Genomic DNA, 144,179 nt, shown 5'->3' on the forward strand with positions numbered 1-144,179 from the left:
TGAATTCTTGAACTGAGGACGCCTCCCTAAAGCTTCAGACAAAGGCCATCTCTTGTAATTCAATAAACGTTTACTTTCCCTCTCTCTCGGGGGAGGAGTGTACAGGAATTCATCCGTTCAATAGGGCATTCCAAGAGCGGTTACTTACATCCCATTCCAATTTTTAACGCAAGAGCATTAATGACTCATTCTGCGAAAGAGGCGGAGTCTGCGTTGGCGACCAACATTTCTATTGGCGACGGCGTCAGAAGCTGAGAGACGACTGAGAGGCTATGTGCCAAGCGTACCATATCGTCGTTGTAAGTACGTAATGGACGATGACGTCTAGCCATTGTTGTGATATCTTGACTGCGGTAGACGGACCCAGGCTTTTGTCGTCTTCCTTGCTTCTAGGTGGGTCATGTGCTTGGGCAATGGGCGAAACAAGCATGTGGTTGCTTGATTGATTGTAGGGTTTAACGCGCCGACGCAACGCAGGCGATGAGGCGCGCCGTAGTGGAGGGCTCCGGATTAATTTTGACCACCTGGAGATCTTTAACGTGCGCCGAAATCTCGTACACACGGGCGTTTTTGCTTTTCGCCTCCATCAGAAAAGCGGCCGCCGCGGCCGGGAATAGAACCCGCGACCTCGTGCTCAGCAGCGCAACGCCTTAGCCACTGAGCCACCGCGGCGGGTAAGCATGTGGTTGCAAATGTCCGAGCAAATGCAAACGGGACCTTCGCAGGCGGTTAGTTCTGCGGTTCTCATGGTTCTGACGTTAAAAGTATATGCTCGAATCGTAAGTTAGCTTTGGGGCAGGAGATTTTAAGCGTAGTGAGCAATGACGCAAAATAAATACTGAAAACGTAATTTTCTTCGGCGGCGCTATTACGTAGGAGCTTGTGAGAAGAAGAGTAAACATTTTTGCTTTCAGTCACTCTGAAAATTGTTTCATTGAAAGACACGCGGAGTGATCTAACATGCTTGCAAAGTCATGTCTTTTGGGATGAAGTACAGCATCTGTCGCTGGCTTAGCACTATACTGGGGGCAACATTCCGGTTTTGGAAAGGCGTGGTTCACTCCCCCCGCCGTCCACGCTTTTTTTAGTAGCACATTCTAGGTTCAAGTGGTCCCGTCGTCATAAAATAAGGGCTAGATATATTCTTGTCAAGGTAAGGAACGGCTAGGGCGCTGCGCTTCTGTACACATGAGGTCACAAGTTAGATTCCGAAATGGGCGTACTGTATTTCTCTTAATCTCTTAAAGAAATACCCAAAAATGCCCGGTTGTACGCCTTTCTAGGGCATGTAAGACATTTCCAAATCATCCAAATTGTTCCGTAACCCTTAGCTACAGGACGCTTTATAGCTTAGGCGCAGCTTCTTTTTATTTTTGTTAACAGTCACCAAAAAACCTGCAGCAGCGGCAAGCACTCTTCAAGCTGGTTCTCGTAGCCTTATGATGTTCAGTCGGCGTCACCTGCACTGTTTCATAAGTGTGTTCGGCCCTGCAGATGGACTACATTGGCGAAGTCGAGTTGGGCACCCCAAAGCAGACCTTTCGGATCATTTTTGACACTGGCTCAGCCGACTTCTGGGTGCCTTCCGTTCGCTGTGATAACGGCTGCCGTGAGTATACAATTTGAAAGCAGCGCTGACTTTGTTAGTAACTTCAGTTTCTTCTAACTATGCCGAAGTTTTGGGTCTCTTAAGTGTCAGAGAGGAGGCAATGGCTCGTTTACCATGCGACGAAATGTATCGTAATGTGTATCAACGTTTAACGTGAATGGTGGAAGTGCTGGACTGTCCATGCCTCAAAGGAACGCATCCTGATCGGTGCACCGTACCAAGGAGGAACGAGCGAAATAAGAGCTGATGCTAGTGAGGCCATGGGCGAAACCGCCACAGGAGAAGCGCTAAAATGGGACACCATTTTAATATAATAAATAGTAGAAAACTATGGCTACTTTTCCTGACAAAAAGAAAACGTGCTCACGAACAAAAAAAAAGGGGGGTCGCCATCCCGCCCTGCGAAAGTGAATGTCCAGCGAAGCTGTTGTAAACCACTACAAATGCTGATGGGGAAGGGTATATGCAATGTTTCTCATCGTCTCGGCGGGCTTGTCGCTTGCACTCGGCTTCTTTGGTGCCAAAAGCTGGGTCCTGCCTAGCCTGACGCATGCGCTCGACGTTTTGGGCAAGAACTGCTCCATTTAGTGACACTAGTCCTACCTAGCCTCGAAACATAATCTGCAGACATAATCTTTACCAGGAACACATGGTCGGGGGTCTCATTGGTCACTAGGCGCCTTATCATCCATAGTGCGGTTCCAATGCTTGTTTTGGGGGTTTTTTTAGCGAATACTAAGCTCTATGCTATATGCCTGATTAGTCTGACGCATGCCTTCGGCGTCTTAGGCGAGAACTGCTGAGTCCTGCCGGGATTCCTTGTTTATGACACGAAATTTTCCGACCAAATAGAGGCTAACAGCTTCGCTGTAAAAGAAAGGTGGAAGTGAGGAGGGCACACTTTGGAATACAGTGAATTTAGGGCAGAAATCGAAAGCTTGCATCAACTGTGCACTTTGGGGCAATCGGTATAGGTCAAAAGTAGCTCTTGCTACACGCTGCTAGAAAGAATCTCTGGCTTAATTCTTTGTTTCTGCCGTTTTTCGAAGCGCTTAGTTGCGAACAAATTTCCTGGAATCACGACCGAATGAGGCCGAAAGCACCTTGTTTTCGCAGGTGTGTGTTAGCTGCGCCATCGTGGTATGAAATAACGTGTATCGCTACGCCGCTCATAAGCGAGGCCCTCCAGAGACAGCCCTTGCGCTCATGCAGAGGAACGCAGGAAGTACGACAGCTCAAGGTCCAGCACGCATGTGTCGGAGGGCAAGCAGGTGGTGATCAAGTATGGCAGCGGTGAAGTGCGCGGCGTGGTCGGCTCCGACCGTCTGTGGTTGGGCCGAGACCGCTCCGTGCTATCGCAGCCTTTCGCCGAGATCACGCACGCATCGCCGGGCATCTTCAGGGGTGACCCGTTCGATGGCGTGATTCCACGAGACGTGCCCTTCGATGGCATCCTGGGCCTCGGCTACCCCAAGCTGTCAACCCTCCAGGTTCGGCCTGTGTTCGACACCCTCGTCGAGGAGAAGCTGGTGCCGAGACCCGTGTTCGCCTTCTACCTGGGCAGCGACACCAGCGCTCGGCCAGCGGGTGAGCTGGTGTTGGGTGGCGTCAATCACGAACACATCAAGGGCACCATCCATTACGTTTCGGTCACCAAGAAACGCCACTGGGAGTTCACCATGGACAGGTAAGGCGTCGCTGGAGAAGCTGCCTTCGTAGATTCTTTTGTCGAAACTGAAGCCGTGCTTTGAAGACGAATCCGGCGATATTCTGACGATTAAATTTCCTACAAAAGTTTTACGATATACTATTTATCCTACCCTTGTTTACCCCAACGAGTAATACATATGCCATTTTTTGTACTCGTACAGCCCCCACAAAACCGCAGCGCCATTCAGGCGGGTGATTTCTACTGGCCGCCTTGTTGTTCCACTGCTGCGTCATGCTGTTACATCACGGCGTGATATCGCCTCAGTTCTGCGCAAGCTGCTGTTCGCTTAGAGTCATTCAATCTGTGCGATCCTCTATGTCTAATGGTAGATTGGTCGTGATGACGTCCTCTTCTGTTGCGACAATCTCTTCGTCACAACGTCGATATATGAGTGGCATTTAATCTTCGCGTTTTGCGGTGGTGTCGGCTGGCGGTGGTTTTAGCTACAGCGAGCGCCTGATTCTTTGCTCAAATTGTGGCATTTTTCTGTTCCTCTGCATCACCTTCAGAGGCGTATTTCCGTTGGCGACAACATTTCGCAGCTACCGCAGAGGTAGGCGCTTCAGAGTTCATTTCAGTACAGACAGCACAGACATACCGATATTGCGTTCGGCGGTGCGATAGTCCCCTAATCGCAAAAGGGTGTACTGACTCGCTTTTTGGTTCATTTTAGCTTCAAGAAACAGCGCAGAAGACGGGACTAAGCAAATAACACACAACACAGGCGCTGCCGAACTGAACGAGTTTTGATGCGACAGAAAAATATGAATGTAAAAGCAAAGAAAAAAACGAAGAAGCGAAATAAAATTTTATATAAAATGTGTTACCGCAAGATCTGTTGGGACGGCGACATCTTCACGCGCGCGTGGCGATTTATCGAAAACTAGGCATGTCAGATACACATTCTTCTTCCTTATCGAGAAGTAAAACGGACGGTTCACTAATACGCATGCTCACTTCCCTGTTGACTTCAAAAGCTTGGAAAATCTTCCTCTCCCTTCGTCCACGGTAATCGTGAGGGCGGCCCATTCATTGTAGTGGGGGGTGCGGCCGCAGGAGGCGCAGTGCGCTGACAGCGAGCCGCCTGTCGTCGACCTGACCTTAATTGATCGCGTTTTCCCTCAGGCGTTCATTCAGGCAGCGGCCTCTTTGTCCTATGTACGAGCGTTTACACGACAACGGAATCACGACTTGTCCACACATGTCTACGTAGCGTGTCGTGTTTTTTGACGCACGCACGTGGTTTGGGATTTTCTGTATTTACACGCCTGCGCAGGTGGCCAAGACTCTTGGGAGCAGAAAACACAAGCCGTACGCTCACCTTGCCAACAATCTTCTTGAGCTTGTGGCCCACTCCGTGGACATACAGGATGACGGCTGTCTTCTGTCTTTTCTGTTGGGGCCGCTTCTCCGGAGCGAGCCTCCGAACGGGCAGTAACAAGTCGCTCAAGACAAGGAGCAAGGCCCGATCCAATGTATATACATCCCCTTGTTACATTGGCGAAGGCGTCCCCGCACCGAGCTCCGTCGCCTCCGTCATGTAGTGGTAGCGTGGTAGACTCCGATGAACCGCTCGGCGAGCAGATGAGCTGCCTCAGGGTTGACGACGAAGACCCAGAGCAAGACTTAACGGCTTTACTGCATGGCGAGAGATGAACAGTGAAGATACAGGAACAGCATGGAGCCGACGGGCAGAGTGGTGCTCTTAGTTGAGCCCCCGATGTCGAGTGATACGAGCCACTGAGAGGGAGGACTTTATACACAGTAGCGGCAACGGTTCCGCTGCTTCCAGGCCCCAACAAAGTATAGATGCACAAGAACACCCTTTCCCTGTCCCGTGAATGACGGCGCAAGTTGAGTCTGAGAGAAGGACGCCGCCTACCTCCGCTTGCAGAGGCACGGCTCAACACGTCCCCGCTAGGACCAGTTTGTTCCGGATTTGGCAACTGCCGCCGGCATGAACTTTCCCAACAAGTGTCCGTGCGGCGGACACGCCCTTGCGTGTTGTAACTTGTTTGAGGAGGGCGGCTTTACCGCCAAGCACAGGGAGCTTTCCCGCAATACACCATACCTGCAGCACGCGTGCACAGGGTAGCGGCAAGCTGAATCGTAACACCCTCCTTCTGGGTGCACAAGCCTCCGGCGTGTTCAATAAAAGTCGAGCGAAGGTAATTCCGGAGAAACGCAACAAACGCGGACACGCTGGTGCCGCATAAATTCTGGGAGCTAATTTCTCCGTGTTCATCTATGCAATCAACCACAGCTTCGATTATGGCATCCTGAGGTAATGAGTAGTATTGGTCTTTGACGCCCACCGATACCTTGCCAAGGGTGCTCAGGAACGGGTCTACTTCACTCGGGCTCCCGAGAAGAAACGAGTCATCTATGGTCAAGAACAACAGTGACCACTGGAGGTTAAAGCCTAGGGAGTGCTGCCAAGTGGCTCTTTCACTAACAATGACCCTGAACAGGCATCGCTCCTTACTTGTCTTGGCAGAGAAGACGGATAAACTCAGGGCATTCGCTTTGAAGGCTGCGGAGAAGTTCCCTAAGTCGGAAAGAGAAGACATCCCGTATGTCTATGGAGTGAGCCACGCGCTCAAGATTGTTGGCAAGGTGGGCGTATAGTTTGTGTTTTCGGCTCTCGAGAATATTAGCCACCTGTGAAGGCGTGTAAATACAGAAAATCCCAAACCACGCGCGTGTGTAAAAAAACACGAGACACGCTACGTAGACATGTCTGATTCCGTTGTCGTGCGAACGCTTGTACATAGGAAAGAGAGGCCGCTGCCTGAATGAACGCCTGAGGGAGCACGCGATCAAGGTCAGGTAGAGTTCCTGTATATCGCTTAGGGGAGCTATATACAGGAACTCTAAGGCCAGGTGTCGACGACAGGCGGCTCGTTGTCAGCGCACTGCGCCTCCTGCGGCCGCACCCCCCGCTACAATGAATGTGCCGCCCTCACGATTACCGTGGCCGAAGGGACAGGAAGATTTTCCAAGCTTTTGAAATCAACAGGGAAGGGGGCATGCGTTTAAGTAAACCGTCCGTTTCACTTCTCGATTAGAAAGGAGAATGTGTATCTGACATGCCTAGTTTTCGATAAATCGCCACGCGCGGGTGAAGATGTCGCCGTCCTAACAAATCTTGCGGTAACACATTTTAAGTAAAATTTTATTTCGCTTTTTCTTCGTTTTTTTTTTCGCTTTATCTTGTATATTTGCCTGCCGCATTTAAACGCGCTCAGTTGTTCTCAGCGCCTATGTTGTGTGTTTCTTAGTCCCGTCTACCGCGCTGTTTTTGAAGTCCTCTGATCACCATCGTCATGAAGCTTTTCCCATTGCGTCGTTTTCTTCTCTGTCATTATTACTGAGAGGTTGGCCAATCGCGCCTTTAGCAACACATGTGCGCTCTTAGGGTACAGGTGTTAGTACAAGTGCTCTGCTCATTTTGTAATTAGCATGCTCAAATTGCTCATGTAGGCCTCCAGTGGTGCAACTGTGTCCCCTCATTACCACCGTGACAGTCCTCCCTTTGCGTCGTTTTCGTTTTCTCCTTGGTTTTCTTCTTCTCCTTTAAAGGGACCACGCAGACAAAATAAAAGTCCATTTTACTCGAAAGATTTCGTTTTATAACGCCCCCAGCGCTTGTCAGACAGCAAACGATGGTTTATTAACTGAAAAATTAATCAATTTAAGTTAAAAGTTTCATACTCCCGCCAAATCGTATGTTTCGTGACGTCTGTGACGACAAAACAAGAACAGGTCTTTAAGCGAACGCTAGTGCGTTGTTTAGTCTGCAGGGGACTGCGGAGCCTTGTTTGCCGTCGGCCCTCCTAGGTGGCGCCACCATATTGCACCGGGCCGCTGTCCGCCTTTGCTTTGTTCTTGACCGTATCTGCAACTAGCTTGTTTTAAATGCAGAGCATTTCTTAGCCTCGCCTCTTCCTGCGTCGGACGGCGTCCACAGCTCCGCGTCCGCAGCAGGTGCGCGCATGCGTCGTAGTCAGCCCGTTCGCTCGTCACCGCCGGAACGCTCCGTCGCGGTCTCGGCTACGGCCGGGCTGGAGGAGCGGCGGGCGCGCCCTTTCATATGAAAGTGCGTGCTCGCCGCTCCTCCAGTCCGGCCGTGTCTCGGCGTAACAGGTGCGTGATAGCAGCGCGGTGGGGCGTAGAAGAGCGCGCGCTGCTTGCGCATGCGCGCTCTCCCCCCCTGTACCGCTCTTCCTCTACTGCGCGCGCTGCAAATATAAAGCCGCTAGCGGTCGCTCGTGCTTCAGTCACTGCGTTGCTCCTTCCTTCCTTGGTTGACGCTCGCTCCCACGTTTACTCGTGTCTGCTACTCCAGCATCACGGAAGAAGCGATGGAAGCAACACTGCCTTCAACCAGTACTGAGGCCCCAATGCTCTGCATTTACTCGTGTTCCCCTCGCGGGAAGGCGCGGGAATTTTTTTGTTAAGGTAGGTAGTAATCAAGTACAGTTGCAAATTGGGCGAGCTGGTCGCTGTTCATATCTAATCACAGCGCGACAGACTGTACAGACAGGAGATCAGACAGAACAGGAGTATACAGCGCTCGTCCTGTGGTTATTCTCCTGTCTGTCTTGTCTGTCGGGCTGTGATTAGATACTTAGTAATTGTTTCGTGAAACATGCAGTATGCTCAACAAACAGGGTCGTGTAAGAAAATATCGCTTACACCAATCGGCCAGTGTCGTGTGAGACAACCCCAAAGCACCGAACTGCTGTGCAGCTATATATAACAATCATAGTGCACGCAGTACCAACAGCAGTACGCACTGGTACTTCTGTGGGTAACTTCCATTGTTTACCCCACCATTCTTACTGCTGTAAAATGAATATTCATTACATTTTAGCGAAAAGCTTATTCTGCAAGCTTATAAGCCCTGCCTAACGTGCGTTTGATTTTGCCGGCCTCAGCCAATCGCACACTGTGCATATTACGTTATATGTTATAGTGCGAGAAATGAGCTAGTTAGTCGCATGACCATTCCCTTTTTTCCTAATTATTTAGCTTATTTGAGCGAAGTTTACATTGAAAGTGGTGTCAGTATGATTATAACGAGGCAATCTTTCGAATTAACCATACTTGTGTTTTGTCCGCATGCACCCCTATAAGGTATTGAATCGTACCCATGGAGAGGGATCTTTTCCTCCAGCTCTTCCGTTTCCTTCTTCTTCTACTTTTAATCCCGCCATACATATTCACTATTAGCGTAAACGTGCTTTGCTACTTCTCTATTTATAATGATCAAATTACTCCTGCGGGCAGTTACGTGGCAGGGACGGCAGAAGTCTGTCGGCTTTCGACAAGATTTGCAGCGAAGCGAGCTGATACGCGGCCAATTTTTTTTTTTTTTCATGTTTTGCCTATTTTCCTAAGGGTTCAAGCTGGAACTGACAAACGCTTCTGTGTCGGCGGCTGCTGGACAGTCGTTGACTCTGGGTCTTCGTTCATTGAAGGGCCCGGGGAAGAAATCGACCGAATCAACATCCTCATCGGCGCTCGGAAGACTGAACACGGAAGAGTACGTTACTGCTTTGTTGAACGTATGATCGCAATGGCTTCGCATACATGGTGAACCTTGAAACAAACAGACGACATATATTTCCCTATTTAACTACCCAATCTATTTACAGCTTTACGAGTGCGTCCCATTTCGCCCCCCTCTATAACTGGGATGGTATACACACACGGAAGCTGCACACTAACGAACGCTATAATATACCATTGGTTAATTAAAGGGCCTTGACAGCTTGAGCGTTGACAACGGTTCGCTGGCACAGGAAAGTCACGTATCACAGCAGTCGGTGCTACGGCATCCGCTTATAGCACTTGGTCCCTCGCTGAAATAATAATTGGGGGAAAGCAAAGGGTAATGTCTTCACAAGCTACGAATTATTGAATCATTACGTGCCATGGGGTTCTGGCATGCAAAATCAATGGGCATCCTTTTGTTTAAAGGAGTACTGACACCAAATTTTGACGCCTAAAAATGATATAATTGGCTTCATTAGTTTGCACAGATGCCTCACAGAAATTTTTGCAGCGATACGAGGCCGGAATCACATCTAAAATCGATTTTGATTGTCCCGGCCGCGAGCTTCCACAAATCGCCAGCACTAGCGAAATCGCTTTCGGCGTGACGAAACATCGGCCGGCGTGTCTGGCCGGTTCAGGGTGACGTCATATAGTCGTTTTCGGAAGCGGAAACGATATCCTGCGCTGCTGTTGTCGGTGGTATTCGTTTGGGCAGGAGACGTACGGGTGTAGCTGTGTGAGCAATGCTTGTAAACTTTGCGCACTTTGCGTGTTCGACGTCTTTGCTCGGCGCGTGGTGTTCCCTTGCACTGGTGCCAAAAACCGCGCGGTGCCGGCACCGCGCGGTGCGCGATGTCGACGCGCACCACGGCGACGCGGCGGTGCGCGTCGCCGAGCTCGCCCAAGTTGTGCTATGGCAAGCTCGCGGAATGCGAAGTACTGCTCGCGGAAGCCTGTCCGATCAAATCGACGACGACGCCAAGATGCATTATTTTCCACGCGACGACATGCAGCGCTAAACGTGGACTGAGTTCGTGCGCGGCGGCGGCCGCAAGAACTGTCGCCCAAGCCAGCGGGCTCGGCGTTGCTCGAGCAGCTTGGGTGTTGGGAACTACTTCAGGCTTATATTTGATCACCGGTATCTGTACAACTGCGAATGACCATCCCTTACACAACTTTTCACCACACTATCATCCCCTTTTTCGTGTACTGAGCTTTATTTTGGCGATAATTGCCGTTTCAGCGATCGGTGACCAAGACATCTGACGTGGCCTGTTCTGATTCTAGCGCTCAGGTGGCGCCATCTTTCGGCCACTCGCCGCACCGCGGTGCCGGCAGTGCTGGGTCGGAGCGCCGAACCTCCGCTTCCGGTCAGCGTAGGCTTACCATCACGGCAAATATCTGAACGCCGCTTTTAAATTCAGCGCTGATAACAATCCCTAGCACAACTTTTCACCATACTAACATCTACTTTCTCGCATGTGAAACTTCTTTTTCGCGATCAGATTGATTATAAGAGTGGCGACAAGCTGTTGCTATCACGGTCTGCGCCGGTTCGAGCCGCAGTGATATTAAAAAACGGACGACGGCGAAAACATCGCCGGCCTAATCGCCTGGTCAAATGAAGTTGCTCTGTCTGTCGGGTGGCAGCGACTCATCCGAGTCTGACGATTCAGACGACATGTCCACTGCTCGGGCGAGTGCGGAGCATGTGCAATCGTAGCAGATGATGCGGCAAACGTCCCTGATGTCACGGGTGAGACCGTGACGTCAGACTGGCCCGCTTGCAGGCAGTATTTCTTTCTCTATGGGCTGGCCTTCGAACGGCCATTTTCCGGCGCGACGACCGAATTTGAAACTGGTTGCAATAAACGTGCTATAATTCTGTGATGGCGGCTGACGGCTTTCGGTTCGATTTTCGTAATTACTGGGTCAAAAATAGGTATTTTTTACAGCATAAAAACTGAAAGCGAGAAATTTAGTGTCAGTAGAGCTCCTTTAAGGAACAGCCCGGGGCGTTTCATTTCGTCACTGTTCCTCACACGTCCCCGCAGACCACCCCGTGTGTGTGGTCCCCCTCTCTTAATCCTTGTCTTTGTCAGCACCCTTTTTACATTGTGGGCGATGAGTTTGATAAGCACTCCAGAGGTTCTGGCGTCCTGGAAAAGCGTGCAAGTGTCGGGTAAGGTTACGACTTGTGCAAGCGACAGTTGTTCTTGTGAGGGTGTGTTCCGTCGCTAGTGTTCAAGGGCGTCTTCCGTTGTCCGGCAGAGGAAACGACGCAGTTTCTGTAGAGGGCTCAACTGAGTTCCGATTATTTGTTTACCGTTTCACAGTACCTTGTGAACTGCCAGGATACCAGCAAGATGCCGAAGGTAATATTCACCATTGGTGGCCAGCAGTACAAGCTCAAGCCAGCCGACTACATACTGAAGGCAAGTGTACTGGGGGTGGCCCGGCGTCATTTCCTTGGAGCAGACCTGTGGTGGGGCACAAATTGACTCAGCCATCTTGCCTTATGCAATCAAAGCGCCTATCGGTCTTCTCCTCCGCAGCGATAAAAGTATAGGCCGATGGTGAGGTCTGGAACGGCTTCACGCGAAAAATACATTTTTCCCAAATCCAATCATATGTTGGGGCCGTCGTCACTGGCCTACTTTTCTCTCTGATCGCTGCGACAGGTCGAGGTACACTGAGGGGAAAACAGACCCAGGGACACTGTTTAGTTTATTCTTAGCGCATTCCCAAACATATATGAGTCTGCTTTTGCCAGTGGACTGAAGTCAGTGAACATAAGAGGTTAGCATTGCGCCGATAACAGTTCTGGCTATCTCAGGCGTATTAGGGCGGTTTAAAACGCAGCAGCACATAGTTTATATTTGATGGAAGTGATGAAACTTTCATGGGAGAAAGTACAAGGACCGAAAGCGAGTTTTACATCGTCCAGCCATTCCTTTGACGTCACGCCGGGGTTATCTGGTGACCACACTGTGTCACTTCACACAAGCACACAAGGATCGTTCGACGGATGCGGGAAAGAAACAAGATTTTTGAGGGGGCGAGTTTCTGAGTCATCTGACGTGGCACGTACACCAAGCAGTACTATTTCGCTTGGACATTTCGTGTCCACCTAACCTAAGGAAGAGATGCATTTGTTGACAACGTACTAAAAGGTTTTCAGAATGTGAAAAAAAAGTTAAAAAGTGTTGCAGGGGACCTTTAAAGGGGGCATTGCAGCGAGGCGTGCTTGGAGGCACTGCGAAAGCTAGTTATCGCGAGTACAGAACCGCACTCTGCATTTGATTGCCGCAATAGATACCTCTTGTATACCTGCTTTGCTTTTACTGCGATATTTTTTCGAGGTGCCATCGAATGTTTTTATTAGTGCAACTGAAAGGAATCCGGCTAATAGCGGCAATGTTGATTATTGGACCCCGCATAAGCAAACAAAGAATGACCGAGTGTGAAAAACGCTACAACGAGAGAAAAAAAAAAGCACTTGTTTCTGAGTTATGTGATGCGCGCACAGCCAGTTTCCTCGGATATTTCGTGGTCACCTCATCTATGAGAACTGGGCGTGCTAATTGAAGATATCCTGAAAGCATTGGAGATGTTGAAAATAAACTGAGAAAGTGTTTCAGGGCCCTGCCTAAACTAAGGGCAAGGCTACCGCGGCCATCACGCCGATAACGCAAATACTTCCGCCATTCAAAAGGGCAATCCGATGGTATTTTGGGGGTTCATTCCATTTCTTACTTCTCAGCTGCCCAGCAGCGCATGCATGTCAGCCTAACCCTTTTATTTTGCTGCCCATTTGGCATATGTACAACGCAGGTAAGGAGCCCGGATGGTGCGCAGAGATGCTACACTGGATTTGGCAACACTGATGATTACGGCACCAAGAAGCCTCTGTGGATACTTGGTCAAGTGTTCATGCGAAAATTCTACACCATCTTCGACCGAGGCACTAACAAAATCGGCTTCGCCGAGGCGCGTTAGTGTGCCGCGCACGTTATCGACGACCAGGACGCAACGGCAAAGTACAGCCCAAAATAAAGCACACTAGTATGATAAAAATAACATGTACAATGATAATCTAAAAAAATAGAGGATGCCAGTAACAGACGACTGCAGTATAGTATGCATAACAATCACCATAATCACCATCATCCTATTTCCATTTATGTCCGCCTCAGGACAAATATGCCTCTTTCATTAGGGTTATTTTGGATAAGACCAAACAAAGGGTGGCTGGACGACCACTTCAATTTGCTTGACATTTTTAGATACAATTTCCTGACTATTCTGATGTCCAGATTCACCAATATTTTCCATGGAAAATTTTTTGTCTAACTGTAAAAAAATAGACGTACATAGCTTGCACTGGTGGTACAAGGCTGGAAAAACCGCGAAGCTGGGGGTCGACCTAGCTTCTTCTGGTTTTGCTAAGTACGTGTTACTAGGTTTTGCTAGGATTTGCTAAGTTCTAGGTGTTAGGCTTTGCGATGTTCTTGTTAAGCTATGATAAGTGTTGAGGTGTGGGGCCAAGTTTAACCGGATTTTACAAGGCTGTTCCGGTCGGTCCCCCACACTGACAACGGAGCTAGGTCGACCCCCAGCTCCGCCGTTTCTCCAGCCTTTCACCACTAGTGCAGGCTGCGTCAATATTTTTATAGCCCAATTAGAAAGACTATCACATTTATAATGGTACAGTAAGGGGTGCGCACATGCCCCTTGTGCTCACACTCGAGCAGGCGCAAAAGCCGGCTTCACTGTATCTATGGGGTACCCTTGACATGAGGCGCAGTCTTTTTTTTTTCTTGGTATTTTTGGCTAACGCCGGACCAAATTTTACAGCACGACCAGGTGGACCCCACCGCTACCTGCCCGTGCGCTTTGCCAACTTTAGCTACGTCTCTCTAAAAAAAATATTCATGAGAGGCAATTCGTAAATTTTATGCTTAATTACGCCTGCTGTACATATATCTGTAAAACAGTTTTGCTGATGACAAGAATATACATTTTTCGCAATAAAATGTCAAATTCGGCTCAGAGCCCAGTTTTTTTCGTACTTTGAGCCTACATATTATAAAAAGTAATCAAGTTACGACCTTCAAATGTTACTCAAGCGTGATCCTTACATTTATAAAGAAACAAAACAAACCAAATTTCATAATTGTTAACATACGGTTAAGATGCAACGGGCACGCAAGTTTGAAGAAAAAAACTGGAAAACGCCAAGTTCAGAAGCAAATATATAAAAAAAAACGCATATTTTCCTGAAATTTCTTAGTCACTTCATATTTAGGCCTTTACATGTACTTGCATTATCATCAAAAATATGTTGCAACATTTTGTTCCTAGAGCGCGTACAGCGCGAGAGAGCAGTCCTATATATCCGCCCGGCTAGCTCTCCACAAAGTACTGTAGTGATAGCGAGTTTCGTCAGGTTTGTATAAATTATATGTTTTGCATAAAAGGCAAATCATCCCTGCACAGTACAATAACTGAGAATGGAACATAAAAGAATGGCATTTTTAATGTCCACGTTGGCACCATATAGCAACCTATCTGCGCCGAATTTAAAGTGTCCTTTGGGGAAGAAAACGACAAACCCTGTTGTAAAAAAATAGAACAGCTATAAAATAGCTTCCTTTTCTGGGACATGTTCACAGGCGCACAACCACCCTGTGGGCGACAAGGGGAGCAACGAGTGCACCGATGCGTGGCCTTGCGATAGCTCCTGTAACACACAAGTTTGGCGGCCTATAGTTACAAGAGAGAGAGATCTCGAGAGAGAGAGTGGAGAACAAAATATCCAGGAAGTTAAAGCCGGCCATGTTTTCATTTGGATTTTTTAGCTAAGGACTTTTGGAATACTGCAGTGCCTTCTGTTTTATGTAAACTCTTTCGCTGCTGGCGAAACCTTAATTTGGAGGTGCATTAAGGAATATCTGTTGGATAAGTATTGTTTTCAAGCTTCTTGATGAGAGACTCTGAATAAAACAGCAATCTAGTGTTATAGTCAGTTTTCAAAAATTTTAATCAAACGTACGGCACAAAAGTTACTTATCATGTGACATTTTTCTGTGTAGCAGTAGAGAAAAAGTTTTTCTACGGCTCTGACATTATTTATTGCTGACAGCTGTAAAGTGACAATATTGCAGCTGCTAAAAATGACACATTTCTTGCGCTACACCAAAAGTTTTGTACCTAGGTACAAAACTTTTGGTGTAGAAAATAAATTTTTGTTGGGTGTTGTTGCAAATGTTTACACACACGTGCCCTCCCCTCGCCCTCTCCCCTTCCGAAAATACAGTGTGTTGCGACGGTAATTGGAACACTTTAAAAAATTTTCCTGAGCGAACCACCCCTCTGTTCGCGCTCAAACTTCACACGAAGGTCGCATTTTGTGGTCTATTTTGTTTGACACCGGGAACAACGACGGTACTTACCTGTTTATCCTGACAATAAATAAAAACGATTTTCGCCTATGGGAAAATGGCGGCGATTTGGACGTGCGAGCCCGAAAACCGGGTTTTCTGATCGTCTGCTAGCTCATTTCTAGGTGAATTTTCTGATCGTCTGCTGCACCATTTGGCTCAGTACGTGAATCTCAAACGTGCGTTTCGCTCTTCAGGTGGTTCCGTCGTTCCAACATAAACTTGCGCTGACTCGCACGTCCAAATCAGCCGCCATTTTCCCATTGGCGAAAATCGTTTTTATTTATTTTCAGAATACACAGGTAAGTACCATCGTTGTTCCCGGTATCAAACAAAATAGACCACAAATTGCGACCTTCGTGGCAAGTTTGAGCGCGAACAGAGCAGCGGTGCGCTCAGGAAAAAATTTTAAAGTGTTCCAATTATCGTCGCAACACCCTGTATTTAATATGCATGCGCATTTACAGCCTCTTGTCAAAATCTCGTATCTAGAATGACTCCTGCTTGTAGACTAGCTTATCTACACATAAGGAAGGCGAGGTGACCTTGTGCAAGTCCATAGGATAAGCGTCCTAGACCTGCATTAGCCATGAGAGCGCCTTTATTATGACACAGCTGCAGTCTTGTTATGACTTCTTACGATGAGGAAAAGTTAAAGGAGTCCAAAGCCACGTGATTTGGCTGTTGCAGGAGTTGCAATATTTCTCTTTTAAATGCAGAGCATTTCTTTAACTCACGATGTCACCCGTTCTTGGAGTCCGTAGTTGTCCGCATCGCTCGGCTCGCCTCGACATGCCCGGCTCAAACGTTTCGCTATCGGCGCGATCAACATTCGATAGCGCGCCCAGGCACGTTTCAAGGACACTCTCTCCCCTCTCTCGGACTCAACGTGCGCCGAGGCTGCCAATTTTACTGCTGACGAGCGCTCTCTCGTCAGCAGTTGCCACAAGTGCAACAACATTAACGTAACGCAAACTACTTAACGTCGTGCGCCCCCGGAAATGCTCTGCATTTGATCGTGCCCCTCGCGAGGGGGATGTTTCACTGCGTCGCCATGCGAACAGTTTGCCACGCTTTAGTTTCAGTTCCGTATCTCCCCGCCGCGGCCGTGGAGAGAAGGCGGCCGGCCGTGACTCTCGCCACCGCGGCGCTGCGGTTGCGAGTTGCGCTAGGAAAGCGAGTGTCGTCTGCTAGCGAGGAGCGGAACGCGTTCCGCTCGGCATCTCCGGTCTTCGCCACTTCTGGCTGCGCACTGCAAAAGAAATAACTTTTTCTTTTCAGTGACCTGAGTCCCGGTCAGCATCTTCACATATATACGTGCAACATACCTGCCCGGCATTTCTAACACTGGCGTACGCGAGAAGGGGAGGGGGGCACGGCCCCCTCGAAATGTTTTGGTGCGGGGGCGATTTCCAAGGCTGTATCAACCACGAGCCATTTTTTTTTGTTTTTGGGTTTTTTGGTTGTTGCTGTTGTTTTTGTTCTCATTAATTTTGTTCGTTTGTTAGGTAATTTTTGTTTGTTATTACTTTCTCAATTTTTTAGGTGCCCCCCCCCCTCCCCCACCCCTTAGGCAGAATCCTGCGTACGCCACTGACCTCTAATACCCATCATCTTCTATGGCTAGAACTGAAAAGTTTCTGATCCCTTTTTTTTACATTATTCCTAAATTAAAAAAAAAATACAGTGCAGGAGCCAGACCATGGCATTTATTAAGTCGACAGGTTTTTTTTTTAAATCAGGCGCTTAGATTTACGTGAAGAACACCTCTACAGCGAGGTTATACATGCGCCCAGGGGGACATGTTATTTCGTGGTAATTCTTGATATATTGTCAGTGGCCTGATTAACTAAAATTGAATAATTAACTTTCTGGTGGCTGCAGTAAGCAGGCGCATGTTTGTACTGAAAAGTTGGACGCAACTGTCTTTCTATGCAGTTCCACTTCGCAGAATTCTTCTAGCGCATCCGTGCTCCGAGATATAGAACTGCGAAGTTTAATTGCCGTTCGCATGATTATATATATGCTATAGACAGCGAAGACCGGCGCCAAGCTCCTTCCTTTTGCGATGTGCCTGCTGTGTGCGGTCTTCAGTTTGACAGCGGGTTGGAGGCATAGGCAAAAGTGATAACTGGCACCCTTTCAGTCCTGGCTAGCATTAGCGCAATCTGCAGTACTCGGAACCACTATCGAAACACAGAACAATTAAAGGGGAGGAGCTTTGCACCGGTGTTCGCAGTTCGATATCTCGGAGTATGGATGGGCTAGAAGAATTCTGCCAAATGAAACTGCGTAGAAACGCGATTACGTACAACTTCTCAATACAAACATGCTTGCTTACTGCAGCCACTAAAAATATAATTATTCAGTTTTGGTTAATTAAGCCACCGACGTCAATAATTACCACCTAATTATGTGTCCCCCTGGGTGCATAACCTCACTGTAGAGGTGGTTTTTACGTAAATCTAAGTGCCTAATTTTAAAATACCTGTCGACTTAATTTTGATCACCCTGTATATTAAATGAGCTTCCAGCTAGCCCAATTTCCCAACCATCTCAAAATGTACCTCCCAAGCTGCAAGGCAAATTCCCTTTCAGTTCGTCTGCCCAAGGAACATTTAAAGGTGCATCACGAGTGGGCATGAGAAAGAGATGTAGCACAGCAGGTCGACTTCCCGCAGCATCCTCTAGAATTTTCGCATGCCCTAATGCCCGAACATTATTTCCATATATTTGCCATCTATCTTCAGAGCCTCAAGTGTGAAGAAATGTTTGCCTGGCCCACCATTCTTATCTGAAAGAGACCTAATTCTCCAAGTCAGTTGCAACATTAATGCACTAGCGTTTAAAAATGAGCTAGCTAATATAACGTAGCAAGCACCCTGCACTGATGCAAACTATCCCTGTGTGTGGATCATCTATCGTCTATGCCTGTGCATTCTGGAAATAACAGGTCTGAAAAATCTGTCCTGAAGTTTTGGCATATAGCGCTATGTGCCAAAAAATCAGGACAGATTGGTATACCACTTACAGAATTGGGCAGAAAAGAATTAACATGACAAACTGTTCCCACCTGTGCAACATTTCTTTAATTTAAAGCAGAAAAAAAAAAACGGCAGTGCATGGTTCTCGACCACAAGCACGCCGGGGACTCCTTCGCAGAAGTGACGGGAGACCCCGCAGTGGGGTATGATCACCCGTGTCATATTGTTAAACAATTCACTTTTGCAGCTAAAGTTGACCATTGAGCTATTTCTATGCTTGCTTTTCGTGTGTAACTTTCACGCACAATATACAGTGCTGTGCAAAAAGCCCCTTTAAGCAGAGAAGTCAAACGTATGTGCCATGTGGCAAAGCCCCTTTTCGTGCTGGCGGCAAGGTTTGGTGAAAAGGACACAAGGAGTACTGTCGTGGGGGGCTTGTGGACCACCTGAAGTACCCTCCTGAACCCCTTGAGGTCTGCGGACCCCCTTTCAGAGGGATTGAACTAGTGAAGCACTCGAAGTTGTGGCTTGTTCTCCGCCAAGCTACGGATCGCAGCGCTACGGCCCCAAGGTCACCAAAAGAGTGCCGCTATACGACCCCAATTGCAGCCAGTATGACGAGAGAATTGTGTATGTATCCACCGATGACGCTGTGGGCTCCCACTGGTTCAGTCAACGTAGCTCCAGGGGTTTTGGCAGTGGCGGGTACTCCAAGATTCCCCCTGACGATTTCTTTGTGTTTTCAGAGGGCGCGGAGATGTGTGGAGTCAGTGAGAGTTCAGGGTGCGCATACACAATGCGTATGTGTACAACGTATTCGGGGACTTAATGCAACATGAGGACAGCCGTTTGCTACATTTGGCACATTATGTTGCAGAGGTTAGGGCTGATCCCTAGCTGGGCATCACATTACCTTTACGTGGCTGTCTTCAAGATTTTAATGTGAAAGCAGTAAATGGCCCACTGAGGAAAGCCAGCGTTTGCAGCGCAACGGCTCCAAAAATGGCCGATAATACAGGATGAATAAAACCAAAAAAACTCAGTAGAAAAAAAATTTAAATAAGTGTAGGTCCAATGGGAATCGAACCTAGGCCTTCAGATTGGAAGCCAGGCATGTATCTCGCCACAGCAGGTCAACTTTTTTTTTTCTTTACTGCATGGAAAACTGCCCTTAATACAGCCTACAAAAGTTAGGAGTCATCCAAGAAGATGCACATCACTGCAGCTAAAATAAGCCGTCCGTTAAAACTCTGGCAAGCAGACGCACGCGTCCAACAGATGCAGATTCTGGTGGGTCACTTTGCGCCGCATAAATGCTCCGCACCAACGCAGTTTGCTCCCGAAAAATGGACTTCGTTGGGCGAGGGGGTTATGAATGTGGCCTACCAATGCATGCATTGTGGACTCCGAAAACCAACAACCAGTATGTGCAGCTCGACGTACGAAGAGTCTGACGTCGTCTGTCACATCGGTAGGCTAAACATTAAGGTGAGTGAATGTTAAACCGGCATATAATAAGCATAACAACGTGCCCGCTCGGGTAGATTGGCCAGCGACAATAACTGCTCCCATCAGAAGAAAAGGGCTGTTTCACCAATTCTCATTTGGTTGCGACGTCAGCACACCCACCCCAGGAGATTTGCCAGTGGCGATGACAGCCGCCACCAGAAGCTCACAGATGATTACCCAATTCCCCTTTAGCTTCGAGGTCAACACAACCAACTGGAATTATCACATACCTCAACTACCTATTCGCTGGGAGGTGTAGATCCATGCCCACAGAAGTGTGTTAGCCAACAACACCGAACGCCAAGGCACAGGACGAAGAACCATGCACTGCTGGACAACGCCTGGCCATGTGCATTAGCAGGATGCATTCCACAGCATTCACTCTGCCCTCTGCTGTCAAAATTCACCACAAAGCCAAGCTGCTCTGCACAGCGGTACATGCTGTACCACTAGGGAAACTAAATCCCTACCTTTCAGGCCCCTACCATGGCCACAAAACACTTCAGAGGAGTGGATATCTCCATAGACATTACCAAACTCACTACACAAGAATAAACGTGCCTGAATTCTGCGAAATGCTATCCAACTGATTTTGGTCTACAGCCAACATGCCACTGTAGGAGCTCTGAAAAGCGACCTGCACCAATTCAGTCACAAAACTTCAGAACATACCAGACCGAAAAACTTGGAAAACGTTACTTGCAACACAAAACTCCAAGGAGCCTTCAGCAGCGTTCCACTGGAGGTTAATGTTTCACAATCTCAACTTGTAGAAAGTGCTTAGGTACCCTCGAGGCCTTTTTCAACATGCACAATCCATAAGAGAAAAGCTGTTCTTATAAAAACACAGAGAGACAAGCTGGTTGCCTAAGAACGATTAACTGCATGAGCAAGTACAGTAGAATCTCAGCAAACATAATGAAATTTTTTGTAGAATTGCTTGGGATTGGGCGAGTAGGTTCGTAATGATTGGAAATTATAGCTTGAATGTGAAAACCAAAGACAGTTAAAAAGCAAACATGGACACAATGCTGTGTCAGTGTTTTTTTTTTGCGGTTTTTACGTTTAAGCTGAAATTTTATAGGAATTTTCCCTTTATGAAGCAACTGTATCGGGGTTATTTGGATTTGTATGTGTGAACAAGTAAGAACACCTCAGTTAAATGGAGGAAAAAAAAATTTTGTGCTCCGGATGAACAGAACACCCTAGCCATTTATGGAAGCTCAAATGACAGACTTAGCACTTTCACTGGGAGAGAGAATTGTCTAGCTTAGACCTTGACGACCAGCTTTCGCTCGTGAACAGAGCACAAGAAGCGGGCAGCCTTAGGGGGTCCTGTAATAAGGACTCTTCCCCAGGGCTGACTGCTACATATATGTAGACATTTGCCCTCATCTGCATTGTATGCACTGATCATTCTTTTTTTTTTTTTTTTTTGAAGTGGAAGGTTAAGAAGTTTTCCTCCACAACCTAGCGCCCATATCTGTATTACCAGGAAAAAAATACATGCAAATGAAGTGGATGCAAGATCTTAATCAGTTAAATACTGAATCCCTTTAATGTGAGACGTTCCTAAGCTACTCAATCAGTATTTCGTGGTGAAGCTCAAAACTGCATTTGCACAGCCCCTAATTGGCTAACAGGTAGTGCAAGCATGCACTCGCCCGGGTTCCAAACTGGCAGCACGAGCTCTTTAATGTGAAATGGCTGTGCGAGCGCTCACTCATGGAGTTTGGTAGAGAAACCAAGATCACAAGAGAAACTGTATGCAGAGGAATGCAGCATGTACAGGAAAACTGCTACACAAATGTATTTCGTACATGAATCAGTATGTCACTGACTCACTGGCAATTAATTAGTAGGTCAGTGTTTACCCACCAACAGTTGCCAGTGGTTCCCATGGATAACAGAGTGGATCACTAGAGAAGGCAAGCGTGGCAGGGGGTGGCAGAAAGTTAGATGGGCAGATGAGAATAAGAAGTTTGCGGGGATAAATTGGCCGCAGTTGGCACAGGACCGGGATAATTGGAGAATAATGGGAGAGGCCTTTGCCCTGCAGTGGGCGTAGACAGGCTGATGATGATGATGACCATGGATAAACAGTGACCAGACGCAATAATGGATGGGGAAGCATGTGATGACGACGTTCTGTATGCATATACAAGACAATTGCGTAGCAATTTTTCATACTTTTTCTTTTTTTCACTAATGCAGTGATTGCTGTGTTATAAATTCTAGTCTAGTAGTTTTGTGGTGTCTGTCTCCAATCATAGTTTCTACTGATCTTCATTTGCTGAAATGACTGACCTTTTCCCAGCATTTGATACTTCAAATGAATTGTCTCAAACAAAACTCCTGAACAGAACAGGTTGCTCTGCCCCCTTCAGGTTCTGTTTATCAGGGTTCCACTGTACCCACAGCATCATAAGACTTGCTTGCTGTGGCATGAATCATGAGACAGTGGAACAGATGGAATGCCAAAGCATCCACCCCATCTTAAATGGAGGGAACCACCGCCTCCCTGGAGCTCGGACTTCAACAGATGATGGAAGCTTCAACGGGTTGGCAGTTAGGCAAGATTAGCACGAGGCAATTGGAGGAGTCTTGGTGGAAGAAAAGCAGGGAATGTACAGCGACAAGCGCGCCACAACCACTCATAATGCATAATTAAACTAGCAATATGAATCATAGTTTAGAAAATGGATAAATAACAGCCTTTCGTGTGTGCAGGCTGCACCACATTTGCAATCGCTATGATTCACAGGGGAATCCTTTAAACATCACTATTGTCGGCTTGGATTTCATCGATAGTGCCCTGTGACGAAGTCTGTGCATTCTGGGAAGAGTTTCATACACCTGACGTGTAGTTTGCCGTAAAGAATGCATTTTGCATGGCAAGTCCACATATGTCGCAATTCACTGTACCTCCTCAGTTTGTCATCAAGAGGTTCGACTGTGGTACTACAAAAGCAAAAGCTGACAGTGCTTTTGAAATATTCGCTCTCTTAACGAGTGCATTTCAGCAATGATTACATTACATTTTCATCGAAAAAGCCTACCAAATATTTGGCCAACTCTATGAATTTCACATTAGCTCAATGAGAGTTACTGTGTATTACTGGCCACAATTTTACTTGCCACAATTGATTGCATGACTCCGCCGCGGAAGGCCGATTGCAGCAGCTGCACGGTTTCTTCTCCCGCAAAAGATGCTGCGGGCTTAACCTGCGCCAAGTGCTTGTGACATTATCTAGCTGCCCTAGGAAGTGAAGTTTCCCCTCCTACCTTGTTCATACTCTGCGCCTTGAGAATATTTAAGGACCACCTGATTTGTTTTGATGGAAGCCCACCCGAGTGTATAAGAAATGGAAATTTTAGAAACATGAACCGAGCATACAGAGCAACCACAACATTTAATATATGCCCAATTATTTTTCATCTTTGCGTTAACACTGATTTCACCACTTCAAGGTAGCTGGATACATGCACACACACACACAGGTCACCTGGTAAAACAATGGGCCCCAAGAGTGCCAACGCTGCAAGAAAACACCTCTAGCAAGGGCGCAAACGGGGAACATTATTATTTAGAACAGAGAAGCCTATACATGCTGGCAACGAAACACTACATTGCAGAAGAGCCCACAGAACACGAGGAAAACGGCAAGAGCTTCGATGTTACCTCACTTCCTCGAGTAGTACAGTATCTTCCTTTAACTGTGCCCAGTTTCACACACGCACACACAAACACACGCACACACACACACGCGCTCCCACCCAATTGGCAGTGGTTTTACACACGCTGTTACCTGCAGGAGCTACATGGGCATTCCCTCCTACCTGCCTACTAGCCAAGGCAGCTTTATCATATGTGTACAGATATCAATCACGCATGTGTCGCCCACAACAACAAATGACAAATGCTTGGACCTAGCACAGACAAAGTAGTAGCTTTAACATGTGCATTGTGCGCAGGCCTGGTGCAACTATAACAGGCCGAAGAAAAGCAAGTGACAGTGCAGTTTGGGAACAAGTGTAGGGGCACGTGCGGGACATCATTCTACGGAGCCACTTCGCGGACACAGGTGGCTTGACAATCGCCCTCTGCCTGCCCATGCTTGTGTCCTACATTTCTCAGCTGTTGCAATGAGAATTGCTACACGTGTTATGGCACAAGTCAACTACCAACTGACGTCCAAGGGGCACTATCACACAACAGGAAGAACAAGAAGAGTTGAGAGAAACACACTGGCACGTTGCACAATGGCTCCTCCATGTTGCTAGCTGGCAAGTGAATGGCCAGCCAGAAAGCAGAATACGTCGCAGTATCAGGCCATGTGCAATCAAGGCAATACAAGGAGAGAAAACTGTTGGCTAGCAAGCATCAAAGACATGGCAGGATGCATTTACAAGAGTTAACATAAATATGCCATAAACCTTTGCCACTTGGTGAACTATAATAAATGGAAGAAAGCACAGTGGTGATAATTAACTGAGATGAATGAAGGAATAGCCTAGTAATTATGTACACTTTTTGTCAAAGTCTTCCAGGCCACTGGATTTGTCAACCAAGGCAGGAAGAACCCGAAAAACTTTTTGGCAACCCACGCTACCTTGCATGAACTTCTCCAGCACTGCATTTGTTTGATAGGCTTGCGCAGCATTTAGCTTTAGGTACAGAAATGTGCATGCCTGGAAACTGACAAAGACCATGCATACCAACTGGCCTGGAAGGTTATGAAGGGACAGGAAGCCGTGGAGACAGTGAAACAAAGTGTTACGCACAGCCACGCGAGCTATAGGTACAAATTCCTCTGTTATGTTGTGAAATTCCACAGCCCCAGGAAATTTCTTACCTCGTGGGTATCATACAGGCCTCTTGTTTACACATTGTGCAGCAACAATAAAGCAAAATGGAGGTTTATTTCGTGTACTTGGTGATGTGCTGATTAACAGTGACACGCTGTACATTTGCATGAGGCTTGCATTCAGCCACAAAGTGCCCCGCATGCAGCAGGCCGTGATGAGCGATGCAGCATGGATAACTGCATGTCTGTTTCAGTGCAGGAACGAAAAGGAAGGACACACCAACCCAAAACAAGCCCGTGGTGTAAGCAGTGCCCTAACCACCCTGCAGGTGCAGTACCTACTACATAACACAGATCCGGGAGGGACAGGGCACTCAACGCATGCAATGCATCAGCGACTTGTTCCGTTGCATGGAAGGGTTTGAGTTGCACGTGCACAACTCCAATAGAAGTTAAAGGCTAGGGAGGAAAAAAAAGAAAAAGAGCACCTCTACTGAGCAGAGCACGGTGACATGCTGCCACAAACAGCGACACAGAGGACAACGAGTGCAACGGCAAAACTTGAGCGGATGCTTTTGTACTACATGAGAGCGCCACAGTGGAGGCTAGCAGAAAAAACTAGATTCAAGGCCAGGCTCACTGCAGGGCTAAATAAAGTTAACCAGCAACTGGTGCGAATGCGATGAGCATCTTCAAAGTTCTGCTCGGGTCAGGCAGGTTGTGCGAAAGAACACACAGCAAGCACTCATGAAATGCACTGCACACTATAAGGGCTGCAAAGCAACACCGCAGTAGCAACGACAGCTGCAAAAAAAAGCCCAATAGAGCTTACAGACTTCGGGGCGATCGTTTGTGCTCTTGCATGATGCAACACTCGACTACACAGTGTTGCAAGCAAGCCACCTGCATGCCACCCTGTGGGAAGCAGAACAACTGGTTGTGCGCACGCTCCATTAGTATTTGTCTACTTTACTGGTGCGAAAAAGATGCACATAAAACAATCATATCATATATAAAAAATAAAACCATCTCCTCTCGCACAAGAGGGGAGGACTTCAGCACTATGATACCAGCCAAACCCCTTGAAAATTTCAATTAGAAACTACAATGCCCTGTGGAGCAAATAAAAATATAGTACTTTGGTACTCCATTCAAACAAAAGGGCACTATGGCACTGCACTTCAATAAGTTTTAAATAAAATAATAACTTTCATACCTGCTCTGTTCTCAATATCCCCGCGGCCTTAATATGATATTGCAAATTAGCTGTGCAAAGCAAAAGTGATACAGTAAAAGTGAGAACTAGCACAGTCCTCTCCTCATCAGGGTCACAGGTAAAACAATGAACTTGTTTTGCTTCCAATACACACCCGTTAGATAGCCTCAACATAAACATGAGCATGTGAAAAGGTCATACAATCAGAACAAAACAGAAATATAACGTGCGCCACTTTTTCTCTCTTTTCTTTTGGTTTTCTGCTGCAGCAGCTGCCTCTTGCAGCTCACACCTTGGCAGTTATTCCTTTGTCGAGTTCACGATAGACTGGGTCAGCCTGGAACCACTCTTCACTCTGTAAAATGAGGCAGTCGGTTCATTCAGAAGTCGCGACACAAAACAATTGACCACGCTGCACCCTCTCCCCTATACAGTGAACTTGATGCACAAGTTCTTCAGGGAAGAAACAATAGAATGCCCTTTCATTGCAATCGTGCGACCACAATAAGAGATGGACAGTTTAGTACAAAGCACTACGAACTTGCACATGAAACAAATAGCCCGAACTACTTGCAGCCTTTTCCTTTTCAACATGATGAATATCTGGGCCAGTTAGTAGTAAAAGTTAACAGAAAGAATGAAAAGGAGGTGGAAGAGAGAATGGTAGAAAAACATTGGCCGTGTATCTCCTTGCTTTACTGCAATTGACATTGAAAGATGGCAGCATTTCAGCTGCCCCTGCCATGTAACACTTCCTCCTCTCTCCCTCTCCTACCCCTCAAGCTCCTCCTCTTTGACCCCCCTCCACTTATTTACCTCCCCGCAGCCCCGCTTCCATAACTATCCCTGACTCAATCCTACTTTTCCCATCCCTCTACCTTCCTCCCATTTGATGAATCCCCTCCTCTCTCATTCCTCCTCTAATTCCCTTCCCCTCATGTTCCAATCCTCCCCCTCTCCCTCTTTGCATTACCCCCCACATGTCTCCCTCCCCCCTTCCCAACCTCCTCTATCTTCCCTGTCCCCAACCCTCCCCTCTGACCCTCAATTTCCTCCACCTTTTTCCCCCCTCACAAATTTCCCTTTTCCTTTACCCTCAGCTCTGCTTTTCCCCTGGCTCTCACATTCTCCTCCCGATCTTCTATTCTCTCTCTGCCACTCCTCACCTCCTCGTCCACCTCTATCCCCTTTCCTTCTAATCTCTCCTCTCCCCTTGTATACTCTCCACCTCAATTCCCTTCACCACTGCCAATTTTCCTTCCTTTCACTCATTGTCCCCCTCATTGTCCCCTTAATAATTTTCATTTAACAATACCTTTTGCCCTACCCCCTTCCGCTGCATTTTTTTTACCCTCTTCTGCCTCCTCTCCTCACTCTAAATCTCTCCCTCCGGCCATTTTCACTACACACCTCTTTCCCTTCCCCTCTCTTTTCTCTACTCCCAGTGTCCACTATTGCTCTTAAAAAAATAATAATAATAATAATAATAAATAAATAAAACACACCATGCCACTCGTGATTCCAACACCTTTAATCTCATTTCTGTTATCAAGGATCTTGCAGCGAGTGGAAAGATCACTGAATTATCAGATATGAGTTTCGACAGCAACAGCATGCCAGCTCAGCCCCGAGCCACAACAGCTGCCTGTGGACAAGGTTTTTTTTTTCATCTCTGAAAAGTTTTATTGACCTCCTGCAAATCCTTGAGCTAATACCATCCTGGTCATTCTCACAAAGCTCATCGGAGTTCCGGTTTGTTTCTTGTGGCAAAAGCCCCATATGTGGTGCTACTGGTACTAAATTGAATAGTTTTTGTTGTGCATGACTACTCCCACAGAAAAAATGCCATCCAGCTTTATGGTGTGCCTGTACTCAGAGTACTATATTGGCAATGAACGTCAATAGCTGACTGCCAACAGGTTTGATTTTGAATTCTGAATGGTTTTCTTGCCCTCGCATACTTGTCCAGGGATCTTGCATAGATTATCAATGCGAAATTGATCATTGAGAAGGTTTTTATATCCCTTGGAATGCTTTAGCTGCGGTAAAAAGAAAAAAAAAAAAAAGGAAGACAGCTTTTTTAATTAAAGATGTTCACCCGAAAATGCCTCGTCTAACTACCTGTTGGTAATACTTCTCTGCATGACATGGGTACCATGGTGGCCGACTTCTTTTTTGTTGAGTCAGAAAAGCTTTTATAACATGTTTTTGTATGCTTAGGCATATTCTTGGAACGTTTAAACAGGAAATGTACATGTTGGATTTTTACTGTCATTTTTCTTTTCGTATGTACTCTTATCGCTTTTTGTTACCTCTTGCAAAAAAATTTTGCTTTGCAAGTTTATTTTTCATATTACTAACAATTATGTTTTAGACAAAATTTTTGGAAAGAGCATTTAGTGTGTATGCTTTGGTACGATGAAATCGGTGCTAAACGTTGTTCGAAGTAACAAAGTTTTTTTCTCACAACCCCTTTCTCTCTGCAGTGAAACTGTAAAACACGCCTATTAGTGGTGTGCTCACATTCAAAACTCATCGCCTGCGTTGTGTCGGCGCGTTACACTACAATCGTCGTCATCGAAATAGTTTTGCATGATTGCAACTGAAGCTCATGGCTTTTTTTTTTTTTTTAAGTAAGATTATTACGGCTACACAGAAACAACGTAAGGACAAACAACCTGAAACAGAGGCAAATGCTATGAGCGGGTTTACGAGTTGTGGTGCTGCTGCACCATCCCTTGCATAGCTCTCGCAGCAGCAACGAAGCTCCTGACGTTGAAAGAATCACGACCAAATTGTGCCTATTATTTTCTTACAAGGCACTGCGGGTCCAGGTGAGTGCAAGTCATTCTATTGTTGTCACTTTCATTGCCCGAAACAAGAATAAAGTCTATGGCTACACCATTATGCAGCATACGGTTATTACATGCTGAAGTGCTTTGCTATGTTTTACAGAGCTTTATCAGCGATTTCAAACTTGAAGTTTTTTCCCACCACGGTGCCGAGTCAGTGTAGTGATGGCTGGTTTTTGGATGCTCCCCCAACCCCCCAAGTACGACACAGGGCTTTTGTCAAGTAAAATAACGGCACAGTCAGCGGGTAACTTGAAATCCAATTCTTTAAACCGTAATCCCCTAGTGATAGTAGCAATATTTCCAATCTAACAAAATTGCAACAAGGTAAGAGCTGTCCAATCTGTCGAATAAAGCAAAGTTGTATGTTGTCTTCATAATACTTTTAACCCCATGATCTGCATTTTTGAGCTGCCTTTCCCGCACAATGCTGCTGCTGTGCAAAAAAGCCTAACACATGTAAACCTTGTGCGAAAGCATGCCAACTTGGGGTGAAGTGGAATGCTTTTCACAGGTAAAATATGAAAACCGAAGAGAGGTATATTTGTCAACAGTGGCACAAGTGAGTAAGGAAGAGTTAATTTCTGCTGGCTATTCTTACAAGATACTTGTTCTTTTCAGCGACTTGGGCGCTGCAACCGACCAAGAATACTCCCCGTACTAAAAACACATGGAACTCTCATTTATTCATGAAGACATCTGCCAAGATTTTTGTTCAACTGCTTTCCTGTCTTCTCTTAATTTTTTACCATTTCATTATTCCGCACTAGTGCATGAACACATAGGTATGTAAAGTTCTGACCACAAAAATTAATACATTTTTTACACCTATGTTTAGAAGCTACACATTAAAGCAAACATATTTATATTAAAAGAAATTCATTCATTTCCCAGACAAAAAATCTGATATTCGCACACTTCTAATACACATATCTATGGGAGTGTGTTTGCATGTGCAAGTCTACGTCACTGCCAATACCAAAATGTTCACAGTTTATGCCCTCGCAATTCACACTTCGCAACCCCCTCCCTATGGCCCTTATAAGTAGTTGTAAGGTTATAAGGAATCAGATAAATTCTGGTCACACAACATTTCACCGAGAAAGAAAACAATACAACCATGACAGCACACTTTAACCTTAATTAGTAAACGTACGGCTAGCACATGCTGCTTGGCCGTATGGTAGAAAAAAACAATTAAGTTCAAGCACCATTAGCAGCATTCATCAGGTTTAATGAGGTGACCATAAACACACAGCGCCAGTGCTAGCAATAACACAAAGCAACACTGCATACCAGTGCAGTGCCACTCCACACCACACGCTGCTGCACTGTGGCTGCAAACGAGCACCGAGGATGGAAAAAGGTGCCAGGGTGCCACACAACTCACCAGGCTGACAAGAGCCAGAGGTGTGGGTGCGTGCCTTAGCAGCATGCGTGATTAGTAGGCAGGGTAGTTGGGGCTGGTAGGCGAGACCGTGTTCGAAGCTCCGAGCCCTGCAGTGGGCACCGATCTCTCACCCTGGGCAGGCTCTCCAGACTTCCAGCCTTTGTACTTGAAGAAGGCATCCGCTCCGTACAGGATCATGGCCACAAAGCCAAAGAACTGGTCGCGTTGGGGAAGCACACAGAAGACCACAAATTATTGCCCCAAAGCTGTGCAACATCTAAGAACATGGTATGGGCCAGAATACTCCTTGTTTGTTTCAGTTATGTGAACAGCTGCACATAAATGGTTCTTTCAGTTTCAAAGTAACTGAGACACGATCGAGCCTATGCTTCTACCTCCAACCCCTAGCTCCTAACCCCCAGTTTTGCTAGAAAGGCCACGGCATTGGCACAGTCTGAATACAAGAACTCATACACTTTGTCGATCGTGACAGGTGCACCAAGAGCTTGAACAAGTTGTTTGGACTGAAACAGTGAACAAATATTTTTGTGCCCTTTTTATTCCCCTGTCCATCATCTTCGCGAAATTTGCATTTTGAGCATGCTGAACCAACTTGACCTAGCTTGCACCAACATATATAGTACGAGGTAAAAATCGCCACAGCAAGTAAGCCTAAGCACAGCTTAGGCCTTGCCATTGTTACGGTGCAAATTTTTTGCATGTGGCTACAAAGAAATGCACTCTTAGTTAACATATGAGACATTTGCTGCAACATTTGCTGCGACATTGACCGCATGGTCACCATAAAGCTGACATGGGAGCTACATCGACACCATGATTAAGTAAGCAAGTGTGTGTACGTTCTCCTCTTGTCTCCTTACAACCAAATAGAAGGTGCTACCACCGCCTAACTCAGGGGGCACCGTGAGGCAGCACACCCTTCAGCAGTTGCAGATACAAGGAGCCATTGTATGTAGAAATAAGAGACATTTCCACCTATACCAGCAACAAAATGCCGGTTGAGGAGAAAATAAAGAAAGAATGAGAGAGACCGGTTGGCACGCGAGCCTGCAGCAACCCGGGCTCTCGAAACAAAGCTTATGGTTTAACTATTTTTTAGTACTTGTGGCGGCCTCTGAGACGACTGGACAGCTGCAGTGCACTAAAGCGTATGTCGGCAGTGCCTCCAGCTGATGGTTAGGGAAGAATGCCAAATACCTGGGTGTTTGTGCAATGCTGAGATAGCAGTGGACCCATTCATCTATCAAATAAGAGCCATCACAAGCTCTGCATTGAAGATAAGTTTCAGTCGGCACACGTAGCATACAAAAATGCCGCAGTTAGGACATGCTCCCAGTTTGCAACTGCAGCAGAAAACAGCCTGCAAGACCAAAATGCCACCACACAGCCAGTTCTTTCAGCGTCAATGCTTACAAATTAATTTGCACGCATTATTGCGCATATCAATTGCTGCCAGTGCTTTCTAAATCAGAAGCATTAACTGTGGTCAGACATTCATTTAAAAAGCACAGGCCTGTTAACACGTCTTGAGTGAAAAGAGCACAGTGCTGTGGCAAATAAAAAGGTATCGAAACTTGCTGTTTAAGGTTATTTACCAAGGCACTCACCCAGACACGTCACTGCTTTTTTTTTCTTTTTAATGAGGAAAACGGGGCACTTACAAGGTCTGCTCCTAAGCTAAGTGCAAAGGGTCTCAGGAGTAGAACACCCAATGCGTGTTCCAAGTGACCTTGGCAACCATGAAACCGTGGTAGTCGACACGAAAATCTTAACACAGCCGAGGCAAGGTGCTTTACTATATGAATTCATATGAATACAAAGATGAGACAAGAGAATCCAGAAGATGGCCTGAACATGAGAAAATTTGCCACAAGGGGTTTGCCTGAAACTCGGGGCAATTGCTCAGTAGGATCCTGCCATAATGTGAAACACAAAGAGAGAGGAGGCTTCCCTGTACCTTTTGGAAATGAATACTGCTGAGCAAACTTCCCCACCTTCGCAGCATGCGAGCCAACTTCCCTTGAATGACAACGACAGTGATATTTCACCTTGGCCAAACTTAGCAGCTCTGTGAAATGCCCACTTAATTATATGTAATCCTTCAAAATAGCTCCCCAGCATAGAATGCTACACCTGTCAGAGTATCATGCAAGCAGCCGAAGTGACATTCAAGCCTGTCTGGTAAGCTGGTCAGCAAGCTGGGCTTAGACAATCTAGCTGGTTTCAGTAGAGAATAAAAAATAAAATGCTACACCTTTAATGTACTTCTACTGTCTAACCAGCGTAAAGTACTGCTATGATGAATATAAATGGCGAGTACTGGAAGTGCTGACACTTCTGTAATTAGACACTACAAGTGTCGAGTACATGTTTGCAGAAAGACCAAAGACAGAACGTAGTGGCCAGGACGAACACCATTTGGAGTATGCTGTATAACCCTCCATACCTGTCAGTCCATAAACTGCAGATGGAATACTGCATATATTTACCAACATGCAGGAGGCAAATGGCATGATTTTTAAAATTTTTCTGGTTCCGTGGCTGTACAGTGCCCAACAGGTCTACAGTTCCAGCTTTTTGGTACCTTTCACTTCCCTGAATTCTTGACCACAACTAGGACTACAAACCAATCTGCCTCGTAATAGTACATCTTAAACGTACAAACCTCAGGAAGGATGACCTACACCACAAAGAGCCATGCCCCACACTCTCAAAATGCTTGCATGCTGTTTTGCGAGGGCCCGAGCGTTTCATGCCAAAAGCTGTAGTTCTTGAGGTGATATGTCCTTTGAGAAAATGTCTACCTATCTGTAGGTGGCAAGAAAAAACTACGGTGGATGCTTAGAACTTTCTCAGAATGTGAACATGAAAGCCTGGTTGGACCTTCTGTTGATCTGCTGTTGAACTTCCTGCTAAACTTTGTGGCTGCGCCCGACACTACTGGACGACCAGACCACTGGACAGCACCCTCCAAAGCTTGTTCCGCCATCTCGCCATCACCAGGAGCCACTTGTTTGCCCCTGTCGGCCCTTCACCTCTCAATGCGAGCCGCCTCTACGTACTGCGCTTGCGGCAGTGGCGCACTCCTGGAGCCGCCATTTCCCTTTCTCACTGCATGCTACCCGGCTTGCACTGCAATTTTCAGGTACTTCAGGATTATCTGTACCTCACAATGCATCCCATGAAACCGAGTTCCAAGGCTTTTGCCTTAAAAATTTTTGAAGACAAATTAGAGGCACACTCACAGCAGCAGCAGCCAGAGGTTCTTCGTACCGGCCTTTTGTAGCCACAGCTATGGCAGCAGTGAAGTACAAGGCTGCCCAAACACCACAGTACACGAACTCCTAGAAAAAAAGTGAGAAAGCGAAAGAAGGGTCATATCGTGAACACAATTAATGCAGTTGAGGCATTAGGCTTCAGCTAAGCCAGCAGGAATGAGCCTTGGCAGACTTGGGAAGCAGGCCACATAGTAACAAAAATGACAACAGGCACCAATGCCGGGACTCTCAGTGACACTAGCAATTTTCCATTCTTCCTAAAGGCACATTCCTACTGGCGATGCATCACATCGCGCATTGCGCAACGGCCGGCTCATCGCAAAGCGATGAGCCGGCCGTCGCTTTTTGCCCCTTTGCGAAGGCAGAGCCGATCGCTCTTGAACCGAAATCCCTTGTCGCGCGATGACATCGCAAAACCAGACAGCCAATCATGGCTGCGGAGTCGGCTGACGTAGCTGGAAACAAAATGTTTGTTTACATCCGGCACTCCAAACGGCGGGCGAGGCGGGCCCTGGGGCGGGTTTGTGGGTGCGCCTTAGAAAAGAGAGGGGTGGGAGGTTTTTGCAGGGATTATGATGATACTCCACTAAACGATAATACTAACATTAATATTAATAAAATTAATTTATTTTTCAATATGTTTTCATACACTACCAGGGATTGCCGATGGGCCTTTCTGGCCGCCGTCCCAAACACAATAATGGATAATATTACTATAATTATAACCATAATGCACATTATTGTATTATTATTATGAAATAAATAGGGCCGCTGGGCTAGCAAGCAACGTCCCATGCATTCCGGTCCTTTGGTCAGTGGCTTCAGTGCACGCATGTCCAGATGAACAAACAGCGTGGATTTATCACTGTAGAGAAACGTTTCTGAATTGCAAAAGCAAGTAATCTTCATATATAGCTAGACGGATAGCGGGACGATAGGCTGACTTGCAGCTTTTTCGTACATATCAGCAAGTAGTAAACACCGTGGAGTTCGAAGGTGCCAGAACTTCCGAGTCTGAGAAAAGAAGCTAACTTTACGGGGCACGACAAGTGTTGTGGCGTGAAAGCAAATGTGTACTTCTTCAGGCAATATGTTAAAAAGAATCTGCGAGTTCCTTATTTACGACTTCTCCCCCAACCCGCAATGCTTTTGGCACTATTCCAGGGTAGTAGCATGTGTTCTACAGTGATTTCTACCTGTTTTTGTCATGCTCGTTTAACAATTTTCTCTGACTGCGAATGGTTGAAGCACCAAGGAAGTCGCATAAGTCAAGTAACAGCTCCGCTAAATGCAGTCGCATTTAGCGGAGGCGGTGTTCGCAAGTGCGAACCCCGCCTCATCTAAGAACACTTTTGTCGCAATGTAAAAAAAGGCGCAATTTTTTTTGTGTGCACGAAAAAGCTGAAGCTGAATTCATATAGGAAGTTTTCAGTTTTCACACTTACGTATGCTTACGTCTAGTTTTTTGTTTATCTATTTATTGTCTTTCTTATAAATTTTTTCCCAGTTGTTGGTCAGCACTTGTGTTTGTCACTTCTTGGGTACCAGTCACCGTGCTGTTTTTGAAGTCGTGCACTACCCAACTAGCCCAACATCAAGCTTTAGCCAATATTATTATATATATATATATATATATATATATATATATATATATATATATATATATATATATATATATATATATATATATATATATATATATATATATATATATATATGTATTGTATGTATGTATGTTTGTTTTTTATTGGCGCAAGGGTTTCTAAGACCAAAGAGCGCCAGAACTATGTTATGTGGTCTTTCAATAGTCATGTTTGTGCTTAAAATATGTATGAAATGAGTATGATACATCTTAAAATACTGTATATATGGGTGTAGAGGGCCCGTCCACTAAAGCATGAAGATGTTCATAATGGTGGCTGAAATGGATTATGGGTGCAACGTGATGCACCTCGAGCCAAAGAGCATGCGACGAGAGTGGGCCTCCCGTGCGGACAAAGGGAGCATGAGGGCCTCACTCACTGCTCGTAGGCTCTGAGGTCACGCACTGTACGAGATGAGTTTTAAAAACTTGATGTCTGCAAGATAACTTAAAAGACTTTTGTTTGTAAACATAGGTTCATCTCCTAAAAACAGTGAAGGATGTAGTGGAATGTTGTAGGTATATATTTTCGGGAAATGCCGTTTTCTGGCTTCATTGCAGAATGTGCACTCAATATAATACAAGGAGGACGGTGAGCCGTTCCCCACACTTGTTACAAACAGGTGGGAGTGTTCCATTCAAAAGATATGCGTGTGTAGCGTAAGTGTGGCCTATTCGCAGTCTGCAAATGGATACTTCAATGAATCTGTTTTGTTTTTCTGTTGTGTATCTTCCTAGGTTTGGTTTTACTGAGTGGAGCTTGTTGTCTGTGTGTGTGTCCCACATGTGCTGCCAGCATTTACGGATTCCCCTCCGGATTACTGGTTTCAGATCGAGGTGAGGGACCTGCGCTACATCAACACCACTACGTAGGGCCGCCAAAGTGGCGTTCTGGTCAGCAGTTTCATTGCCCAGAATGCCACTGTGTCCAGGGATCCAGCAAACAAGTATTTTTAGCTTTGACTTATAGGCAGTTATAAGAGCTTTAAAAAGGCGGTTTAGAATAACGTTTTTTGTGGGCTTAAAGGAATCCAATGCAGTTACTACGCTTAGAGAGTCTGTGTAGATGACTGATTGTTGTATTTTGTTCTGTGTAATGTGTTCCACTCTGATTAAAATACCATAGGCTTCTGCTGTAAAGATGCTACAATTTCTGTTCAATGTCCTTGTGCTGGCAAAGTCCGGGCCATGTGCAGCACAGGACACAGAAGAAGAAGACTTGGAAGCATCTGTGTAAAAAGAGGCGCATGGATATAATCTAAAGACACCCCTATCTCCTCTGCAAGGCCTTTGACACGCAAGGCTACAGGGGCAGGGATCGATGGGCGCGCTAAATACAAATGGACGGATGAGATGTCATTCACAATAGAATTGCATGGGTGATTCGTCATAGACATTGTCCTAATAGCATAGAGGAGTGCTGTATAAGCACGCTGGTGCTCTAGGCACCAGTGGTCGCATTCTACATAAAGACTCTGGATTGGACTTGTCCTGAAGGCTCCAGAGGCAAGGCGAAGGCCCAAATGTAGTACTGGGTCTAACATTTTTAAGGCAGTTTTAGACGCGGACCCGTATGTTACACTTCCATAGTCTATATGTGACCTAACTAAACTCACAAAGAGACGTAGAAGGCAGTCTTTATCAGCACCATAAGACTGATGTGACAACACTTTTAAAATGTTAATGGTTTTTAGGCATTTTTGTTTGAGTTTCTTTAAGTGCTGTACGTACGTTAGTTTTCCGTCAAGTACAACGCCTAAAAACTTGTGTTCTTTCTTGACAGCAATCCGTTCTCCGTTCAGTGTGACATCGGGTTCTCGACGAATTCCACGCTGTCTTGTGAATAACACACCTGTACTTTTGTGAGGATTCAATTTAAAACCATTTTCTTCCGTCCATTTTGCAAGCCTGTTCACACCTAACTGTATCTGCCTTTCACATATGGACTGATTGCATGACCTAAAGCTTATTTGGACGTCGTCAACATACATTGAGTAGGAGATTGAGGGTGGCAACGATTTCCCAAGTGAATTCATTTTAATTATAAACAGAGTACAGCTTAATACTCCACCCTGGGGAACCCCATTTTCTTGTATGTATGTTCTTGATACCACTGTCCCTACTCTTACCCTAAATGTCCGCTCCGACAAATAACTTTCAATAGTGTTTAGCATATGTCCAGGCACACCGAATGCCTTGAGATCAAGCAGTATGCCGTAATGCCAAGTTGTATCGTATGCTTTTTCTAAGTCAAAGAAAACAGATAGACAGTGCTGTTTGTGGATAAAAGCATCTTTGACATACGACTCAAAGGCAACTAGCTGGTCAGTTGTGCTTCGACCTGATCGGAAACCAGCCTGACAACTGTCCAGGATGCCGTTATATTCAAGAAAATGGATTAGCCTCTTATTTACCATTTTTTCAAAAACCTTTCCTAAGCAACTTGTCAGAGCTATTGGTCGGTAACTGGCAGGTAGTGAGGCATCTTTCCCCTGTTTTAATACGGCAACTACAACTGCTTCTCTCCAAGCTCTCGGAAAGTATCCTGCCGCCCATATTTTGTTGAACAAGTGCAAGAGTGTTCGGAGAGTTTCTGGGTGCAGATGTTGTATCATTGTGTATGATATACTATCTGCCCCAGGCGCTGAAGCCTTACATGTTCCCAAGGCGACCAAAAGCTCTGTTATGGAAAATTCCGTGTTGTATGGTTCGTCAGATCTTTTGTTATCACGAATCGGTTTCTTCTCCATAGATGTTTTGTGTCGTAAGAAAGCATTCGTGTAATGAGCAGAACTCGATACATATGAAAAGTATTTCGCAAGTGTGTTTGCCTGGTCCTCTAGGGTATCGCCTGTACTGTTGACCAAAGGTAGGGTGTGTGTTTTCCGTCCATTAAACTTTTTAATTCTGTTCCATACTTTGCCTGCACCTGTGTACGAGTTGATAGAAGTCACGAAAGAGTGCCAGCTATCTCTTTTTGCTTGCTGGCGAATGAGTCTTCCTTGTGCTTTTGCACGTTTGAAGGAAATCAAGTTTTGCGTAGTGGGGTACCTGCGAAGGACACCCCACGCCTTATTTTGAGCCTGCCGTGCAAGCCTACACTCTTCATTCCACCACGGCCTCCTAGTGTTAGGTGTGGCACCAGATGTTTGCGGAATTGAGCCCTCAGCAGCATGAAGAATGTGTGCAGTCACCAGTTCACAGGCTTCGTCAATGCCCAAATAGCTTAAGGACGTGTATGAAAGCTGAGATAATTGTTTAAATTTTAACCAATCAGCACCAGATTCCTTAAACTTTTTATGGCAGATGGAACTGTTACGGGCTTTATCAATGCCTTTCAAGATGACAGGGAAGTGGTCGCTCCCATAGGGGTTGTCGTCCACTTCCCATTCAACAGCCGAAAAGAGGACAGAAGAGCCGATCGCCAAGTCTATGTGTGAGTATGTATTGTGTGTAGTGCTGTAGTATGTCGGCTCTTTTTTGTTAAAGAGACAAGCTCCGGATGAGAAGAGGAATTTTTCTATCAAGCGGCCCCGGGAATCTGTGCGTTCAGATCCCTATAGTGGGCTGTGTGCATTCAGGTCACCTACGAGTCGGAACGGTTCCGGCAGCTCATCTATGAGAGACTCAAATTCAGAGCTAGATAAACGATATTCAGGGGGAATGTATAGTGAGCAAATTGTTGTTAATCTGTTGAAAATAATTGCCCGGATTGCAACCGCTTCTAGGGCGGTACGCAATTGAAGAGATTGGCAAGGGATAGATTTTTGCGTAACTATAGCTACGCCACCAGAGCAGTGCGTGCAGCTATCTCTGTCTCTCCTAAATACTGAGTATTGGTTCAGGAAATTGGTGTGCTTAGGTTTCAAGTGTGTCTCCTGTAAACAGAGGATGGCTGATTGCGTTTTGTGTAGGATTTCATATATATCATCTAGGTTTTTAATAAGGCCCCGGCAGTTCCACTGTGTAATTATTTGTGCTACCATAAATGTTTAGGGAGGAGATTTTACCTGGTGTAGATGAGGACTCGGGCTGGATGTATACTATCTATCAGTTCTGACTTGGGCCTGTGACACGGGTGTCTGGTGGCTTTTTGCCTCGCCCCGCCATGGTGCGCTGTTCTCTTTCCGCCTTTGGCACTGGCAGAGACGGTGTTACCTCCATGTCATCATCTGAGTGGTGTGACAGTGACGAGATGGAGTCCTTGCGGGCTCCGCCTCGGGATATGTTCGAAGTGGAGGCAGGAGCCCCTGCCGTCCCCGACTGTTTGTTGGACACAGAAGTGGTCGTGGGACCGACCACATCTACGTCAATGGCCGCCTGCAGTCTGGCAGCCGGAAGAGGAGGATTGACGGCAGAGCCGTCACTCCTCACATTCGCAGCTAACACAACACTTGCGGGCGCTACAGGTGTCGTGTCGGATGGTTGGGCTGCCTTGGGCAGCACCTGGGGGGGCTGGGACGGCACCAAGTCTGCTTCGCAGTACTGGGTGGCCGCCGTGACTAGACGCCGCTCCGCCCCCCGGCGAGCTGCATCGGCATACCTTTGCGAAAACATTGAGTGTTTCTGTCGTGCTTCTTGATAGGTAATGTTCTGGGTGACCTTCGTGTTTATGATTTCTTTCTCGGCTTTGAATTTAGCACATGACCGAGAGTATGCAGCGTGGGGTTGTTCACAGTTGGCACATTTCAATACGTTAGAAGCACAGTTCTCTGAAGGGTCATGATGTCCTGCGCATTTGGCACATGTCAGTTTTCCGCGGCAGGTGGTAGTACTGTGCCCATACCGCTGGCACTTGAAGCAGCGGCGTGGGTTGGGTATGTAAGGTCATACGTTGCAATGAAGGAAGCCTGCAGTGACAGACTCCGGTAGGACACTTCGGTCAAAAGTTAGGATCACATGTTTCGTTTTTACTTCTTTGCCATCGCGTCTGATCATTATTCTTCTTACCGCAGTAACGCCCTGGTCACGCATGCCCTCGAGGAGGTCAGACTCACTTTCATTGAGCAGGTCCATCTCAGATATGACGCCCTGCGAGCTGTTAAGGCTCCGGTGTGGAGTTACAGCTACTTCAAGGCCAAGTAGGTCGGTCTGGTTCAAGAGACTATCAGATTGTTTTTTAGTAGATAGTTCTACAAGCACGTCCCCCGATGTCAGCTTCTTTGCCTTGTAGTTCGCGCCAACTACACTCTCAATGAACTTGGCAATTAAGAAGACCGACTTGCAGGTAACTGGAGATTCCTTGTTCTTAGATTGTATCACTAAGAAGCGAGGAAAGTTGTCCGGGGTGTTAAATTTCATGTTGGGCAGAGGTTTGAAAATTACATCGGTGCGGGCCCTTTTTGGGGCCCGATCATTTGGAAGAGAGGATTTCGAAAGTACCATGCGGCATAGTATAAAGCAGGGAACTGGGGTACTTTCTTCTTTGACGTTACCCTGATGGTCAAAGAGGTCCCGAAGCTCCCAGCCTGATAGACAGACAGGGAGCCCATCGGCCGGAGCTTGACCAGGGCTCCGACGGCCACCGTTCACGGCTTCTAATCCTTCACCTTTCAACTTCTCGCCACGGTAGGTAACAGCTTAAGTATGGGGGGCTCGGGGTACGCGGTGTCGCCACTCACCGTCACCAAGATTACTCAAGGTGCCCCGTGCGGGGAGAGATATATATATATATATATATATATATATATATATATATATATATATATATATATATATATATATATATTCCATTCTACACCATTCAGATGTTTAAGCAAGGGCCAGAAGTGCTATTGTACCATGCTGTTGATTTTTGAGAAGTCAAAATTAGTATTTGTTTATTGACTGCACTCAGCATCAGCAGTTTTCTATGTCATATGTTCTCAATCAAAATGTTCCCTCATGTGAGAAATGCTTGTATTACTTCACATAAGTAGTGTGCTGTGCACTGAAAGCTAGCAGTGGTACGTGCATTCATGCATTACTTAGAAACTCACTTCTACATCACCTGAACAAAACACTTTCTCTTTGGAGAAAGGTGGGGATTCGGAAGCTGACTTTTGCAAATCTTGAATACAGATATAAATACGCCATGGAAGAGATTTTTATGGTTTTTCCAGAGGCCTTTCCCAGACCGTAATGTCTATTGCATTTTAAAAACCCCTAAAATTGCAGTCAGATGTCGCATTGAGCAACCTATTTCAGCAAAACCCCACAGCCAGACTGAATTTCCGAGGACGTTTTAAACATAACAAATGTGTTCCAAAAAACTGCATCACCCATAACATATATAAACACAATTTTTAAAACCTCTCTACAACTGCCCAAAAACCTTATTGTTTGTCCAAGCTGAAGTAAGAAATTTTTCTTTCATTCTATGTGAGGGAAGAAAGGACATAGTACACACCCGTGTTGCAGGGAATGTTCATAAAGCTGATATTCATTAGACCAGAGTTTATCTGAATCATGCTCATGAATGAACAAGGCTTTGGCAAGAAATTTTCACAGGTTACTTAAAATACTCAATTTAAACTTTACTTTGACAGTACACACTTGCTTACACTGGAGATTATGTGCACAAAGCACAAACCACATGAAGAAAAAAAAACACTGCCTCAACTTTGCAGCTTCCAAAAATTTGAAATGATCAACCATGCTAACCGCAAGCATCCAGGGAATGATCTTGATCTTCTCAATCAGGTGAAAAAGGTAGAAGAAGAGAAGCACCAGGGTCACCCAGAATGCCGTCATCGACACAAAGCCATACCAGTTGATTGTGCCAAAATAGTTATTGGCCAGCTGAGAGCAGATGAATCCGATCAAGTTGATAATCTGCAAGAAAAAATATAGTGTTAATTCAAATAGAAAAATGACAAGCTTTCCGAATTTGCTCATTAAGAACTACTGACAGGGCTCCAAAACCTGAAGCACCAAATATTCAAATTATTCAGAAATTACAAGACTGGCATTCTGTTCCGTAAAAGTTAAAATTTATAGCTTGCTGGAAAATAAGAGGCCAACTTATAAATTTATGAATATACAGTCAATAAACTGTTTTCTCAGCCCTAGAGCACCTTGAACACAGGGGAAGGAAGTGTCATAACCAGCATGAAGTTTTGAAACGCAGCAAAGACAAAAGTGATCATTAGCATCTTTCCATCCTTCTCTGCTTTGTCCCTTCCTTGCCGATGTTGGCTTCTTAAAAAAGAAAAATGTGGTAGCATAAACTGCTGCGAAATCCCAAAAAATCCCGAATTAATACCATGCATGTGGGACAGAACTATTTGTTTAGACATCAAAAATAATTTTACATTTCTTAGTGCACACGCCCCTGAAGGATCATGGATGGCTTTGCTCAGAAGCTCTGTCCACCTTAAGGCATTTTCTAGTCCATAAAGCCTTGCCAGCTTTTTTTGAAGCGAAGCTTTCAGCCTCGTACTGATGATGTCCGTATATGAAAATGCACTGCAGGAAAACCAACTTTTCCTGATGATGATGATGATCGCAGGTGTAATAAAACTTAAAACACTTCCCTGTGGAGCTTGGTGACAGCCTTGTTAGGCCCTCTACCCAAAAGGCTGATGTGCAGCAGAGGGAGCAGGTGGTGCAGGCGTGCGACGGCGCGACGTATATAGGCCTAATGTCCTGTTCTGAGGTGAATGTTGAAAGCCGTTACCCACAGCTCGAAATACCATGAGAATGACGTTGTCTGCACGCTGTAAAGCTGTTTGCCACAAGGCGTTAAGCCTAACCTCGCATTTCAAGGTTTAGGGCGTTAGGCATAATGTCACATTTTAAGGTTTAACACCTTGAGCCAGCACCCACTAAAAAATGCTCTCACTGTATACCTATTCACGCCACTAGGCCTACAGAGTGCATGCTCGAGAGTTGCTACTAGAAAAAGGTGCATACCTCGACTAGCACATACCTGCAGTGTGGGATTGGCCAACCGAGGAATCCATCACGAGAAAGCTTCGCGTTTAACCACCGTCGTCGTTGGACGGAGGGGTGCATTTTTTTCGTCTTATGTATGGCTTATGTATGGAATAAATTTGTTACGTGGCAGCCGCGCATGGTCTGCGCTCAAAAAGGTGCCTGTGTGCTGCGTGATGTCAGCGCACGTTAAGAAGCACAGCTCTATGGTCTAAATGAATGAATTATTTGTTAGCAACTCTGAGGAACAAGGCTTTGATGGTTTTGCCTAAATGCCGTCTGTAAGTACATGCCATCTGTGCGTATCAGTAAACCATTTTTGAGAAGTTAGTTCTGTCTAGACTTTGGACGGTAGATGCACGTGCCAAGCACTGCTTACCGCAAGATTCGTTCAGAGGCGGCGGCCGCTGCAACCATAAGTATGTACTTTCGCCGACTTTCTAGCAAACTGAACCTCAATGATTTTACCTGATCAACAAGCGCATTTTGTATACCGGTGTGTTTTATACACAGGTGCGACTTATATACGTTTTTTTTTTTAAACTGCCGTTTTGAGGGGCGTGCGACTTATAGAACGGAAAATATGGTATATGGTCTAATGGATACCTGGTACACTGTACAACCTTCTTTTTGAAGTATCTTCCACAAGTTGTAAATACAGTCGAAACTCGATCTAACGAAACCTGATCTTATGAATTTTTCGACCTAAAAACAAATTAGGATTAACCTGCAGGTGCCCATACGGCTCAATACTTTTATGAACTCGAACTAACAAAATAGATTAAGTGCCATTCCCAATTTAATGAAGTATTTCGAAAGACAGACACAGTTAAAAAAGGAGCAATTTCACGCGTGTTTTATCAGAATGCGGCAAAGATTATTGCACCACATCAGAAAAAAAAGAAAGAACAAGCCATCTAGTTTTGTTTTTACAGAGCTCTACAAGATAAACTCAGCAGTCCCGTAACCGCAGACCAAGGCACCCCGGCCAGCACACTTTCCACAATCTTGAAAAGAAAGGACGCTGCCATCCTTGCCACTTCGTCTGGAATTGCGATGAAGAAAAATAACCTCAGAACCACCCTGCATGAGCCCTGCTTATGTAGCTCAATGAAATGAGAGCTAAGTTGTTGAACAAGTTAACGTTCCGCTCAGCGGGGAAGTGATGCAACAAAAAGCACTGTGTTTCTCGAGCCTCCTGGGGTGAGACGACTTCAGAAAAAGCCCCAGCTGGCTTATTTTCACCGTGGACTTTAAGCGCATTGCTAAATTATCGGCAGGCGAGCACTGCGGCCGCCGTAATTATGATGTCATGGTAGCTGCTAGGACGCGCCTCCTTTTAGACATCGAATTTATGGAATCAAATGACAGTCCTGATTTTACGAAGTTATCGATTTAACGAAGTAATTTGCAGTTCCCGGTGGCTTCGTTAGATTGGGTTTTAACTGTATCGTGAATACTGTGGGAGATACGTGATATGAGTCTTGGTCAGCCCCATAGCCTGCAGACAACTGCACCAAAGTTCGAGCCCTGCACTTGCGTGCTTATGCAAGCCAGCCATTTTTGAGAGCTATCTTCCACGTGCCTGCGCTGCCAGGCCTTTCCAATTGTGCGCCTCACTCTTCCCGCCCTTCACTGGTTTGTAGGTCACCCCTGCATATATTGTGGTTACTCCAGACATTCATTGTTTCACACCACTTCAACGGCGTTTACCCTTCTAGAACATGACGATGATTTGAAGAAAACATCAGGCCAAAGGAGCTGCATGCATACTTGATCTAAGCAGTGTAGCTTCTAGGAATGAAAACAGTTGGGGCAAGTTGAAAGTTTTGTTTTCATAGTTTCGCTGAAATCTTTTTCATGCTTGCCTAACCTCAATCATTATGGGCCCCCAAATCCTGGAACCACAATGCTACAATGTTTTCTGCTCCTTTATCTCAATCCCAGATGGTTCTGACAGTAATAATATGTATGTGCCCCTACCCCCCTTTCTTTCAATCAGTCACCTTTTTGCCACATATAGCAGGCAGCTTTTTCCAGCAAGACTAAATATTTTCCCTCACCCCTCATATCAAACCCACGCTATAGCATCAGTGTCAGCTGGGCTTGCACCTGCGGCACAGCGATTATAAGAATTTCGAGCTGGCACATACTTCTTTTCACTAAGGCACGACTCTGGTGAGCTGCTGCTTGAATGTTGTGAAAACATTGCAAAAGTATCAGGGGCACAGAGAAGTTGAATTATCAATATAGTAGTATCAAAATGTTTTCTAACCCCTCCTTAACTTTGAATATCCAGGCTACACTGCATAAAGGTTTATGATATGTGAGCCTACATTATACCTGCACTTTTTCAGGCATGGACCTGGCCTATGAGAAAGGGGGCGGGGGGGGGGGGGGGGGGAGAAGATAACGTGCTTCGCAAGGACTTGGAGGACCTCATTTTTTTTTTTTTTTAGATCCACTGTACTACACGAAGTCTATAAAAATGAAAGTCTATGTGAATGAAAGTCGGCTATGCATACTGACAAAAAAATTAAAGAACTACCAGCTACAATGAAAGCACAGCTGCTGTGTCAAACACTGGCACGCTGGAAGTCGGCATACTGACTTCTGTGCAACAGCACACGCAAGTAATTTTCCGGGCGGCTGTAAGTGGTAGCAATGGACGCTTCTGATAAAGAACGCTTAATGCAATCACAGGTCAAAGTAGCCTTCAGTGCATGGTACCTAAGCCGCACCACGCACTGCCCGAGTTCTCGGGGCGAAGTCCTGTGGGCAAAAAACAACCCCCCATTAAAACACTTTAAAATTCTACACTCTTTGAAGCACTAATAGCTGGTCTTTCATTAATGATGTGCATTGCAATTTGCCACATATCATGTGAACAAAAAAGGAATCTCTTTGCACTAAACCTTGCATAATCTGTGGGGCAATGTCTTCCTTCATGTCTTGGACCCCTCACAACCTAAGAGCATAGCACAGCACACTCGCCATGTTTCTTAAGGTGGCAGCAGCTTACAATTTGGGCTCCTTTGAGGATGCCTGGCAAGGTGCGCAGATATGATGGGTCAAACACCAGCCACGACCCTGTTCTGCTTGTGGTTGTGGTCGTGGTGGTTGTGTGGGAGTCGGGGAAGCCCTGGCCCTGCATCCTCGAAGCGGGTGTGGCGACGACAACAATAGTCTGCTTGCCGCGGCCACCTGCATTGAGGGAGAAACCAACACACAGGCATAAATGACATGACAAAGACCTTCCCGTGTCTAGAAAGGGCCTCACATGTTGACGAAAGCAACACCAAGAAAAAAGTGTGCTATGCAGGTAAATTGTACACTGTTTTGAATCTGAATGTTAAAAGCCTGGAAAAGTAAGCTGCACTACATGCCACTAGCCACATCCGGCTGCATTCATATTTTTCGGTAATTTTGCATCAGGCAAGGTCCTTATTTATGCAAGTGTACATTCTTGCATTCTTTAGAGCGTGTCAAGGGCCGACGCAGAAATTAAAATCAGTTAGGTACAGCTTTGAGCAATAATCTTAAACTTCTCCAATTTCCAGCACATTGCTCTAAATACAATGAGCATTAAAAAAGACTAACAACAGAATTGTAATTTGGGCTGGTTAAAACTTCTTGAAGTGAAAAAATTGGCTAACAAATGAAGGCAAGAAAAAGGTGATGACAGGACGACGCTGGACTTGTAGCTGACTCATTAAAAACAACAACTCCCACCAATTTACTATAAATGCACAATGGCCTTGTTTGGTGCAAGGTCATTTTCCATAAATCAGCTGCTAGTCTAGCATTGCCCAGTCATTACCTTCTTGTCTTTATTACGTAGTTTTTTGTTTGAAGACTAACAAGTTTGTGTCATGGACACAGCCCAGGCTCCAAGGGGGAAAATTATGACAGATGTTCACTTGTGCAGCATCTGTTCAGTATAATTTACATGAAAAACTTTACAACAATGCATAAAAACCTTGGTGCATTGGCTTAGCTCTGTTGATTTCATATGTACTGCAGTATTTATGCCCTGTGATGATACTAGTGCACCATCAGTACCAAAATACAGAGCTGGCCAGCTCAGCTTTGAGCAGATTGACTTCACTCCCGGGAATCCCGGACAGGATTACCTGTTCCAATGGCCATGTCAGTGGCTGCATTAGTACTCAGTCTGCTGTGTAGGTGAAAGCAATGAAGAGCGCTGTGACATCTACGAGGAGTACAAGTGATCCTGTACAAGGGCATTGTTGACGATGAAGAGTGCCAAGGCTATACGGCGAATACGCGCAGCCAAAACGGATGAGCAAAGGCAATATCATTTGGTGATGCCTTTGCACAAAGTTTCGTTTCCTAACTTTATTCAGTGTCAGGCTATCCATGGCCCACAAAAGGGGCAAAACGGGGGGAATTGATGCAAATTCATTACTGTCGCATGAATCGCACTGATCACTCTCACATTTTAAAAAATTTACAAGTACTGCTGTCGCATTTACACAATATCATGTGAATGGGTAAATAATAAAAAAAATGTGCATGCAATTGTGACTAAGTTATTACATGAATTTTTTTTGTGAACTCTTGGATAGTTCATTCATTTGGAGCACATCAGGGTTATTTCCAAATACCACCATTTGTGGAAAAAAAAAAAATTATTGTAAACCAATTAAAATGAGGTACAAATGGTACAATGTTCAGATAATCTGATCTGCATATTGTGCACATGGGTAAATCAGTAAAAAATAAAGCAAGAATGCCTGTGGCCATGTAAACAATCTAATGTAACAAGACATTTTCCACGTGCATCTGTGAATTAGAACATGCAAAGATGGTGAAAAGTCCCAATCACAATGATGATAGATTAACCTGACAGCCTTTTCTGCCTTGATTCCAGCTTATTTGTGCTGTGCACATGAGAAGACGAAGTTATGGGGTGTATTTGAGCATCAGTCCCACAAAGGCTGCTAATTTGTTTTGCTTTGCCCAATTTTTTAAAACTGCATTTAGGTACCCAGTTCCCAAAGTGACTGGGACCCGATCATATCTACCTGCCTGCCTCATATTAGATTACTTGTGAACGTTATTCCTAGACGCTCAAACTCACTCACTTTTGTTAAGGTAGGTCTACTGTTATAATTAAAACTAAAAGGCTGCTTTTGTTTGCTTGATAAAGCCATCAGCATACTGTCACGGAGAAGACGATAAAGAGATCAGTGGAACATAGCACTGTGCTTCACTGCTCTCTTTTCTGTCTTCTCCAACACATTTGTTGTCTTTTCCAAGACAATATAAACAAATATGGACTGGTGTACCTATAGTAAACTGCATGATGCCATTAACAATAATAAAAAAATGTTAAATTACACAGCCTTGTGGCCAACGGGACCGCTGCACTGGGCAGAAAATACCGATTCCAGTTACACACACAGAAAAAAAAAAAAAATCTCCCAGAGCTGACTCTAAGTTAACTCTTTTTCAGCCAATGATCAAGGTGGTATGATGGGGCTCTAGCTGAGGTTTTGGTGCTCAAATGCCACCGACCCCCTTCCTATTTCCCTTAATATCTGTAATTTAGAGGGTCAAGCCACTCATTTTGAGAACACCTCGGTGGCTTAGCAGCTTTGTGTATCTAAGCAAAAGTTTGATTTGTGTGCCAGCCGGGATGGCTGTTTTTATGCAGGTAAAAAATTAAAGCACTAGTGCGGAACAGATTTGGTGCACCACATCAAGGAATGAAGGTCTGGCGACTTACATTAACCCACAACTCAGCACAGCAGCGTGCCTCATGGCCCAAAAAAAACCTTTTGCACATAAAATTCCCATTTACACTTTACCTTGTTTCAGAATGACACCCATACAATAAAAATGCGCCTCTTAAAATGTTTGCCTGCAACAGACACAAAGGCTGAGCAACGTCTTTTTTCTTACTGTAAGATCACGTGTTTCATAGCTCTCTCAGCCTTTGTTCGAAGGTTAATGATGTATTATCTTCTGAAAAATAAATAATTAAACCTGGCATTTTCCTAACCTGCATGTTTCACCTCTTTATTTGCGTGTGAGCGTGTGAGCGTGTGAGCGCGCGCGCGCGCGCGCGCGCGTGCGTGCGTGCGCGTGTGCGTGTGCGCGTGTGCGTGTGTGTGTGTGTGTGTGTGTGTGCGTGTGCGTGTGTGATGTTTAACAGCAATTCCCAATGTGCCCAAAGCCAGCTGGGGTCCTATTCTCAACTTTACTCTATTTTTGCCATGTTCCTAAAAGCCTGTTCTCATTGGTTTACCCCTTTTATTGCAAATATTGGAAGCCAATCAGAGAAGGTCTTTTTGACGCCATCTTGGTATATCGGTGCTAGCGTTTGTACACAACAAAAAGCATTTCAATGAAATCACAACCGAAACAAAGCCTACCACCTGGCCTGGCACATCCTATTTTAGCATATATTGCTAGCTAAGGTTTGCATCTCTTAAAAAAAATTTCACCATCTTCCCGTAGGGGGACCCTGAGTAGTATGCGAAGCAGCCATGGGGTCGACTCAAGTTCCCATTAGTTTTCAGTTCGATCGCGGTGTTGCGGGAGGAGAATGAGGGGAGCGGAGTCGCGCGCGTGATTTATACCGCGGAGCTACAGTGGCGCCCCCAGCGGAGTATGGAGCGGGTACCGTCGCGTCTCTAACCCTAAGCTGCTTCGCATTATCGCGCGCGGAGCCGCAGGTGTTGCCATTCGTTGCGCAATCCCGGAGAGGAGAGGAGCTTCGGAGAGGACAGGAGGAATGCCGGAGAGGAGAGGAGCGTCGGAGAGAGGGGGGGAATGCCTCGCATTCTACCAACACCACCTAGGTGGTGTTGATTCTACTAAAGGTTCCCCTACGGGAAGATGACGACGGTGGTTGAACGCGAAGCTATCTCGTGATGGCTTCTTTGGTTGGCCAATCCCTAGGGGCATCCTGCCACAATCATCATCAGCGGTGCCTGGCCAGGCATGCGCAGTGGGGGTGCGGACGGCGGACAACGACGAGGGAGGGAGGGACACAGCCCCGAGCATGAGATGCTTCGCATCTAAAAGCACACAACCAGCAAAAGTTCCCACACATATTTATTTTACATTTACATGCCTCAGCCTCAGTGTTTGTTTCAGAAAAATGCTTACGTAAGCTTCACCAATCCCACACTTCATCCTTCAAAATTCGTGATATGTCACAAATCATAGTACATTAATCAGCAACGACTGGCGATGCGAGTGCGGTACTTGTCTGTATTGATGACGCTCTAATCTACTGATACAGACCAACTTGCTTTAATACCAGTGTCCTTTTAAGGATCGAAATATCACCTTGAAACTAACTGACCTTTGGAACTAACTCAAGAGCTACTGCATGCCTCGAAAACATATTCGATGAATGGGGGAGAAGTACCTTGCGCCCATCTCCCCCATTTTACTCAAAACTGCTATTTCAGAGTCCCTGTCAGCCCCAGACGCTAGGTCACAGGTGGGTCCAGAGGGCAGCAGCCTCTCTGGAGACACCAGTAGGATGAAGGGGAGGAGGGGGTCGCCTCCTTCAGGAAAACGCCTTGTGAACTAGTACTGAAGGGCCTACGGAGGGCGATATCGCCCCTCCCGGTCATGCCTTGTGGAACTCCACCACCTCCAACAGATCAGTGTGAATCCGCCCCAGTGCACTGCCAATTTCATGTCGGCATCAGAAGCGCGCCGCAGAAGGCCACTTTCCTCCGTGGGTGGCGTGTCCGTACTCCGGGCAACCCAAGCGCGAAAGCGGGAGCCCAAGCGCGGCCGACACGGCGCGGGTGAGCGCTGAGCCGGGTTTATTTATCCCTGGCTCGTTTGAAAGAGAGCGCGGCGCGTGTTCACGGTGGCGGGACCAGCGAGGCTGACAAGAAGCGTCAGTCCCTGGCACGGCTCCAAGGCAGCAGCCACGCACGGCCGCTCGCCCAGACGAGGCACCTGCCGCTGCAGAGCCAGGAACAATCCACTTGTTCGGCTTGCGATCGCGTGTCGCCTGCACGGCCTCGAGTGCGCGGCTTTTACAGCGAAGCTCCTCGCATCTCGTTGGTGGGGTTTTTCGCGACGTCGATGTGAAAAATGGAGGTGCAGGCGAAAAAAATGAACGCGACTACAGTTCGAAATCAATCTGATCAAGGAAAAGATGCGAGAAAGTGGATGTTAGTGTGGTGAAAAAATGTGTTATGTGCTGCGATTAGCAGCTGTAAAGATAGCGGCGGTCAAATATCCGCCGCGACGCTAAGCCTAAAGTTACCAACACCGAGCCGACCCGTGAAAACCGAGCCGGTTGCGAGCTTATCGGGAAGCCCCTCCCCCGCCGCGCGCCAGTGCGTCGCGTTTGGGTCTGAAGCAACTGTTTGAAAGATATTTCCTTTTGTCTGCACTGTTTCTCTTTTGTTTTTTATTGTGAGGTTAAAAGTTTGTTTATTTTTGTTACGATCACAACTAAGTGACCGCTGTCTACACACTTGGACTTTCGCGTGTAACAGCCAAAACCACAGTTTCCGATAACCGCGGTTAAAGTTTAGTAACCACAGTAAAACATAACTGCGGTTACTTCCGCCGTGTAACTATGGTAATAGTCACTTACGTCCCGCCGATCAGCAAGAAAAAGAAATTGCAGAAACTCCCAACGAGCCCCATTAAAGTCTGCTACACTACTACACACGTATGCACCGCTGGGAAGACGTTAGATAGGGCGCCCCGACAGATCAGTCTAGGCCCTCACTCGCGGGGGTTTTCAGCGGCTTTTAGCAGCCCGGTCCTAGCTCTGCTCACGGTCGAGTGTGGGAATGCTTTTGTGCTGGAAAAAAAATTTCTCGGAAGCTTTCCGCCGGAACACCCCTTGCGGAGTTCAAGGTGGATCCGAGGTGCTTGGCGTGGTAGGGAAATGGGCAAGAACGCGGCGGTCTACACGCCCTTTGTCCCGGAAGCTGCTTGCTTACGACTCAGCCACGGGCCCTTTTTTTTTTCCGGCGTTGCTGTTTTACACTTCACATGACAGGTAACAAAGGCCTTAGGAACCAGCCTGTCCTGAAAAGACCCCGTTCTGGTGAAAACTGCCGGCAAATCCCCGTGTACCAATTACGTTTGATCATTCACGATTTCTGTGGGCGCAAATGAAGAGGCGGCGATACCTATTTCCACGCTTTTGTCATTTTTGCGCGGTAATAAGCAACTGCTGTCGCCGCGAGTGGCATGTTTGCTTTCACGGCACTGTAATCTACTGACATAGCCAACTGGTTTCTGCACTTCAGTGTCCCATTAAACTCAGGCCTGACTGATTTGTGCCCGCCAACGTACATTTCGGTACATACGACATCCTGCCGATAATTACGAAAGCGTGTCCTTCGTTCAACCGATAAAAATGTTCCTATTAAAAGTATGCGTGCGTCAGGGGACGAACGTGGAGATAAACAGGCTACAGGAAGTTCGTGCTGTGCCGTACACGAGCTATCGTTTCAGCCGAAAGCGGATGACAGAGCTTTTTCACTACGTGGTGAAAAGTACGCCGAAACAGGAGAGATACCGAAGGTGTATCTAGCAGCTCGCTAAACCAACGACGTTACTGCGAGCAGTAAGTTATCCAGCCAGGAGATAAGCTTAAAGGCAAGGGAACTTACAGATAAGTTACGGAAAGAAAAAGGCGCGCAACCGACAGCCACAAACGCACGCCACGATAAGTGCAGTCGAGTCAAGGTGAGTTTGTGAGTTTTGTCGGCAACTTCTCGCTTACGCTTTCTTCCAAGGCGTCGTCGGTCGACCACAACTGCGGATACAAAGCTATAGGGCTGGGGCAGCACAACGAAGTCTGATATCGCTCAGTCGGCAGGAAGGCGCCAAAACGAAGCCGGTCACCTGAGCCGATAAGTGGGTGCGCTGCTAATCCTCTTTCAGGGCCACAGGTGACCGCTCTCAGGAAGGCAACGATCGGGAAAGGATGCCGCGCGGTGGCATAGAACGCTGTCATTTCGAAATGGTCACTAACGACTGAACAATAAGCACCTAGCTTCACTAATGGAAAATGATGTTTTGGGGAACACACATACACAAAAGAAATGCGGTGTGCGGCCACATGGTTGAAATCCCACGATTAGTAACATGCGCCTAGCGCTCGCAACGATCTCTATCCGTTTACTACCGATACAGCCTTGTTGGACCTAAGGTCCCTCCATACTGCTCTAACATACCGCAAATGTGGCCAACCGCCTCCCAAAAATTGGGGCCGAAACTCCCTACTGGGAATTTTCATATTGCAGCGAGTGGTCCGCTACGTAGATTGTATACGTTCTGGCGCTGAAGTATTCGAGGGCTCTTGAGGTTCTGGGGTTAACTTGTGCTATTTACCGGCGATGACATTTGCTACCATTTCAAGGCATACAATTTAAAGGGGTCCTGAAATACCTTCCGCCGATGCGTGGATGTACATGTAACCGAATAAAGCAATGTATTAGCAATCTCCTCCCGCAAGAATTTTGTTAAAGCGATGAGTACTAGCTGAGAAATCATAAATCAAAAACCGCGCATTATCGTAGCGCCGCGTTTCCTCCTCCTTTCAACTTACTCTCCGCTGTTGACGGCGAGAGAGCCTTCCCTCCCATGATGCTGCGCTCCTCGGCGGTGACGTACTTCCGCTATTGCGATGCTCACACAGCCGTCTGCTACGGGCAAGCTTTGTTGACACCATGAATCCCTCTCTCCGCTCAAGGCTGGAAAAGCGAACGAAAAATCTGGCCGCATGTGTGCGGCGGCCTGGCCTTGCCCTTTCGCGGTGTACGTTGCTGCAGAACTTTGCTATCGGCGGCACGCGACTCTTTATCGGCGGCGAACTCGCAGCCGCACGGGGAGGATCCTGCGCTCGCTCCCTTGGATGCACAGCGCACTGTTTATCCAAAAAGCGCCGTATCAGATGTGGCCCCGCTGGTGCCGGGTCTTATTTTGTGACGGTGGTAATTCCTGCTGGTGGCATGTGAAAAGGGCATTTTAAACCGATACAGAACCCGTGCACAAAACGCCAGTTCAGCTTGGGGCGACGCGTGGTGGAGAGCGGCAACGTTGGCAAAACATGCTCTGCCGCGGCTCTGAGCTTTCTAGCCCTGGAGCGAGCACCATTTCTTTGACAATATCAAACATCGGTTGCCCTGGCAACAAGGCACAAACCGCTCTAGAAGTCAGTTACGGTTGCGTGATCCCGGTTCAGCTTGGGGCCCCACCTCGCGGCATATGGGCACTGCAGGCATGCTTCTCACTCTCATTTGGAAGTGCGAGATGCGTTTGGCATTACAGGAGGCGATGGTGTGTGTGTTGTGGACGCCTTTGTTTCGCGATGAAATGCGACGTTGTGCTTCTGCGGGTGGATAGTGCTTCCCATGGTCTGGATTATCTTTCTCGAGCGGCGTACGACTCAACGTCGCATGGGGTATGTGCAGTGTGCGTGGCTAAAAGCCATCTCGGCTTGTGCGCCAGAGTTAAGTGACTTGCTGTTCGTCCCCGCAAACCGCGCGCGAGGTGAGTGCCGAATTTACGAGGGGCAGGAGGAGGCAATCCATCGTCTGTCAATCGCGGTTCGGACTTGCAACGCATGTTGTGACGTGACGTTGTGTTCGTTCGAAACGCATCCCTGGATTGTTTGGAAGTTGAATAAAATGTATGCGTCAAACCCGGGCATTCGGCTCAGGGCGTTCTCTGCGATTGCAAGAAAGGGGTGCCACGGGGCTTCAACGCTTTCTTTATGGAACGTACTCAAGTAAGAGAATATCCATGTCGTGTTATGGCCCTGTTGCATTCAATACAAACGGTTAAGCGTTTGTTTACACTTGTTTCGTTTGTCGTAAAATGTCCAAGCACTCCGGCACTCCGCTGGCAGATCAGCCGGCGAGCCGACGCTGAGCAGACGACTCATCTCTTTGCCGGAAGTGCGTGAAAAAGCCGCCCAATAGCAGGATGTCTAGCTCATGACGAACATCTGGGAATCGATGACGTAGACATGTGAAGATGGCGGCGTCCAAAAACACGAAGGAAAGGGTGAGAAAAAAGCGACGAACTTTTCAACAAAAGTGTGAGCTTTCCGCTGCGCGTAAAAGAGTAATACTTGGCACAGATGATGTTGACGACCCAATCTAACGATTGCGCTAGTCAATTTAGTGTGCTCAAAACGCCTTTCAGGGCCCCTTTAAGAGGTTACAACAATGAAACAGAAGAACGCTCAAATATCCTTAGCGAAGCTTACCTCACTCACGAAGGTCTCCCAGCGCCTGCTCCCACACTTTGCTTTCGTCCCCCCCCCCCCCCCCCCCACAACAGGGGGTGAGGAGGGCCTATCAATTCCAACTCACGTTAGGCTGCGGACAACAACCGACCGTAGGTGCGTATTTCATGTGGCCCAACCCTCTCCCATCAATGACGCTTCATCAAACGCAAGTTCAACACCAACAAAAATCAACCAAACAACGGCAAACTCTCAGTGCTGACCATCAAAACTCCAGCGCGTGCCGTTCGTGGAATTCGGACACAGAACGAATCGAGCGCACACCTCATATCTTTGGCAACAGACGGAGCGTCCCGTGTCTCTCTTCATATTTCTGACCCCTCAAATGACCTCGCAGCCATCGTCTATCTACCGAGGGATTCTAATTGCAGCCACCAAGACACTTTCAACACCACGACACAAATTATTGGTCTCTTCTCTCCGCAAGACAACAAAGGTGCGGCTCAGGCCCCGAAAAAGGACTCAGCTGACAGCATTTCCCCTGGCTGTGAATATCTCTACCGGCCACCTTAGACGGTGCACCTACGACGACAGACGTTCCGGCTGTGCTCTGCACCCTTGTATGCTGTATGCTGCATGAGCCCGGCCGGCATGAAAATAGAAACACAACAAAGCTAACAAGCTCAACAACGATAATGGGCTGCCGGCGGCCACTCGAACGTAACAGCCTGTCGTGCGTCCAAGCCACTCTTAAACAAACGCAACATGCCTTCCTCGTAAACTGGGAAAAGAGCCAACGGATCGAGGGTTTCGCGACATTATGCTGAGGGTCATTCTTAGTTGAATCGTCTTCGTGAGCATTCTTATCCGTCTATGCGCGTTGTTCTTTCCTATCGGAGCTGCAGCGGTACAGCTGAACGCGCGACAAGAAAATCCACATTAAAAACATCTACGCGAGGCGCGTGAGAAGTCACAAGGAGCAGCGACGTGGGTCCGGCCATAGTTTCTTACTATATACGTCGTACTAAGAAACTATGGGTCCCGCAGCCCGGGCCGTCGTTAATGGCCCGGGCCACGTCAGCAGCGTTGCCCATGCGAGTAGCGGCCGCGATCCAGCGATCGGTAGTTTCGTGTTCCATTTTTTTTTTCTCACTTAAACGGCAACCAGGCGGTGTTAACTGGATCTGTGCCGTTTAAATAAACCGAATGCATATGTTGGCGCCGCTTGAGCCGACGGCGTATCTATGCTTCGTTTTCTTTTCATTTCGTCTACGACAAACCCGGGTTATTTACTAGGTTATTTACCACCATGAAAACCAAACTGTCGTTGATTCTTGTTGAAAAGGAAGGCAATTTTTGTATGACGTGAATTAATTAAAATAAATCCTTAATTTTCGTTTATGCACCAGTTATGCCTTGAATCTTCCCCAAGGCTACCTGGGCATGTATGAATCGTGCCACTAGCAGTAGTAGCTTAAAAATGTGCTGCCGGAGTCTTTTAAACAAGAGCAAGCTACCTATTTATTGCCGCGAACCGATTGCAGCAAACTTCGTCTTTAGGCTCGCTATTATGGAAGGCCACAGAGGACGCTAGTGGTTTTTCGCAGCAGGTAAGACATAGGACCACTACAAGCGGGGATGAAAATTTGGTCCGAACACCCCTAAACCCCAGGTTGCTACTTCGCTGCGCCACCGGAGTATGGTTGCTGGCTGTAACAAGACCTGAACTTCGAGCGAAATACGGGCTGCGGGGCGGAAACGATAAGACGAATGTTCTGTGTTCGCAACCCAGTACTGCGGCGACACGATTAGACAGTACTCCCAAGGTGCTCCGGCGGCGTGAGGAGCCAAGATAAACAACAGCATGACGAAGAATGCAGTCTTTCGGAGTGAGGGGAGGGGCTCAACAGACGCTGAGAAAGGGAAGGTAAAGCATCATAAAAACAACCGAGTCTTTCAACAGCGTGAGCTTTGTAAGAGAAACTACAAAATTTTCACGCCGTTCGCTTTTACATTCGAAAATTATGCATACCAAATGCTTCGCTGCAAGTGTTTACAAATGCATAAAAACCAACTTCATGAAGCATGACATGATTGGGCTCACGGTAAACAGCAACAAATAATTCTACGAGAGAATTTCAATACAACAGCTCGTCGTTTTAGTTCGTAAAAATAACACTCCGGTGGCACGCACCCACAAACCAAGACCTCGTATACAACTGGAGGACTTGACGATTCCGGTACCAGGAGCTATCCTTGCATTCGACATATCAAGGGCATTCGGCATGTCGCACGACATAATCCTGATAAAACTAACGGGATGCAGAATTGGAACGGATAACTACGCCAAAAGCCCCCTAAGAGACTGACGCATGACACTGAGGCTTAGCTCTGCTAGATCACTCCAAAGAAGCGCTCCTAAAAGGCACGCCTCAAGGGTCGATCATCTCACCTCTCCTGTTCAACACAGCGCTGAACATGAATGCTCAACAGCATAGACGGGACGAGAAACATGCGATATATTCTGATGACGGCACGGTATACATATATAGGCGAAAACAGGGCCACCGGTTGCGGTCGAAGAGCATCTGCAAAAGGCGGCATGCAATTCGAAGCGTAGGAACGACCTGTGCCCTCGAAAAATCAAAACCGCTAATCCGCCACCAAGTAGGCATTACAAAAATCAGACGCAGGAGAAACTAACAATCTAAACGACATGCCTGTGCCCAAAGGCCACTACCAAAGTACTGTGATTGACCACACAAAACAAAAAGCTTCCGAATAAGTGCAACCAGGTAAATTCAAACGATAGCTGGGATCATCCGCCCACGTAGGTCGTCGGGAGGCGGATGCCCCATGGATCAAATAGGCGCTTACTATTCCCGAATCGTGTACCATTTCCCGTATCAAAAAAGAGAAACTTCAAGAAATGGAAAAGTCGTCCTGAGAAAGTGCATGCTCTGGCCAGCTGCCCTACGCTGGGGTGAGTGGAGGGAGGAGGGGGAAGAACACAAAAAGCTGAAAACAGTTCTATGCACAGCGCAAGAAGTAGAGCAAGGAATTCCTGCCTACACGCCCACACAATTGGGGCCCGCGAAAACGCTCGATGAACTTGATCAGTGCGCACAAGGCCAGCCAGCTTCAACTACTCGGGACCGGTACTGAAGAAGGCAGCCAAATACAGGAAAGCTGTGATTTGAAAGAGGAAGAGTACCAGCGTAAGACGCAGTTCACTTCCAAGCGCTCCGACCAAATAACCGCAGCTGACAGGAGCTTTTTAAGGCACAAGGACCGAGTACCGCACTGCTCAAGGCAGACAACTGGCATACTGTACACAGGCGCCAGTCTCATGAACGGAACAGGGGCAATAGAGTAGTATAGAGAAACCGAAACGCGTCACAGCAGTAACACCACAGACACTGAAATATAGCGGCCGGCCTTGAAACACGTGCACGGGCAACGGCAAGATTTATTGCAAGCTTCCAACTAATTTTAATCTATTCGGAAGCGTCACATCAGTTCGGTACGGCACCGATATGAGCCCCGTAGGAAATAAGCACGCTCCAAGTGCAGTGGCTGGCCAACTTCGAGCAGTACACACGTCCCGGAAAGCATGAGCAGAGAGAGAGAGAGAGAGAGACACGACGCACGTACGCTCTTAAATCAACCCAAAGGAGTAACCTATCGAAAAAAGCTTGCATCGATTTGAAGGAGATCCACCCCAGGATCGCGATTCTACGAGCAGCCGTACCGCGGAATGCAGAAAGCCCCGCTGCGGTCGCGCACGCATACACTGCTTGCTGACAAGGAAAGGCAAGCGTGTGCGCTGCGGCAGTCGATGCGAACCATTAGGAGGACGTCTTTAAGGCCGGGCAAGAAGCGCATACGGTGCCTCATCCTCCGCCTCGTCGCCAGTTTCCGAAGTTATGACAAAAGGCAGCGCCCAAAGCTTGGCCACGCGCAGTGACGCTATCGATCGAGAGCGGCAGCAAGGCGCGCTGCTAAGAGCAGCCGTGAGCGTGCCGAGGACGCGCGCAAATGTGCAATTTTCCAAGGACGGAGCACACGCGAACGAATGCAAGACAAGCACGGGCTATCAATTAGTGCACCGAAGAGCGGAAAAGGGTTAGCCGAAATGTACAAGACCGATTAGTCCGGCCCTTTTTTTAATTTTTCTCACCAAATCCGCCATTTTCCGGTATTTGCATCTCACATGCCTTTTCCTACATATACCATGCTTGCTTTCACGTAGAATCCCCCGCACCCTTTCCCGCCTTCGTCAATAAAAAAAAAAAAAAAAAAGAGGAGGGATATGTTTCGTTGTCAGCGCCTTTGGTATTCCATTCTGACGCTTTTGTTTACAAGCCAAGACAAAACTTGAAACCAGAGCAGTCATAACGCCACCTTGCCAGTGCGTTTAGGAATCGTGAAGGTGATCTGGCAAAGCTACTTTATAAATAGCACCAAACAACACGCCAGTCAGAACATTCTCCGAAGGGCTTCGCATGGAAATATGCCCGCACCAAGGTGCTACTCGAAGCACTCATTTCGAAAAAGCCGGCTGTTAAGGTCGGCATCCTCGTTTAATTAATGAAAGCCGCCGGTGCACCTGTATCGGCGTTGTCTCCGCTTGTAGCTGTCATGCTGCGTTCCTTTCATGCAACCCGCAGGGACGCGAAGTTGGGGGCCGCTGAGAGCATGTTTTGTATTCCTTTCTTTTGTGTGGCAAAAGACGGGGGTGCTTCGCCCGAGTACCTCTGTTGCGTTGGTATGCGGTCAGCTCGACCGGGCGGACTCAGTGAACGGCGGATGGGTGCACAGCAGTGAAAACAGTTCGCGCGGGGTTCCCTCTCTGACAGCGCGCACGCCGCTATTAGAGAGTTTTAGCAGTCCGTCCGTTCCGTTCGTTACGTTGTTACCGGGTTGACCGGGCCCGGTCTGCGCCTGCGCGCGCGGAAGGGCGAGGAGGAAGGGCGAGGAGGCGCGGACATGGCGAAGACAGGCCCGGGGAACTAATCCCCGTACCGTGACGAATGCCCAAGTGCCCAGGCGGGTCCCGGTCAACACGCTAGCTACGTACGCGACGGAACGGACGGACTGCTAAAACTCTCTATAATGCTAAAAAATCAATCGGCGCTAAAACAGGGACGAAGAAGAAACACGATTAATTTTTTAGCAGTATGTACCAACTCGCCCACATCAAGCTTTTGTTACTTCAGGTCTCTATTATGGCTTGCCGACATTGGGAAGTGGCTCGGTCGTTCAAGGTTGACAAGCTGACGGGAAGCGAAAGGATGCTGTCTCTTTAGTGTCGAAAAGGCGCGCGGCGTAGCCTTTGAGGATTTGCGAAGCCGGCGTAGGTGCGGTTCGTTTATGGGTCATTCGCCTCGAGAATGCTCGCCTAGGTTGGGAGCAGCTCTTCCCCCAGTCACGCGGCGGGCAGCGGCGTCCCTTAGTCTGGGGAAGGGATTAGCCACGACTCCCTCATTGTGCCGGCGTGCGCGCGGACAAGTGCGAGGCGGCAAGGCGAGGACACTGTAAAATGTTAGCCCCGCGAAGACCGCTCTAAGCGTTCGGATTTGGCTTTGAGCAAGGTGCCGCCCGCTTAACGTAATGGTGTGACCACTCCGCGCGGTCAGTGACTTTAGGTAGCAGATGTCTTGTCTGCATGTCGGTTGCAATAACGTACGCGGGAAACGTACTAGGAGTTGCATGAGGGTTCGGTCGGTCGGTCGAGAGCGATCTAGTTCAGTATAGATATTGGCCGAACAGGATGCTGCGGGCAGAGTGACAATGTAACCGTCATTCTGTCCTGATGTAAATACCTGGAGTAATGTAAATAGTGTAAATAAACCTAATATCCAGCAAGAAAGGCAGTCCTCATCCCTCGTCTGCTTCAAGCATCGGACGTCGGTCATCGTAGCGAGTCGAGATCGTCCTCTCGGCTAGAGTTTCTTCAAGAACCTTCGTCTTCATCATTCACAAAGAAGATGGAGAGGCGAAATTTAACTCGGCGTCTAAAAAAAACGCGGCACCATCGTCCCTGGAAGGCGAGATCAATTCCTATCGGCTGCGACGCGTCGTGCGGCTCCAATAGCGCGTGCCTCAGAAATAAAACACGAACATCCGCCGATTCCTCGCTCAGCGGCGCAACAGTTACCATCAAGGCAGGGGGCATAGCCCCAGCGCGCCGCCGCACCCCTTTCCTGCGCTGCGAACATTTCGACACTTATTCTGCCCTAAGGCGCCCTTCTGGCCTTCTTAGCGCTGTTACGAATCAGCCCGCCGCAATACTCCTCGGCTGTGCGGTGAAGCCTTCACTACGTGCGCCTTTCGAGCAGGCCCCCCTTGTCGGTGACTCGCACTTGCAGCCGACAATTCAAACAAGCCGCGACAGGTCTGGATCGGTGGCGCCTCGCTATCAGCGTGATTCAAACAGGCGTTGGCAGACGAGGCAGGTTTCAACTTGCCCGAAGGACGCAGAAGCGGCTGCGGAGACCTCCTCTCTCCCCTCTCTCGGACACAGCGTGCGCCGCTACTACCGACCGCTTACGAACTCTGGAAAGTGTTGTGTGTGTCTGTGCCGTTCGTGTCGTGTGCAGAATCTAGAGGCAACGCCTGTTTTGACCGTTGGCGCTTTGGGTGTAAATAAGACCCCCCAAGCGCTGTAGTTCATTCCTGTTTGAGCGGTGAATCAATGGTGTCACTCTGCTCGAGTCATGTACTGTAACCTCGCCCGTAGGGACATTGTTCTTGTCTGGCTTTAGCCATCTCTCGCCATGAAGTAAACAAGTTACGTTTGCCTACGGCTTCTGGATTTCTTCACGGAAGCAACATTGGCTGGCCGCTCGCTTCACCACGCTACCACACGCATGTCGGAGGCGACGGAGCTCGGTTCGGCCTTCCCGGATGCAACAGCGCCGAACGTGCAGGAGCACTCAAGTACACCCTAATGCTTCTATAAGAAGTCCTTAGGTATCCTAGTAGTTTTACTTCAAGCAAACTGGCGGAAATTGTAATTTTTACACTCATTCAGTTGCTTCTGTGAGCAACGCGCCTTTGCTATTTGGAGGCGGAGTTGAGTCACCATTTGCGAAAGTTGGCACTTGCCTACTGTAATACTTAGGGGTGGCCGATTGATCGATTAATCTCCCGATTAATCGATTAACGCTGTAGTCGTGATTAACTTTTTTAATCGATTAGTCGGTTGAAGTCACGTGAGCAAAAGAAACAATGGTGCCATGTTTAAACTGCGCAAGAGTGTTGAGGGTGATATTCGCGTGAAATAACCCTCCTTACATCCCAAAAAGAAACCACGCAAGTGTCCTGAGAGATGATAGGGATTAAAACCGCAAGCTGATAACCAAGGCAGGCGGGAAAATGGCTATACACACGGTACAAAAAAACGAGGAACTGCCACTCCAACCGTTTTACCATTATGTAAACCCACTCTGGTGTAAGCAAGCCACCATTATTCTGCGTCCCCTGCAATTTCGGCGCGTGCCAATGTTTCTGATTTTAGAAACAGTGCTTGTGACGAACGTGGTGATAAGCATTCCGCCCGCATAAGCGCCATGATGATGATCTGATCAGCTCATCTGGGATTCCGCCATCACGTGCTACATGAACCCAAGCTACATTGCGACTGAAAGGCTACATCTTCAGCAGACCCCCCCCCCCTGAGATGCGATAAACTGGAACGATCGCGACTGGATGGAAGTGCAGTTTCTCGATTTATGTGATCGCGCGTGTCAGAAATGTGCAGCAGAGAACCCAAAACATGATTTTGGTCTTGCTTTGCCCGAAGGCACCACGAAGACCAATCGTTGCATCCAATAGCGCATATCTGACGATTAACGACCTAGGCCCGACATGCACTTAGACTCATTAACGTTATCTGCGCAAAGGCATCGCGCAATGCATTGGGCAATGACACGGGCGCAGACCAATTTTTCGGGACAAACCGTACGATGCGCCCCGTCACGGTCTTAATTTTTTATTTGCACATTTCATCTTCATCCATCATTCAGGAACATTATGACGGAGCAGACCCATGGGTGTTTTGAGTAAATGATTTCATGCGGGCCTCACTCTCTCGCAAGAGAAGACGGCTTTAATTACCGTGGCCAACGCTTGGGGCCGCCGCCTCCTTGCAGTGTCTCCCATTTCACTGCAACTGAATGGGAACGACATACCCACGGTTGACCGTCTTCGGGTCCTAGGACTAGAAATATCGGCATCAGGGTCAGCAGCTCAGTGGCTACGATCTGCTCGACAGAAAGCCGGACAGATGCTCCACCTCGTTCGCCGCATCTCTCAGAAGTCTGGCGGGGCCTGCTGGACGATTGCCCGTCTCCTATAGTGCGCGCCGTACTACAGCCATCAGGCACAGTTCCAGCACATGACGCGAGCGGACTGGGCTCGGCTTGAGGCCATCAACAGGGCCGCCATGCGCACAATTACTGGCCTCACTCGCATAACACCAATTCCACCGCTACAAGCCGAAGCCCAGTTAAACACGCTCAATGAGATTATCCATCAGCGTCGCTCCACCCGCCTACTAAAGCGTGGATATGTACCGGAGGCAGCAGCTCTCGCCGCGTACACGGGCCAGGCTCCTGATGCGATAACAGCCTTTTCTGCGGCTAGACCGCCCCGGCTCTACCATCAGGTGACGGACAGCAAGCCTCTGGCAAGGCTACATGTCCGGACCTCTGGCCTTCATCAACCTCCGGATGCACCCCTCCTTCATATCGGCCACTGGGCGCCTGCGACGCAGCCACGAGTCATGCAGGCTTTCGTGGACGCCGGGGCACACGACTCCGTCGTAACCACAGCCTTGGCTTGTCCCTCTCACCCAACCTTAAAGCAGTGATGCGCCTACGAGACCCTCCGCCCTCTACCAAGCCTGTTGGCAGAACTTACTGCTATTCGGGATGGAAACTGGAAATTTACACTGACTCAACGGCAGCCATACGTGATATACGTCGCGTTGCGCGTATACCACCAGCATGTCGGCATGTGTTCACGAGATCCTGGACACATACCCATGCCCTGTGCGTGTTTTGTGGGTTCGCCGGGACATGCTTCCTGCCCACATAGCGGCGGATCGCGCCTGTCGCCGTATAGACCTTCCACGGCCGCTACCACTTCTTCCGGTGCCCCCATTAGAAGAACTGCTGTTGGAAAAGGAGAGCCTCCGCCGCGCCACGCGTGCTTTACTTCCACCGTGTGGAACTGACCTTCCCAGTGGGCTCGCTCGCTGGGAGGAGGTCCTGCTGCGGAGGCTTTGAGTTGGGGTGGCCTTATCCCCTGCAGTGACCCACGCTTGGCCCGCCCGCTATCACGCACCGTTTGCGGACACCTGTCCCTTTTGCACGGTCCCTGCGTCCGAAGCCTACACGAGCCACCTTCTATGGACCTGTCCTGCCCTTCAACCCTCTCGCCTGCAACACCTCCGGGGCACAGGGCTCCATCCTGGGAGACCCCCGATCTACAGCGGTGGACACGGGGCCCTTAGTACCGGTCGCTGCTGACTTTTCTGCGTGAAACAAATGTGATGTTGTATATATAACTTATAACGTAAGGCAAACTCTCGCAAAAAAAAAAAATCCGGCGAGTTTAATGCTTGAATGGCATACTCTCACGCATTGTGACAGTTATTTTAGCACAGCTCCGATCCCTGCGTTTCATCAACTACGGTCATTCAAAAGAAAACAGGAATAACACCTGAAATTATTTATATGACATCCTAGGCCTCTTCTCTAGAATACAGAGCAAATGACTACACTCCTCTCCCTCCAAGCTCACGCACGAAAAAAATCTAATATGAGGAATTCTCCGTTAGTGCGTACGCATTTCAGTCGCGTACGTCCCACTAACGCAGAGTACTACTAGTCATTCTTACGTGGCTCAATACTTTCGTGGTATAGTTCGTGCGAATTTTTATCTTTTGTTTCTGTTCTTTAATCTTCGACGCCGTTTTCAAAGCAGCCAACGTACTTTTATTTACGAGTATGCTTCACTGCAATTCACAAAAGCGATGTGGGAAAGCTAACCTTACTACGACGAAGTATTTCTAGTGGCGTTAAAGTCGGCTTTAACGCAGTACACAAATGCATTGCTGAGATTATCTTTCATGGAAATAGTCCGTACTATACTCGGGAACAAGTTAAGAACGGCAACAGCTCAAGTACGGTATCACTCCGCCTAAGCGACGGGGACCCGGATGTCAACGGGCGCGAGCGTTTTGAAAGGAGACTGCTATGAATGCGTGGTTTCGTCCTTTTTGCTCACGTAGTTTGTTTGTCGTCGCTGCAGTGGTTTATAAGCATTATTAATCCAAAAAATAACTAAAACGGCTCTTGCGGCGTTAAAAATATTCCTAGTAACGCACTACTTGCGCCGCGCGGAGTAACATCCGGCTGCGGTAACGAGGCACAGTGGCAACTTCCGTTGCCACTGTGCAACGGAAGATGACATGTCATCACCCCGCTTCAAAGGGGAAACCAATAGCAATCATCATCATCGTCATCATCATCGTTGCCGTTCTTAAGTTGTAACCGGGTATATATGAATGCGAGAAGTTTATCATGTACAAGCACGTGATTACCTCCACCTCACCAAAAACTCAGTAACTCCTATGAAGAATGCTCCGATAGTGCGTAAGCAATCTGACCGCAACTGTCGCTGCTTAGACTGGAGGTCCCCGCCGGCGGTTTTAACCTTCGAGCCTCCTACTGTGTTTGCCCACTCCTGTAGTACCCCTCATGAAATTCTATCAAATTTACGCGTACCGCGGCATGTTGAGAACAGACGTCCACTTTTTCCGGAGAAAGTGGTCCTAAAATGCTTAAGCAGTAATACAAATCGAGAACGAAGGACCAATAAACATGTCTCTACACCTAGCTTTCACAGTGGTTTGAAGAGCATGTCACCGTCAGCGTTAAATGTAAGCGCTAAATGTATGCCGCAAAACAAGCTGGTCGACTCAAAACAAGACTCCGCAGTAAACTCCGCAGTAGGACTCCGCAGTCGGGAAAACTCCGCAGTAAGTTCGTCAGCGACGCTAGTGACAACGGCCCGCCAAGCTGCTTCGGGTATCGCAGTTCAGAGCACGTGCATGTTCAGTCTATAATAAACACATGTTCAGTCTATAATAAACACAAGGCATGACTAATTGAAACTGACAGACAGACAGACAGACAGACAGACAGACAGACAGACAGACAGACAGACAGACAGAGGCAGACAGACAGAGGCAGACATTCATCGTCCCCGAGCTAAAACAGCTGGGTATTGATTGCTTTTTGGAGAGCACGGTGCTTCCCCGACGTTAGAGATGACAAGAAGCTTTTTAATGTCACAACTAAGGGTATGAAAAAGGCAAACCTATTTACACACAACCCTCCAACATTTATCAGCCCCAAGAGATTGTTTCTGCGTCAGAATATTGCTCATACAAATCTACATCAATATTTCTCCAGAATTTTTAGACATCTTGGATGTGAAAAAGTGTAAATAAAGAAGGTCGATAGCATCCAGGGCGATCACGGCGCGGGTCATCATTATCATCATGCAGAAGACACACACATTTTGCAGAAGTCAATGACGAAAAAGAACGTTAGCGGCCATCGCGACCGTCCTCCGTGTAGTTTTTAATCGAGCTGTTCTGCAGTATTCCTAGGCTAAATTTATACCTGCTTAGAACGGGTCTTTCCCCTACGGAACAATGTGGACGGAGCCAGGTCCCGGAAGAGGTGCTTTCTAAGGAGCCGATTTGAGCGTATGGGGTCGACCCTTTCTGTCCCACTTATCCGTTGCAGCAACAAATTTGGGGTACACAAAAAGGGATATACAGTAAAACCTCGTTATAATGAAGTTGAAGGGGGGTCGTAATTACTTCGTTGCAGCCGTTGTCTATTTTTACCGACCATTAGCAAGCAAGAGAGGATGTACTCATCACCAAAACTCGCAACAGCCCGAGAAAACAAGAAAAACAACCAAAAAAGAAACCTAGCAAATAATCGTTACTTTGTTCACGCCAAACGGCTCATCCATGATCATTTCACAGCCCACGAACTGGCGGCTCACTTCGCAGAGAAAAAGTCGTTTACAGAGTTTTGCCGCGTTTTCTTCACGCAAATGATGGCTTTTATGGGCTCGGGCTGTCAGCGCCTCCAGTCGTCCTTTCATGTAGTCCCAGCACTAAAACGCCGGGGCACTCGTTTTCCAACGCCTCGCGCTGGAACGCTTCGGGCTTCAAAGACACGAGATTTTTACAGCAAAGCTGTATACCTCTACCCCCAAACGGTTTCACCTCCGTGGGCAAAAACAACAAGGCGTCAAGAATAGACTTTACACTGCATGCTTCGCCCCTCCCCAGGTTTCACGTTAGTGGAGATAACCCGATTTTTTTTTTTCCAGCTGCAGCCACGATTTCGAGTTCGTCCTCACCGTCCTCGTGAGCGCCAAAGAAGCGGCGCAGCAGGTCGGCCGCATCCCGGTAGAGCGCCTGGAGGAACATCCAGGCACCCTACCTACCGGGAGCCCGGGAGACGCGCACCCTCGCACGTGTGGCCAGGCGCTTGCAGCCATTTTAGCGCGCTGGAGCTGGCGGCCCCTAGCTAGTGCGAGTTTTGAATTACCGCATCCGGGATATGACGGAACCCGTCACGCGGTATAAGACATTGACCTGTCGGGTACAAAAATGGTCCGTAAATGCTCGCTATGAAAAAAAAAAAAAAAAAAAAAAAGAAGGTTCCTTATACCCATTTCGAGGAAATTTTAGCTTCATTAAAAACACATGGGCGTGCATGGAAATTTGAAAGGAAATTACGATTGCTTCGTTATATTTATTGCCTCGTTTGTATCTCATTTCGTTTTACGACATTTTACTGCATACAACTGTTTTCAAGCTTATATACCTGCTACAGGTTGCTTGAATTGCTAAAAAATTCAGGATTATTGGGAAAATCGGGTTTTAATCATATTTGTCAACTCCCTTTTCACGGCCTCCTTTTTTTCTGGGAATAAAATAATCTTTCAAAGTCCAATTGAAGTACAATTGATGATTTAGCCCTGCCCAATGCCCATTGTGGGTACGAGCCAGAAACATTAAAGGCATCATCCTCATAATCATAATCAAATCGTATAGAGATTCCACCCGATCGTCGGCATTTTCTTGACACAGCAGCTTATTCACCGAACCACCATAACGGGTATGCATATTTGATCCGTTCAAGCAAGACTTAGAGCGGTGGCCACTGCCTTTGAAACCTGAGACACCTATACTGCGTGTTGAAAGCAGGGTTACCAGGTCTGGCGATTTGTCCCCAAACTGGCGACTTTTAGAGACTCGTGGTGACGAAAATTTCAGTGTGGCGACTCGGCTACTTTCTGGCGCCTTTGAGCATTGATGATTTTATGTATTTTTTCGGGCTTTTCCGATGCCCCACTTTTCGCAAAAATGGTCTTGTATGATCTTCCAGTGCATCTCAGCCGTTGAGACAAACTGAACAAATAGAGCAGAACAAACTTTTAGGCAGATGACGGTTATCTCGCAAATTCTAGAATATGTCCCAACTAATCGGTCCCTCAAACACATCACCGCACAGCGCTACATACTGGCACAAATCTAAATTGGCCTTGCTCTTTTTTATATCCTGCGCCTGATTTCGTATGAATGGCGTTAAAGCCTTCAAGCAAGGCCACTGGTTTAAAATGTAATGTCTCAGTAGTTTATGGGAGCCTGATATCTCATTGGAAGTGTGTATATATATCACGGTGTATAAGTCATTCATATTATTTGACTACTTTACCTAAACCTGTATATTTTAGCTTTCTTGTAGACCGTAGTGAACTGCTGTCGCTCGGCCGGACCATAGCAAACGAATAAAAATTGATTGATTGATTGTAGGGTTTAACGCGCCGACGCAACGCAGGCGATGAGGCGCGCCGTAGTGGAGGGCTCCGGATTAATTTTGACCACCTGGGGATCTTTAACGTGCGCCGAAATCTCGTACACACGGGCGTTTTTGCTTTTCGCCTCCATCAGAAAAGCACGAATAAAAATTGTAACGCGGCTTCCTACTTCTCGGAATTACCGCATTTTTCCGCGACGGTAATCAAAATCATCTCACTAGCATCGCCTTGCTGAAAAGGGCGACTTTTCTGGATCCTTTTCGAACATTCCCTTTAAGGTGGCGACTTTTTTTTACTGCTTTCGGCAATTTCCCGGCGACTTTTTCTTTCTAAGGACCTGGAAACCCTGGTTGAAAGGGTCTTCACAAAATTTGTCCACAACACCACATCACGTGAACCCGCCACAGCTATACAACGGGCCTATGTGGGAACAGGGTTTCTGCGCAATCGCACCACTCCTTGGTCATGGGAGTAGTTCACAGTGGACATCGGCTGTCGTGTGGCCATGCGGCCCACAACCGCCATTCTGCGTCGCAACGTCACAATCGCTTCACTACCCGGCGACATGTCATTCCTTGTCTCGGCAATGTAACGGTTACGCGAAAACGCCCACAACCGCGGAGCGCGCGGATGCCATCGCAATGATGTCACACTCTCGTCTCCGAGGCGACGCGCTACTCTCTCAACAGCAGCTGCATGCGTATAACTCACTCGGCTGGGCGCAAAAACGGCAACACAACGGCGATCAGCTGGGTGCAGCAACAAGGTATGACTGCTGCTCGATGAATGAATAAACGTTGAAAAAGCAGAGACCGGACAAGCAGGCGCTTAGTTTGGCGTCCGTGTGCAGTCTGACGCTATAACATAGCAATCACACATACCGATCTCGATAGCGCATGTGGCTTATTATTTCCAACCGGGAACTGCGATACGACGGCGCGGCACTCCATTCCCCGACCGCTACAAGCCCAGCACTTCCTGCGCTATGTAGCACGTTAACTAAACCTGGTCTAAAAGATACCAACACCAAATCACGATTAAAGTCTACAGAGGAGAACATTTTTACAATAACAAAGAAAACACGGGACTTGGCAAAAAGTTGATAGAATTGCTAAAGCTCGAACCCAGGCCGTTGACGTCAGAACCAGCGACATAGAGTCGCTGGTTATAGGCTATAACCCGTGGAGGCCAAACAGCGTGCTCCTTTTTTCCCTACTTTACATGGAAAACATGGCTGCCGGGTCACAAGTTCACGGTGTCGACCGCGTAACCAGGAAAAAGTCACCACTTGCGACCAAATTATGGATCATTGGTCCCGGTGCAGGGTCCTGGTGCAGTCTCAACTATGGGACCCTCGCCTGGATGTAGGGCTCCTGTGCTGGAGTTTTGGCGACATGCAGTGCACTACCCGCCGCGACTGGGTATACAGAAGCAGAGGACACGCGCCGCCCTCCATGTGTTTTCAATTACATGCCAGAGAAAACGTGGCTGTACTTACTTTAATCACGTTTTGGTGCGTATAAATGATAGCATATTGAATAAAACAGCCTTTAAAGTAGTTGCAGAGGATAAACAAAATAATATCCGCTGAAACAAGCCGATTTATCGGCTTTCTTTTGAGCGAGCTTCCGCGATCGTCGCGACGTGCGTCAGTATCGCCAGGTCAGGTGGGCAGACTTCCTGACGATACTTATCGTTATTTCTTCGTGCATACGGTCGACAAAGGAACAGTTCGAAAGTAGAACACACTACGTTGCTCTCCTATAGCCCGAGGTAACTGCAAAAGGTTGCTTCAGCGGGAGCATGCAAGCGGACGCGAGAAGCGCAGCCGGCTCAGCTGACACCACCGGCCTGGCACCGCCTTGAAAACGAGTGCAAATTTTGTGTTACATTTTCGCAAGCTAAATTTTTTTTTCACGCAAAATTTTACGCCGCACAATTTACGAACAGCAGGGTACATCTATACTAACGGGTAGAAAGTGAGGCAAATAAAGAAATTAAGCACAATCAAAAGACGCGAAACAAGCCCTAAATCGCACGTCCGTTGCCTGCTTAGATGTGTACTTCTATGTTTACATAACAACACAGCCGCATACACGGTGCGCGGCCCAAATATTTACAGACGATCGTCGCTTACTGTGTTCGTTATCTTCTAGTGCAGGGGTCAACAACCTACGGCCCGCGGGGCAGTATTATGCGACCCCCAGCATGCCAAAACTGGCGTGTCGGCCCTTACGCCGACACGCCAGTTTTGACCCTAAATGGGCCAAGAACAGAGAATTGATCGCTTCCAGCTGCATTGTCCCCCAACTTCACACCCAGGCAGATTCTCAATTATTGTCGAATATTATTGGCAATTCGCTATTTGGTGGTGGTGGTGGTGGTGATTTATTAACAAAGGAGGGAAGAGAAAAGGCCTGGGGATATTGTTGAACTCAACGGGGAGTTCACCCTCATACGACCCAGTCCAGGGAAGGGGATTGGGGCTCCCTTCGCCTTCAAAGCCCCCCCCCCCCCTCTTCCCCGTCTCCCACCCGATTTGCCGTCCGGCCCTCCGTCATGTCGGTTCCATGCAACTCGACCCTCCACCTCAAAACGTTGGCGACCCCTGTTCTAGACTATTAAGTGCGAACTGGGGCTAGATGAGGAAAGAGCGTAATAAAGTGAGCGCAAATAAGTAAATAGAACGGCCACTCAGTTCGCCTGACCGCTTTGCTCTGCGGCCCCAAATCACAAAACAGATTTCACGCTTGTGACGATCGCTGTATTTTGTCACTGAGCCACAATACAATAAAAGGAAAGCTAGCGCTGCAACATGTATTCGTAACGGTGGCGCAAACCAGCAGTGTTTAATGAAAGTGCACGCGGCGCACCGCAGCAGACGAGCCTGCGCGGTCCGCCGGACTTGCCGACTTTTACGCACGATTGCCGCCGATTGCGTCACTTTTTTTTTTTTTGACCAGCGGTTGTCGAAAAATTACTCCCACCTCTCCTCGCGGGAACCCCTGTGTAGAAGCGACGCATAGGGGGTTCCGTTGTTGTTTCCGTTAGGTTGATTCTCCCATCGCGTGAAACGTGCCGTGAACCCCCTGCCGCGGCTATGACGCAACGTGGCGCGGCTATGACGCAACACAATCCAACACAATCCACTTTAATCCAATCCAATCCAAGCCAATCCAATCCAATGCCCCTCACGAGAGAGTGTTCGCTATCGGAGAGGAGAGGAGAGGAGAGGAGAGGAGAGGAGAGGAGAGGAGAGGAGAGGAGAATCGGGGAGGGGTGTGGACGGACAACAACGCCGTATGGAGGGACAAGGCGAGTGAATGAGATGCCGTCGCATCTAAAAGTCTTTTTAACCAAGTGTATTAGTTTAAACAAGCTCTCACTTCAAATTGCACTTCATACGACCATCGGTGAACTTGCGAGTGGCAAAGTGCCGTCACCAATCCAGCAGTTTCCTCGACGCTGTAAACTTATTTAGCGCAGGTAAGCTTTTTAAAGACGATAGCCTTTCTTGGGCTACTTAAACCCAGAAATTTTGGTCTGTCTGTCTGTCTGTGTCTGTCCGTCTGTCTGTCTGTGACTCAATTCAGCTACCCGGCCAAAGTAAAATTCATATTGCCTTGTATACTCACAGCCAAATATAAACGTCTAAGCCCGGTTTATATGTTCATACTTGTCAACTTTGTTGAACAAGAACAAGACATTACGCAAATATAAGACAGGAAATTAGTACACAAGGGATATTTACAGTGTTCCTTTATTAAAAAATTCATGGATGCTTGGTTTTCCGATAGCAAATGGTAATCTACATCTACTGCAGAAAACCGCCACCTCCTGGCGGCATATGAAAAATCACGCGGCAACAGCAACGAAAGGTTCCACTAACTTGTTTCCACGTTCTGCTTGGAACGCACGTGGAGCACGGCCACGCGGTTCTATAAACCTTGTAGTTGGCCGCCTCCATTCACGCGCTTCCGCCGTACTGCCGCGCTGGCATAGAGGAACCCGGCCTGTAGCTGTGGAACGCGGTAAATTCAAATCACCTTGCGCAAACATTTAGTGTGTTTACCTTGGGATGAGCGCGACGGTACAGGAACAGCATGAGAGGTGAGCGGGAAAGCAAAGGGTGGCATTTCCTTGGCAAATGTCTAGAAAGACTATCGTCTTTTGACGACATTTGCAACGAAAGGAGCAGATACGCGGCCAATTTTTTTTTTCCCTTGTGCCAGGTTGATCGCCGGAAGAGATCGGATGCGCCGGGGATGAGCTGGAGACCATGTCGCAAAACAATCGGGAGAACAGAGCTCATTTCGCTGCTGTCAACACGGGACCCTATGGGACCCCCGCAGGTCTGTACTACCCGGAAGTCGTTTTGGCCTCCTGCCGTGCAGCGCCGCCTGGGCAGCGCAGGAGCCCTATATCTGCTCCTGTAACTTTCCTATTTTACAGGAGCATTAAACTTTTTTCTTTCTTTAATTTATGTCGATCAAGTGCACCAAAACTGGCAAGCCAATACGGTTGATCGCCTCACCGCTCATAGCCGTTGCAAGAAGACAGAACGTCATCTCAGAAATATACAGGACGCGCTCGCGGGTCGCTGTTTCGATCAATTAATGGTTCGGCACTTCCAATTTCAACAAGACAAAAGTTCATACCGTTCAGGCGCATCATTCCCTATAATAGGCACGAAACAAATTGAGTAGGCTGTTTTTTTTTTTTCCGGGTCATTTGTAGAATGACAGGAATGTAGCACTGCGGCAGTTAAGCGTATTTTCAATTACTTGCGGCCCATTACAAAGGCGGAAGCTCACTGACGGCACGAATATTTCTCGCTTTTAAAGCCACATGCACTCAGACGAGTGAAGTATCACTGTGTAATTTGAAGGAAAAAATTGGCGCAGCTTGCAGCAGTGGCGCACGGCTGAACAGCGGAAACAGCGGAGCTAGGGGTCGACCTATATAGTTTCTTTCGGTATTGCTAAGTGTTGCTAGGCCTTGCTAGGCTTTGCTAAGTTTAGTAAGGTTTTGCGATGTTCTTGCTATAGGTTAGGCCAAGTGAGGGGCGAGGCGAAGTTTAACCGGATTTTACAAGGCCGTTCTGGTCGGTCCCCTATACACTGACAGCAGATCCCAGGGGGTGAAGAAGCTAGGTCGACCCCCAGGTCCGCGGTTTCTCCAAGAGCCTTGCTTCACTAAACGTACAAAACAGCGCAAAAATGGAGGGACTAAGAAAGAAGGGCAGAGACGAGCGCTGACAAACAAATGAGCGTAATTTATTGCGGCTTGCTTATAAATACGCGTGTCACATACAAAATAATACAACAAAAACAGATGATTTACACAACCATATGATAGACGCGATCACATCGTGTTGTTTCTACACTCCCACGTTTACCCTTCCAAGTATTTTATCTCTTTTAGTGTTAATGCCAGCGACGGCTTACTGACGCATTTTTCATCCTTTATAGCAATTTCGAACGCTTCGTATATCTCCATCGTGCCTCTATTTCTGCATCTCTTCAGAATGGCGCAGCCTTCTAGACGGGGCACGCAACCGCATGATGTGCAATGAACTGCGAGGTTGCTTCCCGTACGTGATCATTCACGCATCTTTCAGTCTGCCCAATATACGAGCGACCACAACGAAATGGAATGTCGTATACAGTTTCTTTGGTGCACTTCGTGAAGCGTGCGGCATGATTCCTGGTGCACGTTTTTCGTTCTTCGTTTTGCGACTCAGCATTCACTTTGCTGCATAAGCTAGTCAACTTGTTTTTTGCTGAGAACACAACCTTTACGCCCGCCCGGTTCCCTACTTTCTTGAGCCGATGGGATACGCCATGAACATACGGTATAACCGCGACTTTCTTCTCGACTAGCTCGAGCTCCTCATGCCTTCGAGTCCTCCGTCCCGTTAACTCGGCTAGGAGCCTTTCCGCTACCGCCGTCAGAAATTCTCTCGGGAAACCTGCCGCCATCAAACGCCTCAAACGCTCGGTTGTTTGTCAGCGCTCGTATGTGCCCTTCTTTCTTAGTCCTCGTTTTTTGCGATGTTTTGCATGTTCCGAATGAACTAACTGGCCCCACTCGAGACGCTAATTGCTTCACTAGTGCTAGCTGCGCCAATTTCCTTTTTTTTGCATTTTAGTAGCCCAAGAAAGACTACCACCTTTAAAGTGGTATAGTATAGGCCTCCTGCGCTGCCCAGGGGGCGCTGCGCAAGCGGCTTCCGGGCAGTACTTCCGGGTAGTACAAAACTGCGCGGGTCCCATAGGATCCCGTGTTGACAGAAGCAAAATGAGCTCGACGCTCCCGATTATTTTGCGACGTGGTCACCAGCGATCAACTTGACATTAGGGGAAAAAGCTTTGCAGCGCTAAACACGTTTACAGCGCCGACGAAAGTGCCGGGACCGTGACGGCGTCTGCTACTCGCAGGTTCGCCGATCGATGGTCGTACGAAGAGAAATTTTAAGTGAAATTTCTAGTTTAAACTAATACTCTAGGTGACAAAGACTTCTCAAAAACAGCCGATCAAAAAAGACGAGTGACGCAATCGGCGATGATCGCGCTTTAAAAAGCCAGCGAGTCCGGCGGACCGCAGGCTCGCCTGCTGCGGTGCGCCGCTCTTTTGCGTACCTGCACACTATGCGTGCACTTTCATTAAACAGTTCTCGTTTGCTTCGCCGTTACGAATACATGGTGCAGCGTTAGTTTGCAGTTTTGTTGCGTGTCTCAGTGACAAAATTCCGCGACCGTCGGAAGCGTGAAATCCGTTTTGCGATTCCGAAATTAGTGGCCGTAAAACAAAGTGGTCGGGCGAACTAAGAGGCCGCTCGCTTTCCTTGTTTGCTCTCACTTTACTTAATTACGTTCTTGCAGCATACATTCCCAGTTTGCACTTAATAGCCTAGAATGAGGGTTAGCAACGGCCGAGTTCCATGCAGCCGACACGGCGGAGGGCTGGACGGCAAATCGGGTGGGAGGAGGAGGGGGGCTTTGAATGCAAAGAAAAAAATTCAGCGAATTTCTAATACTTGACAATAATCTGGCCAAGTGTGAAGATTGGAGGGGAGGGGGGGGGGGGACAATTCAACTGGAGGACGCCAATTCTCTGTTCTCGTCTCGCCGTCTAACTCCATTTGAAGTCAAAATTGCGTGTCGGCGTTCAGATTCGACGACCCCTGCACTAGAAAACCAACACAGTCAGTGATGATCGCATGTAAATATTCGGGGCCCCGCGCCGTGTATTCTGCTGTGTTATGTGATGTTATAGAATTACACATCTCTGCAGGCAGCGGGCGTGTTTGGTGCATTTGGTGCATGTTTTGCGTCCTTTAATAGCGCTTAATTTGTTTATTTGGCGCTATTGCCCCACCTACTCGTTAGTATACATGTACCCTGCCGTTCGTAAATCCTGCAACGTAAAACGTTACGCAAGAATCATTTAGTTTGCGAAAATACGAAACAAAATTTCCACTCGTTTGAAAGGCGGTGCCAGGCCAGCAGTGTCAGCTGAGTCGGCTGCGCAGTTCTTGCGTTTGCTTGCATGCTCCCGCTTAAGCAACCTTTTGCAGTTATCTCAGGATATAGGATGAGCAGCGTTCCGTGTTTATGCTACTCGTGAACTTTCCTTTGTCGACCGCACGCAAGAAGAAAAAACTGTAACTGTCGTCAAACAGTTAAACCACCCGACCTGGCGATACTGTCCCACGCCGCGACCACCGCGACAGCTAGCTCAAAAGAAAGCCGACAAATCGGCTTGTTTTAGCGGATATTATTTTGTTTAGCCTCTGCAACTACTTTAAGGGCTATTTCATACAGTATGCAGTCATTTAAACACGCCACAAAGCGCCACAACCAACTTTCACTCTGGAATTGTAATTGAAAACACATGGAGGGCGGCGAGGGTCGTCTGCTTTTGTACTACCCAGAGGCGTCGGCCGCTAGGGGCGCTGCACGTCGCCAAAACTCCAGCGCAGGAGGCCTATCCGGGGAGCGCATACGCACATGCCCCTTGTGCTCACACTCGAGCAGGCGCGGAAGTCGGCTTCACTGTTATAATACCCTATCTGCGGTGGCGCACCCTTCACAGGCGGCAAAGTTTTTTTTTTCTTGATTATTTTTGCTAACGCCACCAGACCAAGCTCAAGCAAAAACAGCTGCACTGTTAAAACAATGTTTTGGCACCAGGAGCAGGCACCAGCATCCGCCTAACTCGGCGAAGCACGTCGTGGTCAGGTCCAGATGTTAAAGGCGTACGATACAGAAAGGCCGCAAAAGAAGAAACACTACCAACAACGTTCTTGTAAAGCTTGATTCATTAATTGTCGGGTTTAACGCGCCGACGCAACGCAGGCGATGAGGCGCGCCGTGGTGGAGGGCCACGGATTAATTTTGACCACCTGGGGATCTTGAACGTGCGCCGAAATCTCGTACACACGGGCACTTTTGCTTTTCGCCTCCATCAGAAAGCGCCCGCCGCGGCCGAGAATCGAACCCGCGTCCTCGTGCTCAGCAGCGCAACGCCTTAGCCACTGAGCCACGGCGGCGGGTTCTTGTAAAGCTTCTTTTTCCGCACAGTTTCCAAGTGGTCAGAGAAGAGCCGCACATTCAAAAACTTAACGCCATTGCTATATTTCCTTCAAGATGTCCTTCAAGTGAGATACAGATGTAGGACTTGTGGACATAATAAGCTCAAGAATATGCCCTGTGCAGGAAGCCTGTATACCACTTTGTAGGAAGCCACTCTGCTCATCACGGAAAAAAAACAGAAATCGGAATAGTAACTGACGTAGAAGTAAGAAGGCCAAGGCCTCTTGCTTTCACCGGAAGAAAAGGGTTATCGTTTCACATCTGACTAACAGCTCCAGCCCAAACGTAGGAAACAGTCTTTGTAGTTTTGCAATGTTTACGCGTGCGCAAATTAACGCTAATTGTAACCCGCACCAAATTTTTGCAATCAGAAAGCTATTGGCGATAAATGCTCAGAGGAAAATAGATGCAAGAGCATTTTGCCGCCCGCAGGCGTAACTGGACACTCGCGCAGAGCTTGAATTTAATCAACGCTGCGCATGTCACGACAAAAACGGCAACGCCATCAACATATGCAAGAATTTTGGCATCGGAGGACAAAAGGTATGTTTGTTGTTGACATCATGGTATGTATGTTGACATCATGATGTATGTATGTATGTATGTATGTTGACATCATGAAAAATGGATAAAATGTAAGGATCTAAATACAGTGAGAGTAACAAATGCGACAATGGGCGGACAGAGGTAGTGACAGGAATTTGCTCTGCAAGTTGGTTATTGACAATAAGGCAGCTGAAACGGCAGCTGTAGCATGCCGTGATGCCGTGGCACTATATATCACAGATATTGATCTGCGATAAAACCAAAAAAGAAGGAAAGGAAGGCGATTGCTCAAGCGAAGAGCGGGAGTGTTCAAAGCGAACCAGTAGATGGCGCTAGGTAGATATAGAAATTGCCGGGCTTCCACCGATCTGGGAACGGAATGCGACTCCCGCAGTGTTCCCTTATTGGCGCATTCTTTCTGAGCTTCCTTTCTTTCCACCTTCCCGCTGTCTCATGATATTTCATTTGCAATCGCCGTTTGTGTTTCTTCATTTTCTTCACCTTTAGCCAAGGAGGAAGGATTGCTCATACCCTAGGCCACGAAGAGAAATTGGCCGCTTCCATATGGCACAGCGGATATCACACTCGCTTGATTTACGATGACTCAGATCCAATCCAAGAATATCCGAGCAAATCACGCGTTATTCCCACAGCGTGCTGTGCACCTTAGCAACCGCGGCGTTTACAGCAACGCGCAGCCGCTCACCTTGAACTCCGCGCATACAGAAGACATTTCGCTCCCGTGACACAGCGGTTAGCGTACTCGCTTGACGATGAAGAGGCCCATGGCGCCAAACCAGCCAGGAGAAGATGGATTTTAACGGGACCACAATACACACTTGCCAACACGAAAGTGTACGGCGAGTAGCCGAGAACGCTTCTAGGTTAAGTATGAAAGAACACGACCCAAATTTCCCCGTGCAGCTATAGCTGAACCATAACATTCGCCCTGTGAAGAGTCACAGTGAATAAACTGTTGCAGCAACAGGTGCAAAACCGGGGTATATGGGAGCGGGGTGTCGTGCTGTGTGAACGCACGCCCGTCTTTGGGATCGGAAAGGGAAAAAGAGAGAGTAAGCTTTCTTATGACCTCAGTTCAGGGACGGGTGGTGGGGGAGGCCTAAGGGGCATCCGTGACCGCCAGGGCGCATCGCATCGCCTCTGCGATCGGGTACTCTAGAGTAGGTCGCTTGTCTTTGGCAGCGTCTACCACGATCGGCTATAAATACAGCCAGTCGGGGCGTATACATTACACTCGGCGCATGCCGCCGCGCCCAGCAACGCTGATTCCAGTAACGCGGCTGCGACGAGGACAAGTGCTATGCGCGGTTACACTAGCGATCCCTGTGGCGAGTTAATCTGCGCGAGAACCAGCCTTAGACAAACGGGCTTTTTCACCCACATTCGGAAAGGGACCGCAATGGCGACATCTTGCAGCGACAGCTGCCAACGGGAAGGCGTCTGGAAACCATATATCCTGCCTGTGGCACAAGTCTTCTCTCCACTCCGAAAGTACGAGTGACTGCAGGTCCAAAGTGAGCGGAGAGAGGAAAGGGAGAGCAGGTAGATGCTCTAACTGGTTCAGGACGTCAGGTGAACAGTGGGCGCTGTCAGTGTTCACTGAGGAAAGGGCAAGCGCGTCAAAGAGACAGGCGTTTGCGTGCGGAAAAGGCGAGGGGGCGAAATGTGAAATAACGACAGCTGCTCGCATAGCACACATCGAATAGCACTTGTAGCGCAGAGAAGGCCTCGTTTCTATATGCCAGTAGAGTAACGCCGGTGGCATTGCGTAAAATGTCGGGCCACGCCGCCTCAGATGAGAAGACGGGTCACCACAAGAGGAAGCAATGCGGCAACGACGCCGCCAGGCACCCAAAGCAAAGGAACGTGGCAGCTGCCGGCCCGAAGCTCCGGGTCGAGAAGACGTCGCGAGCTCGGCAAGAAAAAACCGCTGGAGCTAAAAAATGTGTTTGCACAAAGGTTTGGCGACCGATTCCTGCTTTTTGCGCCACCGATTATGGTTCGAGAGCGATCTGTGCACACTCCAGACTTCCTACCATAGAATGTGGTCATATCCCGCCGACGACCTGCATTTGCTCGACGTGTCTACACATCGGCATGGATTTCCGCATAGTTTGCAAATCTGCAGACGGTCCCGGAAAGCGTTGCGACATTCGGCGACAACGTCAGACGCTTGGTCAGCAAAAGTCGAAATCGCAACCCCTACCGCGACCGTCGGCAATTGTTCCCGGTCCACGCTATTTTCCAGGGTACGGGCGACCCCGGCAACGCGCATGTTCATTTGCAGGGATGCCCTCGCAGAATGAGGACAATGTCATTTCGAGAAGCGCTGCCGACTCCCCGCGCATACGATGTGTGCTGGAAGTCGTGGGGGGCTGCTCGCATTCTCACGGCACGCACTGGTGACAACGAATGCACAGTGTATAAGTACAGATATACTGAGCCCTTTCTGTTGTCGTCGTGGCCTCATGGCGAAGACCGGTATCTCATAACCGAGGGGTTGTTTTGACCCGTCGTCCGCTCTGACCGTAAGCGCTGCGAAGGTGGACCGCGCCACCGTGGGAAAGGGCAAACTGGACGGAACTGGGCCTGGCTCGTACCTATTATTGTTCAAAAGAACAGCGCAAAGGCGAGACGAGAGTAAAACAAACACAGCCCTGGTGCTTGTTGTTGTCTTGTCCCGTCTTCGTACCCTTCCGTCTAGTTATTTTTTTACTTTATAAGGGGATAACAAACACCGCGATACTGAGCGAGTTGTACAAAGAAACCATGGCGAACAGCTGCACGAATTAGCAAAATGCGAATTGCACGGTCTGCAGGTGTTCGGGTCTCCAGACACCGAACAGATGTTGATGAAAAGTGGACTCAAAGCTTTCCCCGCACCTTTGCGCTTTCGAGCGCTGGGAAAACTGTGCCGTCACCGGCAAAAGGCTGTGCGCTGCGATCGGCTCCACCGCAGCAGATTATACGTCTCGCATAGCCTGCCATCACTATTATCGTGCAAATTTCAGGGGTTTTGCACGCCGAAGGTACACCTGCTGGATATCAAGCGCGCTGTGGTGAAGGTCGCCTCTGAAGATCTTAATTTAACGTGCGCGGAAATCTCGACACACGGGCGTTTCCGTTTTTCGCCTCCATCAGAAATGAGGCCGCCTCGAAGGGTAGCGGACCCGCGCCCTCTAATAACAGTGGCTCCAGCATTTTCATTCCCCACAGTAGTAACGAAACCTCCCAACTAGAGTGATGTGCCATCTGGCGCAACTGAGCGTCAAATGACGCCTCGGTGGCAAGGAAAGATAGCAGCGAGTTGAGGTATAGATGCATGAAATGAAAAACATTTCAATCAAGCGTTCCAAAGACCCTTAAATTGTTCTGAGTTGGGCGAGAGCGCAGAGGACCCGGACGCCGGCAGGGCAAATAAAGATGTTTTAAAGCAAAGCTTTCTACCTCTACCTCCCAAGGGTTCTTTCGCGACCGTTGGTGTCACCAGAAAACTCCAGCGAACAAATAAAAGAATTTACTGGCACCGCCGGGAATTGAACCTGGCACTAATAGACTAACAAAGCCCAAAGCCAGAGCCCGTTGTCTTGCCGATTCAGCTACGTGCCCGCGCGAACACGGGAAGACAAATGGTGTACTCACCATGCATATCAACGGGTTTACTCCCTGCCTTCTCGCTGAATGCCACGTGAAAGCGTCACACGACCACTCACGCCCGTCTAGCGGCCCTGTGCGCACCTTGCTCATGTGCTAAGAGTTACAAAAATTAAAGGAAGCTCACACCAATCCATGGAATCTCATTTTTAGTACGCCAATGTGCTAAAGCCTGTGGCCTCCAGTGTTCACGTAAAAAATCACAGCTCCTTGTCGTCCGCCCTCACGCCAAATCAAGAAATACATTCAAATACTCCTTGATGACCAGGCCATCACTCCAAATCCCAGCATCAAGATCCTGGGCCTACATTTCCAGGCCAACACCAAGAGTGACGTCTCCTTGCAGCGCCTCAAAAATAGCATTAATCGAATCATACACATGATCAGGCGAGTTGCCACCAAGCAGCGAGGCCTAAAAGAATCCGGTACCTTTCGATTAATTGAAGCTTTTGTCCTCTCGAGAGTTATTTACGACACACCCCCATCTTCTTCTCGACGAGGAAGACATACAGATGCTTTATATAATGATTAGAAAGGCGGTTTAGCAGGCCATTGGTCTTCTCATGAGTGCGTCCACACTGAGGCTGCTTAGCACAGGCTCCACAACACGGTGGAAGAGCTGATAGAAGGCCATCTTTCTAACCAGAAGGTCCGACTCAGAACTGAGTTGGGTAACCGCATGCTTCACCAGATTGGCTGGGCAGCCCAGAATGTCACTCCGCTTGACGTACTCCCAGACTCTTGGCGACTAAAACTAGAGATGCTCCCTTTGCTTAGAAATATGAACCCCTCACATGACGAGGGTCAACGAAAAGCACGGGCTCAAGCGCTAAACACCACCTTCGGTGGCTCAGTGGCTAAGGCGTTGCGCTGCTGAGCACGAGGTCGCGGGTTCGATTCCCGGCCGTGGCGGCCGCTTTTCTGATGGAGGCGAAAAGCAAAAACGCCCATGTGTACGAGATTTCGGCGCACGATAAAGATCCCCATGTGGTCAAAATTAATCCGGAGCCCTCCACTACGGCGCGCCTCATCGCCTGCGTTGCGTCGGCGCGTTAAACTTCACAATCAATCAAATCAGTTATCTACACAGACTTCTCCTAACATCGAGGGCAGCAACACGCCATCATCGTGGCTAAATCCAGAACCAGCCTCCTTGCGTGTACCTCGCTTAGGACCCAAGAAATGACGGCAGCAGAAGAGGCAGCCATCACCTTGGCTCTCACTCAACCAGGGGTTCGGAGGGTAGTCACCGATTCCCACCAAGCCTACTGGAATTCCCAGTCGGGTTGGGTGTCCTGACCTGCACTGTGCGTGCTAAAAAACCACTCCCCAAACGGTTCTATTCAGCTCATCTGGACACCGCCTCACGCTTCAATGGAGAACAACAAATACGCCCACCCAACAAGCCTGCGCTTTTACCTCCCGTGCTATGGAGCTGCACGAGGACAGTCACCCGCTTGTCACGTCCAGGGAGATAATCCAGCATTATCGCCTTCTGAGACAGACCGTACCTTCGCCTTACCCTGACTTTTCCAGAGAACAACAAACTACCCTACGGCTCATACAATCCGGGCTCCTTCCCACAGCCTACGCGCCGTCACGTAATGCATCCGAATCGCTACGACGCTGAATGTAAATTTTGCTCAGAAGTAGGAACACTCCGCCCCGTAATCGGGGTGTGCGACTTTAGCCCTGAGCACACTCCTCTCTTTCCGTCAACTACCCAACAAGAGCAATGGGAGATGCTGCTGTCCAGGCCCTCTCTACCTACCCAGCTTCAGCAGGTGGACAGAACACAGGCCGCGCGTACTGCATATGGACCCCACAGAAGAAGGAATCACTCCCCAGGGCTGCACTCTGGGCAGTTCAGAAATCTGAACAGAAGTATTTCATCCACGTCCTCCTCCTTCTCTGCCGCAAATCTCGTCGCCTCCGTCCGCGGCGCAGAGACGGAGAAGTCAGATCGTCTAACACCGGGTTAGAGCTTACTTTGATTTTATAAAAAAAAGTTTCCACTCTTGCTACACCAATACAACTCTACCAAACACCGTTCATGCAGCATGCATTGGTTTAACCTTACCAAGAATATCTCTTTGAAGTAATAAATGGTCTGGTTAAGTGCATTTCACTTTCTCTGGTTTTACTATTTGTAATGCGATGTGAGTGATTTTAAGTGACGTCGCATGAGTAATCGTTATGGGTGCCGTTTACAGCTTTGCTTTCCAACCACATACACGGGGTGGATTGGCGCGATCTCTCTCTCTCTCTCTCTCTCTCTCTCTCTGTCTCTCTCTCTCTCCGTATACAGGGAGGGGCCCGCAAGTCCGTCCGCGCAGCAGCGAGGCGGAGGCCAGCACCGCGGCTGCTAACACAGACGGGCCCACGGGCTCACACGTGAACGAGCTTTGGCCGCACACGCGCCGCGAGGTGACGCACGTGCACGACTCCAGGCACCTCCTGCCACCAGCAACAAATAGGCGTACCTAGCTTAGCCGGCGGCAAATCGGTCGCTGGAATGAAGGGTGTCTTGCCGCTCGAATATGTCTGTCAGTACTGTTTCTACCGTGCCAGTATAGAAACTTCACACAAACCTCGTGAATACATCAGGTGAAAGCGCCTGGGCTTGAGTGTTGTTTCGAAGCCACCACTTTGGGGGGAGTAGTTTGCCCTCCTAGACTTTTAGACGGCAGCCTCAATCCGAGAGGAAGCGCGATGAGGCACATTCCCGAAATGTAAATAATAAGCGGCTCGCGCTTATAGCCATAGCTGCACTGGGAAGGCGGTGATCTTCCCCGGACAGCCAGACAACGGTGCATGTGGGGCTGTGGAATCCACCCTCAAAGGGGGACACGCCGCCTCCATACTGCTTGAGCGAGAGGCGGCACGGAGCGGGGTCAGTCCGCGCTGCTCCCCCCAACAGGTGTGCGAAGAATTGCGCGCGCCGGCATCGGACGAGAACGGCGCAAACAGCCGGACTGGTCAGGATCGATCCCGCGTTCCCTCATAAAGGCGAGCGTCCGGGACGCTGGCCGGTCTCGCAGCCAGATTTGAAATCCAGATATTTCATCGCCGAACACAACCGGCCAAAGCAAAAATGCGCATCGATCGTGGTTGTAGAAAAAAATCCTTTAGGAATTTTCTCGGGTGAAAAGTGTAGGCGAAGGAGACTGCAGAATGAAGCGCTTGTGCGCTTTTACACTAAAATATATATATATATATATATATATATATATATATATATATATATATAGGCAAAGTACGCGGGTTCGATCCCGGCTGCGGTGGCTGCTTTTTGATGAGGCGAAAAGCGGAAACGCCCGTGTGTAGAGATTTCGGCGCACGTTAAAGATCCCCAGGTGGTCAAAATTAATCTGGAGCCCTCCACTGCAGCGCGCCTCATAGCCCATGGGTGTAGCTTCGGCGCGTTAAATCCTACAATCCAATCAATCAAATCGACATTCGAACCTGGAACGTCTCGAGAGTGAAAAGGACACGGTGTGTCCGCACGGTTAGTCGCATACTGGTGCGTGCGCGCACGCCTCTTGGAAAGTTCTCAGCCACAGTGCTTGCAAATTATCGCAGTCGCACCCTGCTCAATTCAACCCACCACCGAAACGCATTAACCGTTCCCCATTCCCCTCTTGATCCGCACGAACAGCAAACACTACGTGGACCCGGTGAACTGAAGACTACAATTAGGGCCTGGACCTAGGTCCTTTGGGCAGTTGAGCTTGTTCTCGCTCTTTCTCTTGTTTATCACAGTTTATCTTGTTTATTTATCATGACAGTTTATCATACTAATGACCAAGCCTTGACTGAGGCCCGAGAGAAGCTGACTCGGAGCCTCTCCTTTCTGCGGAAATGTCAACCTTTCCTGTCCGGAATGCGCCTTTCCGTACTCACTGTTCCCAAAAACGGGGGAAGGGGGGGGGGGGCAAAAAATCTCGCTTACTCATTTTCACCACAAATCCACGAGGCCAGTGGATTTGCGGTCACGTGTTTCTAGCCGCTGCCCGTGGTATCACATACACATGGAAGGAGATGTAGAATGTTTAAAGAAGCTAGGGGGAACAAGAGCTTTTGACCGAGGTTTCAGGCAAGCTAGATAGATAGATAGATAACTAGAGAGAGAGAGAGAGAGAGAGAGAGAGAGAGAGAGAGAGAGAGAGAGAGAGAAGAGAGAGAGAGAGAGAGAGAGAGAGAGAGAGAGAGAGAGAGAGAGAGAGAGAGAGAGTAAAAAGGAGGAGGGATTGCATGGCTCCTAAGTTTGAAACGCCCAGTTCACTGCATTTGCTTCATGCAGTGGTGCTTCATTGTTAACAACACCAAAAACACCGTTGTACACAGGAGGGAGGGGGTCCCAAAGTCAGAAACTGCAGGGAGACCTTCTCTGCCTCGGTACCATCGTTGCGCTCAGATTTACTGCGCCCATACATTGCGCTCGGGGCTCCCTGCCTTCAAATAAATACGAGAATCCTAAACGCGCACTCACCGGAAAAATTCTGGGCGACTCCTATTTTGGAGGGCACGTGGACAAAAAATGATGGTCGAAGTTCGGACTTTAGAACTGGGAACGCTCGCCGTTTGCACTTGTGGAGACGCCTACTTCCCTTCTTCCAAGACATGCACGCACCTGACAAAGGCTTAGCTTACCTCCCCGTTCTGATACGGTGGTCAAATTGTGAATCCAACGGTCTCTCATTTGTCATTTTGGACGGCTTCAGGGCAGCGCCGTATGTGTTTTTTGTCCGCGGAATTTATTACTGCGAGGGCAGTGTTGGACCGCCCAGGAACTACGCAGAACTGTTCTAGATGGGCACATATAAGAGACTGCAAAAATGAGGCTTGAGCTGCACCGCAGGTTCCAAACCATACGCGCCGATTTTTCAAGCAGTGATTTCTGAAACCAACGACATGACCCAGCTAGCGAATGATTTTGCGAACTATGAGTTCACTAACATTGTTACAACTCCTGTCGTCTTGGAGACTTTGCACTGTCCGAAGGACAGCGCTTTCTCGCTGCGCTCTGAGGCTTGTCGCCATCCTATATTTCTAGCACAAGGGTTGACGGAACTTTCAAGGCGGGGAGTCACCAATCGAAAGGAGCGCGCTTGCATCAGCGACAGAAACCTCCTAACATATATCTGCGTCTGTCAAACTCTAAGGTTGTAATGCGTACAAACGTAACGTTTTTCATTCAAATATTTACCCGCCGCGGTGGCTCAGTGGCTAAGGCGTTGCGCTGCTGAGCACGAAGTCGCGGGTTCGATTCCCGGCCGCGGCGGCCGCTTTTCTGATGGAGGCGAAAAGCAAAAACGCCCGTGTGTACGATAGTTCGGCGCACGTTAAAGATCCCCAGATGGTGAAAATTAATCCGGAGCCCTCCACTACGGCGCGCCTCATCGCCTGCGTTGCGTCGGCGCGTTAAACCCTACAATCCATCATTCACCCTCCTACAAGCAGTGGGCGAACCACCTGACGAGCCCGGACCTTGGGATCCAGCGTGAACTGATGAAGAGGGCCTGGACCGCCAGCCGAGCTCAGGGTATCCCGGAATAGGGAAGCCTCCCACCGGGCGGGTGCCCTAACATCTGCACCAGCTTGACAAATAGATTTATTCATCATCATTCAAATATTTGTGCTAGTGTGCATATTTTCGTGCATTCAAACCTTCCATAGAACTAAAATGCGCTTCGTATGATGCGATTGTGTTTATATATCACTTACCTTAAACTTTTGGAGTGTTGAGAATGCGGCTAAATTAAAGTGATTGATTGATTGTAGGGTTTAACGCGCCAACGCAACGCAGGCGATAGGGCGCGCCGTAGTGGAGGTTCACCGGGTTAATTTTGGCCACCTGGGGATCTTTAACGTGCGCCGATATCTCGTACACACTACAAATTTCGGAGAATTTGGGGATTAACGAGAAATGATCTCTGAAAAACACCTTCCGAATTTCACAAAAAATAAACTCCGAAAACGCGGAGGACCAGTTATAACCGGAGCTACCAGACGTGGCCGTCTCTACTTTCATGATGCGTACCTTGGTCTACCGGCTTTATTTTCTATTATATTCCAGTGAACATTACTCAAGCCGAATGTGCCGGTTTTAGACAGTTTCCAATGCTTCGATTAATTCGAACAATGAGTCTTTGTGATTGTTTTCGCTATTTTGTACAGCAATTTTTTTTTTACGCCCGTTCGCCCCAATGACCCCTCATCCCGCTTACTTGGTGTACAGTGGCTAGAATTCTAGCCGCTGTACTTGGTGACCACATTCCCAGTGACAGAACGCGTCCTAACACCACTGCATGCGTACAACAGACGGGAAGTGCCTTAAAAAACACAGTGGAAGAGTTATCGAAAAGAAATATACAGTGTAGCCCGGTTATAACGAAGTAAGCGGGAATCTGAAATTTCCTCGCTATAACCGCTTTTTCGCTATATCTGGACTATTATAAGACCGCTATAATTGGGACGGGAAATCAAGATCACTTCGTTATAACCGCTATATCGCTGTAAGTGGGTTCGTTATAAATGGGCTACACTGTACTCCAATCCCTTCCCAACCTTTCAAAAGAAAGGTAAATTTTCTTAGAATACATACTGGCCCGAAAAAAAAATTTAGATCACAAATTAAAATTTTACGCCGAATTTGTCCGAAATAAAAATCAAAAACTTAAAACCCCACATACAGCCACATCTGGGGCGAGCATTGATCGAACCATTATCTAAAATGAGTCCTGGTCAAAATCAGCTACAGCTCAGACGAAAACCAGAACACGTAGCTGCAAGGAGTTTATGGAGTGCGTAGGGTGAAAGCTCCAGCGGTTCAGGCTATATATTGACGGTCGGCCATAACAGCCCCGCATACTTTAAAAACGCGTGCATTCCTCCCTCAGCGTTAACCGATTTTGCATAAGTCAGTATGCAACCTGCGGGCGCATAATGGTCAGGGGATACCGTTAATGGTTACTGCTGGAGGGTGGCCAAAAGCCTCTTCTAACTATTCTGAAAAAAAAGAAAGAAAAAAAAAAAAAGAAACGGTGCGCTCAATGTGCGTGGGCTACTGTATTCCGAACGTGCAAGGACAAAAAAAAAAAGCCATATGAAATAGCCTGAACTACCTAATGCGACATGACGTACGGTCTCACTAGACGTCAGCGCAAATCGTCTAACGGCGTCAAAGCGACCAAGCACCATCAGATGAGCAAAAAACACGACAATCGCAAGTGCCGGACTGTCTAGTCAGACGGTCGCTCCTAGCTGCAACGCCTACTACAAATCAGCTTTTGAAAAGCACGATTCGGCTGGCGACCGGTGGCGTGATGTCGGATGCGCGGAAGCAGAGAAGACGTACATGACGGCCAGGAGTCAATCGACCGCCAAGATGTGTTGTGCGCGCGCGAGATTATATCCTGTTTTGTAGGCGTGTCCACAGTGACCGCGGTGCCGTGCCTCCTCCAACCCGAACTCGCCGCCGCTCCCACCCGCAAACCCCGTTAGTGACACGGTTAACAGCGAAAAATACATTTCATTGTTGTCGCAGTGCAGATTATATCCCTTAAATGCTGCCAATATTTCGGTCGCTTCTACCGTAATTAAACCCGAAGTAAACTTCACATTGCAAAGCAAGCCGCCTCAACCGACAACCCGTGTAGCCTTTTACGGATTGCCAAGTTGAGCGTTCCGCACAGCACGGAAGCACTCGGCACCCGTAGCATTCACACAGGCGCGTACTCACGGATCTGTCGGGCTCTTTTTTGATCGCCTGGCCGACTTCACACAGCGTCGATGTGTTTAGCCCCGTCTTAAAACACGCCAATTACAGGTAACAATTTCACTCCGCTGGCCGCAACTAGGCTTGCGTCCACGCTCGGTTGTTCATGGGAAAAGACGTTCAGCAAAAGTAAAGAGATATATACGTATTTAAGGGCGCGGGTAGCGCCATCTGTTGTTAGTTTCGTTTGCAGTGTCCGCCGCCGAGCGCCTGTTTTGCTTGTACAAGCTATATTTGCACCGGTACAAATATATAAGCTGCTACGCACGCGCACTGACTGTCAAAACGTAATATTTCAGGCTTTCATTGTTTTCCTATTCGCACGCAAAAAGAAGGCAGCAGCATTACGGCAGAAGTGTTAACTGGTTTAAGCACATAAAACAAGGTTTAAGCCGCATTTCTTGTTGGAAAATGCCAACGTATTCAGCATTTTTTTTCGTTAAGAAACAACTTCTTAAATCGTTCGACAAATCTCACGCATGATCTCTAAATCGGCTTTATTTTCACTAATTGGAGGCTGCCGCTATCATGAGTACAAACCTACGATCACTCGCTCCTTTTATCTGTCATGCTGTCAAAACTTCTTTTTCTCTGTTACAATTTATCTGAAGTATTACGTTTAACGGTAAATTACCCATACCTATTTCCGTTCTCCCGCCTTTCTCCCGATACGTTCCGTTCTTGGCGTGGCTCGCGCGTAGACCCTCGCCTTTGCGCGCGAGCCAACGAAAGTGCAGCCAAAGCCAGCTGTGTTTTATTTCTCTCTCTTTCGCTACTTTCGCCTTGAGGTCGCTGCTAATCAGCTTTTACTGGAAACTCCCGCACTCAGTAACGTCTTTACAACCCCCAGTAATAGAACTTGTAAAGTTAGACATATGTGTACTTTCTTCGTGAGCTATCAGGCATATGTAATCCGAGAAGTTGCCGATCCGCTCCGTTTTACCCATGTTAGTCCTAGCTCTTGAACCACAAAAACAGCTGTCCGTGATATCGACATTTCGCTGTTCCGAGCTGTTACTGGTTTGGTCCCTGTTCTGTGGTACTAGCTTGCAATGCGTTTCGTGAGATGGGACCATCCTCATGCGGCGTGCTGCAGGTAAGCTTTTAGCGAAGCACAGGGAGCAGAATTTTTTTCGCTTGAAGATTTGCATCTGGAAGGTAATATAAGCGATAACGCCTAATTTCTGTAGTTAGTGCATGAAGCCTTGTGCAGTTTCCTGCAGAGTGTGCAATGCTACCTAACGCTTAATTTGCTCCGTTTGTAAACTCGCACGTAACGTTTGTACGTTTTGGGATCTATTGGCGTCAGGTTCATATCACCTGCCGCCTGATTTTGGAATTTGAGTATGAATTTGAATGTCACGCAAAACGTTGGTCGAACACATTTGGGCTGGTACATTTGTTCGACACAATGACATTTTGAAGGTTACGAAGCGTCGAAAGCGTTGGCATAGATTTTTTTTTTACTTTGCCTTTATCACAGTAAACTTTTCCGGCAACATAACTCTGCGTACGAGATCTCTTTTTGTTGTTGTTGTTGTTCCGCTTTCGTAGCGCCTATTGTGAAAATGGTAGCTGTAGCTCTCAGGACTTCTTGAGAAGGTCATTCGGGACTTGTTGCAAGAAAATACGATAAAGCTAAATTGCTGTAATCCTGTTGTCTGCGCAGCTTTTACCAAAACAATATACCGTCGTCTGCGACGGTCCTGCAGCAGTTCGAATGATTGCTTGTGATGAAAGAGTCAACACTGATGCGTGAAAGATTCCGTTACATCGACCGAAATATTATCCGTAAAACGAGCTGACATTGTCATTGTCAGAAATCCCGCTCCCCGTAGGGAATAGGTTACAGTGCAAAAGCTGTTGCTAAGAATTGAACTGTTCTGAATGAAAGAGTGGGCAAAACAAAATGTTTTCATTCAGGGAAAGAAAGATGTGGAAGAAGCTGGGCCATTATTTTGGCCGCAATCAGCAAAGAAATGTTGAAAATCTGAATAACACTTTTTTCAACATTGTATCACGACTTGTGAGCTGCAGTAGCTATTATGCTACCAAATTATCAGAATTTTTGCACTGCGGCAGTTGCATACATGTTGGTTCTTTAAAAGCAATTTTTTTTTTGTCAGACTAGCATCTTATGTGCTTTTTTTTTTCACAAGTAAATTGTCACGCTCAAATTACACTTATGTGCTTCAACACCAGGGTCGTTTTAGGTGCCTAATCAATACGTAGTGGCCCCAGCGAGGGCTTTTTTTTTTTTTTTTTTTTTCCTGACTGAACCACAATGGTACCCAACATGTTGCTATTTGAACGTAGGTTTTCCACTGGCTTACTCCTGTACAATTACCGCAGGAGTCAGCCAGCGGTTTGTCCGAGAAAATTGCTTTTCAGCAAAATTTGTTTACGTAACTCTTTGCTATAAAGGGACACCTAAGTGAATTGGTCATTGTGTTCATCTTTGCATTGAGCAATGAACTCGTGTATTTAATTATTTGTCTGTTTAACGGATGGTTAGAGTCTTTGTTTATCTCTAAAGGGTACTAGTTGAGAAAACACCATGCGCTGCTATGCTATCAGAGCCCTTAAAGGGACACTGAAGTGATTCGTAAACATTGCGGGATTACTAGCGCAAATTGTAGTCCGGAGTCCATAGGCCATGTTTCGACCACTCTGAGTGCGTTTACGCGAATTTATTTAATAGAAAAATCAATTCGAAAATGCTGTCCTCTCTGCATCCTCGCCCATTTTCTGTGGCGTTTTCGTGTGACGTCAGGAGGAGATGACTTGGCTTGACTGCGCTACTGCACGGCTCGCCGACCTTCCGACAGAACCAGTCGGCCCAGCGTTTAGTCCACCGGCCGCCGACGGGTCGTCGCAATTCGTTCGCTCAGTTGAAGCTAAGCCACGACACGTTTGTGAATGGAAGAATGTGCCTCTCTTTACTTTGTTAGTTTGTACACTGTATCTAGCTCCAAGTGCAGGTCGCTCCACAAAAGCGCTGCACAAGCGCACATGCGACGTGCTTCGCTGACTGGTACGCTAGTAGGAAAATCTAAGGCCACTTGAAGGCAGGAGAAGAGTCAGCGAAGTCAATATAGGTACTAAGGAAATAAAATCAACTGGAACTTTTACCATTCAGCGCAAAACTAGGGAGCAGGAAGCACTTTTTTGCGCTGGGTGAACAAGCACAGCGGTCAGCAGCACGACCACACATCTGCGAACGCTTTTCCGTCTTAAGAAATGCATTTGCTAGACGTGAGATATTGTGGAAATTTGGGGGACGCTTACTGCATGAGCGCTATGCAACAAATAGTCACCTAAGCTGCTTGAAATGGTAAAACTAAATAAAAGTGTAAACTGGTTATACATTATATACCTTATATTTCCAACGCTGGCAGCGCTGGCCTGTGGCTGAGTGGTCTGGAGCGCTAGGTATGTTATTTTGCAAGTCACAAGTTCGAATCCCCGAGGGTACATTCTTTTCTTTCTTTCTTTTTTTTGGTAAGTTGACTTTTTCGTTTTCGGCCAATGTTTTCTATACTGAGTTCACCATTTTTGGGCCGTAACGTTCACTGCTCCACGAACTAGTTCACAGAACGCGTGCAGGCTGACACTGACGCGCTAGCGAGTTCTCGTTGGTGTGCTGTTGCCGTAAGCCCGACTGCTTGCGGGCAGTGGGCACAGGCCAGAATCAAGACTCTTCGCCTTTTTGCACACTTTTTTACGATACAGGCATAAGTGAGGCAAGCTCCAAAAATGGGGGAAAAGCACATGGCATTTGAGCGCCTGCGGGGACGCGGAGGTCGTTCATCCACTGCGTAGGCCTCGGGTAGTGATTGCTATGATTCCAAGCCATCCTGGGAGGCTTATCTGAGGCATTTTGATTGATTGATTGTAGTTTTTAATGCGCCGACGCAACGCAGGCGATGAGGCGCGCCGTAGTGGAGGGCTCCGGATTAATTTTGACCACCTGGGGATCTTTAACGTGCGGCGAAATCTCGTACACACGGGCGTTTTTGCTTTTCGCCTCCATCAGAAAAGCGGCCGCGGCGGCTGGGAATCGAACCCGCGACCTCGTGCTCAGCAGCGCAACACCTTAGCCACTGAGCCACCGCGATCTTGGGCATTTTACACCTGACAACATGGCAGAAGCGCGGTACGACGCTTACTGAGATATCGAGAATGCCCATCCAACGATGCTGTCGGATGTCAAGCATGTTGTTTTACAGAACCGAAACCGAAACTTGTTTGAATGCTAATCTTGGACATCGTCCAATCACAGTGCATCTCCTCCCGTTGTCACAGCGTTTAGTTGGTGCGGCCGGCGCAGACCGCGCATGGTAGTTTTTCTTCTTTCGCGCTTTATAAAATAATTACCGGCTTATCAACCGGATAAACGGTGAAAAGTTTGTTAATTTGAGCCAGTCTATGCAGTGCATGCAAAAATGGGAGCTTGACAAATTCACTTCAGTGTCCCTCTAAAATTTTGATTTTTCAACCATTTCATGAGTGCTGCCATCTTTTTGTTTGTTCACACGCACGTCACACAGGTTGAGCATGAAATCCGCTAAACTTAGTCCTGCAACTTGGCCTTGTGTTGCCATGGCCGATTTCAACAAATTGCCGGAGCAGGGGCGGGAGGAGTGCAAGAGAAATGGAACTTTATTTTATTGCTATAAAATGCATGGAAATCGGCCAAAAAAAACTCGAAACAAGGCTCCAACTTTTTATGTTTTATTCTGGTGAGGTAATTATACGTTCATTACTTACTTCAATGGCCTTTTAAAGGCCAACTGCACTCAAAATTCCAACCTCTTGGAAACGTAATTTACATATAGTCTACCAAAAAATACTGCAAGATACAAAATATGAGTGCTGAAATGCGCGTATCCACGGCGCAGACGACCATCAGATATTGGGTATTTCTAAACCGAAATTGAGGGGAGCACGGCCATTACGGCCAAGCTGAAGTGATGCTCCAGCCGGCCCAGCCGGCGATCGAGCGGCCGCACACGGCCGGCCGGCTGGGGTGAACCTGCGTGCAACGCTCCGCAATCGCCCACCGGAGCTTGACCGGTTCCCCCGGCTGGCCGTAGGAAAAAGCGCGGGGCCGGCCGCAATATCACTTCCGCTTCGGGGCTGTTTGCGCAATCCGCTGGCAGGTGCATCGTCTGGGACGAAGCTATTTTAACCGCTTCTAATTAATTAACCGCATATTTCACGGGGCTACCAGTCATGTCACAGCTGGTTTGGTGGTATGTACTGTACATTCAAACTAAATTTGGCCGACTTGAAATTTGAGTGCAGTTGGCGTGCAGCTTTCAAAGGAGGTGAAATTTGTACCCAAATTTTGTTTTGCACCAGTTGTATGTGCAGTTATGGCTTTCTCAGATTTTTTTATATACTATATATATATTTTCATGCAGTGGAATAAGCTTGTGCTCCTGTATTCTGATACAGGCTACGCGTTAAAATAGTACTCATGGCCAAAGGCAATTAATTAACCACAATGAATGTTCTGCCAAGATGTCAAGTGGTTTGCACGTTGCCTGATATCAGGGGCTTTAGTGTGCTTCCTTGTGCACATGCAAAAGCAGCATTCATGTAACATATACAATGGAATCTAATAGTGCTGTGGGGGCTATATGAAATTAGAACACACCACATTCTCAATTTCTTTCTGTGGAGGCAGGATATTTCAATGGCTTGTTCATCAAAACTAGGTGCAGTCATTGTACGGTGTAAGTGTGGTGATATTACACCCTAATTTCACTGGCACGAAAATTGGTGTATTTTATGTGTTATACATATTCACATCTTTGTGTTAACGATTAATTTTGGCTCATCTGTATCCTCTGTTATAAGAGCGCTCACGTTAACACTGAAATCTATGTGCCAGATTTCTATTGCATGAAATAATAAAAATGCATGTGTCATGTGCAACACTCCTATTACCTTGTGATATTGCTAATACGTTTTTCTTGTGTGCACAAATCAGTAATAAAACACTGTGTAACTGCAGTTTGTAGCTTGCCAGTAAAAGCAGCAAAAGAGTGCTACTCATCTGCAGTAGCTAGTGTGGAGGTTGGAATGAAAACCACAGAGCAAGGGCTTACACAGTTTTTTGTGTGTGTGCGTGTGCGTGCATTCGTTTTTTTTTTTTTTTAAGGCAGATTCTCATGTTCGCAATTGAACATTCTGTCTGACCTATTCACTCAAACATGGCACACCAAATGGTACAAGATGGCTAGTTAGAGTTGAGTTGAAAGTCATCACAACATAAAACCTGCTCTGTATAGGTTACACCAAGTACTTCAGTAATTGCAGTGAAACAGCGGGTTAGTTGTGTCACCAAGAGTAGAACTTAGTGATTGCGTAGCAGCTGGCGGAACCTGATGCTGCACGGCGCAATCTTGCAGCTTCAATTCCTGGCCACAGTGACTGCAGTTTGGTGGAAGTGCAAGGCACAAATATCTACATTTTATTTTTCGCAGCAGTTTGGCGGTTTGGTGGTGGCGTTGTAACCGAACAAACGATGGGAAGACTAAAAGAAAACGGAGGAGGAGAGTGTTGCGAAATTGTGAGGGGGAGGGCGGTTCGCCGAGGTAGCACAAGACGCTCCTCCAAAAGTGTGAGGGAGAAGGCAGTATGCCGAGCCCGTGCCAGACGTTTTAAAACCACCCTCGGCGTCTAGCGGCACCAGAGAAAGGAAACGCAAAACCAGGTATCCATGACAGCCAGTGTCTTGTTCTTTCAAGTTTACAAAAAGCACAGAAGCCCAGATTGCACTGCATGCTGCACGTTCATCGGTCCTTCAGGTCTTTCGTTGTCATCGTCGTTGCATAGCTTATTTGAACTACGTGACATTTGCGCAGGAGGTTCAAACACGATTTACAACAACATGCTTGGCGGCGCCGACGCGCTCCGAGATAGCGGCAGAGTAATGCGCACCGCCGTGCGTCCTATGATCCTGCGATCACTTGCTGGGACACAGCAGCTATGCGCCTTGACCGAGAAGACTGCAGTTCATGCTGCGCACAAATTTTGTATTAGGGAGTATTGTAATCCTCGGGCATTTTTCACCCGCCGCGGTAGCTCAGTGGCTAAGGCGTTGCGCTGCTGAGCACGAGGTCGCGGGTTCGATTCCCGGCCGCGGCGGCCGTTTTTCTGATGGAGGCGAAAAGCAAAAACGCCCGTGTGTACGAGATTTCGGCGCACCTAAAAGATCCCCAGGTGGTCAAAATTAATCCGGAGTCCTCCACTACGGCGCGCCTCATCGCCCGCGTTGCGTCGGCGCGTTAAACCCTACAATCAATCAATCAAATCGGGCATTTTTTGATATTTGGGTACACAACAGCAAAGCCCATGTTGTCCTTGTTAGTCCAGACGCCTGCACTGAAGCATGTAGCCTGCTTTATAGAAAAGGCAGTGTTTTGGGGCTTAAAGCTTCAACTTGAAGCCTAGATATCTAAAGAAACATTTGGGAAATGTGGAACTTGCTAGTTTTGAAAGCAGAAATGCAGAATGGGCATTCCTACGTTGTACAGTCACCATTGAAAACCTACAACCATTGAAGTTAAGCCATTTCCAACACACTCTAAAATAACCTGTGTTTTGTGCTTAGATCAACTGATAAAACCAGAATTTATGCAGCATTTGGTGGATATAAGCAATTACCATTTTACAAATTGATTTAGAATGAGGGACAGGTGCTTGCTTACGTTGAGAACTTTTCCAAAAGTGCAGTTGTAGAAGCTTCTGTGGGTAAGGTGCATGCAGAGTAGTGCTCTCCCCTTGGTCTTTTGTCTTGACATGCTCACTGAGAAACCAGGTGTGTCTTTTATTCCCAGGTAGCACTGCCAGCGGTCTCGTCGCGATCATGATTCTACAGCAAGGCACCTCTTCATACTGAGTGGACAGCAGCAAGCAGGAGTGAAAAGACATCAAGTTGCGCAGGGAATCACACAGCACAGGATGAAGGAAGTCTCAAGGCACAGTGACGGAACAGTACCTGGGTTCCGAATGGTTCACTTCGAGTCTCCGCCACATGCCAACGCACTCCTCAATGGCCTCAACCTGTTGCGAGCCCGGGGACAGCTTCTGGACGTGACTCTCATTGCCGGTGGACGCGAGTTCAAAGCCCACCGTGCCGTGCTTGCAGCGTGCAGCGACTACTTCCGTGCCATGTTTACAGATGCCATGCTTGAGAGCCGTCAGCCCGAGATTTGTCTCAATGGAGTCAGTGCTCAAGGCCTGCGTTGTCTGCTTGAATATGCATATACATCGCGGCTGGTGCTTAGCTTGGCCAACATTCAGGATGTCCTGGCTACAGCCAATCATGTTGGACTGACCCCCATTGTCGAGGCCTGCTCTTCCTACCTCCAAGACCAGCTGGACCTTGACAATTGCATTGATGTCGCTACACTTGCAGAAACGTACTCGTTGCGAAGGCTCCGCAAACGAGTCTACCGCTTTATGTGTGCAAACCTGCACCAGTTTGCGAAGACACCCGAATTCCAGCGGCTCTCAACGACGCAAATGGAACACCTGCTTGCTTGCGATTTCCCTGTGAACTGCCCCGAAGGTGATGTGCTTTCGTTTGTTCTCAGCTGGGTGGCCTGCAACATAGGCGATCGCCTCTCTCAGGCACGCAAGTTGGTCTCGTACGTGTGCTTCTCGGAAATTCCAGCATCCAAGCTTGCCGAGCTATGGGACTCGCCAGTGCTGCAGTGCCTTTTTTCGCGCAGGATTCCCCCCCACTTGTCGGGCATTGGTGGCCAGCCGCCCCCGAGCCTTGTGAATACTCGAGGCATGGAGCTGGTGCTGCTCAAAGTGGGGGGCTTTGGCCTGTCGGGAGTGACAAACGAAATCACCTACTACCTGCCAAGTGCCGGCCGCTGGAAGTACCTCACCTCCATCCCGCACGTCGAGCAGTGCAACTTTGGCACTGCGGTTCTTGGGAATGAGCTGTACGTGGTGGGTGGCTGCTTTAACCAGAGCCTGCACCAGGAGAATGTGCACCCATTCGGTTTCCGTTACAACGCCCTGGCCGGGGAATGGTCTACCATGGCCCCCATGCGCTGGGAGCGCTGCCGCTTCGCGCTGTGTGTGGCACGCGACCACCTGTACGCCGTGGGGGGTGCAGGGGAGGTTCTGGGCGATGTGGATGCCCCCGAGGATGGGGAAGCCCACTGTGAGCGCTACGACCCGCTCGCAGACATCTGGATGCCCGTGGCCCCACTGCCTGGGGCACGAACGCAGCACGCTGGAGCCGCCTGGGGCCCCTACCTGTTCGTTTCGGGTGGCCTCAACGCAGACTCGGTTCTCAGTGCCCTGCTTCGCTATGACACGCGCAGCGACAGCTGGGAAACGATGATGCCCATGTCCACACCCCGAGCCGACCACTCCATGGTGGTCTACGGTGACCGTCTCGTGGTGTGCGGAGGGTGGTACGAGGATGGCGGAACAGGCACGCGAGTGCTGGCAGAGTCTGTGGAGTCGTACGACATCGCTGCAAATATGTGGACAGCTGTGACTACTGTGCCAACTCCACGGTACCACGCAGGTGTGGCAGTGCTCGGATCATGGCTCTACACTGTGGGCGGTTTTCACAGTGACACAACATTTGACAGGGCTAGTGGAATTGTCGAAAGGTTTGACCTAGATGGGAGTCTGGGGTGGGAGGAAGCGGAGCCGTATCCTCAGGACATCTGGGAGCACGTGTGCTGTACACTTTTTGTCCCTCGCTGCAGAGATGACCTAGATGTTATCTCGGACAAGACCTTGATGTGAGCTGTATTGATCACTGTTAGGCGACACTGGTTTTATGCTAACAGCAATGCACCGCTTTTACAAATTTGGGCTACACAGAAAGGAGCTGGGCTGTGGGAACTAGAGAAAGCTTTTTTTTTTCCCTTTCCATGTCTCTTACAGCTTATTTTAAACATTTTTTAGGGGGATGTTTAGCTGCATATTTTTTAAGTGTTCGTCTGATTTTGCATGTACCCACTTACTGTACATGCATATACTTAGCTTAGTTTTCCTGTATTCCTAAAAGGGGCAATGATGTCTGGACTTGCAAGAGGATATAACGAATGCCTGTAACTTTGCACTCTAAAAGAGTTGGAAAGACAGTTGGGAATTTCCACTACAATATCCCTAAAATGGGCCTCTGCTTCTGCTCATATATTACAGCTTTATGGAGGTTATAACAGTTGGATTGGTTTGTCATCAAATATCAAACCTGCTTAGCATGACTAGCAGAAACATGAATGATGCCTATGTAAAAGAAATTTAGGTCCCTGATGGCAGTTTTTAGCCCTGAGAGTGCATTGTTCCTTATGCTCTTTTTTACTAACTTAAATGACAGGCAATGCACAATGAGGGCTTAAGACGAGAAGAGCCAAACCAAGCACTGCTTCAGTTCTTCTGTCATCTCAGGTTGAATGGCAAGCAGATTTTCTGCTTGTGCAATCAACTGTACATTTCTGCTTGTTGGCATCTGTACATTTTTTTACAATGCTGGCAAGAATCCTCTGGCAAAATGCAAGTGAGGTATTATTGGTAGTGACATTTTAGCATGTTGGTTATTATTATTCATTATTTGGTTTGTTGAAGTCTAGAGTCTTAGTTTTACTGTAAAGCGCAGTGCAACAGAAAAAACATTGCTCTATTAGCGGCCACTACACAAGCTACGATAATGTCATGCTGATTTGTAAGGACTTTTCATACTTTCTCAGCCTTGAAAAATTTTGTTTTTGGCCATTTCACGGTTAGAATCGGCATTTAAATGCAAGTGTAAGGATGCATCTATGAAATCGGGGGAACCCTGTTTGAAGCCTTCTTATTTTTCTGTTCGTAGCTCACGAAAAGGCTGATGTGCAGTTGAGGGAGGGGACGATGTTGGGCCTGACGCCCTGCTTTGAGGTCTAACGCCATCAGCCAGTACCTGCAGCTCAGCGCACACTATAAAGAGTATGGGTACGACCTCTCACGAAGCAGAGTGCTTTCATAAATTACGCTGCTGCAATTTGGTCTTTTGCTGCTTTTTTGCGGGAATTATAGATGCCTATCCTGTGTAAAAATGTTCAAATGCTCCTGTGACTGATTTTTACGGAGCATGCTGCCTAATGGTTTGTGTACTGTCAAATTTCTTGTGTTTTTTTTTTTTCACACTCTAATTGCCCCTTATCCCAGGAGTATTGCAGTATTTGCACAAAAATAAACGGCTATGCCAGAATGATGGAAGCCAGTATTCAGTACTGTCAAAGAGCATGCAGTTGAGAGCTCATCTTTTTATTTAATATAGAAATAGATAAGGGAGGGGAGGGGGGGGTAAAATGCCACACTCCAAGTGGCTTGCAAGCCCAGATCCTTTCACATATAAATTGTCTCACCATTCCGCTAGTCTTTGTATTTTGGACCGTGAACTTCAAGAATATAGATTACCAACTTGCCCAAGCGCCAGCTTTGACATAAAAATTATTTTCAATTGCCGTATTTACTAGATTCGAAGCACCCCCCTTTTTCCGCGATTCCTTCCCTCCCCCCCTCCGCGATACTTTTTTTTCGCGGCCATATCTCGATGAGACGGGTGCAAGGAATAATGTTTTATTTGGGAAACATTCAAAAGGAAAATAGGTACAGACAGTAAACCTAACACTTGCGTCTGATACTCAGTCCACCTCCCTACCATTCGAGTACATTGTGCCGTGTGGGCCACCGCTCTCAGTACCCCCCAGCAGGTCATCTTCTATCCCATTAAAGTGAGTTGTAATTGGAAACTCCATAAATAACATGGCCAGAATGTCAACTCGGGCCCGCTTCCACGTGTCTGAAATCCACGTTGCGATGGTTGCTTAGAAAAGAGGGTGCTTAGATTCGCATGCAAACCTTTTTTTACACATTTCCCGAAAAGTAGGGGAGGGTGCTTAGAATTGCGAAAATACGGTAATTTTGGCTGGCACCAGAGTATTTGGAGGGGGGAGGGGGGGAGGGGTTGAAAGAAAGGGATGTGTGACTTCGCAGTTCTTTTCCTATTCCTGCCATTTTTGAACCATAGCGTTTCATTGCTCTCCCTGCCTTTGAAAGAAACTATATGGAGGCTGGTGTCATTTGCAAGATGAACCTTAATGAAGCCTCATTTGCCCTCTTACAGCTTCATTGATATCTCAGCAGTATTCATGTGTTCATCTATCAGTCAGCATTAAGATACCAAAATATTTTTGTGGTAGGCGTATTTTTGTTAATATATCGCAAAGGCGCCGAGACATGTTTTGGTATTATCACTGAGGGTGCCTACCCTGTTTTATCTTTCTGTGTGTGGGGTACATATAGTTGCAGTGAAATCTGAAGCTTCTAGAATGCTCGAAAGTATCAAATTCATTTTTCACTGATTGATTAGGGTGGTTTATGCTTTATAACCGTTTGAACCTTGGCAGTTTCCCTGCTCCCTTGTCCCCTTGCATTAAGAACTCGTGGTTGACTCTTTGTGTATTACCAGTTTCGTAGCATTCATAATTAGTTTCTGTCGTGATTCTGCTCTGAAGATTTAGACCTGTTATCACCGAGCATCTTCAGCTTTGTATTTACTGCAACGTAAAAAGCCAAGAAGCCATGACAAAGCTAAAGCCATAAAAGAAGCTATAACAGCTAGGATACAGATGCTACACGTTCTATGCTTCTGCAGTAGATATAAATTTGCAGTTTATTTAAGGTGCTACACAGGGAATACTAATTATCTTTGCTTTAGACCCATGCACTAACGAAAATTCTCTCGCTGAGGCAACATAATGTGATACCAGTTATCAGAATTGTTCATCTGTTGTTGCCACTTCAACTGTGTAGCCTTTATATGTTGTTGGAGTTGAAACCGTAAAATCCTATAGTATCCTGTGTGTGTATGTTATTTACTAAATGCACCAGCAAATGTTATGTTGTAAGAGATCGGATCCCTTAATACCATCTATCTTACGTGTAACTTCTATCTTGTCCTACACATCATAGGTAATGGTACTTTCAATAGTTCGTTACTTCACTTCTGCCAAATTTACTCTTTTGTTATTATTGCACATTAGTTAATGCCTCGCTGTTGCTTTTTAGGGCGAATTTTTTAGAGACGGTAGACTTTCTTAAGCCACCTAAACACGAAAATTTTTGGTCTGTCCGTCACTTGATTTAGCTTCCCAGCCAAAAAAAAAAAAAAGGTGAAAGAATGCTTGAACACGAGGTGTGTACTATGGGCAAGACGTCCAAACTACTAAAGCTGCTGCCGTGGCTCATATGTGTCCACATTCAGTGGAGAGGGAACAGGTGTATTTGAGGCAAAATAAAAGTACATGATCAAGCATACCGGCATTCGTGATTAGGAATGCATGTTGGATTAGTTTTAACTATAGCAAATAAAAAGTTAAAGATGGTGTGGAAGGGAGACGAGAGAAAAGGAAGCAATAAAACAATTGTTGGCTCGAGCTGCTTCAAGCGCAACAGAAACCAAGTCCCAACAGATAGTACTCGAGCAGTCCTTACGTGGTCCTTACGTGGTCCATCATTGGAGGAGCGAGTGAGGAGGGGCAGAGTGTGAGGGGTCAGAGGTGGGGAGAGGAGAGGGAGTTCCAGGGCAGGGTTGGTGGATGACTGTTGTATTTTGACGTCATTTGCAGCGAGGCTAGCTAATACACGCCCAGTTTTCCAGTATACATAGTAATTTCAAAGAAGTGAAGTTCGACCTCTCCAGTGTAATGCTTCCTGTGTGTTATAACTGCTCTTGAATGTGAAACTTAGACTGAACTGCTCTTGAATGTGAAACTTAGACTGAACTTTAGTGTATTGTTTTTATCAGTGCTACAAAATGGGGCTTTTTAAAAAAGGTTGAACTGCAGGTGTCTGGCTTAAAATATTTTGAACTAGGTGAAGCATGTTGGTTTCAGTTTTACTTATCTTGTGTTCACTTCTGCTACAATGTGTGTAACACTCCTTTGTGGTATCTGTCACGCTAGTGTTTGCCTTCTCCGGTCCGGGTATTTTCTCCCATTGCCTAGCAATGGGCGAAAACTGCGCTGCTTGTGTGCGGCATCCTGGCAAGACATTTCACTTGTCATTTCGGTTGTGAAAATTTTATGACAATAGTTGTTACCTGTAGCTTAGCTATTTTCCTTTTGTCGTGAGGAAGGTAGCACCGTACCGGCGCCGAAAAATATTTTTATCGTGTCGTTTCGGATGCATATAAATGCTTCCATTCCACCACTCGCATTTTGCGGAAAGTTGGCTAGTGATTTTGTGAAGAGTAAGACAACTTCAGTGACAAAGAAAACTTTGTGCCACATTCGACAGAATTGTCAACCTCAACAACAGTTCAGAAAAGGAAAATAATTTTTTATGGTTAGACATGTGGTAAGCCTGGCATCCACTCTGGAGGGGTGCCACATTTAAAAGAAATTCCACTGAAGACTCATTGGAGCCAAAAACATGCTTCATTTAAGTGCTTATAACCAAATTTTTTAGTGGAACTTTTCTTTATGGGGCACTAAAAGACCCATAAGAATGCCAACTGGAGGGGTATGTAGCCAGATGGCAATTTTTACCTGACCAGAAATGGTTCAAATTGCTTGTCGTATTAGCATTAAACTGCCATGTGTAGTCCATTTGCATGCCCCGCATCGTGAGGGCAGGGCTATGGTCCAAATTATGGCTTACTTTGTCTGTGGATGTCAATGAGTGCATTTGTTCTGCGGTGCCCCATAATGGAACTTGCAGTGCAGTTATTTTTCTTGGAATGCTGTTAGCTAGCTTTCTTTTTTTTTTTTTCTATTTTTGTCACTTTCTACTTCTCCGAGTACTGGGTTCACTTATTTTTATAAATTTGCCATTTTGATGTGAGCTGTTGTAGAACTGTGTTGGTTTCATCAGTGTTGATGTTCTGTTGTCGTTATGTGTGTACAGTATGCAATGTTACGTACTGGTAGAAAGGTCAATAGCAGTGGTTTGCTTTTATTCTCACTTGTCCACTCATTGTGGCTGCTGCCTTTGTAAAAAGAAATCACTCCCTTTCGTTTATTTTGGTGCAAAATGAAGAGTAAAATATTGTGCTGTGTTAGTGCCACGGAGTATGAAACAAGACAGGGGGGGAAGCTTCACTGCCTGGGATGGCTAGATAACGTCGCAAGCACTAGGCGCAGGTTAAGCTAGCGGAATCTGTTGCAGGGGAAAGAATTGTGTGGACGCCACGATCGGCATTCTGCTGTGCAGCTGAAATGCGGCGTTGTCGCAGAGGGAATGTGGCTACTATTAGCTTGTCCATCAGTTGCTGCTGTCATCTCCTTCGCTGTGGGAGCTGCGAAGCTTCGCAGTCCACATTAGTATTCACTGTGACATTTCGGGTCACTCATCCACGTTGCCGTCGCTGCAATGGGCATTTCGCCTCCTAAATATATTCTTGCACTGTGGTTAGTGCTCCTAAGCACGCACTGAGATGGTCATAGTAATGGCAGCTGCCTTCACAGGTGTTGTGAAATAGAGAGCAAAGTTAACATGTTCCACAACCAAAATTGAGCGCAGAAAATGCCTATTGACTTGCAGATTTCATGCCTGGTAGAATATAAGCTTGGTGCTGTGTGATACCTTGGCCGGTGGTTTGTGGTGGTGTTACACCTCCTTTCCCCTTGACATTGGCTCATTCATTGTGACAAATTGTGGCTGAAATTCTTTCTGCTGAGAGAAAAGTTTGTCTAATATTTCTGCATTTTAGTTGCATTGTGTACGTGAGGGGAGACAGTTGGTTTTCTGCTTCCTTAGATATTATGGTGTATGCATATAATACTTGGCACAGTGGTACTATGCAGTTTGCCTAGAGTGGTCAGGGTATTTTATTACGTGCCCCACTATTTTGTCTGCCAGTCCGCCAAAGCCACCATGCAACAGAACTTGTCAACTCGTTGAAGGGTTCAGCGCTGTCCCCTCTGTGTTTGTCTACGGCAGCAAGCCCTGAGGCAAACTGTTACGAAATGTAGAAGTATGCCTTCCGTGGTTTCTTTCTGCTCCCTTTGCTTACCGTACCCAGGGGGTTGTGTCCACACTGTTTGCTATAAGTCCTGTGATTGGATAAAATTTTTGAAGTTCTGTAGAACTGCTGGTGCATTGTTCATTTCCAAAATTTGTCGTTTTACAAGCATCCCTTTAAAGCAACCTCAGGTTGCTATCAGATCCATAGTAGCTTGTGGTTTGTACAATCAACCAAACGGGTTGTGTGATTGAGAATCTACAGAACGTCTTTTTCGTTCCTGCTTCCCTGGCTTTTCTTGTTGCTTGCTCTTTTACTTTGGCGCAAGCTGGAGCCTTCTGTTGATGGAAGTAGTTACTGTAGAAGTTAATTAGTGCCCTTGCCTGCTTACAGTGCTTTGAAGCTTTAGAGTGACCATTGTGCTGAGCCAGATCACCATATATGTCGTCTGCATTACGAGGTCGTCGTGCTCATGATAGCTTTTGCAGTGGCTAAACTCAAGGGTCTGGTTTAGGTGTAGTTTTGCATTGACCATGTGCTGCAGTGCAACCAACAACTGCACCTTATTTGTCCCATCTGCATTTGGCTAAGTAGGGCAACGTTGAAATGCTACTGTATTGTTGGTACAAGTTTGGTTTGACGTTCAGAGAAACGGGTGAAAACTAGCCTTGTCTAGCAGAGCTAAGGGTTATGAATTGGCTGCTGTTGCACAGCCTTCAAACTTCTTGCATTGGTCTGCTGACTTAAACTTGGAGGTTTTTATTGAAAGTTGGTGAATGGTGTTGATCGTAACTAGAAAGACTTCGAATGGTATAATGTTTTGACTGCCAGAAATTTCTTTGCTGTCGTATATGTGCCAGCCTGTGCAGCTTGTGTCTGAGGCAAAGAAAGAGCAAATCTGCTTTAGAATAACAGGCGTTGTAGTTGATCTGGTGTGTTGGCTTTGGGGGCAACTGGAGTTGCAGACAGCAAACAAAAAAAATGGTTCTGTTCCACCAGTGATTGTTAGCACCCGCGCTTATGTCGTCTGCTGCTTGCTTCAAGGATTTTGTTCCATGGCAGTCTGCTTTTCCAAGAAGGAAATGTGTACTTTTATTCTGTTTCTCTTTCCCTTTGTGTCTTTTATGTGACTAATGTGGCCCTTACAATGCACCACACATTTAAGTGACTATTACCACAACATGTGGCCTTGTGTTATACTTCTTTTATGTCTTGCTGTACACTATGACATTGTAAAAAGAAGACTCTGTGATACTATTTATTAAATATTGAAAGTTTACTTCTAATAAAGTGTGTTGGTATCTTTTTGCTCACTGGAACTAGTTTGCCCTCTGACCAGTTATGTATACTTTAGCCCATAATGGTCATTTTGATGGGGCTGAATAGTGCGCTCGCGTGGTTCCATTGTACAGGGTGTTGCAACATAGAATCAGCTTGGTAGAAGTATTTTTAGCAAATCACTGGCTTGATTGCACTCAAATTTTTAACAAAGGCTGTATTTTGCTTCCGTATGTGTTCAGCAGTGCAGGACAGGAGTGGTTGGAAGTCAATGGGAGAGGCATTCATCTTGCAGTGGACCTGAGTAGGCTGTTAATGATGATGATGTGTTATTTTTAAATAGCACAAAACAGCAGTGCTCGGGTTTTTTGCAACTAAAGAAAAACCTGTTTTCCCCTATGGGGCACAGACCTTTTTTGGCTTTTGCTGTCCACGTGTAGCAAAAAAAAAAAAAAAAACGGAATCCAGTGAACTTTGCACTCATAAGCTGAAACTGGTGCTTATTTGATTCCAAAAGAACCAAAGAATTCTTGTTGCCTGTATGTATTACGTTGTAACATATGGGGTTCTAAAAGCAATCGTGAAAAATTTGAGCTTAGTTGGGCAGCTGGTTTCATCAAAATATTGTTTAAAGGGGCTCACTTAATGTTGCAACACTCTGTATCATTGTTTAGAGCTTTCAAATGGGTTATATATTAATTTGAAAAAAGGACAGCCTAGGAAACTTGTTTAGTGAAGTAGACAAAAAGAGAGGAGGCTCTTTATTAGAGGAGAAAGCAGAAGTCTGTTGGCATGTGTTTACTGACATACTACTCTTGGTTGGGAAAGGTGACATTCCCTTGCGAGATAGGTACAAGCTGGGCACATTGTGTGCGATACGCGTGGTTAATAAAATGTGACAGGCTGTGCACTGCACCTAAACTGACCTAAAAGGTACCAAACCACCCTTATTTGCAGAAACAATGCATAGAATTGATACAAGAACACTTTACAGTGAAAATAATCATGGGACCTGCAAAATTATTAAGATTGCAGCAGCTCGAACCTAGAATGTTAGCATCAGAACCAGCAGTCCTACCTCTAGGCTAGAAAAAAACAAACAGCAACTTCCTTTCAAAATAATGATGATGAAGTTGAGGTTAAATGGCGCAACACAAGTTTCAAAATAATGAAACAAATGGCGGAAGTGTTGAAGGCAAACATGTAGGTGGTTAGACGGAAGCCAGGGAAGTACAAAGTAAAATGTGTTTGAGGAGAGGCAGGTGGGAAGAAATGGCCATGAAGGGTACGCACTTAATGGCAGAAGACTACCGGGATGCTGATAACAAAATGCAGACGAAATGTTAGGGGCTACAAAAAAATAAAGGGAAGGAGGAAGGGAGTTTGGTTGGTGGAAAGGCAGGAAAAGAAAAACATCAAGGGGGTCAGGCAAACAAGGCATTACACAATTTTACTATAGCACTAAATGGAGCCTATTTCTTATTGAAGCTAGAACTGGCCATGGGGCAAATAAAACAGGATAAGGCTTGTGTATCCTGTGGAAACAATACCAAAACAATCAAGCACTTAAAAACGGAATGCCAAACTATCCATACAGACTGGAACGGGAACTTCACCTACCTCAAGCTCTGGGTTTTGGGGTTCAGAGATGCCTCTGGATCGTTTATTTTGTGCAGCCTATGAAATGGCACTTGTGGCCTTGCCTTCACTGGTTGAGTACGGCTGAAGCGATTGTTTCGGCAACACCCGAAGTCATTTAAACGACACTAATCAGTCACTAGGTGCACACACACCGTGTTCATACACTGGAAGTGTTGATATGGGAGGTTTAACAGACTATGCGGTATTCGTTGAAAAGTTTAGCGGTCAATTTCTTCGCTTGGCAACACTGGAAACGGCCACAGACATGGCCGATGCGCCATGGGTACGGCGCAGCCTGGTTAAGGTTAGAGTTCCTGTATATAGCTCCCGCAGGGAGCTATATACAGGAACTCTAGGTAAGGTGGCCTGGGCCAACGTTACTAGGCCACGTGGCCTGGGCTACTGCGGCCGCACGCCGAAGAAAAAAGACACCGGCGTGCGTCATCTGCTCCGTTCCAATCCGATTCTAAACTGTGGCGCCAACAGAGATGTTATTAATCGCGCTCACAGTGAACTCGACGCAATACTTTAGGTGTCTTCGATTTTACTGCACTCGCTGCACTCATTCAGGTAGTACAGCACTCGTCTCTTCGATTTTCGAGTGCAGCGCGCGGCGCCTGCACTTTTCTCTTCGATTTACCGACGGTGCAGAGAGTGCAGGATGAGTTCACGCTTTCCCTGCACCTCCCAGGGAGGAGGTGCAGAAGCAGACGACAAAAGTGCAGGACCGGTTCTGCAGTGGCGGCGCCTGCGCTGAACTGGCTGAACTCATCCTGAACTCATGCAGAAAGTGCAGGCCAAATCGAAGAGACCTTTTGTGTTCGGCGAAGAGTTCGTAACGTGAAACAGTGACACAGTCGTGCTTAGCTGGACAAGTGCCGCCATCCCGCGGAGCCCGACGTAACGAGTTCCGGCGCGCCGCCGGCAGCAAATCACGGAGGCCACGGGTACCACGGGCGCACTCACACGGTTGCATGGATGAGGACCGTGCGCACAACATCGCCTAGCAACAGACGCTTGGCCACAGATATGCCGGCGCACACTTGGTTGCCTGCATGCATTCCACGCAATTGAATACCGAGGAGTGTGTGCTACCGACAAATTTTTTGCATCGATCCATCAAAAGAACAGAGAACAAAAGAGTAGAGAGGCCTTTGCAATGCTGCCTACGTTTCCAGGGATACGTCAATTCGAAGGACGGCTCACAACCTGCCTGGTAATGGGAATGACGGCAACGGAGTGTAAGTGTCGAAAAAAGCGACAGGCAGCCAATGCTGTTGCTAAAGCAAGCAAACGTGCCCACTGAGGCGGTTGAAGTTCTACGCACAGTTGGCACGGTGTATGAGAGAGACGCGAAAAAGACCGCTGGCAGAGATGTGAAGCTGGAGCCAGACTTGCCCATCGAGCTGAGCCTCGTATTCGTGAAGGAGAGGGACGAGATGCTCACGTATTCCTAAAGATCCACCAATTGATATTCAATAAGAGAGAGAGAGAGAACAACTTTATTGAGAGCCTGCAGTTATGAAGACGCGGCCACGACGTCGTAGCAGTCTACCGCGTGTCGTGGCCTGCTCGCGCTCCCCCCGGAGAGGTTGCGCTTCCGGGCCGTTGGCGAGCGAGGGCGGCTGCCACCTGCTGGACGGCCTGTAGTTGGGTATAGTATAGTCACATGAGTTCATGGCGGTTGTGATGTTGGGAGGGAGCTGCTCTTGCAGAGCTTCGATGGGGTGCGATTGACAGTTCCATAGGAGGTGGGCGGTCGTTGTGCGGGCACTGGAGCACAAACGGCACGTATCTGTTTCATAGACACTGGAGCACACGTGTTTAGCTAACACTGGGGTGAGGAGAGATATTGTCTGTAATTGTCTGTAGAGCACATATTCTTCTCTGGAAAGCCGCGGGTGAGGGGGTGGGCGAAGGCGTCGGGTGAGACGGTACCAGTCCAGGATGTCCCCGTAGGTCGTAAGAGGGGCGGGTTCGGCATAAGTGGACGACGCAGGTGGGGAGGCCGGACTTGTGGGCGCCGCGCGACAGGTGAGCTCGCGCGCAGCGGAGTCGGCCTCCTCGTTGCGATTGTCCAGTCCGGTGCGGAGACCCAGACGGCCTACATGTGCGGGGAACCACCGAAGGGACACTGGTAACACACGGGAACGCGTAGCACTTAACATTTTCACCGCACGGGCACACACTTGGTTCGTAGCGTAGCGGAGTACTGCCGTCCGCGAGTCGCTGAGGACCATGGTACAGTCGGGGGTTGGTGAGGGCCAGGGCTATAGCCACTTCTGCTTGGTGGGGGTCCGCTGCCGGGAAACTGCCCGCCGTGCGCATGGCACCGGTGGTGGCAGTAATGGTCACGGCGACATAGTTGTTGGGTCGATGTGGGTAGGCGGCCACGTCGACGTAGAATGCTCTGGTGTCGGAGGCGTGGGTAGTAGTGAGGGCCTTGGCCCGGGCGAGCCGTCGTTCGGGGTTGTGGTCCGGATGCATGTGCTTGGGGATCGGATTGACGTGAAGCTGCTGGAGCAGGTCCGGCGGGAGAGAGGTCGAAGTGGACGGGGGCTGCTGTCGTGGGCAGATGCCGAGGCGCTGTAGAATGTGACGGCCTGTCCGGGTCTGGGAGAGCCGTTCGAGCTGAGCTGTGCGCTGAGCCTCTGCAATCTCGTCGAGTGTGTTGTGGAGTCCCAGCTCAAGGAGTTTGGCGGTGCTAGTGTGGAGGTAGAGTCCCAGGGCGGCTTTGTAGGCTTTGCGGATGAGGGCGTCGATCTTGGTGCGCTCGGAGACGTGCCAGTTGTGGAAGGCGGCAACGTAGGCGACATGGCTAAGGACGAACGACTGCACGAGGCGGAGAAGGCTAGCTTTTTTCATGCCGGCGTAGCGGGTAGAGATCCGACGTATGAGGTGGATGGCCGCGGTTGTTTTGGTGGCAAGCTTGGTGACGGTGAGTCCGTTGCGGCGATGGGAGTCGAGATGGAGGCCCAGGACGCGCAGGGTCTGGACGTGGGGAATGGCGGTGCCGTCTTGCGTGTGGAGAGTGATGCTGTCGGCCGCAGAGGCACAGGGCCGGCGACCGTGGGAAGGTAATATCAGTAGTTCGGACTTGGCTGGGGAGCAGACCAGGCCCGTGCCTGCTAGGCAAGCTTCAACAACGTCGATGGCGCGTTGTAGTGTGGCTTCAATGTGACCGTCGCTGCCACCTGCAACCCAGAGGGTAATGTCATCGGCGGAGATGGTATGTCCGATGTCTGGGATACGCGCGAGGTGGTTGGCCACGTCAATCATCACTAAATTGAAGAGCATGGGGGATATCACAGAGCCCTGCGGAGTCCCGACACTGCCAAGGGACTTGGGAGGGAGTTTGAGATCGCCGGCATGGATGGTGGTAGTATCGCCCGAAAGGAAGTCCTTGATGTAGGAGAAGGTGCGACGGCCCATGTAGAGTCGAGACACCTGAGCAAGAATGGCGGAATGATGGATCTTGTCAAAAGCACTTTGGAGATCGAGGCCGAGGGCGGCACGGTTGTCAAAGTTGCGGGTCGAATCGTCGATGATTTCGTGCTTGAGCAAGAGCATAGCATCCTGGGTCCCGAGCTTCTCGCGAAAGCCAGTGAGGGTATTAGGGTAAAGCTCGGCCGTTTCGAGGTTAGAGCTGCCAGCGCTTGAGCAGTACGTGTTCTAATACCTTGCCTACACACGACGTAAGGGAAATGGGGCGAAGGTTGTCTATGTGGGGGGGCTTGCCGGGTTTGGGTATGAGGACCGTCTTGGCGTCTTTCCAGCGTTTGGGGAGCCGGCCTGTGCGCCAACAGGCGTTGTAGTAGCGGGTGAGGGCCGTGACGCCCGAGTCGGGAAGGTTTCGCAGGGCTTTGTTTGTGACCTTGTCAGGACCAGCTGCCGGTCTGCAATTGATGGTCTGTAGCACTGCGCGTACCTCCCACTCCTCGATGTCGCGGTCAAGGAGAGCGTTGTCATCCCCTGCGTACTCCGGCAACGGTTCTGGCGGGGTGGAAGGCAAGTAGCGAGCGTCGAGACGTCTGCGAACTTCAGGTTCACTGAGCTCTTTCGTTGCACGATGAATGGTTTGGGCGAGACCATGACGCTGCGGGCCTTTGGACTTGGTTTCATCGAGCAGGTATCGAAGAAGGTGCCAGGTGCGGCTCTTGTGCATTTGTCCGTCTGCCTCCTGACACCCTGCATGCCATTGTTGTTTGCAGAGGATGGCGCAGTGTTTCTCGATGTCACGATTGAGAAGCGCAATCCTCTTGCGGAGCTTGCGGTTGTGGCGTTGGCTTTGCCAGCGGCGTTGTAGGGATTGTTTGGCTTCGAGCAGGTGAGCGAGGCGGCTGTCGAGGTGGGGGATGGAGTCGTCCGCCTCGATCTCAGAGGAAGCGGCTTCTGTAGCCGTTACCAGTGATTGTGTCCATAGTTCAATGTCGTCGATACTTGACGGGACAGTCTCCAGGGAGGTACATGGGCGTCCGGAAGGGGGGGGGGGGGGCAAGGGGGGGCAACTGCCCCTCCCTGGAGATTCGGATATTTTTATGCACTACAAAAAAGCTGCACAGCTTGGTTGGCCCATCATTAAAATGACTATGCCCTGAAAGTCGGAAGAGAGGAGAAAAGACACCGACGTTCTCTTCTTTGTCCCGTCCTTTAGCGAAACGTTTTTTAATTATGTACGTGAACCAACCAGCCCAGCAGTCCACGCTACCCAATAATTAGCACACTCAGGTCCTGCGTATGCGTATGGAACGCCCTTCAGGACTGCGGTCAACATAGCACTTTAGGCACTGACTAACATTGCCGGTCATATGACGGCAGTGAAACAGACTGTCTGTGTTGGCTATTGAAGATAGCAAATAATTCTGAAAGGTATGACTTTTTTTTTCTAAACTTTACATTTATGCAGTCTTACCACAAGACCTTAATTTTTGGGACAAATTTGCAGCTATCGTCACCGCTACACTTATTAGGGAGAGTGTAACATCCTCCCGTGCCATCCCATCACCTAGTACACCATTTCCTTCGAAATAGCGAAATGTTGGCACCACCCAAGCCCCGAAACAAAACCTATAAATCAGCCCCTCAAAACGCTTGTATGCCTGTACTGCATTGAAAGTCAGGGAGGCCAGTAGTATCTTTATTGTGTGAGCCATTTCAACAGACTTCATCACAGATGTCATCTCGCAATTTGCCCAGAAAAACCCGAGGCGTCTGCAGCTGCTATTCAAGGAATATTGACGGAGTGCAGTTTTGTGTATGTGAACGTATTGTGCTGTGTGCAATTGGCGTGAGTCGAGAATCCTCCCGCAGCGAGACTGATCACTCTCCTTTACAAAGTCACAGTAACTTTTCGCATTTTCTTTATTCACTTTATTTCTTTGTTCGGTAATAAAATCCAACGTATATTCTCCATGTCTGGTTCTAATTCGCTGTTTGTAATTTTTGTAACCACCAATAACGCCTTGTTGGTGCTATCCAACCGTACCCCCCCCCCCCCCCCCCCCCCCCCCCGCTGATGGATGCCCCCCCCTTGCAAAAAGTTCTGCGGACGCCCTTGGGGAGGTACGAAAAGCATTCCAATCGGTGATGTTGTGCCTGCGGGAGGCGGGGGTAGATGCTGTGGACCGCAACGGTACGAAGACTTAGATGATACAGTGGTCACTGCCGAGGGTTTGCCCCGTGTTGTGCCACCGAGCCGGAGCGCCGTTGCGGGCGGTCTTATAGAAGGTGAGGTCCGGGTTAGTGTCGCGGTGGACTGACGAACCGAGGCGGGTAAATGTGGTAGGGTCGTTGAGGAGGTGAAAACCGGCGTCCGTGGCGTCGTCCAAGAGATGCCGCCCTTTGAAGTTGGTCGTGGGATAGCCCCAGTCTTGGTGAAAGGCGTTGAAGTCGCCACATAACAATACGGCGTTGTCATTGGCTAATTGACGGGTCTTGTATATAAGAGTACGAAACTTCTGTTGATAGTGTTGGGGGTTACTGTATACGTTGGCGAGGAACGTGCTTTCTTCCGCTTCTTGCCGGTATTAGTTCGATGGCACAGTGTTCAATGGCGCTGTTGCTCAGGATCGCGTGGTCGACGAAGGTGATACCCTTGCGCACCAGGGCACATACTCTCTGTCCGACACCTTTTCCAGCGGCCCGGGCGCTAGGCGGGCTGGCATGTGAGCGGTAGCCGGGGAGGGTAGGGGGAGCTTCGCTGTGCGTTTCCTGAAGAAGTACGACATCGGGGGGTCGGGAAATGGGTTGAAGGTACTGTTGTAAGACTGCTCTCTTGAAGTGGAAGCCGTTGGAGTTCCAGTGCCAGATCAGAAGATCGTGACGAGGAGTTAATGGTGTTCTGGCCATGTCGGACGTTGTATAGGTGGTGGGTGGTGAGGACCAGGACCAGGAGGGAAGAGGACCGCTTGGATTTGTAGTAGAGTTTTTTGTGTAAATAAATACTGTGAAGACCAGTTGCGCGTGGAGGTATTCTTTTGTATTGGGCTAGGGTACCATAAAAGAAAAAACAAACAAGGAACAACAGGATGGCAAAAAAAAGCTAGAAAAATATTTGTATGTTAGAAAACGCAAAAAATTACAGAATGCAGTGGGCGTACTGTACAATATCTTTCCGGTTTTCTTTATTTTTGTTTTGCTGTAGGGGCACTCCAACATAATTGATTGGGTCTCAACGCCGAGTGCAAAAGACTGCGCTGGCGCTGCATCCAAAAAAGTTGATGATTATCCAAAATGGGATGTAAATGTACTTGCACTACCCCACCGTTGTGCCGCCAATACAGCTTCACTTGTCAACCACCAATTTTCGGCGTAATAATATTGCAAAGTTCGCTTCCTTTACTCAACAGAATACCCTGGCTGAAATATGAGCGGCCTGCGACGTGAAGAACATAGTTTAATTGGATCTCATTTATCGCGCCGACGGAACAGCAAGCGGAGCGGCACTCAGCAAATGAACATCAGCGTGACATCATTCCGCGGTAGCCAAAAGAAGTCACGCGGACACCGCTCGCCAAAAACTCGTGACGTCATTCACGTGCGCGCCCGGCGCCGCGACTGGGCGCAGGAGCACAAACGGGTGCACGTAGCCAGGGCTACAGACATATAACCGCTGCCCAGAAAGGCACTGTTGGAAAAGATGAATAATTTGGTGGTCAACGTGGGATTAAAAAAAAACAGAAAAGGAGACGGAGACGCCAGCGCCATCTCTCGCCCCCGCCGCGGATCCTCCCGCGGCGAAGTGCGAGGAGGTGGCGCCGCTCGTCGGCACCCCAGCAAAGAAAGACCTGAAACTAAAGCGTGGCAAACTGCTCGCATGGCGACGCAGTGAAACATCCCCCTCGCGAGGGGCACGATCAAATGCAGAGCATTTCCGGGGGCGCACGACGTTAAGTAGTTTGCGTTACGTCAATGTTGCACTTGTGGCAACTGCTGACGAGAGAGCGCTCGTCAGCAGTAATTTGAATGAGTCAACGATATAAGGCGCGTTCGTAGCGTCCCATTCTGTGTCGGCTTTGTGGCGCAGTGGGTAGAGCACCATGTACATTGCGTTCCGCCCGCAGGGTCGAGGGATCGAAACCTGGCGCCGGATAGTATTTTCTTTTATATAGTGTAGGGGGAGGGGTGCGGACAACGACGGTGCGGACTACGACGGGACAACGCGGGTGACATCGTGAGTTACTGAAATGAATAAAATTCGACCCACGGGAAAGGAAGCGATAATATAGCCCGGAATAGCAATATGAGTCGCCATTAGGGCTTTTATTGAAAGTGGTCATCGAATTTCCGCCGCAACGGTAGGCCTAGCACCTTCAAGAGGAAGCTCAGCCGTTCAGCTCCGGCGGCGGCGCGGTCGAAACAACGCCCCCACCGGCCTCCGCGGTGTTTTGACGTCCGCACAAAGCGGTGAGGTCATGCCGGGAGCTGTCATTTGCGCCTTTCGGGTGAAAGCGCGCGAAATTGAAACAAACCATTTTCAGGCTGTTCAATGTAATTAATTATCGCGCGCTGAAGTATTTAAAGTGCTGTGTCGGGTTTGTCAGACCATTAAGGATCGATAAAATCACTAAAAATGGAACATAAAGTTTTCGTGTCAGTACTTCTTTAAACACAAATTTTTTGGACCCGCCCCGGTGGATCAGTGGCTAAGGCGTTGAGCTGCTGAGCACGAGGTCGCGGGTTCGATGCCCAGCCGCGGCGGCCGCTTTTCTGATGGAGGCGAAAAGCAAACACGCCCCTGTGTACGAAATTTCGGCGCACGTTAAAGATCCCCAGGTGGTCAAAATTAATCCAAAGCCCTCCACTACGGCGCGCCTCATCGCTTGCGTTGCGTCGGCGCGTTGAACCCTACAATCAATCACAAAAATTTTGGCCTGTATGCCTCTGTCTGTCTCCTTCTGGTCTAGAGTTTTCTCAAAAAGAATTGTACCAGACGACTTCCCATTATTTAACGCAGAGGGAATCTCGGGCCCATTTCAGGCAGAATGTAATGTAGATAACCAGGAGTAACGTCGTTCTTTTAGTTAAAAATACACTTTGCATTGCTTTTACGATGCAAGTAAAAAAAAAAATGGCGCATAAGGCTCCAGCACGTTCGAGATCAAAGCAAGCACAAAGCTCCCGCTGGAGCTGTTCCACGCAGAACAGAAAAGGATGCGCGCTGTAGTCATCATGAGAAAAGAAAGCGGGGAGGGGATGAGCGTGAAGGGTGGGAGCGCAGAGTGGAGGAGTTACATGGTACAGGCGGCAGACGACCATCATCTTTCGACCACGTTTTCAGTGAAGCAAGCAGATAAGTGGCTAGTTTTTTTCCTGGCATGTTTTTCCTGGGTGGCGAGGCTAGCAGGCACACCTGCGTACGGGCTTTCGGCCTTTCTGCCTAGCCGTGCGGGCTGTGCTAACTGTGGCCAATTTATCCCCGCAAACTTCTTGATCTCATCTGACCATCTAACTTTCTGCCGCCCCCTGCCACGCTTGCCTTCTCTAGGGATCCACTTTGTTACCCTTAATGACGAACAGTTATCTTGCCTTCGCATTACACGCCCTGCCCACGTCCATTTCTTCTTCACTTCTACTAATATGCCCTTAACAGGCCTTTGTTTCCTGACCCACTCCCCTCTTTTCTTGTCCCTTAATGTTACACCTATCATCTTGCGTTCCATTGCTCGCTGAGTCGTCCTCAATTTAAGTTGAACCCTCTTAGTTAGCCTCCAAGTTTCTTCCCCGTAGGTGAGTACCGGTAAGATGCAGCTGTCATACACGTTCTTCTTCAGGGACAATGGTAGGCTGCCATTCATTATCTCAGAATGCCTGCCGAATGCGCTCCATACCATTCTTGTCCTTCTAGTTATCTCTGTCTCATGGTTGGAATTCGGGGTCACAATTTGGTCTAAGTAGATATTCGCTTACCACTTACACTACCTCACCACCTATCTCAAACCGCTGTGCTCTCCCGAGGTTATGAAGCATTAATTACTTTAGTTTTCTGCATTATTTTCAGGCCCACGGTTCTACTGCGTTTGTCCAGTGCGGTAATCATGCTTTGCAATTCGTCCCTCGAGTTACTTAGCAAGGCAACGTCATCAGCAAATCTGAGGTTACTCAGGTATTCTCCATTAACCCTTACGCCACGTGATCCCAATCAAATGTTCTGAACACCTCTTGTAAACATGCTGTGAATAACATTGGAGAGATTGTGTCTCCTTGTCTGACACCCTTCCTTATAGTTATTTTACTGCTCCCTTTATGGAGGACGACGGTAGCTGTGGACCCATTGTAGATATCTTCTAGTATTCTTACGTAATGCTCGTCTACACCCTGATTCCGCAATGCCTGAATGACTGCTGATGCGCGCGGGAGCGCCGTCACGTGGTATTTTTCATATTTCGCGGGTTTTCTTTTTCAGTCGGAATAAATGAGTACGCAATTAGTTCGTCGCTGAAAATACCGCAGTTAGATGCCCCTCGTGGGTACCTACAAGTGCCTCATTGACACTTCAGTGATTAGGACAGTAATTATCGAGTTAGATAATTAATTACAATTAATTAGTGAAGTCTCATTAACAAAAAAATTAATGTCCTCTTCTCCACAGTACTGAAAACATCATGCACTAGGTTTTCTTCGAGTAACGCCATTGCTCTTTTTTAAAATCTTGGTGCATGATAGCTGGGACACCCTGTATAAAGGCTATATATAGGAGTTCTCGGTGATAACCGACCATAACGTGCTCTATTGGCTTTCTTCTCTTGAAGACTCAACAGGACGGTTTGGTCGTTAGGCTCAGCGCCTACAGGAGTATTCATTTACTATCGTCTTTAGGTCGGGACGCCTGCATCAGGACTGCGATTGCTTGTCCCGTTACCCAGTACACGCTATACCGACACTCCCGGTTAGAGCACTCCTTCTTAAGTGTTCTAGCCATTACGGATTTGTTGCGTCTCGGGACGAGCAGCGCCGCGATGATTCTCTACGAACAATTATCGACCGTCTCAACTCTACCTCCGCGGAACTCTCACTGCGCTTGTTCGCATTGCAGAATGACGTCCTTTATTTGCGTAACATGCACCCTCATAATCTGTATACTTTCTTACTGTCGTCCTTGAACATCTGTGCTTGGACCTTCTCAATCAGCTTTATGACCTGCTACTGCCGCAAATTCACAGTTTCGGGGTCCTACGACCATGTGCGTATCGATTTTTCTGGCCAGGACTTTACAAGACTTTACCAGTTATGTGGCCACGTTGCAGCTCTGCTAACGCCGTAAAAAGCCCGCCATCTTTTCCTACTCCCCCTCTTCTCCTCCTTACCCCATTGGACTTACCTCACGAACCAGAAGTTGTTCCAGAGCAAATGCGGTTGTCAGTACTACAGCAGCTCCATGACGTTCCCACAGCTGGTGATCTTGGTTTAACTCGCTCCTATGACCGCACACGCCGGCACTTCTACTGGCCTGGTCTGTGCAAGTCAGGGCACCGCTACGTCCACGCATGTGACTCTTGCCAACGGCGCAAGACCCCACCTGTGCTGCCAGCCGGGCCACTTCAACCGATATATGTCCCAACTGAACCGTTCCATCTGGCCGGCGTCGACTTACTAGGCCCTTTTCCTGAATCTAACTCAGGAAACAAGTGGGCTGCGGTTGCTACGGGCTACGCAACGCGTTTCGCCATTACTCGCCCCCCCCCCCCCCCCCCCCGCCTCCGCAAGCTGTGCGACTGACGTTGCAGAGTCATTCTCCAGCATGGCGCTCCTCGGCAACTTCTTACCGACCTAGGTCGGTACATGTCCAGAGTTGTCAGCGACATTCTTCGTTCCTGCTCTACCACACACGACATTTCGACTGCCTACCACCCTCAAACAAATAGCTTACGGAATGCCTTAACTGAACACACACGGACATGCTCTCGATGTACGTGTCAGCTGACCACCGAGACTGGGGCAATGCGTTACCTTGTGTCACGTTTGCCTACAACTCTTCTCGCCGTGACACGACTGGATTCTCCCCCTTTTATCTTCTTTACAACCGTGAGCCGACATCACCGATGGACACATTGGTTCCTCCTTGCCCAGCTGCAACAGAATACGCTAACGAAGCGACCACACGGGCCCACCTCGCACGGCATGTCGCTCGTGCCAAACTATCAGCTTCTCAAACGTCGCAAAAGATTCGTTACGATCGCTGCCGCATGAGCGTTAGCTGTTCCGCTGGAACACTCGTTCTGTTATGGTCCCCCAGTCGTCGATTAGGCCTGTCTCAAAAACGTTTTTAGTGTTCCAATGGTCTGTACCGTGTTTTGCGCCAGGTTACAGATGTGACAAACGAGATTTCTGCAAACGAGTTCGCCAAGTTGCCGTCACACAGATATTGGTCGTGCCGCACGACTTAAGCCTTACCAGGCGCCCACTCCTCCTGCTACGTAGCACCGAGACGGTGCTTTTCCTCAGGGAGTTATGTTCCGAGGAAGATGCAGTGCAACCCCATGCTTCCTGTCTGAAAGACCATGGGGCTATGTGCCTGGGCCGTGCCGGCTATGCACGTAGCGCTTACGAGAAACGAGGAGGAAGGTGAGGATTGGCTATGCTCTAGGAAATTCTAGAACAGTTTTTTTACCGACTTGAGCCTCTCACTCCGAGACCCCTTCAATGTCACAGTTGCTGGTGTTTTGGACACACGTCTAAGGCCTGTAAATCGTCTCTCCGCTGCCGATCTTGCGGTTAAAGTCATTCTGTTGACTTGTGTTCTGAGCATGATGTCAGATGTTGCCTTTGCGGGTCTGGACACCAAACAGATTATTCCAATTGCCCCATCAGAGCTCAGGAAGTACAAATACTTGAGATTATGGACAAGCGCCGCTGCTCACGTGGGGATCCCGGCAGTGTCTCTAGTCAGAGAAAAGGCTCATGGATATGCGAGAGTGGCAGGAAACCAGGTCTCATCGATGACCGATCCATCCTTCTTGAGTGCTATTGTCATTGCAGTGGAAAAAGCAGTAGCTAAGATCTAGCAGCCTTCCTTAACTGATACTGCCTTTGGAACAGCTATTGCAGCGGTTGTTGAGCTAGGTGTGGCATCAGTGGTTACTCAGTTAACTGCTAATATCACTGAGTGTGTCGCTCGCACGGTAATGGCTCAGCTTGCACCGTATTTGCAGTTAACGCCCTCCTTTAGCACTACCTCACAACGAGTGATTGCACAAGTCGCCTCTATCTCTGATAGACCGCTGCTCTCTACAGGATCTGTTGCTCCGGAAGCTCCTAAAATGTCCCGCTTGCTTTCTCTGCTGTAATGAATGACTCTGATCCTCTCCCTTGCAATGAGGCCGCATCCTCGTCAGCTTCTTGCTCGAAGAATGACTCCCAGACTTTGGCTTCGTACTCTCACTCTTCAGGCTCGGACACGGACCTACAATCGTGGCCTGCACCTCAGTATGATAAACGCTCGGTATCTCCTGGTACTGGAGGCTTGGACTCATAGCCGAAAGCAAAACCAAGAAAGATAATCCTCGCTTAAGGGGCAATGATCGGATATTGGAGGCGGCACTTTCTGCAACGGGTCTCTCTGAATAATAGGGTCGGTTAAAACCCTCCAGTGGAATTGTCAGTCTGTTACAGCCGGATTTGCGGACCTGCGGTGCCTCTGTTTTCAATTTTCTCCGGTTGTTATCTTGCTTCAGGTAACATGGCTTAACAACAACCAACCTTTTGCTCTTAGTAATTACCGTTCTTTTAGACTGGATCGACTGTCTCGGGGTGGTGGGTTGTTGATTCTGGTTTCTACGAAATTCGCTCATTTGGCTAAAGTGTCTTTTGAACTTCGGCGCTCAGGCTCTGAAATTTTAGCGTTGGAGATAAGGCTTCCGGGTAGTCAACCGTTCTCCTTGGCCAATGTTTACGTTCCGAAGGGTGCCATAAATACCAATCTACTCGACTTTGCTCTCGCTTCGGCCGCCCCCCCCCCCCCCCCGTGATATTTGCGGGTGACTTCAATTCTCGCCATGTTAGTTGGGGCTTCAGAACGGACTCCTGCGGAATTCGCTTGTTCGATCTGATGAGAGACAATAATTTAGAATGTGTAAATTCGGATCCTCCAACCTAGATCCAGGGACTAACGCGATCTGTGCTGGTCTTAACTATTTCTTCCCGTGGTGCTTCATTATCTTCATGGTCGACGGTGGACGGGGATTCTAACAGTGACCATGTTCCAGTAGTTTTTGAGATCGTGTCCTACTCGGACACTTGATCGGCAGAGCCGCACTTTTGTAAAATACAGTAAGTTTCAAATCTCTCTTAAGGACTCCATTGCAGCTCTGGCCACAGAAAATCCACCTGACATGCGATTCCCTTACTACTTCAGCGCAATCCTCACAATTTCAAGTTTGGTCGAAGAAGTGTGTGTCTCCGAGCCCCTGTTGGAAAAGACGAATGTGCACGTAGCTACAGGCGCAGAAAGGCGGCTTGAAAAAAGCTTTGCCACAACCTATGCCCACTTAACTGGTGCAATTACAAATATTCCTCTGCAACATTCAAAAGAGCTGTTTTCAACGCCAAAGGAGTTTATGCCTCGCAGCGTTGTTCGTTTCTCTCCAAGTCCAATATTATGCGTGCCCTTTTTCGCTCCCTTCGATCTAGGAAAGCAGTTCCCTCTTCTGATAATTCGGGCTCATTGGTATTATCGACTAGTGAACTCTCTGAGTCACTCGAATCGATTGCTGATGGTCGGCAGAATCGTTTCTCATCTGCTTATGCGATCTCCTTTTCTCCGCCAGATGCGGTAAATGACCTTGTAGAGGTAACACTGTCTGAGCTGTTTGATGTCATGGTAAAATCATTCCCTCAAAAATGCATGGGTCCCTGATGCGGGGCGCATCTCTAAAAAATTCCAATACTTAAGAATGTTATAATCAAGGCTTTGGGATTCACAACATCAGACCTATGACTTTAACATCCAATGTGGACAAATTAATTGAGCAGATTTTGCATCACCGTATTATGCAGTTTGTGTCCACAACTAATATCCTCAGACCATGCCAAATTGTATTTCGCCCTGGCTGTTCCATTTGGAGTACGCACGTCGACATTGAAAGCCGTATAAAATTTGCCCGTCGCAAGAGCCAGGTTGCTGCTTTGGTGACTTATAGATATTGCTAAAGCCTACGACAGTGTCGAATATCACACCTTGCTGTCTAGATTAGTCAGCTTAAACTTTCCGAAATACATAATAGCGTAGCTTTGTGCATTTCTAAAAGATAGACGATTCTGTTGTGCAAAGGTAGTACTTGTTCCTGTAGGCGGCCGCAAGCAAGGGGAGCGCCGCAAGGGGTAGTTCTGTTGCCTGTGCTTTTTAACGTACTGTTAAATGCGGTCCCTGTGGTTTCGGAAGAACATACATTTGTATATTCTGATGATATTGCATTTTTCACTGCAGAGTCTGATATTCAATACCTTTACTCCTCACTGCAATCATATTTATAAGAGCCTCTATGGTGTATTGGACTCCTAATCATTATAAGAGCCTCTATGGTGTATTGGACACGCAATAAAACATGAATTAATGTATATTTAAATATTCTAGACTAGGCATTATTGATATCTAAAGCCAGTAAATGCTCATCACTAGTCTTTCCAGTCTCTACGCCAGTAAATATCACTCTTTGTTATCGCCAATACATCATCCCACAGATTGATTCATTAAAGTATCTTGGCATCATATATAGAAGGCTTTACTGTAGCCCACATATAGCCATTACAGCTGTTAAAGGTGCACGTGCAGTATGAATGTTGCGGCGTCTCAGCCGTAGAAGAAAAGGTATGCGCAGGAACGCACTTATGATATACCGGATGTGTGTACGCCCTATTTTAGAGTTTGGATGCGTGTGATTCTCTGGGGCTGCGACATACAAGCTCCATCGACTGATCCTCCTGGAACGGCAGGCGCTACGCTGCTGTTTAGGATTGCCTAAATGTGTGGATAATGCGGTACTTTATATGGAAGCCCGCATCCCTCCACTGTTAACCAGATATCGTATACTCACCGTGACTACCTTCCTACAAGCCTATGAATCTGTGGTTAATAGGTCGATGTTCATCTTTATTACGGAACCGCCCCCATTTTATGTACTTCAGTGTCCTCGACCGTATAGCCCGCAATGTACAGGTGCCGTCAGAAGTAATTGGAGCACGGGAGCTGTGGCCGAGCCACGGAGCAAGAATATATAGGAGAGGAAACGCCCATTGCGGCCGGCGCGATCGAGCGACCAGATAATGTCACAATGATAACTACGGCGACCTACGGAGCTCCGCAGCTGCGGCGGCGAACAATTTTACAGCGGCACCTGGTTGAATGTATTAAAAGCAATACTGTTGTTTGCAGCATTCGCCACAAGGCGTGAATCGCTATACGCTCGAGCCACGCTCCGTGCGCTCGAGCTGCTGCGCGACGCGGGCACGGAACGCGCGTTTATCGGACGTAGCGCGCGCGTCATCGTCGCGCAACATCGGTGACGCTGGCACTTTTCAGTGCCCTGTCGCATAACCATTAAATTGGCCGGTGCACTCAACTCGCTTCGAGCGCATCGCATGCGAGATAAGGCCGTGCGTTTACAGGTTTTACTTTTTTTGCGTTTACAGGTTTGTATTTTGGGCTTGCTGCACGCGCAAGATTGTTTACGCATTAAAAGAAAATGCCCCTTTTATTCGCTTGTACCGGCCGGTTTAAATTTGACAGAAAATTAATCGCGAAGGCGGGCTCTTCTGCCAACGGAAGCGCAGAAGAGCGCACACACTCTTGCTTTGGCTATGGCCCCTTCTAGCCACCATACTTTGGCCACGGAATGTTTCGGCGGCCCGGCGAAATACCGACGTGATGCCGCGGCCGGTTTGTACTCGGCGAGCGCGAACAGAACGCACGCCGGCCGTGGCGATGACCGCGCACTTCCTTCGCTTGCCGCCAGATGGCGGAAACTTGACGTTCGCCAAGTGCTTGTGACGTTATCAGGCTGCCCCAGGAAGCTCAGTTTCCCCTCCTATTTTATTCTTGCTCCGTGGGCCGAGCCGCCTAGGAGCGCCGTGTAGCTCCACCGGCAGTAAACGAAAGGAGCATAACACGCATGCGCGCCTGCCGACGGTGATAGCCCATCGATACTTCTCAACCCACTATTACGCGGCTTCGAGCAAATTATTCGCAGCATACTGGTCTCAGCGATGGCACTGATACATGCCCACCTAAAAATGTTAGAAGAAAACATTGTCACTTCAGATCCCTGTGATTGCGACGCCTCTCATGGCAGCTCGCGTGTGCTGAAAGTGTGTGAGGGGAGCGACGCTGCTATAGATACCGCCTTTGCTATCAGCGCCATCGCTGAGATCAGCATGCTGCGAATGATTTGCTCGAAGCCGCATTAAAAGAAGTGGGTTGAGAGGTATAGACCGTTCCAACGAGGGCGCCGCCATCTTGCGTGCGCAGCGCCCTCTCGTAGCTGGCCGGTTTGCTGGCTTGGGCGTTTGCTCCGCGGCGCATGGGCGCCTACGGCGGCTCGGTGAATTTTCCGTTGTAGCGCGTTGTACGTTCTTTTCCGTAATATACTTTAAATGGGAAAGTTGTTGCATAGGACCAGTTTAAGCGATCTGGCTTAAATTGGCGGCTTTTAAGGCCGCGGTGGAGCTGAAATTCGCTTCGAGGTAGCGTGGTCCATGGTGGGTAAACGATGCCATGTCGAACACGTTTGCAGTACTTCATCACAATTTTTTTGTTTGCGTGTGTGTGCCCGGGATAACATAAAGCGGGTATTTTGATCGCTTTACTGCAAAGAATAATGTTTATTAAAACGATCTAACCGTGATACGCTCGGCGCCTATGGGCAACAAACAGAAGCGCGTGTCGCCGTCAGTGTAACAGACTTCTGGTTTCACATCCTTTCAGGTCGTTTTGGGTGGACTTAGTAAATATTTGGCATATTACGTAGTTCGTATTAAATATTATCGATATATCAACACTGCCGCCAACTATAAACAAAACTTCCTCTCTTTAGAATTTCAAGCTGCTCTGCAGCACAATTTAGCCTTGCAACTAATGTACAACATAAATAAAATGAACAGCACAGCTCCTGGAGAGCGTCCGCCGTTGGCCAACTTATTATTAAGCTTCCGCCGTTGGGCAACCAGACAAGCGTTCACTTTTGCGTTGCTTTTATCTAGGTTTGTTGTTGCCGACAACGAGACATCACATTTGGGTAATACACTGAACTCTTTGCTGGACTGAGTGAGTGAACAATTTTATTTTGCCTGAGTCGGGGATGGGGGAAGAAGGGAGGTGGAATCCCCTTCAGTAACCCCCTCCCCCCTTCCGCTCAGATTGGCTGGGGAAAGGGGCAACCTAGGAAGGTAGTAGTCACTGTGAAAATCGCCAACTCCAGCCTACGTAATACTTGGAGCCGGGTATGCCGCAATGTGACCGGAGCAACGGTGGATGGCACTAATACCATCTGCGGCGCAGGCAAGTTTCAGTGACCCATTTTAGTTTGGAAAGAAGGTAGAAGAATTTTGTGCCACTACTCCAAGGTGGGACAGTAAGAGCTCAGAAGAACAAAACTGCCAAAACTTTTGTGTGCTTTAAAGTGCGCAACTCACGAGCTGCTAGTCTCGCTCATTTATTAGCAACATTTAATTAAAAGAATGCGTAAATTAGTGGTAAACCCGCACGCGCGATGCCTACGAAGCGTAGTCAAGGCAAAGGAGCAGCCGCGCCGGGCTCGCCGTGATCGCGCGCCCACTCCAGAGACGAGGAAAGGCGGCCGCGCGCCGCGACCGCTGAGTACGAGAGTACGTTTCCCCCTCGCCCGATGGAACGGTATCGCCGCGAGCTCGACATGTAGGTGGCGACAGCGTCGCGCTGCTAGTGTGGATGCTCCCCTGAGCGGCCCGTAAGAATGCACACTGTGGGCGCGCTTCGTGCCTTTTTCTCGCCGTATGTGCGCACGAAAGGTGCAAACAAGAGTGGTGTGCTGTAGTTCGGGTCCTCAACGTTCAATGTATAGCATGGAAGCGGCAGTAAGTTTTCATTACTACGCCAAAAAAAGCGACGACTCATCGGGAATCTCAGAATGGCCGTAATTGTGACAATGAACTTGTACGTTGTGGCTCGTAGCAAGCTCGATCTTTCCAGATTATGGCTTTGAGCCTTCAATAAACGCATAAATAGAAACAAATCAGGAAGCCTCGATCTCTGAAATTCAGTTTACAACGGCAATCTCAATCGCTTTCACTGGTAGCATGACGCATTCTTGCATTTGTGAGATGCCCTGAAGTGGTAACACTACTTAACTGCCCCGAAATTCCTTCTAAGAGCTTACGATATTTTTTGTGTGTTCAAAAGGCAACATAAAATTAGTGAATTTTGATCAGCGCAGAGATATAAATGTAACCGCTCTAACGGGTCTTTTAAATGAAATTTTAGCGCCTCTGAAGGAAGGTTTGATGAATAACGGTTTCGGATCACTTATTTACGGCTTTCGTCGCAAGTGAACTTGCAAATTGAATTGTCAACGCACGCAGTACGATCAACATCTCATGTTTAGCTAGGTTTTCGCAAAATGACAAGCAGGTTTACAGTGTGCAAACCAAGCTTCTGGGGTCTCATAGTGAGCACAAATTTTCTGTTACGGCTGCTTTGTTGACCATTTGCGTTCCTTTTAAAATCTAACAGGTGCCTGCAACAGCGAGATGTGTTTGAATTTTTGCGTATAAGGTCGCTTACGAACCCTAAAGGTGGCAATAAATGAAGTTGCGCTGTTGCAGATGTAGTAAAACATTTCCTTTTTATTTCTCGTTGCGAATCAGCGCCACGGGTTCCCGGTAACTACTTTGTTTTGTAAACTGAATATCGCCGTTGTCTTGGCATTTAATTCTTGAGGATTGGTTAAAAAAATGAAATTCTGTGCATTTCGTTTTTTTTTTTTTTTTCGGGAAGGGGGGTCCTGCCAACGTTGCAAGAGCAGCGAGAAGAGAACGCATGTAACGCGAAAAGCCAAACTATTGTTATCAGTATTACTCGCAATCGAAACTACACTAGGCGTCGTGTTCTGTAGCGGTGGAAAAGCAGTACTTCAACACGTATTTTCAAAACTAATTAACCCCTTTTTGGTCCGAGATTGTCCAGGAATTGTGGCTCGCCTTTTTCAAAATTGTATGGAAGCAAGCATTGTGGGAAAAAACTAAAAAAAACCAGCGAGTCATGGAACACACCCCTCACACATGTGGGCAACAACGTGCATTATATTACGCGTTTTCTCCCTTTTCTTTAAACTTAGGTCCACCTTAAGAGGTCAAGACGTGACCATATTATGCATTTGGTTATGCTGAGTGAGACACGTTTCTGGACAAGGTGATTTATGTCGGATTTGAAAATGATATATACGAAAATGACACACGAAATGCCACATGATAGACGCAAACTCACAACTGCTTAATTTTACCGAAAAATCTCCCCTAAATACTCTTGCTCATCCATAGAAACATATTTTAAATAATACGTAAAGTTAGCAACTCGATACAGTAGAATAAATGTTTATTCCTCCTCCGTAGTATAACTGCAACGACTGTCCAAAAATGGTATTTCTTTTAGAAAAGGTACGGGAAGGACACGATCACACAGGCGCTTGCGGTTGTAAAATACGTGTCCGGTAATGTATGGGCGATAGCGCACGGGTCGCTTGCAGTGTAAATGTTTTTGTTCGTTTCTTCTTTCTATGAGGACACAGCGCAATTTTACAAGGGTGTGGAATTTGCACGCGTATGCACAGGTCTTGTCGCTACTTACCCGTTTCGCGTACTAAACTTTTATCCTTTAAATAATCCCCACGCCACCCTCAAAAAGCACCCTTCGACGTGCCCGAAACGGCAGACGACTGCACCCAACAATACGAAAAGTGCCATGTGTGGAAGCAATGTTTATAACACGTTTCACACTCAAGCGGTGACCACGGCGAAGATGTTTCGTGGAATTAAACCGCCGCATTTACCCGCAACGGCCGCTGATTATTGCGTTTCTAGAGGAAATGCGTAAGCAGAGGTAACTATGTCATTGCTTACTGCCGAACGAGCACACATATTGGTTTTTTTGTCGTGTGCAGCACGCGTCTTGCGCCGCACGCAACGTGAAAAAGCAGACGACGCGAGTGCGCCATCCACACTAGGAGCGGTTCGTCCCGCCGCCGCCAGGGGCCGACTGTGTTCGCGCTCGGGGCGAATAGATGGGCTATCACCGTCGGCAGGCGCGCATGCGTGTTCTGCTCCTTTCGATTACTGCCGGTGCAGCTACACGGCGCTCCTAGGCGGCTCGACCACAGCTCCCGTGCTCCAGTTACTTCTGACGGCACCTGTACCTCAGTACAGAGCTTTATTTCGCCAGTACGGGTACTGATCAATAGGATCCCTCCGTTTATAGATAGAAGTACATTCCCCGAGATGAACTTCCGCAACATCTTCCCCAAAAATGCCAAATTATTGCCTTCTCGTCTACTCAATATATGCTCCTCGAAGATCAGTTGGCCGCCATTCAGCCTGATGCGATTATTGCCACAGATGCCTCACAGTGCGAAGAAAAGTCAGGATTAGGTATATGTTCTCCCACCCTTAACTGGTCCTTTTCGCTTGTCTAGATGATTTCATCCGGGGAGGTGCATCGATTGTTTCTCCGGTTGTAATCACAGATTCTCTTTCAATATTCTCTGCCCTAACGGATCCTCAAGATTCCCCTCTCCAACGAACATTTAGATCTCTCGTGCCACCTCATCTGACTGAAGTTATTCTTCTTTGGGTTCCTGGGCATGCGGGGATTTCTTTAAACGAAGCTGCAAACTCGCTCGCACGGATAGCGCTCCCTGGGACAGTCGTAGAAGTCATCCAGCCAACTGCGTTAATTACGGCGGCAAGGTATCGTAGAATGCTAAAACTTCAAGGCCAGCAGGAGATCGTTTTATTATCATTGGCAGACTTTCATCACCTTAAATTTCCGTGGAATCCACATGGGCATGCCCTTCCCGTAACCTTGATGTTATTTTAAACACTATCCGCTGTCGTGTTCCGCAATTAAACAGGTATCTATATAGGCCACGTTGAACGCAATCTCCTCTTTGTAGCTACTGCAATGAAGATGAGTCCGTCGACCATGACCTGATAGTCAGTCGACGTTTTGCTACAATCAGATTGCAGCTTACTGAAGGGCCGCTTCGCAGCCCTGGGATTGCATTATCTGCGCCGAGTACCTCCTTTCGCTTGGGGCGTCCGAGACCTGGTTCTGCCGCCGGGATGTGTGCTCAGCCCGTCTGAGCTTCATAGAAAACTCTAATCGATTACCGCTCTGATTGGATTCCTTTACCTGAAACTTACGTAATTGGTTTCAGGTCTCCTCCAAAAAAAAATTTTTGCTTTCAAAAAGTATCCAACCTCTCCAAATTTACTATTTACGGGATCCTGTAAATAAATAACATCTTTTTTTCATACCCCTGATGTTTGGCCGATCCCCTGTTTGGACCCGCCGCGGTGGCTCAGTGGCTAAGGCGTTGCGCTGCTGAGCACGAGGTCGCGGGTTCGATTCCCGGCCGCGGCGGCCGCTTTTCTGATGGAGGCGAAAAGCAAAAAACGCCCGTGTGTACGAGATTTCGGCGCACGTTAAAGATCCCCAGGTGGTCAAAATTAATCCGTAGCCCTCCACTACGGCGCGCCTCATCGTCTGCGTTGCGTCGGCGCGTTAAACCGTATACAATCAATCAAATCCCCTGTTTGGGTATGTTCCATTCACATGGAACATCATAATAATCATCATCATTATCGTGATAATCATCGTCGTCGTCATCATCATTACAGTCAAACCTGGATGCAACGAACCTCTATGTAACGAATTCCTGTATTCAACCAAGTTTTTCACTTCCCCATTTCCACCCCCATTGAAGCCCATGTGTTTGCGACCTCTATGTAACGAAACGTCGCAGTGGTAAACCTTGGTGCAACGAAGTCGCCGAGCTGATCAGTCATTGTTTGTTGCACTTTTACTCAAACATCGACCGGAGAAATGAACTACTATATTAGCGAATACTAGCACTACCGTAAAGATCCAGCAGCAATGAAAACGTGTTGAATCGCCTAAACAGGAAATTCGCGGTGATGGTGATGATGATGATAAACAGAGGGGCTAGCACCATCCCGTGGCTAATGCAGCAGTCACTTCTGGTTTCGCTTGTGTGGCATAAAATCACACCAAGTAGCAAGAGTAACTACCCGTCACGTTCTTTTTCGCCCGCACAGCAAATTTCCATGAGTTTCCACGTCTGAGTGCGGTTTCGGTGCCAGACTTAAGTTTTGAGGTGCTCGGCGCGCGTCGCCCCTTCTATCGATGGTGTCGGTTCGTCGGTGATGAGTGCTGCCGCCAGAAAGGGGGAAAAAAGTCGTCTTTTCAGGAAAAGCGCACAATTTTAAATGCCGCCTCCGCAGGCGAGAAAGAAGAATGTTGCCGCCTGGTGTAGTATCCCAGCTGGCACCCTCTCAACAATCTTGAGTGCGGTAAAGAGCATAAAGTTCGCAAAAAGGCACCCTTTCCGCATAAGTTTGATTCTTGTAACACGTTAAGGCGCTGAAAAGTGTCAAAAGGCAAAAGTTACGTTGCGTTTGTTAATACGGGGGTGAGTGACCTTGCTTCTTTGCAGCGCCGCGTAGTGCCTATAGGCTCGGGCCAAAGCAGCAGGAGCAATTCACGCCGTTTTTTGCTCTGGAATAAATTCATGAAGGAAGAGTTCACCTTCACTGATGTCTACCATTTTGGCGATCGTTTCTGCTTCATTCCCGCGATCCTTAACTCGAAACCTTCTTGTAACGAAAACCTGGATGTAACGAAAAATTGCGAATGTTTGCCAACTTCGTTACATCCAGGTTTAACTGTATTATTATTATTATTATTATTATTATTATTATTATTATTATTATTATTATTATTATTATTATTATTATTATTATTATTATTATTATTCTCTGAGGGAAATGTTGCAGACGCAATCGCATCAGATAGAACAACTTTTGCGCGAACAAAACGATGCGGAGCAATACAGTAGGAGAGCGAATATGGAAATTAACGGTCTCAACTTGGCTCAAAATGAAAACTTGTTTGAATGGATCGAAAAACTTGCGGAGTTGCTTGAGGTCCCGAAATTTTCGTCAGAGGACATAGTTGCAATTCATCGGCTTCCGGCAAAACAGGGTGCGATTCCCGCGGTGCTGGTACGCTTTGCGTCTGTAGCCATCAAGGAAACGTGGTTCGGTTTGCGCGGAAAGCTTCGCCAGCTACATGACTCTGACACCATTCCAAAGCTTTTCTTCAACGAAAACCTGACGCGAGCAAATCGAAGGCTGTTTTGGCTTGCAAGAGTCGCTGCAAAGACAAATGGCTACAAGTTTGCCTGGGTTAAAGGCGGAAAAATTTTTGTTAAGAAGTTCGAAGACGCGCCGCTTATCCGCGTGAACAGTGAGGCAGACATCCGAAAAATAACTAGGGGTGGAAGCCCTACTCCTGACTCGGAAAACACCGAAGCGAACGTCTAGAAAGCTAGAAATGAAAACTTCTTCCGAGAGCTTACTCTGCAACTTTGAAAGTTTCAAGGTTAATTTCGGGCCAAACCACGGAAAAAGTTTCACTTTGGTGAACCTTAACATTCGAAGCCTCCGTAAATATTGGGACGAATTTAAATTGGTAGCGGAATCAACGAAGGGTTTTGTTGATGCATTCATTCTAACAGAGATAAATGTGCCAGAGTCTTGGCTGTCTTGCGTTGCCCTGCAAGGTTATCACTGCTACGCTATGACGCGGGCTAGAAGGGGCGGAGGCGGCATTGCCGTTTTTGTGATTGATAAGTACAAAGGGACGCGTTTGGAAAGCACTTTCACACACGCAGAATGTTTATCACTAAAATTGGGCTACTTGCATAGTTCCTTAACCCTGCTGGCCATATACCGCCCCCCGTGCAACAGTAAAAGCCGCTTTGTGCTTGAATTAGAAGATGCGCTACGGCGCCACAGCTCAGAAGAACAATTTATTGTGGTAGGTGACATAAACTTCGACATTTTATCGTCCACAAACAAAACAACGTCAGACTACTTATCTGTCCTTTCATCTTACGGCCTCGATTGCGCCATAAACGCCCCTACACGTGAAAGCACACTAAACGGTAGGCTAGTCAGCTCCTGCCTAGATCATATAAACGTTCGGGCTCCAAACCACAACATAGATTCTTGCGTAATTACACAACGGTTAGCAGACCATTATTTCACCGCCTGTCGATTAACTGATGCCTCCGTTTCGCGCCTTTCTAATACTCTGGACTCTGCTGATGACAGAAAAATTGTAGTCAAAGTAACCGATGAAGCAAAACTAGATAAGATGATCAGAGAGCATGATTGGTCACTGCTTATCAACTCTAATCCACCACACGTAATCTATGAGGATTTTATTAAACAAATGGGAACCTTTCAAAAACAATGTCAGCGCCTTGTGATCTCTAAGCGGAGAAAAAAGCATGATTGGTTGACTACTGAAGTTATGCAAGCGATATCACATCGAGACTGGTTATGGCATCGTTCAAAACGCCCCCCTAAAAGTGTTGACCTTAGACTTGAATACAGATCGGCCAGAAATCGAACTTTAGCTCTTATGCGTGCTGCTAAACGTAGGTACTTCCAGCAACAATTCAAAGATTCCGCAAAAAGCCCGAGAAAAACGTGGTCCCTAATTAACACCCTCCGCAGCAAAGATAATGAACGTACTTCCCTGTCGCACATATTCTCCGGTGATCCGGTAGAAACCGCCAATATGTTCAATGAGCATTTTACGCGTGCTTCAGCAACCCCCTTTTCCGGAAATGCTGTGAATTGTACGCTAACAAATGCAACGCCTGCCTCGGCTTTTCTTCCATCGTTATCTTTAGATGAACTCGCAGCGATAATTTTTAGCTTTAGGAAAAACAAGCCTCCAGGAATAGACGGTATCTCGATAGCGTTGCTTCAACGTAACTTCCACGCCCTTTCTGGGATTCTACTTCACATGTTGAATGGATTCATAGAAACAGCCATAATACCTGAAACTCTGAAAACGGCAGTTGTAAAGCCTTTGTTCAAAAAAGGCAAGAAAGACATAATCGATAACTACAGACCGATATCTATATTACCCATTCTTTCGCAAATTCTAGAAAAGTTTTTACTCCAGTGCATGACGTCATTCTTGGTTAAATTTAAGGTGATTTCAGATCGACAGTACGGATTTATGGCCGGGAAAGGGACCGTTGCATTGCTTGAAGAGTTTGCCGATGATATCTATTCTGCATTTGAAAAAAATTTGATTAGCTGCGCACTATTTTTTGACCTTTCAAAGGCATTTGACACGTTAGACCACAAAATTTTGCTGCAGAAATTGTATCTTGTGGGTTTTCGTGGACCTTTCCACGCCATACTTAAAACTTTTTTAAGTAAGCGTTTTCAGGTAGTAGCGATTGATAGTTTAACTACATTCAGCAGTAAACTACCCATCAAGGCTGGTGTTCCACAAGGTTCAGTGTTGTCCCCCCTATTATTTAACATATATATGAACGACTTTCCAGCAGTTACCGCAAAATGTTCAGTTTTTCAGTACGCAGACGACACTGTGTTACTGACTACTCACTTGTCATACACGAAAGCGGCATATTTATTGCAGAAAAATGTGTGCAGCGCAATGAAGTGGTTCGCGGAAAATTCTTTGATCGTTAACGTGAAAAAGACTGAACTATTATGTTTCCGCAACCCTTTGAAAAAGGTAACCTTAAACGTGCCGATTTTCTTGCATGAACAGAATTGCTGCGAGTGTCAATGTGCGCCTTTAGATTACGCAAACTCGGTAAAATATTTAGGCGTTTATTTTGATAGCGACTTATCATGGAATAGCCACTTAGCTTTTGTTTGTGGTAGGCTGCGCGCCGCTGCATGCGCATTGTTCAATATGAAATCCCTTGTGCCGTTTCCAGTGAAGAAAATGGTTATGCATGCACTGGCGTATAGCGTTCTCAGATATGGCATCACAGTGTATGCGCATTGTTCATCTAACTGGAAAGACCGAATTGATAGGCTGCTAAAAAACACGTTAAAAAGTATTGTCTACAACTCTTCCGTACCCATATCTGATAACATGTTCACCGCTGTGCAGCTTCCTTCATTTCATTCTTTGTTTTTCGAAACTGTCATTCTTAAGCATTTCTGGAGCTCCGATTTCAAGCATGAAGCCGTGGTTCCAAGAATGTTAAGAAAGGAACTTCGTTTTTTTGTACCCTATTGCTCCACTAGATATGGTAAAGCAACAAGAAATGTGTATGTGCCTGTTTCTTTTAATCAACTGTCTGAAGATTTCTTTTCTGTAACCTCCAAGCGGCAACTGCAAAATTTGTTAAAATCTCTTCGTTAATCTTTCTCCCTTTGTTTTAAAGCATGAGACATAGTGCTGATAGCCATCAATTGTGGCGCTTTTGTTTGAGTGACTTATGCTGTTTGTTTTTATTGTGTTCATTTCCTTCGGCCATTGTTTGATTCGCCGATTGCCGGGCCCAGTCCCTCAAGCCTCTTTTGGCTTTGACGGGCCCGAACATGATGTATTTCCTTATGAGAATGGCAATAAAGATTATTATTATTAGATTATTATTATTATTATTATTATTATTATTATTATTATTATTATTATTATTATTATTATTGTTGTTATTATTATTATTATTGTTATTGTTATTATTATTATTATTATTATTATTATTATTATTATTATTATTATTACACAGGAAGAATGTGTCTGGCCTGATGTGCGCCTCCTCGAAGGCGCTAGCAGACGTTGTTCTTTTCAGGCTGAATGGTTTCCTCGACACGGGAGTTCTAAAATCTAAAAACTGCTTTAGTTAGACCGTTACACAAGACCGGTAATAAATCAAATTTTGAGAACTACCGCCCTATTTCAATTCTGCCGGTATTATCCCAGGTTCTAGAAAAAGTTTTGCTTGAGAGCTGATGAATTCGTTTATTCATAAGTTCTCAATTCTATCTGACAGGCAATTTGGCTTTGTGCAAGGCCGGGGCACAATTGCGCTTTTGGAAGAATCTGCAGATGAGTTGTCTACGTCTTTTGAAAATTACCTATTTTGCTGCGCCTTCTTTCTCGACGTATCCAAAGGCTTTGATACAGTTTGTGACGACATATTACTCCGCAAATTATACCTTATCGGCTTCAGGGGCCTTTTTCATGCTGTACTTAAGAACTACCTTGCGGACAGGTCACAAATGGTTGTTATTGGCAATACATACTCCAGCACCAAACTGCCGCTTGATGCCGGTGTCCCACAAGGATCAATTTTATCTCCTCTCCTCTTCAATTTGTTTGTAAATGATTTTGTGTCAATAATCCCAAACGGGGAAGTGTTTCAGTACGCGGATGACATTGTCCTCCTAACAAAGCATGTTAAATATAAATCGGCAGTTGAGCAACTACAGCAATCGGTGTACAAATGTATGTCTTCGTTCTCGAAAAACAACCTCACCTCCAATCACAGCAAGACTAAAGTCATATGTTCAAAAATCCCCTGAAACTTTGTGAGACGGACTTGACAGTGTTTCTTCATCACCATGACTGCACATCCTGTCAATGCTCTCCCGTGGAATACACAAATACAATTAAATATCTCGGAATTCATTTCAATAGTGATTTGCCGTGGCAAAACCATAGTGCTTGTGTCTGCTCAAAACTTAGATCCGTGGCGTGTTTACTCTTCAATGTAAAAAGCTTGGTGCCTTTCCCAATTAAAAAGATGATAGTCCATGCGATTGCATATAGTGTTTTAAGATATGGAATAACGGTCTTCGGTTTCTGCTCCGGAGGCTGGCAAGACCGAATTGATAACCTGTTAAAAAATATATTAAAGAGTGTGGCTTACAATCGAACGGCACCTTTGGGCAAAGACATTTTTTCCGAACTTGGTTTTCATTGATTTAAATTTTTATTCACTTCTACTGTAGTACTGCGCCATTACTGGACGGATGACTTCAAGCTCCCTCATATCGCCCCGCGTCAGCTGCGAAAAAGAACACGCTTTGTTGTTCCGCGCTTCTCAACTAGATATGGAGCAGCGAGACGATGTATGTACATCTATAAGATTTTTAACAGTTTGCGCGATGAATTTTTCTCTGTAAAATCACAATCTGAATTGAAATTCTCATTGCTTCTGTCGCAAGAGTCCAATGCACGTATATATAACTATAGTCTCATTTTCTTGTATTGGGGTCTGCTTTCACTACTGTTTAGAGCATACGGTTGCTCTGCTTCGATTCACTGTAAATGTAAGTTCTATTTTCTCGTTACTTTTCTCCTTGCAATGTTGAAGTCTTTATTATTTCTACTTCAAGAGTCGCATGTAAATAAGTAATTCTCGTATTTTTTTGTGTTCTGATGTTTCACTACTCCGTATGGAGTGTGCTGCTCCTTTACTCCGATTCCCTGTAAATATGTTCAATTTTACTAATTACTTTTCTCTTTCAATGTTGAATATTGTACATTAACAAAGAACCCACATGTCTTCCTTACGATGAAGGGCCACATCACACAAGCCGCTATTGGCTAAGATGGGCCCGTTTCGCTGTAGCTTTTCTTTGGTGATTAATAAAGATTATCATCATCATCATCATCTCTCGCTCGTACCGCGGCCGCCTTGCCTGACTTGTGACTCCTCGTACTCGGGCTGCTTTGCTGTAAATACCTGGCAATACACCATTATTCGTTGTGCCTTCCTCGTAGTGGAGTGGAATAAACTTTATTATGTGCTGGCAAAACTCGCGTGCACGCACGCTAGTCGACCGGGCTTAGGTCACCGTCGGGGGGACGTCTTGGCTAGGTTTCTTCTCCCCACATGCGGGGTGTCGGAAGCCTGCCTCGTTGTCGCCTCTTGGGCTTGCTGGACGGCCCAGAGTTGTTCTCCTTGGTCGTAGGATGTCAGCGCCGCTGCTAGTCGCGGCGGAAGGGTTCCGGACTTTGCTTCTTCGGGGTGTTCGTTGCAATTCCACAGCATGTGCGTTAGAGTAGCCGTCTCCCTTCGGCAGACCCTGCACTTGCTGTCTGGGTAGGCATCGGGGTATTGTCTGTGCAGAAGTATCGGCGTTAGGAGGGTTCCGGTCTGCAGTTGTCTGAAGATGACAGCCTGGGCTCTGTCCAGCTTGTCGCTGGGTGGAGGGAGAGTCCTGCGAGCCAGGTGATACGCTTTGGTAATCTCGTGGTCGTTGACGAGTCTGTCCTTAGTGCTGAACCAGAGTTGTGTGACCTCTTCGTTGCCAGCGCGGAGAGATAGAGCGCGCGCTGCGACGTGGGCCGACTCGTTTCTGTTTTCGTTTGTTTCTGAGACCTTGTCTTCGTGTGCTGGGAACCAAGTGATGTGTTTCCGGTTATGAAGGTCGGCTCGCTCCAGGATGCGGGCCGCTTTGGGTGAGATCTCCCCTTTGGCATAATTCCGTACTGCTTGGCGTGAGTCGCTGAGGACTCGTAACAATATTTTCACATTGGCATCGACCTGTCTGGCCCCTTTCCGTAGTCAACATCGGGCAACAAGAGGATAGCGGGCGCCACTGGCTACGCGAGGCATTAGCCGTCACACGCGCACGCCTCATCAGCTGCGCTTCTGACGCTGCCAGTTTTCTTCTGCAAGACGTCATCCTCCATCACAGAACACTGATCTAGGCCGCTTTGTTTGTCGCGAGTTGTTGAAGACATTTTTCATGCTTGCACAAGATCACAACTACTTACTATAAGCAGCAAATGGCCTCACGGAGCGACTGAACAGTATACTTGCAGGCGCGAAGCGACACGCCTGTCGCTTCGCGCCCTTGTCACAGTGCTTTTCTGCAGGGATTCTCACGTCCTGAAACAGCTCAAAGCGCCGCCCACACCCAAAAACACATGCATTTGCATGGCGCTACCCCGTCGTTGCAAAACGACGCCCCATAGTTTGGGCCCCTGCTATAGATTGGGCCCCTGCTAGATATTTTGATGCGCGGCGTCGGAAACCGGATTGCTCGGACGCACATGCGTCCCCCGCTTTATTACGTGAAGATTTTATTTCGAAGCGCGTCTTTCTTGCCTTGAATTACCCAAGGGCAGCAATAAGATGATTAAGGGCAGCAATAAGATTATAAAAAGTCAAGGGCAGCAATAAGATGATTAAAGTACGATAGTCTTGCTTGCGCTACCCAAGAGCGAAAATGTTGATCTGTCTGTCTGTCTGTCTGTCTGTCTGTCTGTCTGTCTGTCTGTCTGTCTGTCTGTCTGTCTGTCTGTCTGTCTGCATGTCTGTCTGTCTGTCTGTCTGTCTGTCTGTCTGTCTGTCTGTCTGTCTGTCTGTCTGTCTGTCTGTCTGTCTGTTCACCCGCCCGTCAAAAATAGGTGAAAGAATGTTTCAATACAAAGAGTACATAGGTAACATCGTTCCAGACTATGAGAACTGTTGCCGTGGCTCAGGCGTATCCATTTTATTCAGCGCAAGAAGAAATCCCAGGCACATTTCGTGAAAAAAAAAAAAGGGGGGGGGAAGAAAGGTTCCAACAGACGGCGCGCGAGCTCTGCGAACGCTGGAAAAGTGAACCGAATTGAGCACACTTCCATTGCATGCATCATGGGAGGTCGGAGAGGGGAGGAGAACGGCGGGAGAGGGGGAAGGGTGTCACGAGGAAATGGCGGGGTCGGCAGGAGACTACCGACTTTCGACAACATTCGCCACGAAGCAAGTCAACTGTCTAATTTTTTTTATATAATTTGCGTGAAACGCTTTTGCTTTTGTCGCTTCGATGATTTAAAGTGACGCCCAAGGGTGACAGCTCACGACGCTCCTTGGTCGTACCGTGCATAGCTACTAAGACGTTAACAGCGGAGCGGCGCTGATGCTGTCTGCTTCGCAGGTCCGGTGTCGTGGGTTTGGATGCATCCCGAGCAGAACGAATCCTCCGTTCATAATCAGCGATAAACTGGTTGGTATTGAATGCCAGCTTTCACCGATAGCAGCGCGTGAAGTTGGTCGGAACCTCAGATTTAACAATATAACAGTTTAAAAATAGTTTGGCAAAGTACAAGCAGACTACACTCGTGCCTCCTTGTGCTGTCTTCATACTGAGAGCTGTTCCGAAGTGTTTTCTGGATTCTTCTTGTGACCGCGGCACTACGCCGCTCGTCTCCGCCGTGCGGAACTACGGTTGCTGCGTGACCACCTCCTTCTTGCGTTAGCAGACGACAGCAGTTCTCGGTGGAAGGGTGGGTGGCACGTGGTTAACTTGATCTCTTTTGACTCAACGGCGCGCGCCTACTGTTGCTTCTCATGCCGGCCACCGGCTGCCTTCGTTTCTTTGCTTTAAATGCGGAGCACTTCTGGGGCCCGCCTTGTCGTCGTAGCTCGTCCGGAGTCGCGGTATCGAACCATCGTGCAGTCATGCGGCGTCACGCACTCAAACAGAGGCTTCGAAAAGATCACCGCTTCCCCTTGTCTGGATCGAAACTGGGTACCCTGCGTTACGAAGCCGATGACCGTCCCAGTGTGCCATACAGGCACACGATACCCATATGCAAAGTTTTGGGGGTGATCTTTGTGCTGCATCGTTGCCACGGACGCTGCCATTGCTGTAGGCCGCATATAAGTACACAATATTATAAATTAAGAAAAATCATAAATTAACGCATTAATTAACCCCATGTTAATAAAAACTCAAGCCAATGTCTCTTTGTAGGTCTCTTCAGAGGCTGCGGCGCCCTCTCTCGACTACTTTCGGTTTCAATGCCAGGCTGAGACTGAAAATAGTCAAGAAAGGGCGTTACAGCCCATTTGGCGAATCACTGCGCCGCCCTTGACAGCTTTTAGGTTGAGTGGAACCGCTTTAACTTTTGTGCTTCTGTCACCCTCGGCATCCCGCACGTATATTCGAAAAAAAAACGCTTCTTCCAGGAGTGTTGCGTAATAGTACGCTAGCGCGAAAGTTGTGCTCACTGTAAGTTTCACGGTACCATTGCGGTGTGAATTACCGCCTCATCGGCGGCTTGGGGATGCAGCTCCACTCTGTCCCACCTCCTACTCTCCCCCACAATACCTCCTTCTCCCGCCTAGACACGCACGCGCGCCTTCGCCCGAAACTACGGCAAAAAACGACCCGCGGCCGGCACAGCGTACTGTCGTACACGACGCACTACGTCTTCTGCCTCCATACAGAGATGGAGAGAGAGAGAGCATTGGTTCAGCAAGCCGGCAGAAGCAGGGGAGCTCACGTTATAGTTGTGGCCCCGGAGGTGCCTCTCCAACGCGCCGATTGACTCCGACGGAAGGAAACCCGCATTCGCTGTGCTCGAGGGAGTTTGCGGAATGTCGCATTAGCACTTCATATCGCCTCCAACAAAGCTACCATAAATAGTTTTCGAAACCTCACGTGGAGCACTGTTTTCTCGTTCTGGCTTGGACAATAACCACCAGTCGCTGAACATGTGGGATGAGTGGATAAGTAGAAAGGGCTTGCTCGGAACTCGGAAGCGGCGTCGCCCCAGTGCCAGCGGCCCTCGGATAAACATAACGGATTATTGCAGCCTGTACTCGTCGTCTTGAAAGTTGGGGCAGGAATTTCGCATGTCAAAGCTTTGGTCGTGTCCTGATGCATAGTGTTACACGGGCGAAGGCATACGAGTACGGCCCTCCGACATGTCGAGGTATCGCGGTTGGCGAGCGGCTTGCAGTGGAGTTGTCTCCGTTACTACGATGAAGAGCCGGAGTCAAACTTAGCATGTTTAATGCATGGCGAGTAGGGAACAGCGATGATACAGGCATCAGCACACTGGCGTACTTACAACATGACAACTCGAACGGGCAAAGAAACATGTGTGCTCGCCCAGGGCGCACTGATGTCGGCTCGCGGAAAGGCGAGAATAAATACCCAGAATTCACAACTGTCAACAGGTGTACGACGTGTTGCGCACAGCACCAACAAGTAAAAATGCGCAAAACATCTTCCACAGGTTCCGTAATGCGTTCCGCAGAAGCCTTTGCACGCGGTGTCGGAGAGAGGGGGCTAAGGAGTCCACCGGACGGCCACCGTTTGCAGAAGGCTTGTCCAAACCCGGCCCGGCTGAGCCAGTTTGCACCGGCTGTGGCACACTGGCCCCGAGTGGCGAGCGGAAGCAAGGCTCCGGCTCGTTTCAAGACGTCCACCGCCACACGCAAGAAGTTCCCCGAAATGCACAAAACACTGCCGCCGTACCACGCGGCGCGCACAGAGCAACGGCGAAACACTTCGCACTGAATCGTAACAATAGTTTGCCCGTTCGTGCGCATAAGCCCCCCGACCGTATTTACTTATTTTGCCTCCGCCACGACATGGTTCTGTCACTAGGATGTCATGAGGCATAAGGGAGTTTTAGAGCAGCTGGCGCAACCGCTTCGGGCCTAACAAAAATTGCGCCTCACTTCCCATCCCAAACCCGAGCGGGCTGTTAAGAGGAAAAGTGACGAGCCCCTTCACTCCGGAAACAGGGGTGAACGCGAAGCTTGACTTCAGTGAAAACGAAAATGACTAAAATTGCAAAATGAAAACAAAAACCCTACTGCCAAAATCAATATGCAATGGCCTAAATGAAACCGCAAAGCCATCGATGGACCACAACGAAACCTTTTCATTTCGATAAGCTTATCCCGAACGCAAATGTTTCGCATACATTATTGTAGATCTTTTTTCTGCGATTATCGGGAACGTTTATGTTCTTTAATGGCTGCCCGCTCCTCCGTGGAGCGAACCACGCGCGGCCTAACCAGCGCTAGCAGGTGAACTGCCCGACGGAAGCGAGCGACCGCACCTGCGATGGGGCGTGGTACGAGCGACGACACTGATTGCGAGCGACGACACTGATTGGCTCCCCTTGTGGCGTGATATAATGCGACACTTTGTTGTACAGACCCAAGGAAGGCACGCGCGCCGAGAGAAGGGAACGAGAAGAAATCGCGGTCTACACCAAAGACGGCTCAGCGATCCCCAGGGTATCAGACATCTGCGTCCTGGGCATGCTCCTCAACGAACGCGGAAACAACGGAAGTACGGTGGCACGGGTCGTCGGCAAGGCGGCCAATGCCATCAGACTAATCAAGAGAGTGTCAAACAAAAAGAGCGGGCTACGCGATGAGAACCTCACAAGAAATCGTGCACTCCTTCGTAATGAGCCACATCACGTACGTGGCCGCCTTCCACATTTGGAAGAATGGCGAGAAGAATAAGTTGCAGGCGACCATCCGAAAGGCATACAAGGCGGCCATCGGGGTACCCGAGTCTACAAGCACCGCGAGACTGCTCAGCCTAGGCATCCACAACACCCTAGAAGAAGTCATTGAAGCTCAGAGAACGGCGCAGCTGGAGAGACTGGCAACAACTAAGACTGGAAGGAGAATCCTGGAAAGGCTGGGGCTTCGATACCACGAGCAACAGGGAGTCAAGATGCCGATCCCGGACGAGGTCATCCGGGTGGACGCGATCCCGCGCAACATGCACCCCGACTACAGCGAGGGCAGACGAAAAGCAAGGGCCAAGGCACTGGCGGAACTACACGCCGGAGACGCGGGAGCCCGCTACGTAGACGCAGCCGAGTATGAGAACGGAAGCGGTTTCTCCGTAACCGGGGTCGACGCCGAAGGCAACGTCAGGGCGGCGGCCAGTCCGAAAAGCGACAAACCAGAAGAAGCTGAGGAAGTGGCCGTAGCACTGGCCCTTAAAGACCTAGGGTGCACCACCGTGCTCAGCGACTCAAGGCAAGCGGTCAGGAACTTCGCACGAGGAAGGGTCTCCCGAGCTGCGGAGAAAATCCTGAGAGGGGCGCCAACAATCGTGGAAAAGAAGAAAATCAAATGGTTCCCGGCACACGCAGGAGTGGTGTCGGACGTCAGTGCGAACCACAACGAAACCGCACACACGCGTGCGCGCGAACTAACAGGCCGCGCCGGGCCAAGCGGGGAACGCCCGTGGCACAGCACGAGAGACAGAATG

At 47.8% G+C, this 144,179-nt stretch overlaps 3 protein-coding genes across 5 annotated transcripts in view; 2 read left to right on the top strand and 1 right to left on the bottom strand.

Moving 5' to 3' along the window:
- LOC144149971 (cathepsin D-like) overlaps positions 1-12,962 on the top strand; it is a 17,710-nt gene extending 4,748 nt beyond the window's left edge. The window contains exons 3-7 of the mRNA XM_077681735.1: positions 1,495-1,609; positions 2,822-3,296; positions 8,724-8,868; positions 11,219-11,317; positions 12,717-12,962. Coding sequence (XP_077537861.1) covers positions 1,495-1,609; positions 2,822-3,296; positions 8,724-8,868; positions 11,219-11,317; positions 12,717-12,881 — 999 coding nt within the window. The 3' untranslated portion in view covers positions 12,882-12,962. The remainder of the gene's footprint in view (positions 1-1,494; positions 1,610-2,821; positions 3,297-8,723; positions 8,869-11,218; positions 11,318-12,716) is intronic.
- Positions 12,963-23,212: 10,250 nt separating this feature from the next.
- LOC144149979 (plasmolipin-like) lies at positions 23,213-89,816 on the bottom strand. 2 transcript variants are annotated; one of them, XM_077681750.1, is made up of 6 exons: positions 89,645-89,816; positions 45,962-46,143; positions 41,668-41,838; positions 33,351-33,449; positions 30,216-30,300; positions 23,213-26,197 (listed from the first exon to the last, which is right to left on the bottom strand). In XM_077681750.1, the coding sequence occupies exons 2-6, from the start codon at positions 46,091-46,093 to the stop codon at positions 26,193-26,195; spliced, it is 492 nt and encodes a 163-aa protein (XP_077537876.1). In that variant the 5' UTR covers positions 46,094-46,143; positions 89,645-89,816; the 3' UTR covers positions 23,213-26,192. The 2 variants fall into 2 exon arrangements, with proteins under 2 accessions (XP_077537876.1, XP_077537870.1); XM_077681744.1 differs by having other exon boundaries at positions 30,085-30,300; positions 89,645-89,814.
- Positions 89,817-90,414: 598 nt separating this feature from the next.
- On the top strand, positions 90,415-106,984 carry LOC144149995 (kelch-like protein 26). Of its 2 annotated transcripts, none has more exons than XM_077681770.1 (2): positions 90,415-90,776; positions 97,512-106,984. In XM_077681770.1, the coding sequence occupies exon 2, from the start codon at positions 97,655-97,657 to the stop codon at positions 99,470-99,472; it is 1,818 nt and encodes a 605-aa protein (XP_077537896.1). In that variant the 5' UTR covers positions 90,415-90,776; positions 97,512-97,654; the 3' UTR covers positions 99,473-106,984. The 2 variants fall into 2 exon arrangements, with proteins under 2 accessions (XP_077537896.1, XP_077537887.1); XM_077681761.1 differs by having other exon boundaries at positions 97,531-106,984.
- Positions 106,985-144,179: the final 37,195 nt, after the last annotated feature.

This window comes from Haemaphysalis longicornis, unplaced genomic scaffold (genome assembly GCF_048455015.1).
Source record: "Haemaphysalis longicornis isolate Haplotype H1 unplaced genomic scaffold, Haemaphysalis longicornis Haplotype H1 scaffold_1, whole genome shotgun sequence".
NCBI lineage: Eukaryota > Metazoa > Arthropoda > Arachnida > Ixodida > Ixodidae > Haemaphysalis > Haemaphysalis longicornis.

What these genes read in the sequence shown, in the direction of transcription:
- LOC144149979 (XM_077681744.1), bottom strand. Translation starts at nt 46,093, where the DNA reads ATGCAGGGCCAGGGCTTCCCCGACTCCCACACAACCACCACGACCACA. An exon ending in TCATTCCCTGGATGCTTGCG is followed by an intron (nt 33,450 to 41,667) that starts GTTAGCATGGTT and finishes CTTTTTTTCTAG; the next exon opens with GAGTTCGTGTACTGTGGTGT. An exon ending in AACCTCTGGCTGCTGCTGCT is followed by an intron (nt 30,301 to 33,350) that starts GTGAGTGTGCCT and finishes CAACGCGACCAG; the next exon opens with TTCTTTGGCTTTGTGGCCAT.
- LOC144149995 (XM_077681770.1), top strand. Translation starts at nt 97,655, where the DNA reads ATGAAGGAAGTCTCAAGGCACAGTGACGGAACAGTACCTGGGTTCCGA.